The 132,143-nt window shown below is 53.6% G+C and overlaps 14 protein-coding genes across 31 annotated transcripts in view; 7 read left to right on the top strand and 7 right to left on the bottom strand.

The window, feature by feature from the left end:
- Rps18 (ribosomal protein S18) overlaps nucleotides 1-364 on the top strand; it is a 3,092-nt gene extending 2,728 nt beyond the window's left edge. Inside the window, exons 4-5 of the mRNA XM_036168506.1 lie at nucleotides 48-139; nucleotides 246-364. Of these exons, the coding sequence (XP_036024399.1) occupies nucleotides 48-139; nucleotides 246-321 (168 nt within the window). The 3' untranslated portion in view covers nucleotides 322-364. The remainder of the gene's footprint in view (nucleotides 1-47; nucleotides 140-245) is intronic.
- A 530-nt stretch (nucleotides 365-894) lies between these two features.
- Nucleotides 895-3,799, top strand: B3galt4 (beta-1,3-galactosyltransferase 4). The gene is made up of 2 exons (XM_036167526.1): nucleotides 895-962; nucleotides 1,319-3,799. Exons 1-2 carry the CDS (start codon nucleotides 952-954, stop codon nucleotides 2,451-2,453), a joined length of 1,146 nt encoding a protein of 381 aa, XP_036023419.1. The 5' UTR covers nucleotides 895-951; the 3' UTR covers nucleotides 2,454-3,799.
- On the bottom strand, nucleotides 2,998-14,379 carry Wdr46 (WD repeat domain 46). Its single transcript, XM_036167525.1, has 15 exons — nucleotides 14,236-14,379; nucleotides 13,937-14,149; nucleotides 13,774-13,854; nucleotides 13,525-13,637; nucleotides 13,317-13,401; nucleotides 13,175-13,236; nucleotides 11,440-11,544; nucleotides 11,185-11,335; nucleotides 10,935-11,070; nucleotides 8,429-8,528; nucleotides 4,307-4,620; nucleotides 4,119-4,213; nucleotides 3,935-4,030; nucleotides 3,490-3,603; nucleotides 2,998-3,379 (listed from the first exon to the last, which is right to left on the bottom strand). Exons 1-15 carry the CDS (start codon nucleotides 14,302-14,304, stop codon nucleotides 3,266-3,268), a joined length of 1,848 nt encoding a protein of 615 aa, XP_036023418.1. The 5' UTR covers nucleotides 14,305-14,379; the 3' UTR covers nucleotides 2,998-3,265.
- A 14-nt stretch (nucleotides 14,380-14,393) lies between these two features.
- Nucleotides 14,394-16,257, top strand: Pfdn6 (prefoldin subunit 6). The gene is made up of 5 exons (XM_036167527.1): nucleotides 14,394-14,484; nucleotides 14,604-15,055; nucleotides 15,215-15,285; nucleotides 15,360-15,484; nucleotides 16,008-16,257. Exons 2-5 carry the CDS (start codon nucleotides 14,992-14,994, stop codon nucleotides 16,129-16,131), a joined length of 384 nt encoding a protein of 127 aa, XP_036023420.1. The 5' UTR covers nucleotides 14,394-14,484; nucleotides 14,604-14,991; the 3' UTR covers nucleotides 16,132-16,257.
- Nucleotides 16,258-16,812: 555 nt separating this feature from the next.
- On the bottom strand, nucleotides 16,813-24,277 carry Rgl2 (ral guanine nucleotide dissociation stimulator like 2). Its single transcript, XM_036167701.1, has 18 exons — nucleotides 24,130-24,277; nucleotides 23,766-23,962; nucleotides 22,421-22,504; nucleotides 22,008-22,186; nucleotides 21,858-21,908; nucleotides 21,474-21,771; nucleotides 20,978-21,229; nucleotides 20,791-20,894; nucleotides 20,626-20,710; nucleotides 20,485-20,553; nucleotides 20,290-20,364; nucleotides 19,245-19,277; nucleotides 19,004-19,125; nucleotides 18,806-18,901; nucleotides 18,613-18,724; nucleotides 18,236-18,529; nucleotides 17,813-17,927; nucleotides 16,813-17,719 (listed from the first exon to the last, which is right to left on the bottom strand). Exons 2-18 carry the CDS (start codon nucleotides 23,919-23,921, stop codon nucleotides 17,508-17,510), a joined length of 2,337 nt encoding a protein of 778 aa, XP_036023594.1. The 5' UTR covers nucleotides 23,922-23,962; nucleotides 24,130-24,277; the 3' UTR covers nucleotides 16,813-17,507.
- Nucleotides 24,278-25,863: 1,586 nt separating this feature from the next.
- On the bottom strand, nucleotides 25,864-32,247 carry LOC118569567 (TAP binding protein). Its single transcript, XM_036167536.1, has 8 exons — nucleotides 31,967-32,247; nucleotides 31,668-31,832; nucleotides 31,225-31,485; nucleotides 28,456-28,854; nucleotides 27,891-28,232; nucleotides 27,727-27,816; nucleotides 27,556-27,620; nucleotides 25,864-26,035 (listed from the first exon to the last, which is right to left on the bottom strand). Exons 1-8 carry the CDS (start codon nucleotides 32,001-32,003, stop codon nucleotides 26,024-26,026), a joined length of 1,371 nt encoding a protein of 456 aa, XP_036023429.1. The 5' UTR covers nucleotides 32,004-32,247; the 3' UTR covers nucleotides 25,864-26,023.
- A 64-nt stretch (nucleotides 32,248-32,311) lies between these two features.
- Zbtb22 (zinc finger and BTB domain containing 22) lies at nucleotides 32,312-35,630 on the bottom strand. Of its 4 annotated transcripts, none has more exons than XM_036167531.1 (2): nucleotides 35,247-35,630; nucleotides 32,312-34,760 (listed from the first exon to the last, which is right to left on the bottom strand). In XM_036167531.1, exons 1-2 carry the CDS (start codon nucleotides 35,457-35,459, stop codon nucleotides 32,778-32,780), a joined length of 2,196 nt encoding a protein of 731 aa, XP_036023424.1. In that variant the 5' UTR covers nucleotides 35,460-35,630; the 3' UTR covers nucleotides 32,312-32,777. The 4 variants fall into 4 exon arrangements, with proteins under 4 accessions (XP_036023424.1, XP_036023427.1, XP_036023426.1 ...); XM_036167534.1 differs by having other exon boundaries at nucleotides 32,312-34,964; nucleotides 35,507-35,630; XM_036167533.1 differs by having other exon boundaries at nucleotides 32,312-34,964; nucleotides 35,247-35,313.
- A 260-nt stretch (nucleotides 35,631-35,890) lies between these two features.
- Nucleotides 35,891-41,249, bottom strand: Daxx (death domain associated protein). 3 transcript variants are annotated; one of them, XM_036167530.1, is made up of 8 exons: nucleotides 41,189-41,249; nucleotides 39,891-40,107; nucleotides 38,791-39,622; nucleotides 38,503-38,708; nucleotides 38,047-38,266; nucleotides 37,448-37,916; nucleotides 37,134-37,353; nucleotides 35,891-36,097 (listed from the first exon to the last, which is right to left on the bottom strand). In XM_036167530.1, the coding sequence occupies exons 2-8, from the start codon at nucleotides 40,089-40,091 to the stop codon at nucleotides 36,038-36,040; spliced, it is 2,208 nt and encodes a 735-aa protein (XP_036023423.1). In that variant the 5' UTR covers nucleotides 40,092-40,107; nucleotides 41,189-41,249; the 3' UTR covers nucleotides 35,891-36,037. The 3 variants fall into 3 exon arrangements, with proteins under 3 accessions (XP_036023423.1, XP_036023421.1, XP_036023422.1); XM_036167528.1 differs by lacking the exon at nucleotides 41,189-41,249 and adding an exon at nucleotides 41,083-41,179; XM_036167529.1 differs by lacking the exon at nucleotides 41,189-41,249 and adding an exon at nucleotides 40,867-40,926.
- A 3,473-nt stretch (nucleotides 41,250-44,722) lies between these two features.
- Nucleotides 44,723-44,965, bottom strand: Smim40 (small integral membrane protein 40). Its single transcript, XM_036167492.1, has one exon. The coding sequence runs from the start codon at nucleotides 44,963-44,965 to the stop codon at nucleotides 44,723-44,725; it is 243 nt and encodes an 80-aa protein (XP_036023385.1).
- An 18,893-nt stretch (nucleotides 44,966-63,858) lies between these two features.
- Kifc1 (kinesin family member C1) lies at nucleotides 63,859-80,754 on the top strand. Of its 2 annotated transcripts, none has more exons than XM_036167019.1 (11): nucleotides 63,859-64,012; nucleotides 70,813-70,950; nucleotides 71,035-71,131; nucleotides 71,587-71,640; nucleotides 72,180-72,230; nucleotides 72,413-72,810; nucleotides 73,336-74,115; nucleotides 74,858-75,148; nucleotides 75,251-75,324; nucleotides 75,457-75,532; nucleotides 80,563-80,754. In XM_036167019.1, the coding sequence occupies exons 2-11, from the start codon at nucleotides 70,924-70,926 to the stop codon at nucleotides 80,605-80,607; spliced, it is 1,893 nt and encodes a 630-aa protein (XP_036022912.1). In that variant the 5' UTR covers nucleotides 63,859-64,012; nucleotides 70,813-70,923; the 3' UTR covers nucleotides 80,608-80,754. The 2 variants fall into 2 exon arrangements, with proteins under 2 accessions (XP_036022912.1, XP_036022913.1); XM_036167020.1 differs by lacking the exon at nucleotides 63,859-64,012 and adding an exon at nucleotides 64,062-64,204.
- Nucleotides 80,755-81,782: 1,028 nt separating this feature from the next.
- On the top strand, nucleotides 81,783-86,744 carry Phf1 (PHD finger protein 1). Of its 4 annotated transcripts, none has more exons than XM_036167502.1 (15): nucleotides 81,783-82,183; nucleotides 82,837-83,011; nucleotides 83,098-83,179; nucleotides 83,262-83,357; nucleotides 83,808-83,908; nucleotides 83,996-84,144; nucleotides 84,289-84,384; nucleotides 84,527-84,595; nucleotides 84,686-84,809; nucleotides 84,891-84,958; nucleotides 85,048-85,152; nucleotides 85,273-85,459; nucleotides 85,552-85,646; nucleotides 85,825-85,902; nucleotides 86,117-86,744. In XM_036167502.1, exons 2-15 carry the CDS (start codon nucleotides 82,853-82,855, stop codon nucleotides 86,403-86,405), a joined length of 1,698 nt encoding a protein of 565 aa, XP_036023395.1. In that variant the 5' UTR covers nucleotides 81,783-82,183; nucleotides 82,837-82,852; the 3' UTR covers nucleotides 86,406-86,744. The 4 variants fall into 4 exon arrangements, with proteins under 4 accessions (XP_036023395.1, XP_036023394.1, XP_036023397.1 ...); XM_036167501.1 differs by having other exon boundaries at nucleotides 85,822-85,902; XM_036167504.1 differs by lacking the exon at nucleotides 85,273-85,459 and having other exon boundaries at nucleotides 81,791-82,183; nucleotides 86,117-86,253.
- Nucleotides 86,745-86,833: 89 nt separating this feature from the next.
- Nucleotides 86,834-89,994, bottom strand: Cuta (cutA divalent cation tolerance homolog). Its single transcript, XM_036167505.1, has 7 exons — nucleotides 89,378-89,994; nucleotides 88,113-88,435; nucleotides 87,709-87,917; nucleotides 87,520-87,579; nucleotides 87,385-87,430; nucleotides 87,232-87,281; nucleotides 86,834-87,027 (listed from the first exon to the last, which is right to left on the bottom strand). The coding sequence occupies exons 2-7, from the start codon at nucleotides 88,398-88,400 to the stop codon at nucleotides 86,895-86,897; spliced, it is 786 nt and encodes a 261-aa protein (XP_036023398.1). The 5' UTR covers nucleotides 88,401-88,435; nucleotides 89,378-89,994; the 3' UTR covers nucleotides 86,834-86,894.
- Nucleotides 89,995-90,158: 164 nt separating this feature from the next.
- Syngap1 (synaptic Ras GTPase activating protein 1) lies at nucleotides 90,159-120,708 on the top strand. Of its 9 annotated transcripts, XR_004943079.1 has the most exons (20): nucleotides 90,159-90,278; nucleotides 93,228-93,349; nucleotides 95,052-95,157; nucleotides 100,893-100,984; nucleotides 101,320-101,441; nucleotides 103,300-103,453; nucleotides 103,636-103,734; nucleotides 105,795-106,418; nucleotides 106,544-106,688; nucleotides 106,904-107,048; nucleotides 108,437-108,673; nucleotides 108,762-108,963; nucleotides 109,150-109,328; nucleotides 109,921-109,962; nucleotides 110,414-111,488; nucleotides 111,929-112,102; nucleotides 113,479-113,690; nucleotides 115,299-115,389; nucleotides 116,128-116,207; nucleotides 118,888-118,946. XR_004943079.1 is itself a non-coding variant. In XM_036167495.1 (19 exons), exons 1-19 carry the CDS (start codon nucleotides 90,212-90,214, stop codon nucleotides 119,032-119,034), a joined length of 4,029 nt encoding a protein of 1,342 aa, XP_036023388.1. In that variant the 5' UTR covers nucleotides 90,159-90,211; the 3' UTR covers nucleotides 119,035-120,708. The 9 variants fall into 9 exon arrangements, 7 of the variants coding, with proteins under 7 accessions (XP_036023388.1, XP_036023387.1, XP_036023386.1 ...); XR_004943080.1 differs by lacking the exon at nucleotides 109,921-109,962 and having other exon boundaries at nucleotides 113,485-113,690; nucleotides 115,286-115,389; XM_036167495.1 differs by lacking the exon at nucleotides 116,128-116,207 and having other exon boundaries at nucleotides 113,485-113,690; nucleotides 118,888-120,708.
- A 748-nt stretch (nucleotides 120,709-121,456) lies between these two features.
- Zbtb9 (zinc finger and BTB domain containing 9) lies at nucleotides 121,457-124,059 on the top strand. Its single transcript, XM_036167751.1, has 2 exons — nucleotides 121,457-121,595; nucleotides 122,026-124,059. The coding sequence occupies exon 2, from the start codon at nucleotides 122,089-122,091 to the stop codon at nucleotides 123,481-123,483; it is 1,395 nt and encodes a 464-aa protein (XP_036023644.1). The 5' UTR covers nucleotides 121,457-121,595; nucleotides 122,026-122,088; the 3' UTR covers nucleotides 123,484-124,059.
- Nucleotides 124,060-132,143: the final 8,084 nt, after the last annotated feature.

Here is a 132,143-nt window from a genome sequence, read left to right as displayed (position 1 = left end):
GCACAGAAAGTCTGAGGTAAAGCTGGCGTCCCCGTCCCTGGTTCCAGGTTCTGGCCAATGGTCTAGACAACAAGCTGCGTGAGGACCTGGAGCGTCTGAAGAAGATTAGAGCCCATAGGGGGCTGCGCCACTTTTGGGGGTGAGTGGAGTGGGGCCGTGCCTGCTGGCCGAGTGGGCTCCGTGGTGCTGTCTGCTTGTCTCCGGTCTTGCTGGTGTGTGACCTGTGATTTCTTTTCCTTCTGCAGCCTTCGTGTCCGAGGTCAACACACCAAGACCACTGGCCGCCGGGGCCGTACTGTGGGTGTTTCCAAGAAGAAATGAGTCCCTGGGCCTTTGCTGTTAATAAATAGTTTATATGCCTGTACCCTCGGTCTCTGTGTCTTCCATGTGGTGGGTGGCAGTGGTAGAGGATGCTTCAAGGGATCCCTGGTGGTTACTGACCAGCTGGTGGAGGTCCCTCCCGCAGCAAAGCCTTTGGTGTGGTTGAGTTAAAATAGCCCTCCCTGCCGGGCATGGTGGCGCACGCCTTTAATCCCAGCACTCGGGAGGCAGGCGGATCTCTTGAGTTAGAGGCCAGCCTGGTCTGTAAGAGTGAGTTCCAGGACAGGCGCAAAGCTCCACAGAGAAACCCTGTTGGTCTTATTTGGTTGGGAAAACCAAATAAAAGAAAACGGCCCTCCCAAGGGCTCCTGTGTTTAAGCTCAGCCCTATAACCCGCCTCTAAATATGACTGGGAGCACTGGTCCTATGCCTCCCTTGCTTTCTGTCTGGTATTGGGTACAGCAACAATCTCTAGATCTGGAGACTGCCACTCCCTACCGGTTGGTGTCTGGGCGGGAACGGAGGTGGTGTCGCAAGTGTTGGCAACCTCAAGGGGGCGCTTGGGCAGGCTATATAACTGGGTGCCCTTTGGAGTACAGAGCAGTTGAGAAGTGGTTACAGCGGGTCCAGATGCTGCTCCGGTGAGTAGCAAACTTACCCACTCCAGAGTTCCTGAATGGGCGGGCGGAGTGGTTCCTCACATGCATTACAACAGGAACAGATACGGGAAGGGTTGGGCCAAGTGTGCGTGGAGGATGCTGGCAACTTCCGGTCTTAAGGAGCATGACGGGAAGGCAGTGGGGGAGGGGTGCAATGGAGGAGCCGAGCTTGGCAGACCGGGTAGGGGAAGTCTGCGGTTCCCGGAGCCACTGCGGTGGGCTCGGGGCTGCATCTTGCGATGCGCCAGCCCCCCACGCACAGGTCAACGTGGTTCCGCTGCAGCAGCCGGCTAGGGCCGCTCTCCTGCCTCCTGGAACTCTCTCCGTTCTACCCACAGGTCTCTGCGGCTCACCATGTCCCTCAGCCTCTTCCGGCGCCTCCTCCTGGCAGTCCTGCTACTGGTGATCATCTGGACCCTCTTTGGGCCCTCGGGCTTGGGGGAGGAGCTGCTGAGCCTATCCCTGGCGTCCCTGCTGCCAGCCCCAGCCTCACCCGGGCCGCCCCTGGCCCTGCCCCGCCTCTTGATTTCCAACCCCCGGGCCTGCGGTGGCCCCGGACCTCCTCCCTTCCTGCTCATCCTGGTGTGTACGGCCCCGGAGCACCTGAACCAGAGGAACGCCATTCGGGGGTCTTGGGGCGCCATCCGCGAGTCCCGGGGGTTCAGGGTGCAGACGCTCTTCCTCCTGGGAGAACCTGTAGGGCAGCACCTCCCCGACCTAGCCTCGGAGTCGGCAGCGCGGGAGGATATCTTGCAGGCCTCCTTTCAGGATTCCTACCGCAACCTCACCCTCAAGACCCTCAGCGGGCTGAACTGGGTGAATAAATATTGTCCTATGGCCCGCTACATTCTCAAGACGGACGACGACGTGTATGTCAATGTCCCAGAGCTGGTGTCAGAGCTGATCCAGAGAGGGGGCCCTTCAGAGCGATGGCAGAAGGGCAAGGAGCCGCAGGAAGAGACCACAGCTGTCCACGAAGAGCACGAAGGCCAGACAGTCCCACTCCTGTACCTAGGCCGATTGCACTGGAGGGTGAACCCCATTCGGACACCGGGGTCCCGGCACCATGTGTCCGAAGAACTGTGGCCTGAAACCTGGGGTCCTTTCCCACCTTATGCCTCGGGCACAGGGTACGTACTGTCCGCCTCTGCTGTGCAGCTCATTCTGAAGGTGGCCAGCCAGGCACCGCGTCTACCTCTAGAGGATGTCTTTGTGGGAGTAAGTGCAAGGCGAGGGGGCCTTGCCCCCACACACTGCGTCAAGTTGGCTGGTGCCACCCACTTCCCCCTGGACAGGTGCTGTTACGGGAAATTCCTGCTAACATCCCACAAGGTGGATCCCTGGAAAATGCAGGAAGCCTGGAGGCTGGTGAGCGGACTGGATGGGAAAAGGACTGAGCCCTTGTGTTCCTGGCTCCAGGGACTCCTGGGTGTCTTGAGGTGCCGGTTCATAGCCTGGCTCAACAGCAGCTGAGAGCCAGAGGCCACAGAAAAGAGCATCTCAGGGACCTGTGCCCCACAATCAGTGTGCACAGGCTGCAGCTCCCTCCCTGTGGTGATCCATCTCCTCACAGCAGACTCTAAAGCCACTACCAGGCAAGGAGAGAGGAGACTTGGGGCCTGCCGGCTCCAGACAGTCACCCCAGAAGGATAAACGCAGGAGGGAACTGGGGAGACAGCTGGTCTCACCAGCTGGGACAAGAGCCAATAAACTGGTCTCTTCCCCTCAAGTGCAGGTCGTCACCTGTCTTCACCACGACCCCGCACACCTGGAGAGCCCAGAGGCTCCAGTACAGCTGCACACAAGTCTGTCTCGGTCAGTCACTCTGGGGCAAAGGCCCCTAAGGCAAAGGCCTAGACAACCGTAGGTGTGGGGCAGCAGGAGGCAGGACAGAGCTGAGCCTAGAACAGCCCACACCAGGGAAAAAACAGCTACAGGGCGATCCAAACACTCCCCCAACCTTGTTTAGTATCCCCACACCCCCATCCAGCCAAGGTGAGATACAAGGCACACAGGATGAGTTCCCTACAGATCTTTTTATTTACAGTGTGTGTGTGTGTGTGTGTGTGTGTATGTGTGTGTGTGTGTGTGTGTGTGTGTACACTGCGCGTCACCCTGAATGCACACTGGCCCATATGTACACAGAAAGTTAAAGGACAGCTTGTGTGAATGGTTCTTTCCTTCTACCACGTCTTCTGGGAATTGGCCTCAGGTCTGGCATCAAGCGCCTCTGCCCACTGAGCCATCTGGCCCCTATGGGTCATCTCGGGAATGCTGTTTCTGGCTCATCGTACAAATCTATCCAGTGCAGATGGACGGGCTCCAGGAGGCTTGGTCGTCTCTTGCTGCTTCTGCTGCTGCTGCTGCTGCTGTTGCTCAAGGCTCTGCCGGACTTTGTCCTGGAGACAAAGAAATGGGGAGCCCAGGAGAAAGTGAGCAGAGGCTGGCTGATAAGGCTCAAGGCTGGAAAGTTGCAGGCTGACATCTGGCTAACCCCATGTTTGCATACCCTGTGCTCCTGATCCATGACCTTCTTCTTCCTCTTCACCAGGCTCGCTGTGGAGCCTCGGCCCTTCTGCTTTGCCTTGGGTTGGAAGGCAGCCTTGGCATCAGGGTCATATCCCTGACAAGGGACCACAGTGAAATCAGGAGTAGCCCCAGTGAGCTGGCAGCACCCACCTACTGAGCTGCACTTCCAAATGAGGCAGCGCACACAAGGGGAGGAGCTCTGCCCTGCCTCAACTCCACGTGCCATCCTTTGGTCAAGCCCCTGGGAGGCCTGCCCTGCTGAATGGAGATGGAGCGGGAGGGGAGGGCAGAGACTACAGTTGGTATGTAAAATAAATGAAAAAAATGTTAAATAAAATAAGCTTTTCAAAGACGAGGTAGGGCATAGAGGAGAGGGGACAATCAGACAGGGGTGAGGAGGGCTGGACAATGTGGCAGCTCCATACCAGTCTCTCTATCCGCTCCTTCTTCTGCTGCTCCAGAGTGACCACATCTACCACTGCCAGGGCTCGGGGGTCCAAACAAATGAGTTCTGCAGGTACCTAGAGGAGCCACAGAGATGGTAAGGAGCCACAGGGAGGTGACACAGAAAGGCTCAGAAGCCCAGGAGGGCGGGCCCGCAGAGCTCACCTTTTCCAGCAGAGCCTTCACCTCCCACTCCTGACGCTGCTTCCGGCTCCTGTATGGGTTATTCTCCAGACCATCAAAGTTGGGCTCGGCAGACCCTGAGGGAAAGACGGACTGAACCTAGTCCTGCAAGTCCAGACTGACTGGGCCTACTGGCCCTCCCCAGCTGTTAGGCTCTCTGGCCCACTCACCAGGGACCAGCATGCTGGTGATGCCTCCACTGTGCCCCACCCCCAACACGTCTTCAAAGGGGCAGAACTGGAGTCCATGCACATGGCCTGAGAGTCGGTGGGTGAGGTAGGGCTGCTCCAGGGAGGGTGGGCTGGCCTTGCCCTGCCCTGCCCATATATTGACCACATCACCCATTCCTGCAACTAATAGTCCCCGCTGGGAAAAGGCCAGATGTCCTGCTCCCTGAGGCAGGGTCCGGGCACTCAGGGGCCGGAATGTCCCTCGCAAATCAAAGATCTTCAGCTGGTGGTCAAGGCCAGAAGTGGCCATGTACCTGTGTGGGAGACGGACCAATTAATCTCCAGTGGGTATTGACAGGAACCTGTGGCCAAGTCCCAAGTATCTAATCTGGGTGTGAAGAAAGACTAGTGACCACTCTCCACACTAAATGCTGTACCTCACATAACTTACCCCATTGCTTCCATTTTATTTATTACTTATTATTTGTTCGTTTTGAGACAGTCTCACTATGGAGCCCTGACTCACAGAGATCAGCCTGCCTGTACTTCCCAAAGGCTGAGATTAACAGTGTGTGCCCCTCTGTTTTCAAGAGCCAGACGCAGGTGGCACACGCCTTTAATCAGAGCACTGGGGAGGCAGAGCCAGGTGGATCTCTGTGAGTTCGAGGCCAGCCTGGTCTACAGAGCAAGATCTAGGACAGGCACCAAAACTACACAAAGAAACCCTGTCTCGAAAAACCAAAAACCAAACCAAACAAAACAAAATCAAGGGGATGGAGAGATGGCTCAGAGGTTAAGAGCATCAACTGCTCTTCCAGAGTTCCTGAGTTCAATTCCCAGCAACCACATGGTGGCTCACAACCATCTGTAATGAGATCTGGCGCCCTCTTCTGTATACATAATAAATAAATCTTAATAAAAAAATTAAACTAAAAAAGACAGGGTTGGGGACTTAGTTCAGTGGTAGAGCGCTTGCCTAGCAAGCACAAGGCCCTGGGTTTGATCCTCAGCTCCACATACAAAAAAATAAAAATCCAGGCCAGAGAGGAAACCTGGATTAAGGAGTGGCTGAGATGACATCAAGTCTTTCGGGGTTTTGTTATGGTTTGGTGGAGGACCGAACTCAGGGCCTCATGCCTGCTGGACAATTGCTCTACCCTTTACTCTTGGCCCAAGCTTATTTGGTGTCTGCTCCCATGCCTACTGGCCCTGCACTGCCCTCACAAGTCACAGATCTGTAGAACACATGCCAGTCTGTGCCTGAACATGCATTCAACTTCAGCAGGGCAGCTCAACAAAGAAGTCAGGGAGGCCTCCCCTAGCCAAAGCCCTAGCTGTGGCAGCAGACCAACTGTGGGCAGACAGGAAAGCAGAAGTCTGTCTCCAGAGTTGGTGGGAAATGTGGTAAGAGGAAAAGGACTATGTGGGTTTCCTGAAGCTCCACAGCTCATCAGCGCAGCACCTCAGGTAGTGATGTGACAGGTGAAGGCCATGTTTCTTAAGAAAACCCTCCTACGGCCGGGCGGCAGTGGTGGCACATGCCTGTAATCCCAGCACTCGGGAGGCAGAGGCAGGCGGATCTCTGTGAGTTCAAGGCCAGCCTGGTCTACAAAGCGAGCTCCAGGAAAGGTGCAAAGCTACACAGAGAAACCCTGTCTCAAAAAAGGAAAACCCTCCTAGAAAGTAACAAGTAATGCATGGACAGTGCAGCGCTACCCCCTATGTAAATTGTTCCCCCCAGAGGCTGAGAGGGAAGCTAAAGGTGACGAGCTTTGCCAAAAGAGTCTCTTGGCCTTGACCATGAATCCAGGAAGGGACTGAAAAGTTCTCTGAGCAAAGGTTCATCCTGTGACAGAATGAGAGCCTCATTCTACCAGTAGAGCCTCAGCAAGACAAGAAAGGTTACTGGGCTAAGCATGATGTGCATGGCTTTAATCCCAGCACTAAGGCAGGTCTCTGTAAGTCCGATAAGCCTTGTCCATACAGCGAGCTCCAAGACAGCCAGGGTTATATAGTGAGACCATGCACCCTGCCAAAAAAGCCATTGGTAAAAACCAGAAATGACTGAGAGATCCTGGACAGTGTTGCATCCTCGGGTGGACCTGACACATAACTATCTACAGGATCCAGTGAGTATGTTCCAGTCTGGCAAACCTGCTGCTGTACTCACAAGAAGCATTTCAGCCTCCAGAAGCCAATTCAATGCAATCCTAACACAGGCTTCCAGAAAGCCTTGGGGAAGAGGCCACTTCACCTGTGGCCTGAGGGGAACCAGAGCTAAGCAGGGACCAACTGAAGAGCCAGAGTGTTCAGGCCTACAGTGTGACCAGGCAATAAAGCCCTGGGCAGGAAGTTACAGGCCCCGGCAGGGTGAGCTCCAGCTCAGGCCTAGAGGCCACTGAAGGCACAAGGTTTCGGTTAGGCTTCCCTACTCTCTAGAGCCAAGCTGGCACTGATGGAGACCGGGCAGAACCAAATCACTTGTTCACAAAGACAATAGCTCTCTGTGAGTTCGAGGCTACCAAATGAGTCCCAGAAAAGGTGCAAAAAGCTACACAGAGAAACCTTGTCTCAAAAAAACCAAAAAAATACTGTAGCACAACACACTTTGCAGGGTGATGGTGGTGCGTGCCTGTAATCCCAGCACTCGGGAGGCAGAGGCAGGCGATCTCTGTGAGTTCAAGGCCAGCCTGGTCTACAGAGCTAGTCCAGGACAGGCTCCAAAGCTACAGAGAAACTCTGTCTTGAAAAACCAAAAAAACAAACAAACAAAACCAAATCACTTGTTCACAAAGACAACAGCAATGGCCAGAGTGACCTCAGCATCTTGGAAAACTTTTGCACGATGGTAACTTTGGGCTTTCTCTACCCGGGCTCCTTGTTTACTTGTTTGTTTAGGATGGGGGGGGGGGGGAGACGACACACGGACAGATGGGACGGGACGGGACACAACAGGCAGCGGTGGCGCACAGCTTTAATCCCAGTACTCGGGAGGCAAAGGTAGGCAAATCTGAGTTCAAGGCCAGTCTGAAACGCTGTCTCATAAAACCTAAAAAGAAAGCTTCACAGATGCAGAAAGTCAGTGTAAGAGGGAAGTAGTTTGTAGGAAATTCCTCTGCAAACAGCTCAGGGACATGCCGCTGGAGAACTGGCAGCATCGTGCCTGTCAGGAGAGGGCACAGAGGGCTCCCAGAGCGACAGGGAAGCTGGCAGGACTTCAGAGGCAACCCCAAGCAAGATCAAGAGGAACGCCCAAGACAAGTGCCAGACCTGGCCGGAAGCACAGAGAACATTGGCTTTATGACTGGTTTCAGTACGAAGCCCAGACTAGTTCTCAACTTTCAATCCTCCTGCCTCAGCCTCCTGGGTGCTGGGACTAAAGAGTGCACCACCAGGCTCAGGTAATCAGCGCTTTTGATTCCTGAGCAACTTGGGAACTGTGGCTCAAAATGTAAAAAAAGACACTGTGGCACACACCCATAATCCCACTCAGGAGGCTGAGGCAGGAGGCTTGCTACAAGTTCTGGGCCAGTTTGAACTGCAGAGAATACAGCTCCCCAAACCCATGAACTATGTGAGCATGGCTGGAGGAGGTTAGGACATCATTTGCTAAAAGTGAATTTAGGTGCAGTTTGGGCGGTGCCTCACACTAGGACACTGTCACCATCATCAAAGATGTCAGTTCAGATCTAGCTGGGCAGTAGGCTGGGGTGGGTGTCTGCTGTCCCTGAGAGAGTCCCAACATTCCCCATGGCTGTTTCGGTTTGCATTTTCTTCTTAACCCCTCTCATTCTTCAGTCACTCACAGGGCACCTCTGGCGGGTGAGGCTCTGGGCTGACCTGGGGACATTAGCATGAACCCCTGAATCTACCCTCATGTGGCTAGAGAGAGGAGTGGAATTCGGGTTGGGAAAACTTTTCTGAGAAGGAATGGCAAGTGAAGCGACAGTGACAGACCCACCAAGTCTGCAGTGACAGAAATGAGGTGCACCCCTAAACTACACCATCTGTCTGCACAGGACTGCAAGGACACACCATGTGCAGCCTGGATGCAGCCTCTGCTCCTAGAGGTAACTGCCTTCCATCTCTATCCAACACCTCACCCCCAAACAAGTCACTTACATGCCCGTGGGATCCACTGCCACAGCCCGCACCCCACCACGGTGACACAGAATCTTTGCCAGTGGCTCCTTCACAGCTGGACTCCATAAAGACACAGTGCCTGGAAGTGACGGGAGAATCCAGGTTACTGATGCAAACCCATCCCGGCTCTTGCTGTTGGTTTTAGCCCAAGGTTATCAAATGAAGCAAAGATAGGACCAAGATGAAGGAACTAAAAAATGAAGGCAACAATATTTTATTCTCTCTCCTCTCTCTCTTTTCTATTTATAAAAAAATAAGGTAAGAAGTACATTTGCTAAGGTAGTATGAGAAGTAATATATTTCCTTTAGGTGTTTGCTAAGTTAGATATTTGAAAAAGTACTAGAGTAGTCCTACAGAATGTAAGTTTATTATGTAGGCATGAAGGACAGAATGTAGGTTTAACTAGGTCATAGATTTAGTATAAAGTGAGTCAGAGAAATGTAGGCTTGGAATATACAGGCCTTAGGTTTAAGGATATGGTGACAAAGTGAGAGTAGACTTTCCCAACCTGGGACTTGGAGAGCAATGCCCATGGCGAACTGTGGACTTGGCAGTTCTAGAGACTGCCAGCTTCAGGAAATAGCTGAAACCCTCAAGGCATCAACACCGTGCAGATGGCAGATGCGCGAGCGTCTACAAGCTTTCTACCGAAAGCAAGCCACAGTGAAAAACGAACAGGCTAAGCCACGAGAGAGGCTAACGACCAACAGCACTTTGGAAAGCCCTGCAGAGATGCCACGCTGAGGGAAAGGTGAACAGCAAGATTCTGCAACCTTTGAGACGCTACACCACGAGAAAGGCAACCAGTGGAGACCTCAGGAAAGATGAACAGAACAGAGCACACCACGAGAAAGGCAACCGGCAGAGACCTCGGGAAAGATGAACAGAACAGAGCAGCGGTGACCAGCGAGGACGCCGAGACAGCCTGCTTCCAGACCGGAAAAGTGGTCTCCGTGCTGGACAAAGAGTCGAGACGTGGGAACTGCTGAGTGGGAACAGCATGAACAGCCAAACCAAAACTTGGAAAACTGCTGCCTGCTATGGAGGATTCCGGGGACAGGTTTCCTGGGCACGTGGACTGTCAGAGGTGCAGGTAATGGGTTTTCCTCCAAAAGCCGGGGTTACCATAGGAAGGCAGGCCACAGTTCCAGTTCAGGGCAGCTGAAGGAGCCTTATGCCAGTGTGGCTTATGAGGTGAAGCTCTCTAGCCTGGTCCAGGACTGGTTACGGAAGGCTACAGACTGCAAAGCGAGGTTTCCGAGAGACTTGCTTGAACTGAGAAGTTTTGGTGTGGGACCTCTATCTGAACTGTTTGCTTCAGAGTCCTTATGATTCTGACAACTATACACAGGGCAGCTGACAAGCCTGACTGTGAGTGCTCAATGGAACTTTTAGAAATGGTACCAAAACTCTTTTTAAACTTTTGAACTTAAAAAATAAAATGGAGGTAATGATTTCATTATAATGGGACAGTTTGAATTTACTTATACATATATCTCTATCAACAGTGATGACTTATGAACTGCTTATGGAACCGTTTATATAAAAATGGAACTGTTTAAATGGGGAAGTTTGTTGGTTATTTTTTAAAGCAAAGGGGGAGTGTTAATATTTCTCAGTATATTTAATTTAAAAAATATTTTCAGGTTGGGGATTTAGCTCAGTGGTAGAGCGCTTGCCTAGCAAGCACAAGGCCCTGGGTTCAATCCTCAGCTAAAAAAAAAAAAAAAAAAATTCATGTTACTTGAGTGAATTAATGTTATGTTTTCTATAGTTCTAAATTGTTAGGATGAGAGTAGGCTTGTAGAAATTATTATGTTAACCTATTGATATTGATGTACCATGGTTTGGAGAAGTTAAGAAAGTACTCAAGTTTAAGATGTACACATCAGAAGTTTATCCTATATTTTGTTAGCAAGAAATATTAAGAGTTTGCTTTAAGATGTAAGATTGAGAAAACTAACTATGCTGTGATTGGTGTGATAAAAAGCTGAATGGTATCCAGGTAGTGGTGGTGCATGCTTTTAATCCCAGCACTCAGGAGGCAGAGGCAGGCCGATCTCTTTGAGTTCAAGGCCAGCCTGGTCTACAGAGTGAGATCCAGTCACAGAGAAAGTCACAGAGAAACCCTGTTTTGAAAGAACAAAAAACAAAACAAAACAAAACAAAACACTGAACGACCAATGCCTAGGCAGGAGGTATAGGCAGGACTTTCAAGCAGAGAGAATCTGGAAAGATGGTGGAATCGCCAACCAGACACAGAGGAAGCAGCAGGGGATACAGAGAGATGAGCTAACAAGGTAACACAATAGAACATAGATTAATATAAATGGGTTAACAGCGGGATAAGCGTAATCTAAGGCGAACATTCACAATTAATCAGAAGTCTCCAAATCGCTCTTTGGAGCTGTCTGAGAGGACAGAAAATGACTTGTCACAGATGCCAGACCCTGTCTCCAAAGGAAAGAAAAACCAGAAACTGACCGTTACTGTGTCCGAGATGGATAACAGCATTGTAGGGGTTCTGGGCCATGACACTGAGCCGTCCAGCCCGTGCGTTCAGAGCGCTCACAATCTTCCCCACTGACACATCCAGGTAGGTCAGAAACCCTGTCTCTGACTGAGAGAGAGAAATGAGATGTCCAGCTGTCCTGTCTTCCCTCTGCGAGTCCTAAAGGAGTCAGGTCCTCCCAAGGACTGCCGCCCCAGGGCCCTCTGCTCCACAGTCACTCACAGCGGTGGCCAGGAGGAAGTGGAAGGGAAGGAATTCCAGCCGAGTTACTCGGTCGCAGCGGCGGATGCAATGGAGCTCGATACCCTGGCTGTCATAGATGTAAAGCCACCGGTTCTGGGCGACGGCGAACAGAGCCTCAGAATGGAGGAAGCTGGAGAAGGGGGAGGAGTTTCATGGGAGCCGGGACCCCAGGGCATCATCCACTGGGAACTGGCCGACCCACTCCCACCAACTACCAGTGGCGCAAACACTGACTGGATGTCCCGCACGGCTTCCATGACGTTGATCTCACACATGAGCTTCTTTGTCACCCAGTCGAGGGCAGCCACATGACCCCGACGACCTCCTAATGCCAGGTGTCTGTTGGAGGTGAAGCAAAGGCAGAGTGTTGATGCGGGGAGCACCCTGACCTGACTGGAATCATGCCCACCCCAGCCCCTGACAGACGGGAGGAAGCACTGCTGTAGACAGCAGCAGACAGACAGACAGCGTAACTGAGGAAGGCACAGCTCCTGAAGCTGGGGAAACACAGCCACATGGAGTTCACCAGTCAGAGGGGCTAGGGCGACGGCTCAGTCCGTAAAGAGCCTGCCATGAAAGCATAACGTCCTGAGCCTGGATCCCTGGCTCACACGTAATCCCGGAGCCAGGGAGGCCGAGACAGGCAGATCTTGCTGGACATCAGTCTAGGCGGTAACGAGTTAAGGAACCCTGCTCAAAGGTGGAGACTAAAGAGAGAGCTCAGCGGTGAAGAACACTTGCTGCCCTTACAGAGAACCCCGGGTTCAGTCCCCAGCACCCCATGTCAACTCACAACCAAACCATCCGTAACCCCAGTTCCTAGGGATCTGATGCCCTCTTCTGACTTCCATGATAGCAGGCACACATGTGATGCTCAAACATGCAGGTAAAACATTCATAACCATAAAATAATAAATAAAAATTCGGAAACATTAAGAAGTGGAGGGCTGGAGAGATGGCTCAGAGGTTAAGAGCACCGACTGCTCTTCCAGAGGTCCTGAGTTCAATTCTCAGCAACCACATGGTGGTTCACAACCATCTGTAATGAGATCCAGCACCCTCTTCTGTATACATAATAAATAAATAAATCTAAAAGAAGAAGTAAAGTGGAGTCCCACAAGAAGGCTCAGTGGCTGAGAGCACTTACCTGTACAAGCCTGGTGACCTGAGTCTGAACTCCAGAACCCACATAAGTAAGGGCGGACGAGAAAAATGACCCCACTAAAGTTGTTCTTTGAGCTGCCCCACACACCGAGTCATGGGCACGCACAAGCACTCACACACACCTGCCCCACACACCCAGTCATGGGCACACACAAGCACTCACACACACCTGCCCCACACACCCAGTCATGGGCACACACAAGCACTCACACACACGGCTAATAATAAACAGGAGGGAAAAGTGGAAAGCAGTACATGAAGATGCCACAGTGACCTCTGGTAATCACAAGCATACACGCCCGTGGCAGGTACGCCACCACATCAACATGCACACGTACATACCAAAAAGTCACTGGAAGCTGAGGGTAGGTAACGCTCAATAGCCAAGTGTGTGCTTTGCATGTATGCATGAGGTCCTGGGTTCCATATCCAGAACCACAAAAGAAGAGCTCAACGTTTCCAGCTCATGCTGTGATGATCCCTCCTACGATAGACTGCATCCCCCGGAACTACAGGCCAGAATTAACCCTTCTTCCCTTGAAAAGGGGGCAGGGGAGGTGTGGGAGAGGCAACACAGAGACCGAGCAGAGCTAGGAGTGTGCCCACGGAGCAATCTGGGTGTCCTGCACATGCCTATAACCCCAGCCCCAAAGGAAAAAAGACAGGGTGACCACGGCTGGCCTGCGGGCTTCCAGGTCAAGAAAACACAAACTGCTCTGGTCCCCGGGCGTGCACATGTGCACGAACACAAGTCAATCGTGAGTCCTTTCTTAGAGAGCGAAGAGCCACCGGAACTCAACCTTACCTCCCTGTACGAGAGTAGTTCAGTCTGTAGGGTCCAAACTGCCTCAGGTTCAGGTCAAAGTGCTGGCAAAGGGCAGAAAATAAACATGAAAGGAAGGACTCCCCGACGCAGCCTCCTGGGCCCTCTTCCTCCTCAGGCTCACCTTGGCGGCGCTGGCGATGTCCACAGCCTCCACGATGTCCGCCTGCAGTATTTTTGCCGTGTCCTCCCCATCTCCTTCCAGAAACCTGAGACACACAGTTAAGGACGACCGTGACGGTCTCCAGCACGAGGCTGGCACACAGACATCAAAACGCAAAACAAAATCCCGGGAAGACGGGGTAGGAAAGCCCAGGGCAGGGTCCACTCACCCAGGCTCCTCCGCAAGCAGCAGCTCGGCGCGGGCAGCCCTGACGCTCGCCTCCTCCTCCTGCGCTTCGGCCGTCTCAAGCTTGCTCCGGGTTTTGGGCTTCGAAGGCGGGAGCTACGATACGGTGGGGGTGGGGGTGGAAGACCCGAGGGGCATCCGTGGGGTCCCAGGAAAGCCACAGACACGCTTGCCACCCCCCACCCCACCCGCACGGCCTCCCAGCCCTCCCCGCGGTCCGACTGGCCCTCACCTTGCAGGACTTGTCAATACGACGGAACTTGCGCGCCCCCTCCGCGGGGGCGGGGGCGGGTCCCGGGAAGGGGTCCTGGGCCTGGCGAGGGGAAGGAGGGGCAGATCCTGATCGGCCCGGCTGCTCCCTTTCTCAAACGCCACCCCGTCGGTCCCGGGCTCACCCCAGACAGCGTCCGCGGCGGCGTCTTCCGCTCCCAGGCGTCCTTCGCGGTCTGGGGCTTCCTGCAGACCCGAGACTTCTGGGCGCCGTGCACGCGCCTTGACCTCTGGGGTCGCCGCGGCTCCCCAGAACTCCTCGCCCTCTTCCGAGGCGGCCCCGGGGCGGCGTCCGCAGCGGCCGGGCTGGCGCCCTCCTCCCAGTACCGCCGCGGTTTCTAGGGCAGAGGAGGAGCCGTCGCACTCGGGGCCCGAGCCGGAGCCCCAGCCCGAGGGCGGCCACGCCTCCCACCGAAGCCGCTACCTTCCTCCTGGCCTCAGGGCTGTCTTTCTTGGGTGGGACACCGCTACCCGGCTTGGGGACTGTCTCCATCTCGCTGACCCAACGACGATCCACGTGCGACACTCCCCGCGGCAGTCCCACGGCCCTCTTAAAAAAAAAAAAAAAAAAAAAAACTTCCGGGAATCCCAACCCCACCCCCGGCCTTCATCCAATCATCGCCGTACGGGAGCCTGAAGCCTCTGGAGCCATCTCGAGTGAGGGCACGCCTCGGTGAGACTCTGTGAGCGGCTAGGCTCAGCCCAGGGGCAGCTCCTGACCCAATGGTGACCAAAAGGTAAGCCTGGGCCCCGAATCCTCCTAACGATGAGTTCTTTTTTTTTTTTTCCCAGATTAACTTCTCTGTCTTGCCTAAAACCTCTCGAGTCGAGGCCTTCCGGCGGAACGAATGTCCCACAGGTCAGAACTACAAGTCCCGGCGGGTGTGTCGGGACGCAGCTTCCGGCGCCGTCTTTTTCCCAGCATGCCTTGTTTACTTCCGGGTTTGTCGAGCCCGCGGGTCTAGCGTGAAGAGGCTGGGGTTTGGCTTGGAGGACTTGGAGGGTCTGTGTCGCTCCGCACCTCCTGGGGAGAGGCTCTTCTGGATGAGGAGGGGCTGCGGAGCCGCAGAGAGCTGCCGGGACGAAGTGCGGTCCTCCCGCAGGGCCAGAACCCGAGCTCGGCGCCGCCTTCCGTGGCTGGAGCCCCGCGACGCCCGCCCCGGGGGCTTCCTCCTCCACCATGGCTGAGCTGATCCAGAAGAAGCTGCAGGGGGAAGTGGAGAAATACCAGCAGCTGCAGAAGGGTAAGCGGGCAGAGGGTGGTCCTGGTGCCCACGCTCAGCTCCACACCCTCGGGAGCCTGGCGGGCAGCTCGGGTCCCTCCCCACCGGCCTCCCCGGGGCGGTGCGGTTCCGGCCCATTTGATGTGTTGTTTAATCATGCGTTTCCTCCCACCACCCCAGACTTGAGTAAATCCATGTCGGGGAGGCAGAAGCTTGAGGCACAGCTAACAGAGAATAATATCGTGAAGGAGGTGAGGATCCGGGACGCCGGGACACAGAGGAGCTTTGCTTGGGCATCTTATCAACCTCCCCACCCTCTCTCCAGGAACTGGCCTTGCTGGATGGATCCAACGTGGTCTTTAAGCTGCTGGGACCCGTGCTTGTCAGACAGGAGCTAGGGGAGGCTCGGGCCACGGTGGGGAAGAGGCTGGACTATATCACCGCGGAAATGTAAGTGCTCCCCACCCTGTGTTGCCGCTGGCATCTCCGCGCAGAAGTGTTGGATAGCTCTCCACAGCGGCCCCCATTTCCCAAGCCCTTTTTTTCTTATTCCTCCCTGAGACAGGGTCTCAGCGTCAAGTATTGGCTGACCTGGGACTCACTGTTTGCCTCTGGCTCCCGAGGGGTGGGATAAAAGGCGCTACCATTTCATTTCAGCCTTTCTTTTTGCATCACATTTGGGGGGGTGGCTCCTGTGCCATGGCACTCACCTAAAGTCAGAGGACAACCTGCAAGAATCTCCTCCTTCCTACCGTGTGGGCTCTGGAGATTGAATTGAGGTGTCAGCCCGGGAGGAAAACGGCCCTACCCACTGATCCATCTCACCAGCCCTTTCTTTCCCTTAGTGCGTGTCTCCTCCCCCCCCCCCCGCGCCCCTGCATCCCTCAAACCTCAAAATTTTTCCACCAGTTGCCCGTTGCCACTCAACAATGAGCCCCCACTGATTTCCGCTTGCCTCCTCTTCCCTCCTCAGTAAGCGCTACGAATCGCAGCTTCGGGACCTTGAGCGGCAGTCAGAGCAACAGAGGGAAACCCTTGCTCAGCTGCAGCAGGAGTTCCAGCGAGCCCAGGCAGCAAAGGCTCCTGGGAAGGCCTGACCCCATGGGAGGGGGAGGAGGGGGAGGGGGGGGGGTGAGGCAGCTCCGGGTGTACACTAGAATAGCCAATAAAATGTCAACAAAGCCAGTGCAGTCTTTCTTCACTGGCCTTTCCCTTTCCTCAGCCCCTTCCTGGTTATGATTTACACCTCTGAGATAGAGTTCTGGAATCTCTTTGGCAGTATCTGTGTTTTTGTCTCCCTGGTGCTAAGAACTCAACTCAGGGTCTGGCCTGTGTGCCTTCAGTTTTCAATCTGAAATGTCTCAACCTGTTTCTTGCCTGTTCTTACAACTCTCTATCTTCCCTTTCGTTGGTAGACATAACCCTAAGACATGGGAGTATAACCCTAAGATGTCAGTTTAGCTGTAGAGCGCACGGCTCTCTAGCCGAGAGCCCAGGATTTGACGTGGTCTCACTCTGAGTGCTTGTGTCCAGACAGCTCTAGATCATTAGCCTGTCTTTACCTCTGTCTTCTCAGCATTGGTTGGAATCTAACTTTTTCTGTCTCTTTGTTTTGAGATAATGTTTCTCTGCAGCCCTGGCTATCCTGAAATTCCCTCTGTAGACCAGGCTGGCTTCAAACTCAGAGATCTGCCTCCTAGGTGCTGGGATTAAAGGTGTGTGCCACCACCACCCAGCTGAATGTAACTTTTAACTAATCTGAAATTCTTCCAAACATGTATGTCATATCCACAAAGTCGTTTTTTAATTTCTTTGTCCTGAATTATTTCTTACAAATCTGCATTTGAGGGACATCCACAGTGATTAATATGATTCAGGAGCCCTGCATCTTAGCGTCTGTGGCAAGAGAAAGCCGGCTATGGAGGAGCCAGGAGTGAAGGCATCACCAGGTTAGCTTTTACCAGTACCCTGCTCTCAGGTCCCAGGATGGACCAGAGCCTGTGTATCCTGCCAGGCACCCCTGGGAGTGGAGTCCCTGGTCCTGTTCTCTGCCTTCTTTCATCCTGCTCCCCATTCTAGGTCCAGTTCTGTGCACTGAAGGGTGGGAACAGAGTTCAGGTAGTGTTTCTGTTTATTTTCTTAGTGTTGTCACAGTGACAAGAACTCCAACAGAAGGTCACGTCATTGTCCTCTGCCCTGGGCTCAGAGCCTCCAGGCCTTTCCTTGGCCCTTCACAGGCCAGCATGTGGCAGGAGCACACTCTTCCCAGCATTGATAGTTCACCACATTCCCCAGAGGTGGAAGCTATCTGCAGGGATCCAATTGGTTGTATGGCCACCAGTCCCCGGGGCTGGCCCCTCGGTGGTTCGGTAGACAAGTGGCAGTGGCTGACCAGGGCTGCTGGCCACCTCTCGGGATTCCTGCTAGTGTGGTGGCCACCACTGGTGGGGGAGCACTGTGACTTCTGTAAACCTCAGAACAGGGCCCGTGCAATCTTCCTTCCCGTGGCCTTAATCCTGGGAAAGGAGCCTCCCCCTCCCTCGCTCGGGGGAGTTCCTGAGGCAGAGGGGCCAACGTGGGAACCTGGTGTGGCAGCGGAGGGCCTTCTGCGCTGCCGCAGGAGGAAGTCGTGAGATGCACCATCCATAGCATAGAAGACATTAGCCGAGTGTGGGATGATTAGCTCTGTGGGTTCAGAGGGGGTGTCAAGCACTCATTCCTCCCCCGAGTGCCCCGTGAGAACACACCCTTCACTTTGCCTTCCCCCTGGCTGCTCACCTCGCTCCCCAGGCAGCAGCTGTACCAGCTCAAACTCTGAAGCCACTGCAGAATCACGATTGTTTTTCTTAAGGACTCGACTGATGACACTTGGAGACTTGTCCTGGCTTGTCACCTTGCAAAAGAGACCAAAAGAGCAATAAATACACCGTGATGACCTGTTTCCTATCCTTCCAACCCAGCCAAAAACGTCACCTGTGTCCAATCAACAAGAAACCCAGTAAGCCAGCCCACAAGGATGCTCTCCTGCAGGATAACTGTTGACTCTGAGAGTGTAAGGCAGCCCCCAACACTCAGGGTGTGGCCCGCTAATGCAGAGTCCCACAGGAGCTACAATGGAGTCCTGACTGCCCAAACCCAAGAAGACACTGATGTCTAATACAGTGAGGTCCTTCCCACCTAGCCCAGCCCCGGCTCCCTCACCAAGATGCTCTTATAGACGCTGCCATCTTCCCCCAGCTCCATCTGGACTCGGATAATTCGGCAATCAGAGGACCCTGGTCCAGAGGCCCCTCCCCCATATCCAGCACCCCGAGAGGCCCCCTCTCCTGTGCCCCCACTCAATGGAGATCCACAGGAGGCTGAGCGGCGGTGACCTCGAGAAGGCCTAGGGGAGGAGGCTGGAGGGGAGAGGTGGCTAGGGTCAGCAGGACCGTGCAGAGAGGGGCTGCTTTCCAGGGCAGAGTCCAGCGAAGAGACGGATGGCCACTTCATGTGCTAGGGGCAAACAGGTGAGGTCGTGAAGGGAGGGAGGCAAAAGAGAAGCATCTTAGTGTGGTCAGAGTTAAGAGTGGACTCACCTGGGCCAGCCGAGTCAGCAGAGGAGCAGGGGTTCCAGGTACTTCATCTCCCCCAACACTGGGCCGATCCCAGGACACAAGAGGGGTGGGGCCTCCAACAGAGCCCAGAACTCTGGAGAGGCAGGAAGTCAGACCAGGACAGGGGCAGTGGTAAGTCCCCATGAGACCAGCTCCCAGCCAACAGTGCTCCTACTCTGTCCACTGTGAGATGACTAGCGTTGGCCGAAGCATCCTGGCAGCAGGGGAGTCACTGGTACCAGGAGGTTCCACTTCACAGGACACACGGTGACTGGACAGGATAGCCATGGTCAGGTCAGGGTATGCCATCAACACACACACACACCCACGTTCCCCAGCCAGAGCCCTAGAACCCAACCACCCAGCCAGTCACCTCTGAGCTTCGGTTAATGGCTGGAGGCCCTGGAGCCACTGTTGGATATCAGGGTCAGGTCGGAGGTCATAGCCACGACATTCATTCTGGAGGCGCAGCAGCTCCGAAAGGATCGCGAACTCCTGGGAAGGAGCCCTCAGACTGCAGGAGCCAAAACTCAGGGACCCCTGAGTTTGCCTCCCTCTCCCCATCCTGGGACATGGTCAGGGAATTCCAGGGCCCAGCCCCACTGTGCCCTCACCTTCCTCCGCTTGTCAAAATTGATGTATCCATTCTGCAAGGGCAAAGGACAAGCATGCTAATCCTCTTGGCACCAGAGAGAGCACCCTTCTTCTCAAGCAGAGCCATCGCACAAGCCACTTGGACTTGGGATTCCATCCCTCTCCTCCATTCACACCTCAGACCCAGCTCCTATCCGCCTTGGCTGGCTAGAACTCACTCTGTTGATCAGGCTAGCCTTGAAGTCAGAGATCTGCCTGCCGCTGCATCCTGAGTGCTAGGCTTAAAGGCATGTGCCACTCTGCTGGGCAAAATAAGTCTTAAACAACAAAAACCAGGGCTGGAGAGATGGCTCAGAGGTTAAGAGCACCGACTGCTCTTCCAGAAGTCCTGAGTTCAATTCCCAGCACCCACATGGTGGCTCACAACCATCTCTAATGAGATCTGGCACACGCTTCTGTATACATAATAAATAAATAAATCTTTTTAAAAAATTTAAAAAAAAAAAACATGTAGACCAGGCTGCCCTCTAAGTCTGAGAGACTGGCCTGCCTCTGCATCCTGAGTGCAATGTAGAGTTCCAGGTAACACCCAGCTCCACTTGATACTTTAAATTACTGTCTAAGAGAAAGCATCGAGCTTCTAGATGAGAAAATTGGGCTCATAGCAGGACAAGGAACTTTCTGGAAGCCTCAGCATCTTCTGTTTGCAACGCTGGGGTGGAGCAGGCTAGGGAGCCCCTCACATCACCACCAGTCATTCAGTATTTGTATATTTCATACACTACATGCCAGTGTTTCCGGTATGCTCAAAGCACTTGACAAAAATGTATTCATTTATCCCTCCTTTTAAGAGGCTGACGTGGATGCAGTCAGACGTATACTGACAGATCACCAAAGCGCAGAGGTTGAAGTGCTCGCCATGGTGACAGAACCTGTGCTCTGCTGCCTCTGCCTTGTAGCCTCTCTGTGGAAGGGCTCTGTCTGAGCCTTAGGTGCACCTGTTAAGCCTTCCAGGACAGACCGCACGTGCTCGCTCTCTCTCACACACACACACACCCCACTGACCTCCAGCTCATCCTTGGAGGCTGCATCCAGCATCACAAGGTCCTTCAGGAAGGTCCCAAGGTATGGAACCACACCCTGCAGAGAGAGGTCAGGGTCAGACTCCCGCCCGACACACACCCTTCTTTCCCTTCCTTCTGCACAGAACTGTCCTCATTCACCTCACCACCATGCCTCCCAGCCCCACGGGTCACTCACCCCACCCCTGGAGCTGGACCTTGGGGCCTTCTTGGAGTGTGGCTCCACAGGGGGCTGCAGCTTCACTTCCTGGTGGTGACAAGACACGGTGAGGGAGGGGGGGCAGGTGCAGAGGCTGGGGAAAAGCAGGACCGGCCTCACCTGCAGGAGGAGCTCTCTGCTCTGGGAATAATTATCCTCCTCTGAGAAAATCTGGCACAGGCTGGAAAAGACTCTGAGACTGTCCCTGGGGAGGAAGAGCAGTGCCCTGAGCACAGGCCTGTCTCAGCTCTGCACCCCAGGCCTCAGGCACTTGGGGCCTCCCACCTGGCTGCTTCCCCCCAGGCCGCCCGAAGCCTGTGGATAGGGCTGGACTGCAGGGCCGATACAACAGCATAGACTGAGGAGAAGTTCCGAAGCAGACGGCACTCCTGTGAGGACCCGAAAACAGAGTCAAGGCTGTAGGCCCTCTCCATGTCACAGTCCCCATCCAGCAAGGACTGTTCTCCCTCACCTCCGCCACACGGATCCACTTCTCCAGGAGCCGGGCCCTCTGTGGGGGTCGGAGTGGCCTCACAGTCACCTCCCCTGGCCCCTCTCCAGTTGAGGTGGCCCCCAGGACAGAGCTAACTACTGCCCCTGCCACCTTGTTGAACTGTGTGACGGTAGCTCGGACAGATGGGCAGCGATGAGAATGTCCTGGCCGGTCTCTGTGACCCCATAGGCCTCCCAGACACTGAGAGGGGATCAGATTGAGAAACAGTTCCTGCAGGGTAGAGAGGTCACAGGTCAAAACGTATAGTCAAGCCAGACAAGTTTCCAGTATCAGGGAGCTGAGGCTCTTAAGTGGCCAGGGACCAGCAGGGCACAAAGCTCCAGGATGGCAGCCAAGGGGAGGAGGGGAGGGAGGGTCAGAGCAGCAGGGGGAAGAGCAACCCCAGGAGCATCGGAAGGAAGCTAGGAGAGCTTAGTAAGGGGTCAGAGTGTAGGGCCCAAGGTCAAGGTCTCACCGCATCTAGCAGGGTCAGCTGTTCGGCCAAGTGGTCAGCGAGGAACACCAGGACATCCGTGGGGTCAGCAGGGGAATCGCCAGGAAGGGCCAGGGGCTTAGGAAGGTTGGGGGCCCGGGGGTCTACCCGGGCCCTGAGGTTTCGGATGAGGTCAGCACTGCCCCCCCCAACACCCTCCCGTGCTGCATACCCTGTCCGAAGCAAGAAGCTCTCAAGCCGGTCAAGTTGACCCTTGACCTCAGAGCCAAAATCCTCAGGGTGAGAGGCCAGCCAGGTTGAAAGTACGGAGATGGCTACCCTGGGAGAAGGGGAGCCAGCCAAGGGTCAGAGGTCCAGCCTCAGCTTTCTCAAGAGGGGATTGAGGTTGAGTCAGGGGCCACTCACCCTGTGGTCCTCTCTAGCTCACCAGGAGGATGCGACTCAAGGGCTTCCAGCCTGGGGATGAGGAGAGGGTCCACCTATGCAGCTTTTTCAACGCCCCTGGTGCTGTGAGCGCTCAGGGTCCAGGAGCCCCCTCAACCCTTGGTCCCTGACCTGTCAGTCACAAGCCCAAACAGGGCAGGCGTGGAGGTGAAGGCCCGGTGGGTGGCCAGCAAGGCTGGAGTGAAAGTCACGTCAGCCCCTGACGTCCTGGCATCCAACAGGTGTCTGACCAGGGCCTCCAGAGTGCCAGCGCGGAGCCGTCGGGAGGAACGAGGGGGAGGCAAGGGAGCCTGGAGAACACGGAGGGTAGCTCACTCATCTCCTCAACCCTACTGCTAGATGTCTAGGAGACTCCAGACCTAGCTCATGTTTGCCAAGGTTCAGAAAGGGCTCAAATCACACAACACAGGGTCTAGAGAGACTCCAGACCTCCAACCCAGTGCTCTGCCCAAAAAGAAAGGGAAAAATATCAAAGAACTGCGAGGTGAGGGGTCAGAGGTGAGACGTCAAAGTCATGATCTCACCAAGGGGTCAAGAGGCCGGTACTGGCGGCTTGTGACAGTAAAGGTGGCACCATCTTCCTCCTCATCCCAGACGGACACGGGGGCCTGGAGGCGCGGGGAAAACAAGTCAGTTCCACAGCACCTCCACGGCCCGGCCATTGTTCCCCAGGCCCTGCCCCTCCCTCTGTACCCCTCACCTGTGACGGCAGGGGACAATACCAGCGAGTACGAGGGCTAGAGGGTGCTGGTGACCCCAGGTCTACCCCCACTGGGGCTCAGGCAGCCCCCCACCCACCGCCTCAGAGCTCGCTGGAATAGAGAAGGTGTAGTGGGAGCTTCAACTGAATGCAGGAACCCTTCTTCTGGACACACCCAAATCGCCTTCCCCCGCCACAGCTGAGCCCAACCCGGCAGAAAAGTGGGGTGCAAAGGGCGGGAGCGGCCGCCAGAAGAGGCACGAAGCCAAAGGCAGAGAGAAGCTGAAACTTCAGGCCGTCACATGCCCCGCCCTCCCTGCCAGAACCAGAGGAGCCCAAATTCAGTCCTTCTGCATAGACCCCCTTGCCCCAGGTCTCCCGAATGCAGCTCCCACTAAATCTCAGCACTGGGGATCCCCTGAAGGTGGCGGCTCCAATCCCAGTTACAAGAGGGAAAAGGGGAAGTCGGGATGATGGGGGACGGACGGACGGTAGACTCAGAGTCATGTGGTCCTAGCCCCTCCCCCGACCGATCCCGAAAAACCAGCCTTGCCAGTCACCCTAACTTCACCAATGTCCGGACCCAGGAGACCAGGGCCTCTTGGGCTCCGAATCTAACTTCTGGATCCCCCTGAAGCCCCAAGTCCTGCCGCTGGTCACAACTGTTAGTCCCTAAGAACGAGGATGACCCCTCTCTACCTATCCTAGGATCATCTCACCAGGTGCCAGTACCTCTTGGCTTGCTGCCCTCAATCCAGCACCAGGGGGTGGGGGAAGGGGCGGCGAAATCTGAGGGTTCCCTCCCCAATCCTAGAGGCTGGGGAGCTGGTTACTGTGGAAACAAACCCCTCCCCGCCAAACAAAAACCAGGAGGGAGACAGGGACCGAGACACAACTGCCCAGAGGCAGCTCTCTGGGGCAGGCATGGGCAAAGGGGACCTGAGCCCCGCAGGCACAGCCAGCCTGCCTGGCAGCCAGGCATTCCAGGCAGGACCTCGGCAGGTTCCTGCAGGCGGGTCCGACCGACAGGGAGAACTCCAGAGACTCCAGCACCCAGACAGAGGTGCGGGTGTGAGCGAGGCAGGACGAGACCGAGGGACCCAGAGACACCAAAAGGAGGAGAGTCTCAGAAAAATTTAATGCCCTGCCTCCCACCACCCGCGTCTCACCTCTTCTTCTTCCTCATCCTCTTCCTCCTGCCCCCCGCCCACGGCCCGGCCACCTGGGTCCCCACCCTCTTCGGGGTCTCGGCTCCGGAAGCTGCTCAGCACGACTCCCCCGGGGGGGTTCGTGTCCAAAAGCAGCCGCAGGGGCCGCGGGAGCATGGCCGAGTGAAGGAATCAGCGGGGTCAGGCCATGGGGGCGCCTGGGGAGAGACGGGTGGGGCGGGGGTGGAGTCAGGCGGGCGTCGGGGAGACGGGCAGGGGCCCTGGGTGGGAGTCCCCGGGAAGGCTGCGTGCGGGGCGGGCACCCGGGAGTGGGGAACCAGGGCCCGCAGTGCCTGTTAGGGTCACCCGGCGCTCCGGCTCTGACCTGCTCGGGAGGGGCGAGAGGCTGTGCGCGCGTCGCGGGCCTCTGTTCCTGTCGGTCTCTGGCCCTCGGCCGAGTCCCCTCCCGGGCTTTTCCGCGCCCCCCTCCCAACCCCGCCGGGCTCCCGGGCCCTCCCGCCCTTTCCGCTTCCCCCCTCCCCGCGTCCGCCCGACGGCAGGAGCCAAAAAGGGAAGGAAGTTGAGGACAGGAGCCAGGGCCGCCGACTAGGGAAGTGCTGGACGCCAGGGGCCGGGACCCAGACTCCAGGTGCCCCACTCCACTGTCCCTGCAACCCTCCTCGGGGATTCAGAAACGGGTCTCCCGGAACAGACAGACTGGAGATCAAGATCTCAAGCCTCCGCGGGAGGGCAACAACGGAGTTTTAAAGCCCCTTCTCTAACATCAACAGTACTGCGACCCCCTCGGAAAGCGCATTAGCGGGGGTGCGACCCCGTTACTGCAGCCCGCCGGTGACACTGCCCACGCCAGCACGCGAGTGCAACGGAGCAGATCCAGGCCGGGTTTTCCGAGCCGCCCCTGTGCCCGCCCATCCTCGGGGCGGGGCCGGAAGCCGCTTAGAGAGGCGCCGCGGCGTTTCCGTCACGCTTGGTTCCGCTCTGGTCCGTCGCTCCCGGAGTCCGGGTCTCTCGGTGCGCCAGAGTGTGAGCAGTTCCGACGGTGGTTGTGTCGCCTCCCGGCACAGGGGAAGACCCGGTAATGGCATGGGCCCCGAGGTGACCAAGAGGTTCGCTGTGCTTGTAAAGAGGGCAGAATGAGAGACCCGCATGGGAACTCTGAAGCACTTTATTGGCACACTACACTGGTGCCCCGGCGGGCGGGCAGGAGAGGACAGACGTCCTTCAAGTACGGTCGGCCACTCGGGAGTCTGAAAGGACGAGGCCCATCAGGCCCGGGGCCCAGAGATGGCGAGGGTAGAGCAGGCAAAGGAAACGCTGTGGTATGAGAGGAGAGCTGGAGAGGTAGGCATCAGTCTGCCATGGGAGACACGCGGACCGCTCGGCTCTAGAACTGTCGTGAGGTGGCCCAGCACATGAAGATGCTGTGAGCCCAATGTCAATACCTGATACTTCCGATGGTCTTAAAGGGCTCGAGACTATGGCAGATTCTTGTGTTTAGTTCTCTCAACAGAGCCCCACCCTGGCTGACCAGGAACTCCCCACTGTACATTAGGCTGGCATGGAACTCACAGAGATTCACCTGCCTCCGCCTCCGGGGTGCTGAGATAAAGTCGTGTGCCACTATGCCTGGCTTAAAAAAAAAAAAAAAAAAAAAAAAAAAAAAGCTGTAGTTAAGTTCCAATAGCTGTAGCCCACTTAACAAAACTCTTTGGGCTTCTTGGTCATTTTTAAGATGTATTGGAACCCAAATTTTTGAGAATCATTGCCTTAGAACTCTAACAATACTAGATTTATCTTTAAAAAAAATAATCCTTGAGGCATGGTGACCAATGCCCTTTCTCACTCCAGAGGCAGAGGCAGACTTCGAGGCCAGCCTGGTTGGCTTGGTGAGGTCCAGGCCAGCCAAGGCTACATGGAGAGACCTTGTTTAAAAACAAGAACAAAACAACAAAAATAAAAAATAGCTGGGCAGTGGTGGCACACACCTTTAATCCCAGCACTTGGGAGGCAGAGGCAGGCAGATCTCTGTGAGTTCGAGGGCAGCCTGGGCTACCAAGTGAGTTCCAGGGCAGCCAGGGCTGTTACACAGAGAAACCCTGTCTCAAAAAACCAAAAAATAAAAATAATAAAATAAAATAAAAAAGCAGCCATTCAATGGAGGGAGTAGAAGATAACATGAAGAGACGCTGTTTAGGGGAGGAGTTACTGGAGTCAACTGGGCCAAAGATGAGGGTGGTCTTCCACAGAATTGAGTGCCTTTACTGAGGCTTCTGCAAGAGAAGAAAGAAGTGGAGAATTTGAGGTGTTGGAGTGTTAGTTAGTTAGAAACATTCTCATCAGGGGGTGGGAGCAGGATGGGGCTGGCAAAGGCCCTTTGGGTCACCGGCGACTAAGCACACTCTGGCCCTGGGCTGTGCTCTGAGCTTTGGAGTTTCTTACATTGTTTACATGTTTAAATATTCTGGATAGGTAAGGTTCAAGACCTAATGTAGGTTGCACAATAGCCTTCCTGGCCATTGTTCTTTCATACTTTATGACGGTGTCCCCGCAACAGTCCCTTTAGCCTTCACCCACCCTTATACTTGGACTTTACAAACGTATGCTTGTGACACAGCTCAGCAGGCAGAGTCAGGTGCAGGTGGTTGAGCTTGATCTGGGATCCCGCAAGGTTGAAGGAGAAAACTTGTTCCCAAGAGTTGTCCTCTGACCTCCAACCACATGTGATAACATACCTCACATTCATATACACACACAAAACAAAATCTTTAAAAAGGAAGGAGGATAGACTAGTGGGGTGGCTCAGGGGTAAAGGTACTTGCCCTTCTGAGTTTGGTCACCAAGACCCACATGGTAGAAGGAGAAAACATCCCCCCCCCCCCCCAGTTATTCCTTGACCTCCACATGTGTGCCATGGTGTGCACACACCCACACAAATAAATAAATGCAATTTCTAAAAAGTACAAAAGGCAGGTTCATTAACTGAGTGTGGTGACGCTCCTGTAATCCTATCACTTGGAAGGTGGAGGCAGAAGAATGAAGTGTTTAAGCTTATCCTAGCTGGACAGTGGTGGTGCACGCCTTTAAACCCAGCATTCCGGAGGCAGAGCCAGGCAGATCTCTGTAAGTTCGAGGCCAGCCTGGTTACAGAATGAGATCCAGAATGGGCATCAAAACTACACAGAAAAACCCTGTCTCAAAAAAACCATGGTGTATGCCTTTAATCCCCAAACTAAGGGAGGCAGAGGCAGGCAGATCTCTGTGAGTTCAAGGCCAGCCTGGTCTACAAAATGAGTTCCAGGACAGCTAGGGCTGTTACACAGAAACCTTGTCTCAAAAAAACAAAAACAAACAAATAAATAACAAAATCATCTTCAGCTATGCATCAAGTTTGAGGCCAGCTTGGGCTACATGAGACCTGTCTCAACAAAAATGTAATAAATATATTTTTTCATTTTACTCCTCCCCACATGAGCCAAGGTTTCTATGTAGCAGCCTAGAACTCAAGACTCTGCCTCAGCCTCTGAAGTGCCGTGACACCTGCCTTTTTTTTTTTTTTAATGTAGCTACCAATTATTTCAGTATAGGTGTGTGACCTACATCTCTAACCGACTGAACTGCACTCAAGTAAACAAACCCAGATTGGAAAGTCTGAGTTTATAGTTAGGAGAGGGATTTAGACCAGGGCTGTGTGAAATCCACACCTGTGGCTGCCTGCCACGCCAGCAGCCAGCGTCCCGCCATGCAAAAACACGGCAGGAGGAGGGAAAGACCCAGAAGCCCGCGCTGTTACCTTTGAGTCCAGGCCGGCAGCTGTGACCTTCGCCTTTGAGTCTTCATGAATGGTCAGGTAGGCAGCTATGGAAAAGGCGGAAGGGGAGGGATGTGAGTGGCAGGGGAAGGAAGTGTGTGAGACTTCACCGGGTAGGCAGGAAATGTCCTTTGGAGTGGGGCTCACACTTACCCATCCAGCCTAGTGTTTTGATGAGCCCCAGGAGGAGAAAAGCGGACAGGAACAGGCCTATGCTGTCCTCGATCGAGGGCCCAGAGAGGCCTAGCAAGGGAAGAGTGCCAATGAGCTCCGTGTTTCCTGAGGCCCCACCCTGGTTCAGGGGTTCTCCGGGTTACCTGCCACCTCCAAGGTGACTTCAGCACTGCGCCCCGATGCTGGCAGGCTGGGGTGGTGGACCCGACAGGCATAGCGTGCTCCATGCTGCTTGGCAGTGACTGGGGGCAGCCGCAGGTGCCCCGCCTGGCTGACGGAGCCGTCGGAGTGGTGGCGGACAGTGGAGAGCCACTGCTCCCCCTCAGCCTTTCTAGAACCGCCTTCTGGGCCACCTCTGAGCTCCCACTCCACCTTCAGGCCGGCCTCAGGGTAGAAGTGGGACACGAGGCAGAGCAATTCTGGGGGTGCCTCTCCCGGGGCAACCCACACAAGGGGTGCTGGTGTTAGAGACACTTTAGGGGGCTCTGAAGAAAGAATAAGAAAGGAAAGTGAGAGATTCCACTTCTTCCCTACCCCCCCCCCCCCCCGGTCTGGCTTCTGGCTTCCTTGTACTAGAGGGGGTACTCTGATGGTGGGAATCCCCATGTTAAAGCCGTCCGATTCCCGGGACCCCTCCATCTATCTTCATTCACCACCCATACATGCTCATTCTATCATCCCTTCCCCTGCCATGGTATGCCCACTCACTGTGCACCGTCAACTGCAGGGAGACCTGTCCTTGCAGATAGGGCAGGTGTACAGTAGCCAGGTAGGTGCCCTCCTGAAAAGGTTTCACAGCTGGCAGCCAGAAGGTCCCATTCCCAGTCCACGGGCCCCAGGGCTCATTGTCATCCCAAGCAGCAAACGCCACAGCCTTTTCTTGGGCTGGTGGCATTTCCCCAAGCAGACCAGGAGTTGCAGCCAGCAGCAGGTGACCCTTGCCCCGGTGCTGGCGACGCCACTCCAGCCCAAAGGGAGGGGGACCCGTGGCCGGAGACAGAGCATCTTCCAGAGTGGGGGGCATGTAGGCAAAGCTCAGGTCCAGCACTGCATCTTTTCCCAGTTGGATCCGGGGGTTGGGACTGTGGGTGAGGACAGTCAGCACCACTGGGCATTGGGAGAAAGGGGAGAAGAGGGATAAGCAGAGCTGTGCGCCTCGGCCAACCTCAGTTTACCTTCAGAGACACCTCCACTTGTGATACAACCCAAGCCCTCCCTTCATACCAGTGCTAAGCCAATGTAGCTAACAATGTGCAGGAATATAAGGGTAAATCAAGGTGATGTGTGTACGTGGGGTGGGGGTTCAACCCTAGGAAATCTGTGCTGAACACACTGCCCACTACAGTTCTCAAATTCTGGAGATGTCCAAGATCTAAGGGCACATTTAAATCCTTTTTTGGAGGTGAGGATTGAACCCAGGGCCTTACCACTCTACCACTGAGCTAAATCCCCAACCCACATTTAAATTTTTTAAAATTTTTTATTTGTGTGAGTGCCTGCATGTATGTAAGTGCACCATGAGTGTGCAGTACCCAAGGAGGCCAGAAGAGGGCACTGGATGCCCTGGGGTTAGTGATACAGGTGGCTGTGAGCCATCAAGCAGGCACTAGGCCCACAACCCTAGCAGTCAGTGCTCTTAACTGCTGGGCCAGCTCTCACACACACACACACACACACACACCTTTTTCTTTTTTTTTTGAGACAAAATCACTCTGGCCCAAGCTATCTTGAAACTCACTATGTAGGGCTAAGCTAGTCTGGAACTTAACTGATTCTCTTACTTTAACCTCCCAAGTTCTTTCTTTCCTGCTTTTGTTGGTTTTTGTGAGTGTGTGTGTGTGTGCGCGCGTGCGCACGCGCGCGCTGGCAGGCAGTGAGGAGTGGCTAACAGGTGCAGTGTTAATGGCTGAACTTAAGGCGTCATACATGCCAGGCAAGTGCTCTGCCACTGAGCTATCTTATTTGAGACAGTGTCATGTAGCCCATTCTGTCATGGAACTCTGGGCCCACCTGTCCCTGCCTCTCAAGTGCTAGGATTATAGACATGCACCTCCAACGCTGATGATCAGACTCACACACAGTAGGCAATGGGTCTACCACTGACCCACACCCTCAGCCCCTCCTAATCCCCAAACCAGAAATGGAAGCAGCTCACACTGGTATCTCTAGCACACGGGGGACTCAGGCAGGAGGATTGCCATGAGCTCCAGACAAGCCTGGGCTACTGTATGAGACCCAGCCTCAAAAACAAGTAAAAATGAATACCGAGGTGGCCAGGATTCCCTCTGCAGCTCAGGGTAGCTTCGCACTCCTGATAAACCTGCCTAAGCTTCCCAGGTGCTAGGGTTACAGACGCATGCCACCACATTTTGCCAAGGCTCTGGTCTATATTAACTTCCAATAACATCTACCTGGAACTTGATCTGGGAACCTCTGGGTCCTAACTTTTTCTTGGTACTAATAAACATTTATTGGATCAATAAGTAAATTAACACGGTGCCTTGCTTCACTGCCACAAAGGAAAAGCTGGGAAAATAGTTCCTGCTTTTCACAGCTGGAAAGAATAGACACATAGAGGGAAGGCTGTGGTGGCCACCTCTCTGATGAAGATCAGCAGTCAGAGGGCTGTTGCTCTGGAGAGAGCTACTGTAGCCACAGCAGGCCTGCACAGGGCAGAGGTAAGAACGGAGGTGCCAGCCCAGCTGAGGGTTTCAGACTGTCCCCTTGTCCTGTGGAAGTTCTCAAGTGATGACACAGTTTGGTGAGAGTATTTGCATGAGAACACCAGAAATGGAAAAATCAAGGAGTCTCTCTACCTGTTACCTGGTGTCCAGAGATGAGAGTGAGCTCCTAGACATTCAAGTCAGATCTACCGCATGTCAGCATATGCCCATGGAGTAACCCAGAGTCCAGCCCAGCAAAGTGCATTGCACTATTCAGAAGTGGCCTTTGCAGAATCCACTGTCTTTGCCTCGTCGCTTCTGTCCACTAGAGGTCACTATTAACGGACGACAGGCCATGGCCTCCAGCCTGAGAAAGCACTTCCTGGCCTGGCTGATTGTCACTAGGCTAGAGTAGGCTTAGGTGATACTCAAAGTCTGAGTTTTGAAACAGGCTCAACTGTACCAAGTCGGGTGCCTAGCGATTTACTGACTTTGGAGGAGTGCAGCAAAAAAAAATTCGGGTTTTAGGACTCACTACCTGTCACATTACAAGTTTCTCAAACTCTGGTATCTGGAAACCACCATGACTTCCCCAACTTGTCTACAAAGCTCCGCCCCAAAACCAGAGTTGATTTCAGTTTTACTCTTGGCCTACAAAGAAAGGTGAAGACAAATTCTAACCAACTGCCTCGCTTAACAAAAAAATATACTGAACCCCAACTGGAGAAATGACTCATTCAGATCTACTCAGCCAGTGGCCACTGGCCGACTTTTAAAAACTACCCATCCATCTCCCGCACCTCTCCCGGGCTACCTGTTGCCATGGTGATGAAGTCGGGCTCCCGCTGAGGCTCTGGCTGTGGTCGCAGCAGGACAGAAAGGCTGAAGACGGTGCTGGACACGCTGACCAGCAGCCAATCCCCGTCCAGGGCCCGCGGGCAGCTCTGCTGCGGGATCAGACCTCTGGCCCAATTCGCCGAGGCGGGGAAGGGGATGAAGCGGCTCATCTCGCAGTGTGGTGCGGGGGCTACCGAGGGGTACCGCCTGAAGGCAGCCAGGAGCATTCCGGCCGGGTCTGCGGGACCGAAAGGGTGCAACTGTAGCCCCGGCTGGAAGCGTGCGAACTGTACACAGACCGGAATGTACATACTAACAAAGTAATGAGAGACTTAGAACCCAGACTTTTTTTTTTTTTTACAAAGGCCCCACGTGAGCTAAAGAGGAGGCAGTAAATGCAGGTGAGTCCCGAAGACTCACCATCCACCTTGAAGTACAGCTTAGGGTCAAGATCTGGCCGGGGCGGTGGACCCCTGGGTCCCTGGCGCAGCAGCAAGGCGGCAGGTTTCTTGGCCAGGCTACCTGAATCTTCCACGAACCAGCACTCAATCGCGGCCGGTCCAGCCGAGACGGTGGTCACCAGGCCTGGGGGAGAGGGGCTCCAGTGACCGGGCGGCCGGGACGTCCAGCGACCTGCCCCGCCCCTTCGGTCTCGATGGGACCACCTCCCTCTCCTCCCCAGTGCGCCCTTTCCTAAACGAGAAACGGGGTCCGCTCACCCAGAGCCACAGCGATAAGCAGCGGCAGAGGCTCCATGGCGCTGCGATCTCTACTCTAGGTCTCTTCTCCCTTTCACTTTCATTTCCTCCAAAGGCCAGCGGGAAGGACCGGAAATTCTCGTTCAGATCAAGCGAGGGTTTGACGGCACGCTGGAGGCGCGCCTGGGCGCCCTGCACACCCCCGATCGCCCGGGGGCGCCGACTTTGAGCCCTCCGGCAACCTAGGCTCCGCCCTCCCGCCGCGTCCTCTCCGACACCTCCCTTAGAACCAGCGCTCCCGCGTCCTCCGCCCTCCCCGGCCCGGCCGGGTCCCAGCAAACACAGAGGGGCTGTCGGGAAGCCGAGTGAAGTGACCAATAAATATTTTAATCACCGTTAAAAATTAAAACCTACACGACGCGACTCACTCCTTGTCTCCACCCACTTCCATGAGACCCAATCGGGGATCCCCCCGGGAAGAGTGGGACGGCACAGAAATAAGTAAGGGGCGTACCCTTCGGGAGGGGAAAGGCCTCCAAAGGCCTCGTCCCAACACACACACACAGACCAGGCACAAACGAGCACAACCTGACCGTTGACCCTGTGACTCCGGGATGCTCCAATGCCCCCTTCCCCTCCCCGCCCCGGGCGGGCCCCGTTCCGTAAAGGTGGGGCGCTGGTGTGCCCCAGAGAGAAGGGGAAACCGAGGGAGGCCGGGGCTGAGGAACGGAGCCGGCTGGCGATGGTGCAACCCACGCCCTCTAGAATATATACAAGTCCACAGAAGTAAGGGAAGACAGTGCAGTGGGGAAGCCCGGGGGCCCGCGGCGCTTCAGTGTGCGCCCCCGCTGAAATCCATCTCCACCTTGTGCACGCTGGGTGGGGACCAGACACGCCTGTGGGGTGGGGGTGTGGCCGAATTCGCCTCGTCGCCGCTGCCCCCACCCCCTCCGGAAGACTCCCTCTTAGGTTGCAAGGCTGGCCCGATGGCAGCCCCGGGTCCCGGTCCCGGTCCGGGTCCCGGCGCGGCCCCGCCCCCGCCCATCCGGTGCCGGCGCTCACAGTGTCCCCGGTGCCGCATGAAGCTGTCCCGCCACATGAACTTCTTGGCGCAGACACCGCACTCGTAGGGCTTGAGGCCTGTGTGCGTCTTCATGTGCTCGGTCAGGTGGTGTTTCATCTTAAACTTCTTGTTGCAGACGGGGCAGTCAAAAGGTCGCAGGTTGAGATGCATGTTCACGTGCCGGTCCCGCATACTCTTATGCGAGAAAGCCTTCCCACAGTGGCACAAAAAGATCTTATTCCCGTCGCTGCCGCCCGCCCCTCCGGGGGCCCCACCAGAGCCACCTGGCATGCCTAGCCCCACCGCAGAGGTGCCCCCCAGGGTCACTGCCCCGTGTTCTACCGCGTTCCCCGGCGGCTGTCCTGGAGCCTGTGAAGAGGAGGATGGGAAAACCAAGATCTGGTTCCCCGGCACGTCCAACGGGAGGAGGGGTCGTGGAGGGTGGGTGGGGGTGTAGGAGGACGGGGTGGGTCCTCCTGGGTCGTCAAGCCCTGCCCCGGGCCCCCCACCCTCATAGGGGCCAAAGTCGTTGGAGGACTCACAGAAGTTGACCTGTTCCTCCCGTTTGTCTGGAGGCTCGGTCAAGGTCCGCACATCACTGATACTGAGAGTAGCCTCGGGCTCTCCCCCTGCAGGGCCCCCTGAGCCACCCCCACCCAGTTCTTCGTCCTCATCATCCTCACAGGTCAACACCAGATCTTCCTCTTCTTCCTCGTCCTCTAGATCTGGGTCTTGGTGAACCAGAGACGCTGGTGCCGGGCAGTTTCTCCCTCGCTTCACATACACCCAGTGCTTCTGCGGCACAGCACTGGCAGGCACGCAGGCAGGCCTCCGGAGCCCAGCGCCAGGGGCCGCCGCAGCCCCTCTCCCGTCCCCACCATCATCACACAGCTCATCGGCCTCCAGCAGCAACTTTCCCGAGGTGGCACCCGCACTGCCAACCACGGGGACTGGGAACACAGGGCCACCGTCTCGACGGTTCCCACAGCCGACGGCCGACGCCACAAATGCATCTTGGGAGGAAGAGGAGAAGTCAGTGGACTCCCGGGGGCTGAAGTAGTTGCTACTGCTGGGAGACTGGTTCTCACTGGCCCGGCTGGAAGTGTGGGGGCGAACAGAGCCCACGGTGGCAGGGGCTACAGTGCCCCCGCTCCCCGAGGGGACGCTGGCACCAGGGCCAGACACAGAGGGGGCCGCGGCGCTAGTGACAGTGGTGGTCGCGGCTGAGGATCTGCCCTCGCGAAGGAGCTCGGTGCACTTGTCCACAATGTGCCACATCTGCAGGACCGAGCCCACGGTGAGGAAGTTGACAATGTCAGCAGCGGCCATGCTGAGGCGGCCTGTGTACGCTGAGGCCAGCACAGTTTCAAAAGCACCTGGGTCCATGACGCTCGGCAGGGAGATGGAGGTCATGCCTTTGAGCAGGACCTGGTCGTGGAAGTAAGGAGAGGAGGCGGCCAGGACAGCCCGGTGAGCTCGGAACTCCCGTCCCTGCACCCGGATGGACACATCGCAGAGCTGGCCCTGCAGCCGCTGCTGGTTGAGGGACTCCAGGAGGGCACTGGTCACTTCGGGGAAGGACACGTGTACCACCGCAGCTGCTGGCAGGGGCAGTGGCGGTGGAGCCAGCGGCAGGGGCAGTGGGAGAGCCGCCCCACCGGGTGACAGCGGAGACGGCTCCATGTCGTGGAAGGAGGAGACACCCCCCCAGCCACAGGAAGGCAGGGCAGAGGACGGCGGCCGGGGGGGCTTCTGGGGGTGGAGAAAGAGAAGAGTGACAGGACTGTGGGAAGTCACAGCCCACCACCGCCTAAGAACACCGTGTCGGCCGCAATCGCTCCCCAGAACTCGGGGGCGGGTATACCTTTCAACCCCATGGGACGGACGCAGCAGCTGGGGCCCGGGAGGATTAAGTCAATCACCCAGGTACGGCCATCCGGCGGCGTGAGGCGGCAACTAGCAAAGGGACGGGTTCCAAGTTCAGGGCTCTCTCAAGAGCGCACCCCGCGGCTCGGCATCGCGTGCCGCCTTTCTCGGGGCGCAGGGGGCGTCCCCGCTCCTCCCAGGCCCCGCCCCCTGCCGCCCCCAGCTCACCCGGGCTCCGCCCCCTAGGTCCCCGACCCCGCCTCACGCCTGCCCCCGCCCCCGAACCCCGCCCCCCACCCCGCCCCCAGAGCGCCCCGGGACCACTGCCCGGCCCGAGGGGCGCCCCCCGGCCGGCCCCGCGCCCGCGCTTACCTGGCCGCGCGCCCCCGGCCCCCCCTCACTCGGCGACCGGAGCCGCAGCCCCAGCCCCTCCCGCCGCCATCTTGTGCCGACTCCCTCCGCCCTCCGCCTCCGCTCCGCCTCCCGGACCTGCGACCTTAAAGGCGCAGGCCAGCACCCCTCCCGTGCCGCTGGGCGAAACTCGACCGACACCGACACTTCTCCTTTAAAGGACCAGGTCGTCATTCCACCTTAAAGGTACCAGGTCCCCTCCGCCGCTGAGGACCCAGGACCTGGTTTGGCCGAAGCCTTCGTTCCCCTTTAATGCTGCAAGCCTGCCTTTTCCCACTGACGACCAGGACTGGCTTCCGCTCCTCAGGCTCCACCCCAGCTGTGGACCTTAGCTGGCTCACGGGATCCAGCAGCCCTCTTCCCAGCAAATGACAGGACCCCCGAAGCCCCGCCTCCTCCTGGATTGGCCAAATAACCTTGAGTCAGCCCCTGATTGGCCTTTTCACTCAACCGCTCAAAAGTGAGAAAGTAAAGCGGCTCGGGAAGGCTTCTCCAGTGCCTACGGGGAGGAAGGCTCCAGGGAGGGCCAGGCTAGTCAGGGCAGATTGGGGCTAACCCCGAACCAGGTGACCGCGGTCACACAGAAGGACAAGTAAAGACAAGAATACAATAAGAAAAGAAATTCATGTTTATTAATGTGTCTGTGTAAAACATCTGATTTTCTGTCCAAAGAAACACCAAAAGGGAGGAGCTCAGCCCGTCCTTTGCTCAGTCATCCACAACATTCTGGAGGCAGGGAGAGCAGGAGGCTGCTAATCCGAGTCTGACAGCACGATGATCTCTTCGGGATCACACTGTGTGGCCACACTCATCTGCAGAGAAGTCAGAGAAGCAGGGGCAGGAGTTAGATTAAAAACTAGCAAGGTCAGGGGGTGGGGGTGGCACACGCCTTTAATTCCAGCACTCGGGAGGCAGAGCCAGGCGGATCTCTATGAGTTCGAGGCCAGCCTGGTCTCCAAAGCAAGTTCCAGGAAAGGCACAAAGCTACACAGAGAAACCCTGTCTTGAAAAACAAAACAAACAAACAAACAAACAAACAAAAAAACCTAGCAAGGTCGAGCCAGCGTGGTGGCACATGGGAAGCAGAGGCGGGCTGATCTCTGAGTTTGGGGCTAGCCTGGTCTACATAGAGTTCCAGGACTACAGAGAGACAGTATCTCAAAAACAGAACCAGGATGGAGGGCTGAAAAGATGACTCAGCCACTAAGAGCACTGGCTGCTTTGCCGAGGACCTGGGTTTGGTCCCCAGCCCCACATGGCCGCTCACTGCCATATATCTAACTTCAGTTCTTCAGAATCAGATGCCCTCTTCTGGCCTCCATGAGCACCAGGCACAAATGTGGTACACAGACATACATTCAGACAAAACACGTTTTCACATAAAATAAATGAGTTTATTAGATTTTATTATTTTTATTTATCAATCATGTATACAGTGTTCTGCCTGAATGCAGGCCAGAAGAGGGGACTAGATCTCATCGTAGATGGAGTGAGCCACCATGTGGTTGCTGGGAATTGAACTCTGGACCTCTGGAAGGGAGGGCAGCCAATGCCCTTAACCACTGAGCCATCTCTCCAGCCCTTGTTCTGTTTTTTTGTTTTTAAGACAGGGGTCTAATTATGTAACCTTGACTGACCTGGAACTCACTGTGTAGACAAGACAGTTGGCCCTGAAGTTATAGAAATCTGCCTGCCTCTGCCTCCCGAGTGGTGGGGTTAAAGGCATAAGCCACAATGCTGTGCAAAATAAACCTACACACACACACACACACACACACACACACACACACATCTAGGGTGGGGAAAACAGATGTGCTAGGTGCAATACCCCCACAGGGAAACACTTACCTTATAAATACAAGGCCGGGGAGATTGAGATTGGGGGGTTTGGGATATCAGGGATGGAGAAGGGCTGCAGAGGGAGCTGGTCACCAGGCCATGGCTGGGAGAGTCCACCCTTGTGGAGGAATCAGCAACAGGAGCCATGGAGGCCAAGGGGGAAGACCGAGTAGGCGGGGTCCATACCTTCTTCCCATTCCCCTGCTGAGCCGCCTGCTTCTCTGTGTAGCTAAGGGCAGAAGGGAATGAATGGATGGGAGGCCCAAGGCTTCGGAGTGCCCAGTATCTCCCAGCAGACCCTGGGGATCTCTGTCTGCTGTTACCTGTTTTCTGATGGTCCAGACCCCAGCTGCTTCTTTTCCTTCCTCGATCTCTTGTATGGGGGACTGGAATCTTGCCAAGTGTGACAAGAGACACGCCCATTGAAGGATGTAGAGGTAACCACATCTGCCCCATTTTCCAAGATGGTAGGGAGAGAATCTTCTGACTGTTTCCTAGAAGAGGAAATGTCCCTTTCCTCAGGGCGTGGGGTAGTACCCTCGGGCAAGGCTTCGATCTGGAGCTCACACAGCTGGGACCTAGGACTCTCTTCTTCCAGGAGTGGCTCTTGGAGCTGTTCCCCACTATTCTCAGTGTCTGTGCTGGGAGGGGCTGGGGGTTCTCCCAGCGGTGATGCTGGTGTCCCCGACAGTCCTTTGTCTTGATGCTCCCCTGCAGACCCTCTTATAGGTCCTGAGTTCCTCCTAGTGGGGATGTGTGATGGGGACTTGGGGCTCTTATCTCCTTCATTATCTGGAAGAGAAAAGAGGGAGGGATGGCATGAGAAGGGGCAGAGGGGGCTGTGCAAAGGAGCTAGGAGGAAGAGGAGGAAAGAAAGGCCCAGCAGAACTGACCCAGAGGGTGGTTCTGCTTACATATGTACCTCCTCCTTCTTCCTCCTCTTCTTCATCACCCCCCTGATCTTCCTGCAACTGTTCTAGATCCTCATCTTCGTCTTCAGTGGCCTCTTCTTCATCCTCTTCTTCCTCTTCCTCCTCCTCCTCATCATCACTTTCTTCTTCTTCATCATCATCATCATCATCATCACCAGACTCAGCTTTGGAGGTAGTAGGGCACTCCTGGGATGCCATTCCACTAGGACCCTAGGGGACAAAGGAGTCTCTCTTAAAGAATCCCCTTCCCCAGAGGTTTTGGTAGTACTAGGACTCGAACCTGGGACCTCAGGAATGTTGGTGAGCAGGCCACAAGTGGGCTCCACCCCTGAGGTCTTGGTTCTTTCACTGCTTCCACACACTGCTCCACGGGGCCCCCTGGAGTCCCTGGTGGCCAGTGCAGGGTGAAGACAAGAACTCTGTGACAGGTGCTAGCCCTTCCATACCTCACCAGAATCCAAGGAGACTTTAGGGGAACCTGAAGGATTGGTGCCTAGGAGCCGAGCTCTTCTTTTCTGTCTCTCTCCCTCCTCGCTTTTGTCCTGCATCATTGCATATTTGGAGATGACCTCATCCAGACGGCTCATGGCCAAGGTCCGATTTTCCCGAAGGCGTCGAGCCAGTGTGGGATCTGACAGTGCAGGGTCAATGCCTGTGTGAGAAAGCAGGGTCAGAGCGCTCGGCCCACTTAACCTACAGGATCTCTAGGCGGCGTCCCAGCAGCCTCCTCCTACCCGGCCTGTAGTCGTCTGTGAGATGGCAGCCAAAGTTGTAGATGAGGTCCAGGTGGCGCCTTTCCTGCAACCTGACACCCACGTCCCGGAAGGCGTCTTGGGCCATGAGCTGGAGCTGCTGTCGGGGAAGGCCAAGACTGTGCCGGGTCGCTGCCCTCTCCACAGCCCTCAGCACATCTCCATAGTCAGGAAAGGTATCAGGCCCTGGCTTGTTAATAAGCCGCTCAATGCGCCTATTGACCTCAGGGTAGCGGGTGCCTCGGTAGGGGATCCGCTGCTCTATGACCCGGCCAGTCAGAGAAGAGCAATCCTTCAGCTCACACAGCCGCCCAAAGAGGCGAATCAGTTTCCGCTTCAAGCGGGCCTCCTGCAGGTACGTGGAGTCAGGGTCATCCAGTTCCGACAGGTCCAATTCCTTCTCCTGCAGCCGCCGGATCTCTGCTACATAGAGGGCCAGCAACTGCTCCAAGCGCTGGATCTGCCTCCGGGAACCACGGGTCCTTGAAGCCTCAGGGGCAGTGGCTTCAGCATTCGTCAGGTCAGAGGCGGGATCTGTGGGAGGGTTCTCACCGGAGGGTGCACTGGGGGTTGAGGGTACAGGAGCCAAGTTCAGCTTCTTCTTATTTGAATGGGCTTTAAGAACAGTGCAGAGCTCATTAATGTAGACATAGAGCTTAGCCGGCCGGTTCCGAGCCCGAGACAGAACCCGGGACAGAATGTTGCAGAACTCCGCTGAGGCCAGAAACAGAGACTGGGCACGCTGCTGCAGTTTGCAGAGGAATGGAACGACCTCAGGGTGGTCCGAAGTCTGCATCTTACACAGTTCAAGGAACTGGAGAGTTCACAGAAAGGGTAGGAGACAGGGGAGGCATAAAAACATGGAATTAGTGGGAAGGCCAGAACAGGAGAGCCAATCCCCTTTCCCTTGGTCCTTCCCTGTCAGGTCACAGAGGTTCACACCTTTCAACCAGCTGTCAGGAGGCAGAAGCAAACTGAACTCTCTGAGTTCGAGGCCAGCCTCATCTAGACAATTCCAGGCAGCCAGAGCCACACAGTGAGACCCTGTCTCAAAAACCAGAAGAGCCTTGCCCGAAGCTTACCTCTTCAAACAGCCTCCCGTTCTCCAACTTGTAGCACTTCCTGCCACCTGAGTTCCTTCCATCCCCGTGGGACTGAGAGGGCCCAGAGGCTTCTGGCCCTGGCGAGACAGGATTGGAGGGCGGGTGGGAGGGCCCTGGCTGAGCAGCGGGTTCATCCTCGTCGTCATCATCCAGCACAATGATGCTGTCAGCGGCGGCCATGGGGGATCAAACCCCCCTAAGGGAGGAGGTGTGGGAAAGGTCAGAATTCTGGAAGCGGACCACAGGAAGAGCCCCACCTGCAGAGCCCCACCCCATCGGATGCTCTGGGTCTCCGAATAGCTTAGTCCTGACCCACCTGTCTTCAATGCCTGCCTTTCAAGCAGTTCTGGGGGCAAACCTCCCGGATCATCTTAAATCCCCACCCTGGACTCCACCCCCCCAGTCAATTTCCGGCCTCTCAATTGCGTTTTCCCCTCCCCGTGTCAGCTGTGAAGTTTTCTGTTATTCCCAATCCCAGAGCAAGGTCCCGCACTGGCCTCTGAGTCTGGTCTACCAAAGCCAGCACCCTGTTGGTGCTACCTCTCGCCCTCAAACACGACGACGCCCCCCTCCTCCGAGTTCTCCATTCCTTTCCCTTTTCCCTTTGGTTTGTGTCTGTGGTGCTTTCCGAGACAGGGTTTCTCTGTGCAGCCCTGGCTGTCCTGGAACTCGCTCCGTAGCCCAGGCTGGCCTCGAACTCACAGAGATCCGCCTGCCTCTGCCCCCCGAGTGCTGGGGGTGAAGGCGTGCGCCGCCGCCGCCCGGCTTCTCCCCGACACCAACTCGGAGGTGAGACCCAGTCCGCCGTCTCCGTGCTCCGCCTCCCGTGGGGTCTCCCCAAACCCGGACGTGAGGCTGGAGACGGCCCCCCAAGTCCCTCGCTCCCTCCCACCCGGGTCCCGCCACTCTCGGGCTCGTAACCGACGGCGAGCCCACCGCCGGGCCCTCCCGATACCTGCAGGGGCTGGCAGCCCCAGGCGGGGCCGGCCTCCGGTCTCAGCTTCCCGCCAAGCACCCCCTCCCCCAGCTCATCCCTAGGCCGCCACACTCCCCGAGGGCTAGCCCGGTACGGCACGGCCGCCGCTCGGTCTCCGCAGCCGGGCCCCGCCGGCCCCTGGCTCGCGCCACCCCCGCCCCGCCACTCCCGCTCCGCGCACGGCCCGGCCCCCACCTCCGAAACGGTCTCTCGAGGCTGCCCTCACCGCGGATCGCAGAACCTCGCATGGTTCCCTCCGCCTTCCTTCCCCCGCAACCCCCACCGTAGGCCCACTACGAACCGGAAGCCGTAGGGTTTCCGCCTGCAACACCTGAGGGCGGCCATGTTGCCGTACGGAACCCGGTCCTCGCAGAAGCCGGAAGTGTCGTGTGGCCCGCCCACCTAGGACGCCGTTCCCAGTGCTCGGACGCTCAACGGGGAGGGCCTGGGGGGGTGGGGGGAGCTCCTGGCAACTGGGGCGCGCCATGTTGCCGTACGGCAACCGGCCTGGCCTGCCTGCACTGCCCTCCTCGGGGAAAAGGCGTGGAGTTCTTTGCAGCACCTGGTGTTTCCCGAAGCTACAAGTCCAGTCAGAAACTTCCTGCCTCAGACCTCCCCAACGCCCTCGGGTCGAGGGCTGGGAAGATCGAGCCCCCCCACGCACTAGAAGGGGAAGGAACCCCCGCATGGTACCTAAGAGCGGGGCTCTCTAGGGCTCCAGGGAACGAAATAAACGTCTTTTCCTGTCCTGGGTTGGTGTAAGCCTGACACTCCCCACTTTGCCCTCTCTCGGGCCCCAAGTCCCACCGCCTGGTGGCCTGCCACTTGCCCTTCCCTTCCAGAGGCGACGCAAACCTCGAGGCTGCCCAGCCGCAGCCTCTACCTACGGTCGTCAGGTGCATACACACATGCATACAAAGGAGCACAGCATGCTGCACGGGTGAGGTATTGTTATTATTGCGGTCTGCCGGTGACTCGCTGCCCAAGCTGCACCACAGACGGGATGACCGAGCCAGCTGGTGGGAACCGCGGCCCTCTGTTCCTCCGAGGGTCATCGCGACCCTGTGTGTGCTTCATGGTGGGGTTTGCAAGGCATGAGGCGGGGCGCGGGATAACCTGGCGAGGGCTTGCGGAGAACCCGTGCAAACTGCCGCTTGGAGCGCCGGGAGACGAAAGGAGGCCCGTCAAATCCCTCGGGGCGTCTCCTCCTCCGGGAGACCTGCAGGGAGTAGGAGGTGGGGAGGGGGAGGGCAGTGAGGTCCGCAGCCGTGCCCTTGAGGAAGCAGGATGGGTGAAGATACCCTTTGCACTAAGAGCGCACCTCCGCATCCTTCCGCATTCCTCAGGTGGTGGACATCTTGCCAATTTGCAGGGCCAAGAAGCCCAGTAGCTCTCAGAGGAACCGAACCTCAAACTCGCTTTAAAGAAACCCACCTCCTCCTCGTTTCCTGTCCGGTCCTCTGACGTATGGCATTTAAAGTGGGAAACAGAAAAGTTCCTCAATGGTTAGCGAGACTCTAAAGATAATGAAGGATTTAATTTCCATATCCATGGGTTTCCCTGCGTGGATGTCTGAAATGAAGGTTATCCATCTCTTCACAAATATTCATTTTGGTTTTTTTTGTATGTGTGTGCCGGTGTAAGTCTGTGTGCACAACGTGAGTGCAGGCAGGTGCCTGAAGGGCCAAAAGAGCGACCCAGCCTTTAAGAGCACCTGTTGCTCTTGCAGGTTCGGTTCCCAGGCCCTACACAGTGACTCACAACCATCTGTAACCCAGTTCCAGGGAATCCAATAGGCATGCTCATGAGGAACATACATACCGGCAGGCAAAGCGTCCATACACAGAAAATAAAATAGATATCTTTTTTAAATTAATAGTTATAAAAGGTGAGGGACATGGAAGGTCGGGGAGTGGGAAGAGTGCTGACTTAGAAAAAGAACCCCCACGGGAGGGAGAGGTGCATAATGGAGGGGAAAATGACCAGACTATATTGTATAACGAATAAAAACAAGCGTAAGTGTTACACTGTTTGATCGCTTCTGTTCTTGCAATCATCGCAGCTACTCAGAAGAACTTACGTGGGGAGGGGGGGTTTGCCTTCGTGTATCTATATACACCCTTGTGTATCTGATGCCCACGAAGACCTTAAGAGGGCCACTGACCCCGGGACTGGAGTTGTGAGCGCCATGCTGGTTATAAGTAGCAGGTTATAAGGAGGAGGGGGAGGGAAGCTCTGAGCTGGAACAGGTCTGGGAGTTGAGGGAAGAGGGAAGAGGGGCCAGGATGCTAGCATTGGGGCTTTGAAATATATAACAGGTACTTATGAACAGGGACTGTAGAAACCTGGAGGCCAGCATGGGCTCTGACGTGCTGAGGCCACAGACACATGTCAATGGACAGTCGTACGTCCCTGCTTCCAGAGGCAAGGGGAATAAGTCCTTTTTGCAGATAGGAACCTGTTTCACAAGTTCCTGAGGAATTCTGGCTCTTAGGTAACTGCCAGAGCCCTTCTGTAGTCCAGGTTGAGGTGGGCCACGATTGTCACTTCCGGAAATATGCACTGCCTGAGACCCTACACGTCACTCCCTGGAGAAGCCCAAGTCAGAAAAGAATGGAAGCAGCCCACATGTCCATCAACAGACAAGAAAACATGGTACATCTGTCTGTACAGTGGGATCTTAGTCAGCTGGGAAGAAAACTGAAATCATGACATTTTCGAGAAAACAAAGGAAATGGAAATCTTGTTTTTTTTGGGGGGGGGTTTGTTTGTTTTGTTTTGTTTTATTTCGAGACAGGGTTTCTCTGTGTAGCTTTGCACCTTTCCTGGAACTCACTTGGTAGCCCAAGCTGGTCTCGAACTCACAGAGATCCACTTGCCTCTGCCTCCCGAGTGCTGGAATTAAAGGCGTGCGCCACCACTGCCCAGCCTGGAAATCACTCTTAAGAAAAATAAGCTACATTCAAAAGGATGAGTTATTCCTCATATTCTCTCATATGTGGAATCTGGATTTAAAGTTATATAGCATATGTATACAAAGGGGTGGGGGGGGCGTGTAGGTGTGTGTGTGTGAGCTCATGTTTGCAGAACATGAAATTAGAAAGGGGAAGAAGCAGTCTAGAGGGTGCCTCAAGAGACAGAAATGGAGCCGGGTGGTGGTGGCCCACGCCTTTAAACCCAGCACTTGGGAGGCAGAGCCAGGCAGATCTCTGTGAGTTTGAGCCCAGCCTGGTCTCCAAAGCAAGTTCCAGGAATGGCACAAAGCTACACAGAGAAACCCTGTCTCGAAAAACAAAAGAGAGAGAGAGAGAGGGATGGAATCTAGGGACATGAAGCAGAACGAGACGCTGGGGGGGACCAGAGTGGGAGGCAGAGGGCCATGGAGGAGCCAGGTACCCAATGACATACACGGTAACATCACATCACAATGACGCAACCCGTCACTTGTACACTGACTAAAAAGTTAATATTTTTTAATTTATAAGGAATCCTGGAGGAGTTGGAGGGGATGTCTGGGGAATGAATATGATCAACGTACATTTGTATTTGTATATGCAGTTAAAATTGTGTGTGTGTGTGTGTGTGTTTCAGAGGACCTGAGTCTGGTTCCCAGGTCCCACTTACAGCCTCCTTTAACTCCAGCCCCAGGGGATCCAACACCTTCTAGCCTCTGTGGACACCTGCACTGATGTGCACATACGCACGAACAGACACACACATATACATAAACAAAAATAATCTTGAGTGCTGACCTAAGCTATCCCTCCCACCCCAGGCTCTCTGAAGTCTCCTTTCTCACCTCAATAGCAAGGACAGGGTCTGTACAGGGAGATGCTCAGAGTTCCAGCGCCTCTTCCGCCTCCGGTGTCCTCAGGAGCCAGTCCCGAAATGCGGCCCATGGCAGGGGCCACAGCAGTTTGTAAGCAGCCTCCAGCATGAGCAGTGTCAGGAAGAGGACCAAGAAGGTGAGGAAGATCTTGTCCAAAGCGCGCCGCAGGGGCCCCCGAGGAGGAGTGGGAACCTGGGCAAAGGCTAGGAACACATCCCCCTCCTCCACACTGTCCTCTTCCCCTGCCATCCTCACCCACAGCGGGACAGCTGGCTGGCTCAGTGTGGGCTGAAAGGCCTAGCTCAGCACTGCCTGGATTAAAGGGCGTGGCTGTGATGACCCTGCACCTATGGGTGTGACCCTAATTCCAGAACCCAGTTAGAAAGGAGAGAGAGGCTTCTGAGTCTGGGGGCAGTTTTTTATTTCTTTATAAGTTTTACTGTTTGAGCATGCTCTCTCCTCCACCTTTCCCTGGGCTCCAGGGATCCGAAAAGCACCTTCCCTGCTGAGCTGTCTCTCTGGCCCAGGACAATTATTTAATCACCTCTCCTGATGTGAAAGGTCGCACTGGATGAGCACTAAGTTCTGTCCAGCTTTACCATATGTAATTCTGCCTTGGAGACAGAAGACCCACTACAGACACTTCAACTGAATGGTCAAGCATCCTGCCCTAGATCCAAACACCAGTCTAGGGCCTGAAGAGAAGGATCGAGTAACTGAACAACAGGTCCGGGTGGGCCTGGTCTCTCCGGTGAAGGAGAAGGGAAGGGTGTCTTTAATCGACACCTCTAATCCCTGCTGGGTCTCTGTGGGTGGCCCTCAGATTGGGAGATTAAACCTAACCAGGATGAGTGGTGTACACCTGAAATCCCAGCCTGCAGGATGCTTTGGCAGGGAGAGCAGGATTGCTAAGAGTCAGGTGAGACTGTTTACACAGGTGAGACCTTGTCTCAAAACAAAATAAAGCAACAAACCGCCTAAGTAATTAAATGAAAATAAAATTTAAAAATCCTAAAAGCAAACAAACAAATGAACCCCTTGACTTCTGGTCCTGCGGTGTCAAGGGGCAATTTTAATTGGACTGAAGACACTGAAGATGTTTGTAAGAAGAGCTGTGATTGGTCGAATGGTGAGTGTTGACTGCTGGGCCACCAAAGGAGGAGGGACGTTTGTGTTGGACGCTAAGCAGATACTTGTGAAGCTTGTCCTTGGGGCACCTGAGTTCAGCTGGTGAGGTGACACACAAGGGAGCCCTCTGGCATCAGGAGGATGGTCACCAGAGACACCAAGCATCAGAGGGCTCACATTTTTAGTTTCATGCCCAATTCTGAGGAAGCAGGGTAGGTTTGAGGTAAGATAAAGGGGAGAGTTATAGGGACTCGGGACAAGAAAGGTGCCCAACTGGGCGGTGGTGGCACACACCTTTAATCCCAGCACTCGGGAGGGAGAGGCAGGCGCACCTCTGTGAGTTCGAGGCCAGCCTGGTTACAGAGCAAGGTCCAGGACAGGCTCCAAAGCTACACAAAGAAACCGTGTCTCAAAAAAACAAACAAAAAAAAAAAAAAAAGAAAAAGAAAAAAGAAAGAAAGAAAGAAAAAGAAGGAAGGAAGGAAGAAGGGAAGAAAGGTGCCCTGTGCCCAGGAGGCTGGTTAGAGCTCCTCAGCTGAACTAGAGATCCAGCACAATCAACATCCTTTAAGGCCTTTCTCCCATAATTTCCGGGGTCTCTCCTGAAACACTGTGCAGCCCTGGTTTTACTTCATCAAATTAAACCCTATCCAAGGCACCCTATAATCTCACTCGTTAAGTCGATGGAAAGGTGCCCCACATGGTGGGGCCCACCATTAAGCTTAGCACTCTCAGAGGGGCAGGGGCAGAGGCAGAGGCAGGCGGAGCTCTGTGAGTTCTACATAGAGTTCCAGGACAGCCAGAGCTACAGAGTGGGACACTGCCTTGAAAACAACAACAACAAGAAGCCAGTGTGAGTGGAGAAACAAAGGGAAGCTAGGCTTTCTCACAGATATACAGAGTCAGGCAGACATCAACAGGATGCAGGGAGGGGGCTGTCAATCAGAGCAGAGGTGTGAGAAATGAAAACTTAAGCGTGGGGTAGAATTGAAACTTCAGCCTAATTTAAGGTCTGACTTCCGAGCTGTGTCTCCTTCCTCCTTTTCTCTTCTCTCTTTTGTTTTTGTTTTTGTTTCCTAGAAGAAAAAAAATTATCTACCCCAGGCTGGCCTTGAATTCACCATGTAGCCCCAGCTTTTCAGAGTCTCTGACTTTCACAGTCTACAGAGAAACAATCCTTGGGAGGCAAGAAGGCAGTTTGGCAAAGTGCAGCTCCGGAGTAGATGTTGGTTCAGATGTCTGGAGTGGTTGATTTTAGGCATATTTCAGCACAATTTAGTGAAAACTATCCTGGAGCTAATGAACTCAGTCCCGCGTTCGCAACTAAGTGTACACACATCTCCTTGAGGAACGGATTAAGCCAAATACAAGCACTGAAACTCTTTGTAAAATCAGGTTCTGCAGACTGACTGAGGAAAACAAATTCACTAGAAGGGCCTGTGGAAGATCCAGTGCCAAAAGCTCTTCAGCCACACGGATAGCGCAGTTTTCCAGGCCGGAAAACATCTACGGCAGCCTTCTGGGCAGGTGCAGGTGTTTCGTTCCTTCCCTTGAAGGAAAAATGGTGTGCGGTTAACCTTCCAGGCTCGCCTAGTACCTATCTGTGAGCAAAAAGACCTTCATGCTTCCTCTTACAGAGGCTAGCCTTTAATTCAAAGCCATCCTTGCCTCTGCCTCCTGAGCACCGGGATTAATTCAGCCTGCAGGCTATTGTGGTGGGCTCTGGATTTTATTTCTCCAGGACAAGAGCTACAAATATTTTTTAGATGGCAGTTGTTTTGTAATCAATACTTCATCCCTTAGTCATGTAATGAATGTTGTGGTTGTTTTCCAGAAATCCCTGCAGGGGGTTAATACTTTGCACTACAAAAACCAGCTATGGAAAAAGACAGCCTACAGAATGGGAAAAGATCTTCACCAACCCCACATCAGACAGAGGATTGATCTCCACAGTATATAAAGAACTCAAGAAATTAGACACCAAAATACTGAACAATCCAATTAAAAAATAGGCTAAATAGCTTAACAGAGAATTCACCAAACAAGAATCACAAATGGCTGGAAGACATTTGAAGAAATGCTCAACATCCTTAGTCATCAAAGAAATGCAAATCAAAATGACTCTGAGATACCACCTTACACATGTCAGAATGGCCATGATCAGAAACACTAATGACAGTCAGTGTTGGAGAGGATGCAGAACAAGGGAACACTCCTCCACTGTTGGTGGAAATGCAAACTTTACAACCACTGTGGAAGTCAGTATGGTGGTTTCTCAGAAAATTGGGATTCGATCTACCTCAAGACCCAGCCATACCACTCTTGGGCATATACCCAAGGAATGCTCAACCATACCACAAAGATACATGCTCAACTATGTTCATAGCAGCATTTTTTGTAATAGCCGGAACCTAGAAACAACCTAGATGCCCGTCAACTGAAGAATGGACTAAGAAAATGTGGTACATATACACAATGGAGTACTACTCAGCAGGGAAAAACAATGACAGCATGAAATTTGCAGGCAAATGGATGGAACTAGAAAAGATCATCCTGAGTGAAGTAACCCAAACCCAGAAGGACAAACATGGATATAAAGCAAAGAACAATCAGACTGCAACCCACAGAACCATGGAGGCTATATATATGGCATGGAGGACCCTAGGATGACTGTGGCTTATAATAAGATTTGGTTTTACTCAATTACTGAGCAACCCTCAATGAAACATTACACTATTAAGATAAGAATTTATACTGTATCAAGCTGATAATAGAAAAATATATTAATTAATTAATCTAAAAAATAAAAAAAAGAAAAATTTGAACTATTAAAAACAAACAAACATTTTGCTAAAGCAAAAAGGGGAAACTAGGGGCTCATCTCTCCTCCCCACACTCTATTCTTTCCCTTGTTTTATACATTTTAAGTTTTTGTATTGGTGGATTCTGCTGGAGTATCCACTGCAGATTAGCACTGGAGGGCTCCTATTGCAGATCACCCTCTGGTGCGATGGAAGGATCTTTCTACTGGCACTTGGAAGGGACCCGACTCAGTGTTGGTGTGGGCCCGGGGTTCTGTTTGTGTCTTTCCTCAGGATAATGAGATTCCTCATTGGATTCCTGAGCACTGTGTGTACCCTGTGGCTGCAGCTGAAGCCCAACATGGCAGAGTCCTATTGGGCCTTCGTGAAAAACTCTCCCCTTCCGATGCCAATGGGGATTGAGAGCCCAATATGGCCAGCTTTGGCAAGCATTAACGTAAGCCTAGGAACTGCAGCCATGCGGTTGGATTCTCCAGAAGGTAATGTATGGTAACTGCTTTTTCAAGTATGTTTGAGAACGTGTCACCCAGACACCTAGGAGATTAAGGATAACACTGAAGATCACTGACCTCCATTCATTAACAATAGCATGCCAGCTAAGCATTTTCATTTTCACAATCTTATTCAAGCTAGAGTAGTACCTATTCTCAGGAGTGGCTCTGTGCAACATTTTTTGGCCTCCTGAAATTCATTTAGCCCCCTTTGAAGATACCTTAAAATTTGTAAGCCTGAATGTAGCCATTATGAGACCATTAGTTCTACTCCTTGTGAACTGCCTGTTTTTTCTTTATGGTTCTTAGTTGTTCTTTTGCAGAGCTGCCAGCTTAAGTTGTGCTGGAATCAAGAAAAATGGGCCTTGGCAGTTTGTGTTCCTGGAGTTGTGTCCATGCCAGTGGATGCCCACATGCTCCAGAAGAGGATTTGACATCGCTGCTGCCATTGTTGCTGTTATAACAGTGACGACCACTGCTACTACTGTTTCTGGGATTGCCATTTCATAATTGGTTACCACAGCTAGCACAGTGGAGACCCTGGCAGCAAAAGTAGCTACCACAGGTAATTAATCTTTCATTTTATTGGGCATGACAATTTTTTTTTTTTGGAGCTGAGGATCAAACCCAGGGCCTTGCGCTTGCTAGGCAAGCACTCTACCACTGAGCTAAATCCCCAACCCTGACAATTTTTTGAAGGATTTGTTTATTTATTATGTATACAGCATGTATGACCAGAAGAGGGCACCAGACCTTATTACAGATGGTTGTGAGCCACCCTGTGGTTGCTGGGAATTGAACTCAGGACCTCTGGAAGAGCAGTCAGTGCTCTTAACCTCTGAGCCATCTCTCCAGCTCCAGGCATGACAAATTTAAATCAATAGTTATATACATTTCAATTGGCTTTGAAAGTTATAAATTTACTCACTTAAGTTCCATTTGCTTTTGGGATATCATCTTTCTTTTTTTTTTTTTTTTTTTGCATACCATTTTACAAGGACTCCAGTTTGCAGTAAGGCTCATTAAGGAAGGGAATGTCTCAGTTGCCTTTAGCCTATCGGCTATGGGTGAGTTAAGACTTCTGTTGGTCTTTTCTGTGTTGAACACACAGATTGCAAGCCCAGCACCACTTAGAGATCTTTGGTAACAGTTAACTCTGCAGCTATCACAGGACTGAGCCTGTATGATAATGAGTATTCAGAGACGGGTAAGGTCTGGGGGGCGCTCACCAACCTAAGACAGAACACCTGTGTGGCCTGGACAGGTGCCTCCATGACGGGTAACGTGACCTGCTGACATCCCATGCAACCTAAGTCAGAAGCTCATTTTTAGTAAAAGGGGGGGGCCTATAGGTTCCTGGCCCCCGTTTTGGGTAACTGTTGCCTTGCTTGCTGACCTTGACCTTGATATCCTCCCTATGCTAATTCCCTTCGAGATCCCACCCTCCTGAATGCTTAAGGGAAGTTCCTTGTGTATCCAGAATATTGGGTGTTAACAGCTTAGATGCTAGATGATGCTAGATTGTAAAACATTGGAAGGGAACTTCTGCCCTCCGGGGTTCTCCCATTGTGCTGTAAGCCTGTACTTAAGACCTCCTCCCTCCTTCAATAAACGGCATTTGACATTCAAAAAACAAAAACTTGAAAATAGAAAGCCGGAGAAGATATAATTAAATGGGGGGCCAGGTTCCAGCCCCAGAAAGCAGCAGAACTTGGCAGCTTTAGCCAGTTGGTTCTGGCTTTAGAGTCAAAGACAGAGGAAAGGAAGAAGATGGAATCTTCCTCTGTGACTAAGGAAAGTGGCTGAGGCCAACATGTGGCAGGGGTGTCTCTGAATGGAGGCCTAGAGAGGCCATTGTGTGAAGCTGTGAAGGTGAAGCCTGGATTGCCTTGGAGACTCCAAGATGTTGTGGATGCCAGAGCTGTGGGATAACTGCTGAGGAGAGCTGCTAAGGGAGCGGAACCAGCCCAAGGGAAAGAAGTGTGCTGCACTCAACAAAGCTGAAAGGAGCTGGAGATCTGAAGAGCATTTTGACATCAGACATGGAGATGCAGAGTTTGGAGTTTGCCCAGCCGGATTTCGGTCTTGCTTTGGTATAGTATTTCCTCACTATGCTCCCTTCCCTATGTTTTGGAATGGTTATCCATATCCTGTGTAATTATATATTGGAAGTATATGATCTGGTTTTTTTTAATTTTTATTTTCACAGGTGATTACAGTTAAGAGATTGCATGAATCTCAGAAGAGACTTTGAACTTTGGACTTTAAAACATTGTTGAGACTGTGATAGACTATGGGGACTTTTGAAGTTGGACTAAATGCATTTTGCAGTATGATATTGTTACAAGTTTATGGGGGCCAAGGAGTGGAATGTGGTAGTTTGAATTTAATTGTTCCCCATAAGCTCATAGGAAGTGGCACTATTTGGAGGTATGGCTTTGTTGGAGAAGGTGTGGCCTTGTTGGAAGAAGTGTGTCAAAGTGGAAGTGGGCTTTAAAGTCTCAGAAATGCTCAAGCCACACCCAGTGTCTCAGTTCATTTCCTATTGCCTGCAGATCAAGATGTAGAACTCTCAGCTCCTTCTCCAGCACCATATCTGCCTGCATGCTGCCATGTCCTGCCATGACAATGGACTAAACCTCTGAAACTGTAAGCCACCACAATTAATTGTTTTCCTTTATAAAAAAATAGATAAATAAAGGCGTGCCACCACCACAAAAAACAAACAAACAAACAAACAACAAAAAAAAACCAGCTACGGTGAGGTGAAGGCCCTACAACCCAACCCTGGGGAACTGGGAGCAGGAGGATCAAAAGCTCAAGGCTATCCCCCTTTACATAACAAGTTCAAGGCCAGCCTGGGATTCTGGAGACCTTGTCTCAAATAAATAAGAAGCAGGACAGGGTGGCACACCTTTAATCCCAGCCCTCGAGAGGCAGAGGCATGTGGATCTCTGTGAGTTCAAGGCCAGCCTGGTCTACAAAGCGAGTTCCAGGACAGGCATCAAAACTACACAGAGAAACTCTGTCTCAAAAAACCAAAATAATAATAATAATAATAATAATAATAATAATAATAATAATGTAAAATAAAATCAGAAAATAACAACACAAAAAGCAGCCTGGTGCTTCACTTGGTATCTTTTTTATTTTTTCAAACAGGGCCTCACTATGTAGCTCTGGATGTCCTGGAACTCATTATATACACCGGGCTGTCCTTGAACTCACAGATCTGTTGGCCTCTGACTCTCAAATCCTAGGATTAAGGCTTAAACCAACATGTCCTGCCCTTCACTTAGTATCTTAAAATCAAACTTTAGGCTTTGGTTTGTTTGTTTGTTTTTTTTTTTTTTTGATTTGTGTTGTTTTTCCAAGACAGTTTCTCTTTGTAGACCTGGCTGTCCTAGAACTCACTCTGTAGACCAGGCTGGCCTCGAACTGAACTCAGAGATCCACCTGCCCCTGCCTCCCAAGTACTGGGATTAAAGACTTGTGCTACCACCGTCCAGCAGAACCAAACATTTAAATGTTGCCCCTGTCTAGTCCAAAGGTTACCTCATATCCCCCCCCACACACACACACCCAGAAAAGGGCAGGGCCGCTGACTGTCCAAAATTGAGTCTAAGCCCAGCTCAACTTGGACTACAGAAGGATTTCTGGTGGTTAGATAAAAGTCAGCATTCTAAAGGAACTTGTGAAACCGGTTCCCATCTTTACCTCTTGCAGAAGGGACCTATGGCTTTCCATTGACATGTACCTGTGGCTGCATATTGAAGCCCATGCTGACCTTGAGGTTCCCTCCATCCCAATTCACACAAATACCATTGCACATTTCAAAACCCCTACCCTGGCACCCTGGCCCTCCTCACATCAGACCCCCATCCCTTTATGCCCCCTACTCTTCTCCCTACTCCCCGCCCCCCATTCTCTATCCTCTGTCCGTTGCCTATCTTACAATCTCCACTTTCTCCTGGTTGGCTTCTACGTGTTCAGCCTGTTTCTCTTTCCCTCTGTTCTAGACTCCTGCAGATGCCTCTGGCTGTTCTCTCTCTCATATCTACAACACAAACCTCCTCTAACAGAGTAGCAGTCTTGTTGGCAGTTTCTTGACTTCATCTCCTGGTGCTGAATACCCAAGAGAGGACAAATGGACCCCCTTCCCCAGAGCCTGGCCTCTCCTAATTGAACCAAGCTGCTGATGTGACTCTCGCGAGGTATGGACCATTTGTTTCTGCTGGCTTCTAACACCCACCAAGTCAGTTCTAAATTTTAGGGTCCGTCTCTTCAGCTACTCCTCCACCTGCACTAACCACTCATCCATCTGCCCTTGCCTACTCTGGTAAGTGCCACCTCTGTGTTTTGTCCCTGTGAGATCCTGGAGTCTACCGCTGCCGGTTGAGTACTGTCCATGAGTCAGCAGCTTCTTATGTCCCTATGCTGGCACCCAATCCCATGGGAAGGGACACCTCTCCTCTGTGATTTGGGACATTTCTCTCTCTGACAAGTTCTCAATCTGCTTGGGGATGTGGTGGATTGAAGTTCTTGTTGCCAGGGAGTCAGGTCCAAAGGAAACTCCAAAAGGTAGTCCAGATATCCAGAAATGAGCTCAACCTGGACTTTTGGAGGATTTGGGGCAGGTACATGAGCCAGAATTCCTCAACTTGTGAAGCCTGCTCTCTTATTCCAAAAGGAGTGATTTCGCTTACTTCTGGCGGAAGGGACATATGACTGTCTGTGGCACCCATCAGCATACCAAAGTGCATGCTGGCCTCTAGACCACTGTGGAGTCTAGACCACCAGAGATGTCTGCTTGGACAGTCTTTATTAGATGGTCAACAACTACGCTGGGTGTTTGGGATCCTAATATGGCATTGAGCCTTTCTCAGGGTGAGCTTCTAAGCACAACAACCACGTTCTGGGTTGACATACTTCAGTTAACAAGAACGGGTAGCCAGAAGCAGAACTGCAGAAGCCAAAAAGCAAGGCTAGTGCATTTAGAGACTTTCCCAGAACTATGGACTACGATGGATTAGGTCTCTGTTTTCATTTTGGCAGGCGGTGCTAAGTGCTGACTTTTACAGGACGTTATAGTACTTCCACCATGGAGTCCGTTGTGCTAAGGTCTGGAGGCCTGTTCTATTCCCCTCTGGTCTTAGCGAATGAATCAGATCCTGAACTCATTCTGCTCCAGACAGCTGTATAGCTGGTCCTAAGGACCATTAATTTGACTGAACAGATACATAATTGGCCATACAGTTTAAGATGCAGGATCCTGCCCACCATTAATCCAGCCAGAATGAGAGTTTAAGGCCCAGCCAGTGCTGATGGCAGAGTGGATAGCCAGGTGACCAAGAGAACAAAGAACAGAGACTGGTACCAATTATCTGAGATATATAAATACACACACACACACACACATCTATCTTTTGGGATTTTCCCCAACCACATGATTTTCTCTTAGTTACTCCTGATTAATTAGCATAGAAACAACAGGTTTTCCCCAAAACCAGACATAGTTCCTTTATCTCAAGACAAATAAGACTGAGCTTCTCCAGCTTTGTAGGACCATGTCTGCAAGGAAATCTAACTTGTTTTAATTTATAAACAGAAACCTTATTGTTGTTTTTTAACTAATTTATTTATTTATTATGTATACAGTGTTCTGCCTGCATGTATGCCTGCAGGCCAGCAGAGGGCACCAGATCTCATTACAGATGATTGTGAGCCACCCTGTGGGTGCTGGGAATTGAACTCAGGACCTCTGGAAGAGCAGCCAGTGCTCTTAACCTCTGAGCCATCTCTCCAGCCCCTTTGTTTTGTTTTTGAAACAGAGTTTCTCTGTGTAGCCATAGCTGTCCTGGATCTCACTCTGTAGACCAGACTGGCCTCCAACTCACAGAGATCTGCCTGCCTCTGCCTCCAGATTAAAGGTGGCTCAGAAACGGAAACAGGTCCTGCCCAACCTGTCTGCTCAGTGTGAAAGGAATCAGGCGGGCTGGAGAGATGGCTCAGAGGTTAAGAGCACTATCTGTAATGAGATCTGGTGCCCTCTTCTGGAGTGCAGGGATACATGCAGGCAGAACGCTGTATACATGAGAAAGAAAGACAAAGAAAGAGAGAAAGACATCAGAAGAGACACTTTTAGTCAAACCATCAGAAGACACCCACCAAGAGGTCTTGGGGCTGAGTCTTATCGCTGTTGTCCAGATGAATCAATTCACAAGGCAGAACAGCAGTCATCAGAATAAGGGTAAGTGCCTAGGTTAAATGTTTTGGACATTAGACAAGTTCCAGCCCCTTGTAATCCTCTAATGTTAATTTAGGCTGCCCCCAGTCAGAAGGAGTTTTGTCAGTCAGTGAGCTGACAGTCTGGTTAGTTCCTATCCCTCTGCAGTACAGGAGTAAGGGAGGAGGGAGAAGGAGGGGGAAGAGAGGGGGGGAAAGGGAGGGGAGGGGGAGAGGGAGGAGGAGAGGGAGGGGGAGAGGGAGGAGGAAGAGGGGGGAAGAGAGGGAGGGGGGAGAGGGAGGGGAGGGGAAGAGGGAGGGGTGTCTAAACATTTCTGGCCGATTTCTGCCTGGGAATTATTAACTCCATCCCCAGGGTCCCTTCCTGTGGCGCAGAGTCTGACTTCTCATGTTCCCTCTCTTTCCAAGATCCAGAATCTTTCTTTCTTTTTTTTTTTTTAATTTATTTATTTATTATGTATACAGTGCACATATCCCTGCAGGCCAGAAGAGGGTGCCAGATCTCATTACAGATGGTTGTGAGCCACCATGTGGTTGCTGGGAATTGAACTCAGGACCTCTGGAAGAGCAGTCAGTGCTCTTAACCTCTGAGCCATCTCTCCGGCCCCCAGAATCTTTCTTACTGAAGTTTTTAGGAAGCCTCAGTTTCAGGACCCTGACTTTTGCAACGGAAACTTCCTTGCTCCTGGCAGCTAGGAGGGCCAGCACAGGGCGTGCCTGGAATTGTGAACTCGGTATTCCTGTCCCAAAAAATAAACTCCCACATCTTTTCTTTTCCCAATACTTACACTTTCCAATAATCAAATACTTAAAGTGAGCATCCGATGAGCAAAGGTCAAGATGGAATATGGGTGGGGGCAGGGGGTGGGGGCTGGAGTGGTGCCTCAGTAGTTTCGAGGACTGGCTGCTCTTTCAAAGGACCCGAGTTCGAGTCCCAGCACCCACATGGCAGTTCACAACTGTCTGTAACTCCAGTTCCAGGGTATCCGGCACCCTCACACAGATAAAACCTGAATGTATGTTAAAAAAGTAAATAATTCATTTTAAAAAAAGGTGGACTCTGGGATGATAGTGTGTAGCCAATTAGCCGTCACCTCCTCTGTGTCTGTCTTTCTCCATTCCCAGGTCCAGGCCTGAGAATGGTGCAGGCTGGACCATGAGCCTGTATTCACACCAAACATAAGACTCAGCAGGGCGTAGAGGGGCAGGGAACAGAGGCGTCTCAGGCCCAAGGAAGCCTTAATTTCAACGGGTCCATGGTCCGGGAATTAATCGGTTTCGTGGCAGCGGCTGTGGCTTCTTCTGCCTTGACCCAGTCGGTTGTGGTGAATCCATTGTGTAGCATCAGCTACCTCACAGCTGTAGGAGTGGAGAGAATCACGGCACAGGACCCTTCCCAAGCTGGTTTCAGTCCCTTTGGCTACTTGCTTGGTTGACCCAGACAGTATCACTGGCCTGGAACAAGAAGAAACTTGTGGTGGACTCGGTTTCCTTCTCTGAGAGCCTTGGTCAGACAGATCAGTTCTGCTCTCTGGGCTGAGGTCCTGGCTTGGGCCTACATTGTTTCAGTTAAAGTAACTACCACAGCTCCCACATACCTGGTTTCATCTTTCATCTCAAGAGAGTCACAGATGAGCGCCTAAAGGTCATCCTCATGCAAGAGGGTAGCAGGACTGATGGTCTCAAAGTGGGCTTGGGGTGGTCCAGGAGTAGAGCCTGGTACTGGGTCACATAGGCACTAGACAGGCCCATTCTGGTGCTCCTTGGAGAAGGTCTCAAGGGTTAGGGTGCTGTGAGTATGAGATCTTGACCCAGGATTAACCTTTTTTTCCCATTAGACTAGCATTAGCTTCCATCCTGTCGGATCGCTTGACCTGGTATGTCACAGGGCTTATCCATGGCCCCCAAGTTTGGGTTAAACCCCTTTTTGTCTTTTGTTTCATGGTCAAATAGACTAAAAGGTTTTGAGACATCTGAAGCGCTGGGGCTGAAGCCGGACCATGATGGCTTTGCCATTTCCACAAACTCTGACACCCAGAAGCAGCAGTACTTAGCTGCATACAGGAACTCTCCGACCCCTCTCCGAGTCTTTGGGAGTAGGATCTGAAGGATGGCAGCAATCCCCCTCTGAGACAGGCTCCTAGTGTCTTCCTCCCTTCAGCTGGTAGCCAAGATAGGGAGCAGCCCCTGGTATGCGACACCGGGCTTTCTTGGCTGACCTTCCGGAGGCCTCGTCTATAACCCTTGCAGTGGCCCTTCAGTGGCCCTTTTCCAATTGATTTTCCCAGGGAACGTCTGAGACAAGGGCAGGAGGTCAGCTCCTAGTGTCTCATCAACAGGGTTGGAGAATTGTTCAATCCTTGGACAACCTGGTGCAGGTGTGCTGCCCGCTAAACCTCCCAATATGGGCTGCAATTTCCATTTTTGTTTCCAGGGTCATTGGGTTTTTTTGTTTTTTGTTTTTTGGTGGAGCTGAGGATCGGACTCAGGGCCTTGCGCTTGCTAGGCAAGCACTCTACCACTGAGCTAAATCCCCAACCCCGGGTGTTTATTTAATCTGGACAAGGGTAGCTGCACTGGTTAGTTCAACAATAATAGGAACTTGGTATTGGGCTGGTGCTGGGGGTTGGTTTCTGCCCTTACCCCTAGGAAATCTTTGTTGTCAATCTGCCAGTCCAGCTGTATCTTTGTTGTTGTTGTTCCCTGCCCCCAAACAGGGTTTCTCTGTAGCCCTGGCTGTCCTAAAACTAACTCTATAGACTAGGCTGGCTTTGAACTCACAGAGATCCATCCACCTGCCTCTGCCTCCACCACCACCACCACCACCACCACCACCACCACCACCACCGCCGCCGCCCAGCCCAACTGAATCTTTTAATTGGAGGCTATGAGGTATTTTTCTGACAGAAGATAAGACACCAGAATTTGATGGGTACCTCTAAATCTGTGTCTCTTCATCAGAGAAGGTGGTGGTGGCTTTCGGTTTTTCCAAAAGGTCTTGTCGAAGTCAGCGCTTTGCTGTTAAGTACCTTTTGATCCACTTCCAGCAACCGGGGACCTACTTACACCTTTAAATTGTTTTAACTTTCATAACATTTTCCCCTAATATCCGGGGCTGACTGGGTGACCCTCCGAGGGTGAGGGTGTAGATCATATGTTTCCGCTGGCTTCTGCCATCCCCCAAGTTTGAGTCCAGACTTTCCAGTCTGCCTCCTCCCTCTTCTCTTCCCCACTGCTCTGGCATGGTGCTCAGGTCTGTGTCGCCTTGGAGCTGGCTGCTCTGTCCCTGTTGGCTCCTGGAGCCTGTTACTGTACAAAGTCACCGTGGTGACTCACACAGCTTCTCTCACCCTGCTGAGCACCTGTCACTCAGAAAGGGACACTTCTCCTTTGTGACTTGGGACATCTCTCTGACAAATCTCTCGGTCCACTTGGGGACAGCCGGGATTGAAATTCTTGCTACCAGAACGCGTACTCTTTTTTCCTTCTGTCCTCACTCTCCCTGCCCCCTCCCCCCCCCCTCCTAAAGTCTGTCCCATCTCCTTGCTCTGCCCCTGGCTCCCTCCCCACCTGTCCCTCAGCTCTCTCCTGGAGCTGGCTACATCCCTCCTGCTGGCCTGCTGGAGCCCAAGCTCCATGAGCTCCTAATCTCTTTCCCTCCTCAGACTCAGAGGTTTGTTTAAAGTTTCAATGATCGGCCTCAGCGCAGCTCAATGGCCAAAGACGACACACTTGATTTCCAAATTCTCATAGGTTGTACAGCCCCTACCCCTGCGCAAACGAGTGATCCCCAAATATCTCTGCGCTCCACTCTCAAAAATCTCCCATCTCTGAGCCTTCTTGCCCCCCCTCTGACCACCAGATTCAAGTCTTACAAAAATTCCAATGTCCTTTTGGTATGGATACTATTAAAACATCGTTTTATTGCTCTATCAATAGACTGGCTCTGGAGTTGGGTTACATGCAGCCTGCTTTCTCCAGGCCCAAGCATGCTTGTTGAAAAGTTTCCCCCCAAATCTCTTCCCTGGGTCAGGCAGGCCACCTGTCTCTGTGGCGGGGAGGAGAGCAAAGCAGAGCAGCCCAGGGAAAGACCTCCATGCTTTAGAACAGGTAAAACATGACTGTTCTAATGGAGACCAGGCTGCTCACCTCATACTCCCCTTCTTTGTCTCATACTCCCCTTCTTTGGCTTTCTTTCTTTCTTTCTTTTTTAATGGTTGTGAGCCACCATGTGGGTGCTGGGAACTGAACTCAGGACCTCTGGAAGAGCAGTCGGTGCTCTTAACCTCTGAGCCATCTCTCCAGCCCCTCATCCTCCCCTTCTTGGCTTTATCTAACTCTCTAAAGTACTCCCTTCTCTTACATCTCTAAACCTTTTGCTAAAGCATAGCTTTAATCTCAAGATTTGTAAGAACATCGTGTAAACTTTCTGTATCTCAGAATTTGTAAATTCACTGGGTGTGGTTAAACCTGTAACAAAAAAAAAAAAAAAAAAAAAGCTCAAAACTCGTAACGGAAGGGTTGATTAGTTAAAAATCTATAGCATGCTTATATGCAACTTGGATTTCAGTCTCGTTTAGGAAAGTAGACTTTGTTGATTTTTAAAGGGGTGTGTGCCTCATGGGCTCACCTCAGAGTAAACGGCAACTAGGTGGCTTAATGCTATATAAACCGACTAAGGCAGAACCCATAAACTTGAGTCCAACTGAGCCCTCTGCTTATGACTGTAGCTACTTTTTTGTTTGGTTTTTCAAGAACAATCCTGGCTGTCCTAGAACTCACTTTATAGACCAGGCTGGCCTCGAACTCACTGAGATCCACTTGCCTCTGCCTCTGCCTCCCAAGCACTGGGATTAAAGGCGTCCATCACCACCACTTGGCTCTATCTAATTTTTAGACTAAGAAGTCAACAGCAAGTCTCCAAAATATTTTGGGTTAGGATGGATTTTCATATAATGATTTTTGTCCTGAGAGGGGAAAAATCAGTACAAAACCAGGTGGAGACAAAAGCATGAACCGGGTTTATGAAAATATGACTTAAAGACGTGTTTGACGATTAAGGTTTGTAAATTCCCGAGGGCACACAGGTCTCCGCAGGTTACAGAAACTGACTTAGAGATGTGTGTCTCACCACCACCTACGTCTTTGCTTACTGCGTCAACAGCAGGCTTCTAATACTTTTTTAGATCACGAACATGTTTGATGAATAAAGTTTATGAATTCCTGGGGTCCACTCAGGCTGGCAAAAACTGACTTGAAATCGTATGTCTAGCCTCTTTGTCTTTACTAGCTCGGTTTAGCTTTAAAAACTGGGCTGGCAGTGGTGGCACACACACACACCTTTAATCCCAGCTAACAGCTTTTAGCAAGGCAGAGGGAATGGAGAGAAGGCCAAGGTCTGTAGAGCCACATGTTTGAGTGGGCTAGTGTCCTTCAGAATCTATGTCTGCAGTCATGTTACATACAAATGTAATTCATTTACAAGGACAAACGTTGTTAGCCTTCTGTATATGCCGTCAAGGTTGAGCCTAAAGCAAGTAACTAAAACAAGTCCTTTGCTTCAAGTCAGGTGTACTGAAAAGATTAGACGCTGGCCTTCAAGCCCCTCAGAGAATTCTGCTGAATATGGCATTTAGGATGTTTAATGAAAAGGGCCTCCCCGGACAGACAAAATAGCAGTTTCTGGTAGCAAGCAGCTGATGCAGTTTCCAAAGATGGGCAGCAGCTGACTTCACATGGGGCTTGCTTCAAGTGCAGTAACACTGACCACTGGGCAGACTGCCCCATGCTTTCCTGCTGGCGGGCCCTGGCCAAACGGAAGACACTGCTGGGTAGACTGCCCTACTCTGCCCGGCCAGGGTGGGTCAGTTCTCGAAAGTTCCCTCTCTACAGGAAAATCTCTTGGGCTTTCTGGGTCTGTCTGGCTGCCAAAGGCTGACGCTGCCCTGTGACAGCTGAAGGCTGATGACCTCTGCCCCCAACAAAGTCTTTGAGATCACCCCCTGGGGAGGACCCAGGGTGGGCGGGAGTGGGGGGGGCAGGCTGTGGGTAAGTCTCTCTTATTCTAATTGACACAGAGGCCATTTGGTTTATACTTCCTGCTCAAATGTGTCCTTCTTGGATACCTGTGATGGCATGGATGGGGGGCGCTAGTTTTATCAGACAGTTTAGCAGCAACCTCAGCCAGCTCCTCAAAAGCTGCAGCGCCAGGTCATATGTCATATGCAATGCAGTCCATTGCATATGTAAAAACTCACCAGCAGGTTACCTTGTTGTCCGGCTTCATGCTAAGAAAGATAAACTCTTTTTTTTTCTTTTACTTTTTTAGTTTTTCAAGACAGGGTTTCTCTGTAGCTTTGGAGCCTGTCCTGGACTAACTCACAGAGATCCACCTGTCTCTGCCTCCCCAGTGCTGGGATTACAGGTGTGTGCCACCACCGCCCGGCTCTTTTTTTTTTTTTTTTTTTTAAGATTTATTTATTATGTATACAGTGTTCTGTCTGCATATATGGCTGCATGCCAGAAGAGGGCACCAGATCGCATTACAGATGGTTGTGAGTCACCATATGGTTGCTGGGTATTGAACTCAGGACCTTTGGAAGAGCAGTCAGTGTGCTTAACCTCTGAGCCATCTCTCCAGCCCATAAGAAAGATAAACTCTTAAAACAGGTTTTGGGTTGGGGATTTAGCTCAGTGGTAGAGCGCTTGCTTAGCAAGCGCAAGGCCCTGGGTTTGATCCTCAGCTCCAAAAAAACAGCTTTCAATAAAAGACAAACTCCGGCCTGGTGGTGGTGGCGGCTCACACCTTTAAAGGCTCCCAGCACTCCGGAGGCAGAGACAGATGGATCTTTGTAAGTTTGAGGCCAGCCTGGTCTGCACAGAAAGACCCTGTCTTGAAACAAACAAACAACAAAAAAGAAAAACTCAAACTTTGTTACTGACTAAAATTTTGCTTTTTTCTAGAAAGTTACTAGGAAAATACTATCTAGTCTAAAAACCATTAATCTTTGGAAAATTACAACCAAGAATTTTCCAGTGTCCCCCACCTGTACTCAGAAACATCTCAAACGAGATCTTGGTGGGGGGCGGTTACAACTTGGTGTAAAAAAAAACAAAACAAAAACATACTATTTATTATTTATTTATTCATTCATCCATCCATCCATCCATCTATCATTCATTCATTCATTCATTCATTTATTTATTTATTTATTTATTTGAGATAGGGTCTTTCTATAGAGCCCTGGCTGTTCTGGAATTCATTATGTAAACCAGATTAGCCTCCAATACACAGAGATCTGCCTCCCTCAGCCTCCTGAGTGCTGGCATGATTAAAGGTTTGCATCACGGCTGGGTAGTGGTGGCGAACGCCTTTAATCCCAGCACTCGGGAGGCAGAGCCAGGCGGATCTCTGTGAGTTCGAGTCCAGCCGGGTCTACAGAGTGAGTTCCAGGAAAGGCACAAAGCTAGAGAAACCATGTCTCGAAAAACAAAACAAAACAAAACAAAACAAACAAACAAAGACTGATCTGAAAAAAATATTTATGTGTATTTGTTATTGTTATATTTATTCATTCATTTATTTATTTTTGAAAACAGGGTTTTTCGACATAGTTCTAGCCGTCCTAGAACTCACTTTGTCGATCAGGCTGCTCTCACACTCAGAGATCTGCCCGCCTCTGCCTTCTGAGTGCTGAGATTAAAGGCGTGCGCCACCACCACCACCTGGCTTCTGGTCTTTTTTAGTTAAAAAAACGTGTTTATTGAGCCTAGCGGTGGTTTAATCCCAGGACTAGGAGGCCAGCCAGGGCTACACAGAGAAACCCTGTCTCAAACAAACAAACAAAAAACCAGGGCAGACAGACAATATAATAAATAAATATTTATTATTGAGTGCGGGAAGGGCACACTTGTGGGAGAGTCAGCTCTCCCCCCACTGTGCTGGTTCCAGGGATTACCATTTTGTTATCCTCCGCGCCCGGTCTCTAGTTTTGTGTGCACACTGCGGGACGTTGGAAAACACACCGCAAGAGTCCTCCGTATTCTGATTTTTCGCCTCCCCATGCTCTTTCCTCCCTCCCTGCTTTATGCTCTCGCGCGCTGGCGAGGGGTGAACGTCGCCCCTGCTGTCGATCGCCAGGCCTCCACTTTCTCCTTTTGACACAGGTTGGCGCCGACAGACCAGCTCCCACTTTTCGGACCCCGCAGGAGCGAGGCTCTCCGGTCCGGGGGTGGCTGGCGAGGAGGCGCGCCTTGCCCGCAGGCTCCGCTAGGTGGCGCCCGCGCCGCCCGGCGCCTCTGCAGACGCGCGCTGCCTTTCCTCCCGCGGCCCCGCCCCTGCCCGACTCCTCCCCGCACGCGCACTTCTGACGCAGCCCGAGGCCGCGGGAAGCGGAGCGGAAGTGCCGCGCGCTCGGCGTCCAGGAGAGGTGGGGGGGGGAAGAGAGAGGAAAAAGCGGATCCGGAAGTAGGTTCCCAGTGTCTGGGTCTCGGGCGCCGAGGTGACGGGAAACAGTTGCGGCCGAGAGGGCGTGGCCCCGAAGGCGGGGGGCACTGTGATTGGCTCGCGGCCGTGTCGCCGGCGCGGATTGGCCTCTGCGGATTGAGCGGTGAGTCTGCAGCGCGGCGGTTGAAATTCAAAAGTGGCGGGGGCGGCAGGTGGCCTGGCTCCTCCAGGCCCGTTGGGCGCTCGGGCTGTGTCGCGCGAGCCCGTGAGAGGACGCAGGTCCCGGGACGCCGGCGCCCGGCCCCCTTCCTTTGCATCCCGCCTGGCGAGGACCGCAATGGACGTGCAGGCGCAGGTGAGTGCGGCGCAGACGGCCGCCCGGTGACCCGAGCCTGGGGGGGACAGACGGGTCGGTCGGGGGCACGCCCGGCGGCAAGGGGAGGGCCGCACGGTCTTGCGACCTGCACTCCGGCGGCCGAGGCCGTGCAGGCGACCGACGGCGGGGCGCCCAAGGCGGTCGCAGCGACGTTGGCCCGCCGTCCCCGTCGCGCAGGCGCGACGATCGCCGTGTCGCCGCTCTTAGCCGTCTGCCAGCATTTCCCATTTGGAATTCTCCGCGGCCCCGGCGCGTGTCTGCTTCCCAGTTCTTGCAGATAGCCTGGCGGGAGCAGCGAGGGTTCGGAGAGGCCGATGCCCTGTTGTGTGGACGTCTCCCTGCGGCCCGATCCGGATGGAGGGAGCGGGGGAGATGGGGCAATCGCTCATCTCTTTCTTCTACCTAATGGCACTGGCTGGTTGACTAGTTTATGGGCGCCCTGCTCCACCCACAACCATCTGAGGTGTATGTGTGGCCATTAGTGTCCTGCCCTCTAGTGCCAGGAAAAGCCGGCCTGCGTTCTTTGTTTACTGGTATTTCAGTTTAGATTGGCCCACAGTCAGCGTTCACCTTGAGGAGACTTTCTCTGACACTCAGAGCCAAAAAGGAGAGTGGTGCACTGTGACAGGGGACAGTTAAAATAGTCAGAGTTTCCTCAGATCTGTTCAGGCAGTACTTGCAGAGGGTCTTCTCTATGCCCTGCACGGTTGTACTGATGGAGGAGACAAATCTCAGCCACCAATGAGCTGGTAGTCACTGGGGAGACAGAAATAGATAAAATGTGTGACCACTGGAAGGCAGTGAAGGACTGCTGAGAAAGGGTTCGAGCCAGTCCAAGGGGGGAAGCCAGGAGGAGTGCCATTAACTAAGGCGTGGTGACTCCTTGGGGGGGAGGAGCTTGGTGGTACAGGGCTGGGCAAGCACCCAAGAACCCCCTGATTCTATTATCCCCTGAACCAAAAGCAACAAAACCTGAGGTCAGCGTGCAGAGGCTGAGCCGAGGGTTTTGAGTTTTGGGCCAGGGATACACTGTCTCAACAAATGAAAACAAACCCAAAAGAAACAGATGTAAATTTGATGTAAAATTGATTGTGTGGGCCTGCTGTCTTGAAACTTGCTCTGTAAACCAGGCTGGTCCAGAGCTCCGTCTGCCTCTGCCTCCTCCCAAATGCTGAGGTTAAAGGTGAGTGTCGCCTCTGCCCAGCTGGAGGATGGCAGTTTTGTGGAAGTGAAATTTGTCTAGGAGATGAACTGAATGCAGTGAACGCCCCATGTCAGTGGTTCTCTGCCTTACCAACGCCGTGGCCAGTTTGTCATGCCGTGGTGACCCGACCATAACAGCATTTCATCGCTGCTTCATAACTGTAACTCTGCTGTTGTTATGAATCATAATGTAAATATCTGATCGCTCCCATGTGAAGCGTCCTTTGACCCCAAAGGGGTTGCAGCCCACAGGTTGAGAAACACTATTTTTGAGTTTCGCTACGAAGAGCAGTGCAGTGCCAGAGAGCACTGGAGAGGAGTTTCTGAGGTTAGAGGGAGCTGTGGTGTCTGTTGCACACTTATAGGAAGGATTGAGCTGTAGTGTCTGTTGCACACTGATTGGAAGGATTGAGCTGTAGTGTCTGTTGCACACTGATTGGAAGGATTGAGCTGTGGTGTCTGTTGCACACTTATAGGAAGGATTGAGCTGTAGTGTCTGTTGCACACTGATTGAAAGGATTGAGCTGTAGTGTCTGTTGCACACTGATTGGAAGGATTGAGCTGTGGTGTCTGTTGCACACTGATTGGAAGGATTGAGCTGTGGTGTCTGTTGCACACTGATTGGAAGGATTGAGCTGTAGTGTCTGTTGCACACTGATAGGAAGGATTGAGCTGTGGTGTCTGTTGCACACTGATTGGAAGGATTGAGTAGAGTGAAAAGCTGATCTGGAGTAGGTCAGGTCTGATGCACTTAGAGGGTCACCTTAGGAGCAGCCTCCATCTGGGATCTTCTGGAGATGAAAGGGTTGAATGTGTCTCCTTGCATTGAAAGTTAAGTCCTTCTGGAGAGTTGATCTCTGTGTCTACAGTTACAGAAGGGAGAGAATTACCATTCATGCTGGTTAGAGTTGTCCACAATAATAAGAAGTCACTGGAGGACAGAAAGCAAGCACAGAAGGTGATGCTTTGCAATCAATCAGCAATGAATATCCATGTCACTCTGGCTGGTCTAGAACTGGCTATACAGGTCAGACTGGCCTCAAACTCACAGAGACTCACCTGCCTCTGCTCCACAGTATTGGAATCACCATGCCTGGCCTTTGTTGTTGTTGTTGTTGCTGACCTTCTTTGTAGAAAAAAGTATGAGGTTAGCATCATCTTTTTAGCATCGCTGTCAGGAGTCTAGCCTTGTTGACATTGTGGTGCAACATTGTCTTTATAGACATGTTCCACCCCATTCATGGCTTAGCCTGGGATGCACATGCCTTGTAGATGTTCAACCATTCAAAGTATGTGGCAGTTAAGGAATTGGGAAAGAGATCCAACTAAGAAAACCTACCACTGTAGTTACTTTCCAAGTTATAGGGATGCCCTACCCCACCCCCTAATCCATGTAGTAGCTGAGGCTGACCTGGGGTTTTATGTAGCTGAGGATTGCTGGCCAGTACAAAAGTCTGGTGAGTGCACTATTTAAAATGCACAGTAGCTGAGGAGACTAGAAACAGTGGGCTCATGTCCATGTTCATTGCCATACAACTCAGGTAGTGGTGTGACTATCAGCTTGTAAATTCTATTCACGCAAAGCTATTTTTTTGCTTTGTGTGCATGTGTGTGCTGTGGCATACTTATAGAGGTCAGAGGACACTTTTCTGGAGCCATGAGTCCAGGGCGTCAACCTTAGGTAGAGGCTTGGCTGCAAGTGCCCTTACTTCCTCAGCCACCTTGCCAGCCCTCTTCATTTTTGTGCTGGAGGTTGGACGGCTCTTGCTGCATGCTCTACTCATAGGCCATAATCAAGTCTTTTGTTTGTTTTTTCCAGTTTTGGTTAAACACAGCCATGCTGAGTTCCCAGGCCAGCCTTGAGTTTGAACTCTGTCTTACCCTCTCAGATAGCTGGAAGCAGAAGTATCTGCCATCGTGCCTAACAAAGGTGCTTTTCTGAAGCTGGACCAAACCAGCTTGCTTTGTTAGGCTTTGCTATGTGTGCAGAGGGATGAGGAGGTTCAAAATTTGGTCTTGTCACAACCCATTCTTGCAGGACTCCATCTTGATGACTCTGTACGTGTCATTAAATGTTTTAGTTCTTCTCCTGGGTTAAGTTCACTACTAGGTGAGTTAGTAGTTGTTCCCAGCTCTGCACGGGCAGCCTGTGCTTATGTAGTCAGAACTCCTCTCCAGTCTTTGTTACAGCCTCACCAAATTCTTCTTTGTGTGTTGAAATCAGCAGATCTGCCCTCATAGTGAGACACTTTTGTACCAAAAGAGGGCACAGACAATGCTGGGATCCATGCTGAGGGGCTCGGTTGCTGGATTGACTCCCCAGGCATACTACAGATTCTGGCCAGTGGGCTGGCTAATACATATACTCAGTTCCCCTGAATAGCCTTCAGGTTTCTGCTCAACACCCAGCCCCCTCTCTGGAGCAATAGTTTAAAAAAAAAATTGAACTAAATCAGACCTTCCTCCTGTGATGTGGTAATGGAGCTGTAGTAGGCACCCTGGAGTCAGCTTAGACTTTCTCAGCTCCTGCCCCCCCCCACCCCCCCCAACCAGTTCCTCATTATACCACCACTGGCTTCAGGAAAGCCAAGGCCAGCTTTGTTTTTTTTTTTTTTTTTTTTGGTTTTTTTTTTTTTTTTTTTTTTTTAAATACACTAATTCATCTTTTTTTTTTCCTGAGCTGAGGATCGAATCCAGGGCCTTGTGCTTGCTAGGCAAGCGCTCTACCACTGAGCTAAATCCCCAACCCACCAATTCATCTTTAATATCACTTTAGTCATTAAGTAATAGAAAAGTCTTGGGCAAGTCTCAAGTAAACTTTAAGGACTGAGGTTTCTTGATGTGTGCAGTGAGTTAGAAACTTCAGGGTCTGTTTCCAGTCTATGTATTCATGTGGCTTGAGCAGGATTCCAACTCTGTCTTTCCTTTTGTTTGTTTGTTTGTTTGTTTGTGGAGCTGAGGATCGAACCCAGGACCTTGTGCTTGCTAGGCAAGCACTCTACCACTGAGCTAAATCCCCAACCCCGCAACTCTTTCTTCACCAAAACTCCTTCCAATGCGTCTCAGCGTCCTATGCTAATAGGATACCAATGCACCTAAGAATTAAAAATATAGGCCTTAATCAGAATCAGACCAGAGTTTATTCTTTTTTTTAATAGTTCAAATTTTTCTTTTCTTTTTTCTTTTTTTAGATTAATTAATTTATTTTTCTATTATCATCTTGATACAGTATACATTCTTATCTTAGTAGTGTAATGTTTCATTGAGGGTTGCTCAGTAATTGAGTAAAACCAAATCTTATTATAAGCTACAGTCATCCTAGGGTCCCCCATCACGGCCAGCTCTGTTAACACTCAGCTGCTTCTCCCAGATGGACTTGTGTTTAGTGCTCAGGCTCCTCTAACAGTTTTCACTGAGTTCCAGGAGAGTGCAGCCCTGGTGCCCAAAGGCATCCTTTGCATCTAGTCACTAGATCTAGAGAATTACATTCTGTCCCAGGCACTCAGCATGGTAAGAGGTGTTTATATTCTAGAGAAAGTAGATCATTTTCTATGGTTTAGTTCATTTACAGAACTTCAGTTTGGCAGTTACCCTAGAAAATAAGCTCTGAGAAGGCAAGGGCTTGGTGTTCATCACTCTTGGCCAAGTTCCATGTCTGCTGCAAAGCAGATGTTCACCAAGCCCTTGCTGGATGAATAATGCAGTCCTCTGCATATGACATTACTCATCTGCTCTCTTCTACCTGTATTCATTTCAAATGCTCACAGTTTTTGTTTTTGTTTTTTAAATCTTGCTTATAGTCCAGCCAGGCCAGCCTCAAACTTGTGGCTCTGCTGTCTCAGTCGCTTGAGTGCTAGGATTAGAGTGTGCTGCCATGCACGGCTCACATCCTCTGAGTGCCTCTCCCCTTGAGTGTCCAGCAGACTCCCCCTCTTGTCTGCTTTCTCTCCCTCTCTGGTGTACCCCATGTGTTGGTCTGAATAGGGCTCTGCTGTTATTGCATGTGCCCCTTTTTGCTTCTTTACTGGGGCGCTTGTCCTTGCACCTTGCTCATCCTCTACACTACCTAAAAGTCCTGTAAAGGGCTGGTGAGAGGTTAAGGCACGTGCTGCCAAGCTTGACAACCTGAATTGGATCCCCAGGACCTACATGGCCAAAGGAAAAGACCCGAACCGACTTCTGTAGTATACTGCTTGATTTTTTTTTTTTTTTTTTTTCCCCGAGACAGGGTTTCTCTGTGTAGTTTTGGTGCCTGTCCTGGATCTCGCTCTGTAGACCAGGTTGGCCTCGAACTCATAGAGATCCACCTGTCTGGGATTAAAGGCGTGTGCCACCACGGCCCGCACTGCTTAGCTTTTATTGTCGCCAGCCTGACACAAATTGAGTCACTTGAGAAGAGGAACTTTAACTGGGGAATTGGTTTGATTTGTGTTGATAGGTGGCACCATGCTTAGGCAGGTGGGCCAGGGGTGTATAAGAAAGCAAGCTACGGGGCTGGCGAGATGGCTTAGCACGCTGGGGCTCACAGAGGGCCTGCGTTCAAGTCCTAGCATCCATACGGTGGCTAAAAGCAGTCTGAGGGTCTGACAGCCTCTTCTTGGCCGCCCTCCACTAGTGGTGCGAACATGACCCGACAGGCATTGACCTCATGGTGTCTGCCTTCCCCACTTGCAGAGTTAGTTAATGATGGTACCTAGAGATGAGGCATTTAAGATGGCACTCTGTGAACAGCCTGCTCCTCCCAGCAAGGGTCCCTCTCCTTTATTGTTTGGTCCTGCCCTTAACTAGAAAGGCCTGTTGGGCCGGGGGTGGTGGTGCACGCCTTTAATCCCAGCACTCAGGAGGCAGAGGCAGGTGGATCTCTGAGCTCGAGGCCAGCCTGGGCTACAGAGCGAGATCCAGGAAAAGTGCAAAGCTACACAACAAGAAAAAGCCTGTTGGCTTTGTAGCTGTCCTGTGTGTCAGGACCGTGTTTCTGTTTGCTTGAGTTCACCTCTACAGGACAGCTGTGTGTGGCTTCCCTCTTAGCTTTTCCATAGAGGTCGCTCCACTCCTGCCATGCTCTCCATCGCTTTGTGCTGGTTATCTGGCACACAGTGCCAACTTTGGGCACAAATGATACTCAGTTAATGCTTGCTGATAGTCAATATTGAAAATTAAGGTGGGGAGCTCCAGAAAGGGGAGTTGTGGGCTTGGGGCCGTCTTTGTTGTTTTTCGAGACAGGGTTTCTCTGTGTTGCCCTGGCTGTCTTGGAACTCACTCTGTAGACCAGGCTGGCCTCAAACTCAGAGAACCGCCTGCCTCTGCCTCCCAGGTGTTGGGATGAAAGGTGTGCACCACCATGCCTGGCTTGATCTTGTTTTAAGAGCCTCTTTTTCTAACAGAGGCCCCCTTTATTGGAAGTGAAGAGGAACTTTGAGCTGAAGACAACCCTCGTCAAGGCCTCTTCCCGACTGCCCCTTCCAGGAACCAGGCTCAAGAGGGGTCCTGACCAGATGGAAGATGCCTTGGAGCCTGCAAAGGTGAGATATGTTTGGAGAGCAGGGGCGGTGGGGGGAGAGAACAAGGGCAGGTCACTATGGAACCCCATCCTTATCTCTCCCCAGAAACGGACACGAGGCCTGGGTGCAGTGACCAAGATTGATAGAGCCCGCCCCAGAGGAGCACTCAGCACGGTGTCACAGACACAGGGCCCCGCTGCAGGTGGGTTCCGGGGTGGGCTGGACCGAGGGCTGGGAAGTGCACAGCTGTTCTCTCAGTCTTTCTCTGTCTTTCAGAGTTTATCTGTTTGGAGCCAATAATAACTTTCTACTTGGTTCAGAATTTCAAAGGCACAAAGGTTGTTAGATGAAATTCTTTCTTTCCACCTCTTCTCTTCGGGTCTAGTTCTTCCAGGGGTAGCTGTGGGAAGAGTGGGGAGACACGGGTGTGAAAGCAGACATGAACAGGTAGCTGCATACAGTGCACAGCTCTGCCCACCTGCTCTTTTTACTTGCTGAGTTCTGGCGTAGTGAGTTGTGTCTGGTCCGAGAAGGGCCATTAGGAGCTGGCTCCACACTTCAAGGACAAGGAGAGTTATCTTCGAACCCTTTAAAATATGTGTCGGTACATGCTACCAAGAGTGGGTGATGTGCCTTTCCTCTCTCCGTCTTGGACAGCTCCGAAAGGCCCTAAGAAGACAGGACTTCGAGGCTGCACTACGGTTGGTCCAGGTAATGGTGCTTAAGCTGGGGCTGACCAGGGACTTGAGTCCATGTAATGGGGAACGGTGACAGGAGCTCTGGTCCTGCCAGTCTTTTTTGTAGGTGGGGGTGGGGATTAAGTAAGGGTCTGGCACATGTTAGACAGTGCTCTACCACTAAGTCGTATCACAGCCCTGGGGTGGTTGGTTGGTTTTAAGGTTTATTATTTTTTTATTTTACTTTATGTGTTAAGTGTATATATCTGAGCATCTATATGCACAGAGGAAGGCTTGAATCCTCTGGAGCTAGAGTTACAGGTGGTTGAGAGTCTCCTGACAAGGATGATGGGAGCCAAACCTGGGTCCTCTGTGAGAGCAGCAGGTGCTCTTAACAGCTCAGCCATCTCCCTAGCCCAGCCTTCGTGTTTTTCTTTTTTCATTTGAGACTCGCTAGAGCTCAGGTTGGCCTTGAACTGGCAATTCTCCAGCCATGGCCTCCCTAGTGCTGGATTACAGGTGTGTCCTGCCGTGTCCAGCCTATAATTCTGTGTCAACTCTCTAATTCTCTAGTGCTGAAGAACCAGAAACCAGCTCCTGCTGTTCCTGCCCAGAAGCCTGGCAGTAGGTGACATATAAACATTGGGTGAGAGGCTGGGGTGAGGAAGATGAGGTGGTGAGCGCCCAGAAAACATCTGCTGCCTTCCTGTCTAGAGAGGAGGGAGAGAGGTGGCACGAGTTATGGAGGCCTGAGGGCAGCAGGCCAAGACTCCTGACCTGTCTGTGCCTCTTCTGTCCCGTGTTAGCATCAGCTGCCCCTATGGTGGTAGGGAAGAGGCCTGGCAAACGTCCTGCCTGGGACTTAAAGGGTCAGTTGTGCGACATCAGTGAAGAGCTGAGACGCTATCGGGAGAAGACTCAAAAGCTGGACCAGGAGAACCATGGGCTTCAGGAGCAACTCAAAGAGGCCCAGGAGCAGGCTGAGGCCCTGGGGACAGAGCGGAACACCCTGAAAGGGGAGCTGGCCAGTGTACGGACCCAGGCCGAGCAGAGCCAGCAGAAACTGGACAATCTGTGTGTCCGGGTCTTGGAGCTGGAGGAATGTCTGGGTACCAAGGACAGGTTGATTCAGGAGCTTCAGAGAGAACAGCTGGAGTTGCAGGAGGAACGGAAGGCACTGGCCACCCGACTGGAGGAGCAAGAGGTAAGGGCAGATTCTCAGAGTTCCGCCTCTGTCTGTAGCACAGACCTCACTCCTCCCTCAAACTCAGAAGGCCTCACGTCTCCAGCAGGTGTCCGTGCACCCAGCTCCTCCGAGCAACTCCTGACACTGCCTTTCCAGTTAGGAGCCACTACTGGCTCTCAGCTGACTGAGTCTCACTTCCAGCACATGCCCACCCTTCCCTTAGTTCACTCCAGTATTGTCACACTGGATAGCATCTTCCTGGATATTCCCTTCACACTCCCACCCTAGAGCCAAGGTGCTTTCCTTTCTTTTTGGGGGGGGCGGGCAGGGGAGCCTGTCCTAGAACTCTCTCTCTGTAGCCCAGGCTGGCCTCGAACTCACAGAGATCCACCTGTCTCTGCCTCCCTAGTGCCGGGGTTACAGGCATGCGCCACCACCGCCTTTCTTACCTCTTACCAGACTGAAGTCCATGCTGCTAGATACCTGCCCCCTTTTGTTTGGCATGATCCTTGCTCTAATTACCGATTGCATTCCCCTGGGCAGAGGAGGTTACAGGCCTCAGAAGCGGCTCTGTCAAGCAGTGAAGCAGAGTTGGCATGTCTGCGGCAGAGAACTGCAGCCCAGGCGACCTCACTGGCTGAGCAGGCAGACCGGCTGCACGGGCTGGAGATGGAGCGCCGTAGACTCCACAACCAGTTGCAGGAGCTGAAGGGCAACATCCGGGTATTCTGCCGGGTGCGCCCTGTCCTTGCAGGGGAACCCACTCCATCCCCTGGCTTCCTCCTGTTTCCCCATGGCCCTGCTGGACCGTCTGATCCCCCAACCCGCCTTAGCCTCTCACGGTCTGATGATCGGCGTTCAACCCTGACTGGGGCACCAGCACCCACTACCCGCCATGATTTCTCCTTTGATCGGGTTTTCCCACCAGGAAGCAAACAGGAAGAAGTATTTGAGGAGATCTCCATGCTTGTCCAGTCAGCACTGGATGGCTACCCTGTGTGTATCTTTGCCTATGGACAGACAGGCAGTGGCAAGACCTTCACTATGGAGGGTGGGCCTGGGGGAGACCCCCAGTTGGAGGGGCTGATCCCTCGGGCCCTGCGGCATCTGTTCTCTGTGGCCCAGGAGATGACTGGCCAGGGCTGGGCATACAGTTTTGTGGCAAGTTACGTAGAAATCTACAATGAGACCGTCCGAGACCTGCTCGCCACTGGGGCCCGGAAGGGACAAGGGAGCGAGTGTGAGATCCGTCGGGCAGGTCCAGGGAGTGAGGAGCTTACGGTCACCAATGCACGCTACGTCCCTGTTTCCTGTGAGAAAGAGGTGAGGCCCAGTAGGGCCTGGAGGGGAGGAGTGGGTGGAGCCTGTAGACAAAAGCATGCCGAAGGACCAAGGGTGGGCTGTGAGGGCGGCTACCACCAGACTTAGCTGGTAGGCTGCAAGGCAGCTTTGCTTTGATAAGGCCAAGGAGTAGAGACAGGAGTGATGATGCATCTGAGGGTGATTGTCTCCAGACTCCTACCAGGTCCATCTCGGGACTCAGTGCTCCGTTCACCCTAGCCATGCTGGTTACTTGGCCGTTCCTGTCTCTGGGCTCTCAGGGCTGCTCCATTGCTCCTTCTCTGGAGGTCTTCAGGCAGGGAGGCCATTTGGGTTGTCCTTTTATTCCTTTTGAGAATCTTGTACCGTAGCCCAGGCTGGCTTTGAACTCAAGGCAATCCTCCTGTCTCAGCAGCCTCCTGAGTGCTGGGGATTATAGGCCTAAGCCACCACATCTAGTCTGTTTTTATTTTGAGGCAAAGCCTCACCAAGTCACTCAGAACTTCCTCTGTATCTCAAGGAGTCCTTGAACTGTGAATTCTCTGCTTCAGCCTCCCAAGTGGTTGGGATTATAGGCTTGTGTGATAGACCCAGCCCAGGCTGTTCTGTCTAGATGTGTATACATACTCCTTCTGCTAGTCTGTGTTTTGCTCCAAGAGGGCAGGGGTGGACTTAACTCATTGCCATACTTCATCAGCATATCCTAGCTTTGGATGGCCTCTAACCCTTGCTAACCCATCCCCAGGTGGAGGCTCTGCTCCAGCTGGCCCGCCAGAATCGGGCTGTGGCCCGTACTGCCCAGAATGAGAGATCATCACGCAGTCACAGTGTATTCCAGCTACAGATTTCTGGAGAACATGCTGCTCGGGGCTTGCAGTGTGGTGCTCCCCTCAACCTTGTGGACCTGGCTGGGAGTGAGCGGCTAGACCCTGGCTTAACCCTTGGCCCTGGGGAACGTGATCGTCTTCGGGAAACGCAGGCCATCAACAGCAGTCTGTCTACATTGGGACTGGTCATAATGGCCCTAAGCAATAAGGTAGGAATGGATGCATGGGCAGGTAAGGCAAGGGCATGGGCAGCTGGCATGAGCTGTGGAGAACCCTGCCCTATCCTAACTGCCTGTACCCTTACCCTTCAGGAGTCCCATGTGCCTTACCGAAACAGCAAGCTTACCTACCTGCTGCAGAACTCGCTGGGCGGCAGTGCCAAGATGTGAGTGGAAGCGGGGACTATCGAAGGAGCTGTAGGAACTAGTGAAGATGAGGCGGGAACGGAGACAGCTCTGTATGTATGCAGCCTTGGCAGACCACTGATGCTGCTGCTTGGACCCTTCTCTTCCCACAGGCTCATGTTTGTGAACATTTCCCCTCTGGAAGAGAATGTCTCCGAGTCTCTCAATTCACTACGCTTTGCCTCCAAGGTACAGCTGCTGCCCTGCTGTCTTAGTTTCTATTCTTGTGACAAGGCACTGTGACCAAGGAACTTTAGAAGGGTTTATTGGGCTTATGGTTTTAGAGGGTTAGAGTCCATGACCTTTTGTTGTTGTTATTGTTTGTTTTTTATTTTTGTTTTTTCAAGACAGGGTCTCTCTGTGTTGTTTTGGTGCCTGTCCTGGATCTCGCACTGTAGACTAGGCTGGCCTCGAACTCACAGAGATCTGCCTGCCTCTGCCTCCCGAGTGCTGGGATTAAAGTGTGCGCCACCACAGCCCAGTGAGTCCATGACCTTTATGGCAAAGAAACATGGCAGTAGCAGGTAGGCATAGGGTTGGAGCAGCAGCTGAGCTCCCATCATGAGACAGAGAACAGAGACTGGGAATGGCATGAGCTTTTGAAATCTCAAAGCAACCCCCCCCAAAAGCTCCCCCTCCTCCTCCCCCTCCCTAAACAGTTGCACAAACCGAGGAACGAGCATTCACATTTATGAGCCTGTGGGGCCATTCTCATTTAGACCACCATACCTGCCCATACTGTCAGGACTCCTGGCTGTTCATAGGCATCTCCATCATGACTCCTGTTTTCTAGGCTGGGGCATAGCTATCCAAAAAGAATTAACTTGGCTAGGCATCTTGGGTACTCGTCATTGATTCCATCTTTAACTGCTGGCTTTTGAATTAATATTTTTAGAAGAAATGACCACACAGTCAGGACTATATTGCAAGAACAAGCTATGTCCTGTCCATGTTCTGATTCTTTTTTTTATTTAAGATTTATTTATTTATTATGTATATACAGTATTCTGTCTGCATGTATCCCTGCCGACCAGAAGAGGGCACCAGATCTCATTTCAGGTGGTTGTGGGCCACCATGTGGTTGCTGGGAATTGAACTCAGGACCTTTGGAAAAGCAGACGGTGCTCTTAACTGCTGAGCCATCTCTCCAGCCCCATGTTCTGATTCTTATCCTATATGAATATTGACTTTTGTCCCTTATTTACTTTGCTCTTCAAAACAGCTTCCAAGATTATTCCCATAAGCACTGGGATTGCCACATTATTATTATTATTATTATTATTATTATTATTATTATTATTTTAAGATTCATTTATTTATTATGTATACAGTGTTCTGCCTGCAGGCCAGAAGAGGGCACCAGATCTCATTACAGATGGTTGTGAGCCACCATGTGGGTGCTGGGAATTGAACTTAGGACCTCTGGAAGAACAGCCGGTGTTCTTAACCTTTGAGTCATCACTGCAGCCCAATTGCCACATTATTTTTAGGTCTGTGTAGGATTCCACAAAATTTATTCAGTTTCAACTGTTGGACAGTTGCATTGTTTCCACCTTATTCTGATTGTAAACAAGGCCATATTGACTGATCTTGTGTACATTCTGTGTATTTTTCAGTTACATCTGTCTAGAGAAGTGCTCCTTGAAATGGAACTGCCAGAATAAAGGAGATGTACAGATTTTTGAAAGTATCCCAAATATGCATTCAAGCTCTAACTCTAACCGGGAGCTAGACAGTGCCCATAGTCTCACCTCCTAGGAATGAGCAGGTCTCAGTGTCATTACTGTCTGCCTTGGTGGGCAATCCCCCCACCCCCTTTCCCCTTTTCTGAGGGTAGAACCCTTTGAGTTCTGATCATGATTGGGTCTGCCCTCAGCCAGGCAGAGTGCCCAGCCACGTCAGCACCTGCACTCTGCTGTCTGGCACTGTCAGTGAGAGTGGGGTGGTCTCTCCTGTCAGCTCCTTGGCCTGTCGGTAACCCCTGTCTATCCTGTCTTTATTCTGGTGCTCAGGCTTGAACCGGATCCTCATCACAGTAAGCATGACCTTCTCTGAACTGTGTGACCACCCTAATTTCTCAAAAATAATAACCAGGTTTAGCCACATATGATGGTGCACACCTTTTGTCCTAGTACTCTGTGAGTGTGAGGCCAGGCAGGGCTATGTAGAGGAACACAGTCTCAAAAACAGGCTGCTCTAAAGTGATTTATACGTTGGACAGATGGCTCAGTGGTTAGGAGCACTTGCTGTTCTTGGAGAGGACCTGAATTCAGTTCCCAGCACTCATGTGTTGGCTCACAGCCATCCCTGACTCTAGTTCCCTTTGCATGCACCAGGCATGTATGTGATGCAGGAAAAACACTCCTACACATAAAGTAATTTTAGAATAAAAAAAAAAAATACTCTGTGTGTGTATGTAGGACAGAGGGCAACTTGTAGGATTTCATTCTGTCCTTCCAAGCTGGTTGTCCTGTCATCAGATTTGGTGGGAGGCAACCTTGGTGGCTGAGCTATTTTGCTGTCCTCAGACCAACACCTTATATATTAATGTAGCACTCTGGGGCAGGAGGGGTGTTAAATCAGCATTTCCTGTCAGTAGAACTGGCCTGGAGCTTACTGTGTAGCCAGGGCTGAGCTGGCCTGCCTCCACCTAAGTGCTGGGATTATAGGCGTGCGCCACCACTGCCCACCACCATCACCACCACCACTACCCAGCTCAACTAGTAATGTTAGAAACAGAAATCATATCTAGATCTATCATTTTGTTAGAGTGCTTTCAAATGGTGATTTCTAATCAGTTTTCATTAGTTAGTCATGACTCTTCTATTAAGAATTCTCCCTCACCATGGAAAAGCATACCTCAAGGGTACTGTTGTTATAGGTTCAGTTCTGTGAATAGTGTAAAGCAGAGGCATGAAGTGTGCATGGATTATATTTATAATATACTGTAGCTGGCTAAGCTTTAAAGGTGTGGACCTTAATTTAAAAATACTTAATTGTAACATATGGTAGTGATTTCCTGAACTATTGAAAAAAATGGTACCAAATAGATTGTTCAATGCAGGGTTACCACAAGCCTTCAGTTTGTCAAGGACAACGAGACGGGAGGGCATCTATACTGGTTGTCTGTGTGGGAAAAGGTAGATGCAGGATTTTCTGTGTGTGTGTTTTGTGTGCTTTTATGTCTCTGCACTCTGTGTGTGCCTGGTGCCTAAGGAGGCCAGAAGAGTGTGTTGGAGTCCCTGGACTGGAGTTAGACAGCTGTGAGCTGCTCTGTAATTAATTCTAGGGTCCTTTGGAATACAGCCAGTGCTCTTACTCTGTGAGCCATCTCCCCAGTCCCAGAAATGCTGGATTTATTTGTTTGTTTGTTTGTTTTTAAAGATTTAGCTGGGTGTGGTGGCACATGCCCTTAATCCTAGCACTTGAGAGGCAGAGACAGGTAGATCTCTGAGTTTTGAGGCCAGCCTGGTCTACGGAGTAAGTTCCAGGACAGCTGGGCTACAGAGAAACGGTCTCAAAAAAAAAAAAAACCAAAACAAAACAAGGGGCTGGAGAGCTGGCTCACCTGTTAAGAACACTTGCTGCTGGCCAGGCGGTAGTGGCGCACGCCTTTAATCCCAGCACTCGGGAGGCAGAGCCAGGTGGATCTCTGTGAGTTTGAGGCCAGCCTGGGCTACCAAGTGAGTTCCAGGAAAAAGGTGCAAAGCTACACAGAGAAACCCTGTCTCAAAAACCGCCCCCCCCCCCCAAAAAAAGAATACTTGCTGCTCTTCCAGAGGACCCTGATTCAGTTCCCAGCACCCACATGGCAGTTCACAACTGTCTGTAACTCCAGTTCCAGGGCACCCAACACCCTCACACAGACATGAATGTGGACAAATCACCAATGCACATAAAATAAAAAATTAAATAAAAATCTTAAACAATAAAAAAAATAAGAAGAAAGGTTGTATTTTATGTAAATGGCTGTTTTGCCTGAATGCACGGGTGTGTACCACTTTTGTACTTGGTATCAGAGGAGGTTAGAAGAGGGCATTAGATTTCTTGGTTAATGGATGGTTGTGAGCCACCATATAGGTACCAGCAACTGAACCCACAGGTCCTCTGTAAGAATAAGTGCTTTTAAATACTGAATCATCTCTCCAGCCTTAAGATACTGAATATGGTTTTCAGTATTGAGTTCCCTATCCTAAGCAACTCTAAATTAACCATAAGCCTCAGGAGGAGGTTTTCACAGGTGCTTACAAATTTGACATCAGTCTTTTCCACTTAGTCTTTCTGATCCTCACATCGCTACATCTTTGGGCTGTGCTGGAGACGGAACCTACCTAGGGCCTTATGCACAATGGGCACGCTCTCAACCACTAAATTACAACCCCAACCTCTTGTGTCCTTTGATATGTATGCAGTAGTCTCTGCTACAGTTCCTCCTTATGGTGATGTATTTTCTCAGGAGTCCTAGTTCTCAAAAGGACTTAATGTCTTTTGTTTGTTTTGTTTTGTTTTTTGAGACAGGGTTTCTCTATGTAGCTTTGGAGGCTGTAGGACTTAATGTCTTACTAGGTTGTTGTAGGAAGGTGAGGTGTCCAGTCCAGGGTATTGCTGCTGGCAATGGAGACCTCTGCTACTGTGATCTTTGTGAAGGTGTATTAGTTAGCTTCCTGTTGCTATGAAAAAACACCATGACCAATAGCAACTTGGAGTAGAAAGGGTTTAGTCCACCATCCAGGGAAGTCAGGCCAATAACTCTGCGGGACATAGGGAGTGTTGCTTACTGGCTTGCTCCCTGTAGCTTGCTCAGCCTGCTTTCTTCTACACCTCAGGACCCACCTGCCTGGGATAGTACCGCCATAATAGGGTTGTGGGTCCTCCTACACCAGTCACTAATTAAGAAAAAGCCCAATGGTTTGCCCAGAAGCCAATCTGATGGGACATTTTCTCAGTTAGGTTTTCCTCTTTTGAAATGAGAGCTAGCCTGTGTCCAGTTGACATAAAAACTAGCCAGAACTATAGGGCTTCATCTCTTTAGACTTCTGACCTCCTCCAGGCCTAATGCACACAGGACAACTCTTAAGGGGGAGCAGGCTGAGCCTACTTTCCCAGCCCTTTTTCAGCATTTCAGAGGGCATCTCCAGCCGTGGTGCTAGGGGTAGAATGGGCGGACTGTTGTAGTCACCTTGCAAACTTTGATCTTGTATAATCTTATTGGCCCACAGGTGAACCAGTGTGTTATTGGTACTGCTCAGGCTAATAAGAAATGAAGATGGAGCCAGAACCTGATTCCTGTGCAAGCGAGTGTGCATGTGTCTGTGTATTTTGATGTGTATGTTCTCAGTGGGGGTGGGGGTTGAGAAATGCTTTTATTGGGTGGACATTATGTACCTAATTACCAAATAAAGAAATTCTGTTGTAGGCTTAAAACATTTTTCTTAATCTTAGATTTTTTTATTATGTATAATTGTTTTGCTTGGGTGTGTATGCATGTGCACCATGTATGTCTGGTGTTCCTTGAATTCAGAAAAGGGCTTCGGTCCCCTGGAACTACGGATGATTGCGAGTGGGTTCTGGGACAGAACCTGGGGTCCTCTGCAAAAGCAGTAAACCACTAAGCCATCTCTCCAGCCCTTGTTACAGCTCTTCCCCCCCCCCCCCCTTTGGTTTTTCGAGACAGGGTTTCTCTGTGTAGCTTTGTGCCTTACCTGGATCTCACTCTGTACCCAGGCTGGCCTCGAACTCACAGAGATCCGCCTGGCTCTGCCTCCCGAGTGCTGGGATTAAAGACATGCGGTTGCCTGGCTTTACAGCTCTTAAATAAAGGTCTTATTAATACTAGTAGCTGCTACAGGAATGTATTGTAAACAAATACCTGTAGGCATGTACAAGTGTCCATTCTGACATGTGTTTTCTGAGTGAGGCTATAGGCTTTCCTCTTGGCTTTCGCTTGGCTAGGCATACTTGGCTGTCCTGATGCCGCTTCTCTATCCTTCAGCACAGGGAGTTGTACCCATGGCTGCCCACTGCCTGGCCCCCGGCCCAGCCCGGGACAGAATGTTCTTGTCTGGTGTGAGAGTTGCCAGGGCGCTCCACATTCTCTCCCTTTCCCTGCCCACCGGTTCGAACGATCGTTCCCTGCCGCCCGCTGCCCATTGGTTGGCCATGGGCACGTCACCGCCTCGGTACTAGCCCCGACGCCCTTCCCCGCTCCGGGGGAGCGCAGCCACCGGGTTCGCGCGGCGGGAGGTGTGGCTGGCTGCCCAGGTGCTGTGCCCAGGCGGGGCCGCGCCTGCGCAGAGGGGCGGGGCGACAGGAAGTGTGAATGGGGGAGGGCGGTGCCGCGTGCGGAGGCGGAGCTTGGAGTGGCCACGGGGGCGGGGCAGCTAACGGATGTGGCATGGGGCGGGGCCCAGCCCTGACCTGCGGGCTGGCTGCCAAGAGGGCTATTTCCTGCTGCTCTCCGAGCCAGCCTCCCACCCGGAAAGGGGGCCACAGGGATTTCCTCGACCTCCCCGACCGGCCGCGCCCCCCACCGTGCAGTGCCCTCCGGGCGTGCCGGAGGTGAGGGAGGTGCTGCCTGCCCGCCCCTCCGGCTTCTCCTCCTCCCAGTGCTCCCACCCACCACTCCTCCCTCCCTCTGCCGACTCCTCCTGCCGCTGCCGCTGCTTTGGCTGCTGCGTCATACGCCCCAGAGCCGCCAGGACGGAGGGGCTGGGCCCAGGGACCCCCCGGGCTCCTCCTGCACGCCTCCCGGCATCCACACGCACTCCTCCCGCACTGGGGGCTCACCCAGGTGGCTCGGGTCTGCCCCTGCCTGGCTCCCAGCTGCCCCAGCTGTCACCGGTAAGGAGAAGGCGGGAGGCCCTGAGCGGGGGCAGGGAGCCAGGGGTCGGTGCACAGGAATGGGCGGGAGAGCCTTCGGTCCAGGTTTAGGATCTGGGCTGAGACGACTCGGGTCCCTCCTCACACTGGAGGTGTAGGGGAGTGGAGACCTGGACAGGGACACGCCCCCCTCCTGGGGCTCTCGGGGAAGTTATCTAATCCCAGGGCAAGGAGCCTCAAATTTGAGGGTGACCTAACATAACCTGGCACCAGGATAGTGGTTCTAAATGAGATACACAGGTCTGAGGAGGCGGCTGTTTCTACTCAGGGAAACATTTCCAGAAAAGCTCCCAAAATATCCCTGGGCAGCAGAGCGTCCCAGTTAGGACAACTCTAAACAGCTGGGAAAGGTGAAACTGAGTGGTAACCTTGGTTCTGCAAGCATCTTTTCCCTTGAGGTCTCTGGGGGGTGGGATGCTGGAGAACTAGGCTGGGGAGACAGTAGAGAAAGGGGTGGGGTCAAGAAGCTGACCAGGGCAACCCACCTCCTTAGGTGTCTGAAGGATTAAGAGCCTGGGGTTGGAGGTACTTGGTCCCTTGTCCACGACAGAAAACAAACAGAGCAGTAAAGCTTTCTTAGTACTCATAAACTCTTCCATCCTGTTTCTGACTAGGCCCCCCCAGGATGCAATGGCGCAGCTCCCCCGGCTGAGCCGCTTGGGTACACCCTCTCTTTGGGATCCAGCTTCCCCTGCTCCCACCTCAGGCCCCAGACCTCGACTTTGGGAGGGTCAAGATGTGCTGGCCAGATGGACTGACGGGCTGTTGTACTTGGGCACCATCAAAAAGGTGAGAGCCCCTCTGGCCCCTCACCAGCTCCTCGTTCTCCTGATTCCTGCCCCCACTTCATAACCTCTGCTCCTCAACTATTCCAGGTGGACAGTGCTCGGGAGGTGTGTCTGGTCCAGTTTGAGGATGATTCCCAGTTTCTGGTTTTATGGAAGGACATCAGCCCGGGTGAGACCCTTCATACCTGCAGAAGCCGGAGGGGTGGAGACACTGGCTTGGAGTAAGCCTCTGACACTTTGTTCCCTCATAGCTGCCCTCCCTGGGGAAGAGCTCCTCTGCTGTGTCTGTCGCTCTGAGACTGTGGTCCCTGGAAACCGGCTGGTCAGCTGTGAGAAGTGTCGCCACGGTGAGAGGGCAGGGTACTTGAACAGTGCAATTTGCCCTGGGTCTTCTGGACTGCCACTAGCCTTTGTAGCATGGGTTTTGTGTTTCCTGGCCAGTCTTCACCCCGTCACCTCATCTCTCAGTACAGGGAGAGGGAGCCAAAGGATGGTGACCTAAGCCCATGCCAGGTTGAGGTAGCTTACACACATCTTTTCCTAACTGTGCTTCCCTGGGCAAGGCGCTCAACTGCTAGAAGCCTGCTTACTCACTTGTAAAGTCAGGATCTCGATATCTCTCTCTCTCTCTCTCTCTCTCTCTCTCTCTCACACACACACACACACACACACACACACACACACACCCCCGATAAGGCCACAGTCAGGACTTAACGCACAGGAAAGGCTGCCGTGTCCGAGTGCCAAGCCGACGCAGGTATGCACAGAGCTCTACTCTCAACATTGTGCTTATTCAGCTTATCACCAGGACTGTCACGTCCCCAGGGCCCCAGCCCCTGGAGAAGGAGAGGGCACGTCCTGGGTCTGCCGCCAGTGCGTCTTTGCGATTGCCACCAAGGTAAAGGCACTTCTCTGCCCCTTCCTGTGGGATCCTCCCATGGTCTCCTCTCCTGCCTCTCTGAGGTTTCCACCTGTTCCTCTGCAGAGGGGAGGCGCACTGAAGAAGGGTCCCTATGCCCGGGCCATGCTGGGCATGAAACTCTCTCTGCCGTATGGACTAAAGGGGCTGGATTGGGATGCTGGACACTTGAGCAACCGACAGCAGAGCTACTGTTACTGTGGAGGCCCTGGGGAGTGAGTGATGAGGGTACACGTTATGGGGTGGGTATTGTGGTGGTAGAGCCCAGGAACACGGGAAAGGCAGGGGGAGGGAGCCCTGTGGTGGTGGTGGGGGGATGAGGGTCTTGGTGGTTTCAAGAAGGCTGTCTTCCCCTTGAGGTGGAACCTGAAGATGCTGCAGTGCCGGAGCTGCCTCCAGTGGTTCCATGAGGCCTGCACCCAGTGTCTGAGCAAGCCCCTCCTCTATGGAGACAGGTGAGAGCAGTGGAGGCTGGAGGAGCCCGGGATGCCTTTCCGCTGTGCTCGGCCCAGCTCTCCCTCCCCACTTGTTAGCTCCCTGCTGCTTGCTGTGCGTTCTGGCTGAATGCGGTGTGTTCTCTGCCTTACTCATACACAGATTCTATGAATTTGAGTGCTGTGTGTGCCGGGGTGGCCCTGAGAAGGTCCGAAGGCTACAGCTCCGCTGGTGAGATGGACTGTGCCCTCAAAATGTGACTCCTTTCTATCCCCCTGCTATTTTGTCCTAATGACTCCTGCTAACTTCCTGCTTCTCCAGGGTGGATGTGGCCCATCTTGTTCTCTACCACCTCAGTGTTTGCTGTAAGAAGAAATACTTTGATTTTGACCGGGAGATCCTCCCCTTCACCTCTGAGAACTGGGATAGTCTGCTGCTCGGGGAGGTGAGGGTTCTAACGTTTGGAAACTGGGGTGGGACATGGGGAGGAATGACTGTTCCCTGACCCCCTTGCCTCTTCCTTCAGCTTTCAGACACCCCCAAGGGAGAACGCTCTTCCAAGCTCCTTTCTGCTCTTAACAGCCACAAGGACCGGTGAGTCAGAAGAAGGGAGGCTCAGGGTGCTGTGGAGTCCAGAGGGGCTCTGCTACAGCACTGACCTGTGGCCTCTCTCCTCGTCCCAGCTTCATCTCAGGGAGGGAGATTAAAAAGAGGAAATGCCTTTTTGGTCTCCATGCTCGGACCCCTCCTCCCGTGGAGCCTCTCACTGGAGATGGAGCCCCCACCAGGTCACTGGTCCAGGGGGCATGGGGAAATTCTCAAGGATAGGTTTGGAGGGTACATGTACAGAAATGGGGGGTCTTGGGATGCCTGGGAGGGGGCTGGGGGGATAAGGAGGCCTCTTACAGCTTCCCTTCAGGGCAGGGCCCTGGGGGAGGGGTCTCACGTCCCCTGGGGAAACGACGGAGGTCGGAGCCAGACCCTCTGAGGAGGCAGAAGGGGAAAGTGGAGGAGCTGGGACCACCCACGGCAGTGCGCAGTCCGCATGGGTCCCGGGAGCAGAGGGAGCGGGCTCGTCTGCAGAGGGCACTGCAGGTACAAGGGCAGGGGTACCATGGGGCAAACTGGTGGGGTGAGGAAAAGGGTCAAGGGTCATCTCACAGTCCCCGACCTACCTTTCCTAACAGGCCTCAGTGTCTCCACCACCCCCCAGCCCTAACCAGAGCTATCAGGGCAGCAGCGGCTACAACTTCCGGCCCACAGACGCCCGCTGTCTGCCCAGGTCAGTGCCTGATCCAGATGAGCCCGTTAGGTGCAGTTCCCAGTCACTTATCAGTTCTTGTCTCAGAGACTTCTAGAACCAATGATTCCCTTCCCAGTGTTCTGGGAGTGCAGCGCACTAAGGGTGGGGGAGGCAGGCTTCCCTCTAGGTCCTGACTTGCCTTCCCCCACCTCAGCAGCCCCATCCGGATGTTCGCTTCCTTCCACCCTTCTGCCAGCACTGCAGGGACCTCTGGGGACGGTGAACCCCCAGACAGGTGAGCACCCCTATTAACATTAACTCTTCCTTTCCTTCTGTGGCCTTAGGCTCCTTAGTTTCTCAAACCCGTGGCCTTCATAATATGTAAGACAGGGTCTGTAGCCCAGACTGACTTGAAACTCATGGCAGCCTCCTCAGGTAGAACTCAAAGGTGGGTGGGATTAAAGCTGCACATCTGGCCTGTCTGGTCTTACTGCTGTCTTCTCTTCCAGGTCACCCCTGGAACTTCACATTGGCTTCCCCACAGACATCCCTAAAAGCTCTTCCCACTCAGTGACTGCCTCCTCATCCTCAGCCCCAGCCCCTATCCCAGGCCTTTCCAGACATTCAGTACCCCCTTCTCCCTTGTGCCATAGTCTGTCTCCGGGGACTGGGGGAGGAGTCCGAGGTGGGGTTGGCTACCTATCCCGAGGGGACCCTGTTAGGGTCCTTGCTCGCAGAGTGCGGCCCGATGGCTCTGTGCAGTACCTAGTTGAGTGGGGAGGAGGGGGCATCTTCTGACAGCCCTCTTCTGCTCACCTCCCCGTTCACACACTGGCACTTTCACGCCCTGACCTCTGACCTCACCTACAGCTGGGATGTACCTGGAGAGATAGGGAGTAGTTCTTCTCCCTGCTGCCCAGGCTGGAATCCAGGGGGATGGGGAAGAGGTCCTCTTCTCTGCCCCTTCATGACTCCTGACCCCTCATCCTTCCCATTTCCTTTGATGTTATTTTGTTACAGCTTTTAAAATATTTTTTAAAACTATTTAACCCCTGGGTATAGAGATGGGGGTGGCGGTGGTCCAGGATTCCAGACTCTGTATGACTGTAATAAAGAGAAATAAACAAACCTAGTAGACATGAGTCATTCTGAAGGATGGACAGTATACAAAGACCAGAGGAACTTTTCATCTTCCCAACCACATCTGTGTTACAAGGGAAAAGGCAGAGAGACCAGAAGAGGATTTATTGGGGGGCTCAGACATCATCACCTGGAAACCAGAGGGCCTTAAGCAGAGGAGGGGGCTGTGCCAGAATCTGAAACTGATTCTGTGACCTGGCGTACCCAATGCAGGTATGGGGGATTTCCCTGCTCCACAGGCAATGCAATCACCTCAGCAACTTCGTAAGGGTGCACAGATCTGCAGAAGTCACAGGGCAGGGTTATTCAGTCACCCAATGGCACACCCCCTCGGACACCAGTCCTGGGCTCCCCCGGCAAGGTCCACCCCGCAGTGTCCACCTCAGCTCTTTAGTGAGCTGGGGATATCACACAGTGCTTGCCTGAAATGCTCAAGGCCCTGGTTCATTCCCTAGTATCGACACAAAAACCTTAAAGTTCTTACCGAACGAACTCTGTCAGAGCAGGGACCAGGGAGCTTTGGGTTTTAATCATCTAAAGGGCAAAGAGAGACAGACGGTTCAACCACGAGGAGGAACTGAGGTCAGGTGAGGGCCAGAGCTGTCCAAGGAGCCAGACAAGACGGGTATTTTCTCACCATCAACACCTCGCTGTCTTCCTCGATCTTTCCTTTCCATTCATAGCTGAGGAGGTCAGAGAAAGAAGGGAACAGTCTTGGGGAAGACAGATTTCCCCCAGGAAAAGCTCTCAGCCCCTCCCACTGAGGACTCACATGGAAGTGATCTGCGGGATGAGGTTGACGCAGGCTGCCAGGCGCTTCTCTACCACGGCCCTGAGGGTGAATCGAGAGCACGCTCAGGGCGCCCGGCCAGGGGTTGTGCCGGGAGCCCAGAGACCTGCAAAGGCAGCGCCCTTCCCAGCCCCAACTCGCCCTCGCCGGTCCTCTCGCCGAGGTCCCCACCTGGCGATCTCCTTGGCGACTTTTTCGTTGGGACAAGTGACAAAGGCTGCAGAAACTGATCCTGGAACGTAGCCGGCGGAGCCCGAGGCCGGAGAGGGCAGGGGAGGGCTTCCAGAAGCCATGGACAGCAAGGCTCGGGGTAGCAACAGAAGGCGGGAAGCCACCGGCAGCAGCGCGGGCATCCAAAGAAACGACAGGAGCAGCGTGGCCTGAGAGCAGGGGGGCGGATTCAGCGGCCCCACGGCTGCCCTAGGAACCGCGCTCCGCCCTGCCTCTTCTGCGCCCGGAGGGAAAATGCCCCTGAAACTTAAGCTCGGAACACCTCGTCCGGCCCCTCCTGGGCGGTTCGGGGTCCTGAAGCCCCGGGGAAACTTGGAGACCGGAAGGGGCGGGGCCAGACTCACCCCTCCGCCGAGCAGGACGACGGGGGCCCGCCCCCAGCTCATGCGGCCAGCCGGGCTGGCGGAGAAGGGATGAGATCGGAGGCCGCGCGCTTCCCCGAGGAAGGACCCGGAGGAGCCCAGGAGGAGCACCCGCCTCTGACCTGCGGCCACGTGACGGGAGTCTCCAGATCTGGCCAATCGCGGCCCTCCAGTGGCCCGACTGCCTCGCCTCCCGAGGGGGCGGGGCGCAGGGCCCTCTGGCCAATCGGCAGCCAGGGCCGAGGACGTGTGCGGAAGTGGCCCGCCCATTTCCGTGAAGCCCCGGCCGGTGGCTGGCTGGCTGGCTGGTACGGCGTGGGGGAGAAGAAGAAAACGCCGCTGCGGCGGCCCGCCGTCACGTGACGCCTCTCGTCCTCTCGCGCGGCGCCGCCGCCTCCGGGAGCCACGGGCGGAGGCCAATCGCCGGGCCGCCTGGCGGGCCACGTGACGCAGGCCCTGGCGATCGGCGCCCTCGCTGCGTCAGGCCGGGGCTGGGGAGTCGTCCCGAGCCCCGGAATGTGCCTAGTAACAGTGCCCCCTCCTCCCCACGCCGAGCGGCCAGCAGCAGTGGGAGGGCCTGAGCAGACAGTCGTGGGTGGGGACAGCGGGCACCACCCCCCAGTCCCCGCGCTGGCGCCGGGCTGGGAAGCCAGCTGTCCCCGGGTAGGGGGGCGGCGATCGGGCAGGCTCAGACATGGCACGGCCATGGCCGGTGAGGGATACCTTAGGTGACAACCTGTAAACGGACTAGAGTGTGATGGAAGGGCACCGAACACGCGAAGCTTAGGGCAGACTGGGAAAGGAGAGCGCGGAAGGAGTGAGAGCTGCGGGCCGGGGTTCGGGGAGATGGCCCTGGTCTGCTCGCTTGCTGATGCCTCTCTCCAGGACTGGCCCACCTCCCAGTCGTGGGTCTCCTTGCCTTCGTCCACCCCCACCCCACAACACACACACCCCCGAGGAACCAGGACCTGCCCTACATAACCTCCCTGGGGCCCACACACATCCAGTGACCCAAAAATGAAGAGGGGCCAGGGAGAGGTCAGAGAAGAGGGAGGAGGCGGCAGGGGAAAGGCACCCACGTATTACAACTTCCTCCAGGGCCTGGGGTCCCTGGCGTGGGTGGCTGCGCTGCCCCAGGCTGAAGTTCGTTTCCCTCCTGAGTTGGGGGCGGCGGGCTCTGTCTCACAGGTCCTTGTGTGTGTGTGGGGGGGGTCCAGTATGTGGGGTCTTTATAAGGTCTGAGTTACCTTTCGAGTTGCTTCTGGGAATTGAGTCCAGGGATCCCCGACTAAGGTCTCTGAGATTTATGAGTTTCAGATCTCTCCATCTCTGGGGCCGTCGAATGTCTCTGCATTCACCCCCGAGTTTTCAGTTTTCCCTGACATAGGAATCTGGGGTTCCTCATCTCCAGCTAGTTCCTAAGGTCTCATTCTGGGCTGGGGTGCTTTCTAACGCTGGTTTCATCTTTTTCTTTGAGTAGGTCTCCGCTTTGGGGCCCCCAAAACTACCAACCCAGGGCCCGAAGTCTAAGATGGACGTGGGTCTGGAGGTCCTTGTTGAGACCGGATTCTCCGGGTCCGGCCTGACTCCTCTCTTGGGGAGGGGGTGGGTTTTCTGTTTGGTTCGTTTGTCTCCTGAGGTCGGGGGTCTCCTTCCTTCTAGATCTGGGTCTGTGGGGTTAATTTGTTGAGCGTGAGGTGAGGGTGAGGCGTCCTCCTCTGGGTCTGGGGTCAGCCTCTTCAGGACTGCTGCCTCCGGCGTGCGCGAGGCAGGGGTCTCTCGCTCGCTCCGTCCCCGGGTCTCCCAGAGTAGGGGTGGGGGCTGCAGAGCCTCTCTCTCCTCCTCCTGCTCTCCCTGCTCGCTAGCTCGCTTCCCCCGCCCCCCCTCTCGCTGCCGCTGCCGCCGCTGCCGTTGGCTCTCATTCTCCTCCTCCTCCTCCTCTCTCCTCCTCTCGCTCCTCTCCGCTCCTCTCTCCTCCTCTCTCCTCCTCCTCCACCTCCTCCTTCTCCCCCTCTCTCTCCCCCTCTCTCTCCCTCTTCTTTTTCTCCCCCCGTCCCCCCGCCCCCTCCCCCTCCGGCCTGATGAGCAGGTCCCGAGCCTCCATCCATCGGGGGAGCATCCCCGCGATGTCCTATGCCCCCTTCAGAGGTACGGCGGCGAGGGGGGTAGGGGGAGGGCCAGGTGGGGGGGCAAGAGGGGGAGGGGCAGGGGGCGGGGGAGAGCGGCTGGAATGGAGGGAGAGGGGAGGGCTGCGAAGGCAGAGGTGGGAACCGCGGGAGAGGAGGGGTTGGAGGGTAGAGGCACCGGGGTGTCTGAGGGATGGAGGGGCTGGGATGCAGGCCCCGAAGCGGGGCCGAGGGGCAGGTGATGGAGGGAAAAGAGCGTCCAAAAGGCATTAGGAGGGAGGGCTGAGTTTGGGGGGAAAGCTGCGGGAATTATCTGGGTTCGGGAGCTGAGTGAGGAGGGATATCAAGGAAATAGAGGTCTTCGGGGGAAGGGGAAATTGAAAACATAGGGGTGGGAAGAGAGTCCCAGAAGATGGGGAGGGGGTTTGGTGAGGGGCGCAAGTAGGGGTAGGGGAAGAGAGGAGGCTGGAGGGAGGGAAGGGGCCAGATGGAGAAAGGGTGGCAGTGGGGTGGGGGGTGGGGGTCCAGATGGAGGGAAGAGAGGAGAGAGAGAGGATTGGGGGAGGGGATGCCAGAGGAGGGGGAGGACCGAGTGTTTTTTTGGTTGGGGGAGATGTAAGTAAGATTGACGGATGGGAGATGGGAGCGAGGGCCCGTTAGAACCCTGCCGGGTGGCTGGCCCTCCTTAGGACTCTGGATATGTGCAATGCAATCCTGGGGTCTCATCTGCTCTTTTCACTTAATTCCCCTTCCCCCACCCACCTCTTATTCCATTCCCCCTCCCTTCCTCTGCTGTCCATCACTTATATCTTTCCCCCCATATGGTGTCCGTTTCTTATATGAGTCCCCCTCCTGTCCTTCCCCTGTATTAGTCCCCTATCTCATGTCTCTCTCCCCCTCTCTTCAATGACTACCTTAGTACACCAGTGTTGCTCCATTAGGGCCTGCCTCTGCCCCATGTTGGCCGACACCTGATCTAGTCCCTTGTCCCCAGGCATTTACCATCGTCTTTTTAGATCTACTCTGCTATGTGTCCCTCAACCCATCTTCCATTTCCTACCCCACATCCCATCTTGTCACATGGTCCGTGCCTACTTACTTTCCTTTTATTCCCCAGCCTTCATCACCATCACTGTTCCTCTTGTCCCCTCTGCTTCCTGGGGTGATGGAGATTTGGGGGTACCAAAACACAGGTTTGGATGCTTGGAACAGGGACTCTTGAATCCTTGTGGAACTTCTCACTGCAGTACAAATTTCCCATTTCCCCTTTCTCTGCCATGTTCCTTTGCCTCCCAGGATCATTATCTTTCTTAAGTCTAGACTCTGTGTGTGTGTGTGTGTGTGTGTGTGTGTGTGTGTGTGTGTATGTGTGTGTGTGTGTGTGTGTGTGAGTTGTTCCTGAGCTAAGGTTCCCTGTGTCCCTTTTCCTGTCCCCTGAGGTCTAACCGGCCTGCCCCCGCCGCAGCGTGGAGCAGCTCCTCTGTTCTGCTCTGGTTATAGGTATCAACAGATCTTTCCTCTGGGCGCACCATGTGTTGAGATGCAGCAGGCTTGTTGCCTCCAGTGTCTGTGGTCTGAGTTATGGGTGGTGGTGGTTCTGCTGGGCCTTTGAAGTCTAGTGTTTTTTTCTACCACTGAGCTATAATCTCCAGCCCTGCCAGTGACCTTGGTGGGTAGAGAATATTGGTGGTCTTCAAGAAGGCACCGAGAGTGAAATGTGAAAGTATTGTGATTTCTAGACACCTAGATCCCAGGGGTTCATCCTTCTCTCTGGCCTGCAGGTTGGGTAAATTTGAGGAATTACCATAATCAGTAATCACAGGTCACTCAAGGCACCAGAACAAAGCCCCAAGGCCATTTCTCCTGAAATGTATCAAATTCATTATCCCGCAGAGACGACAGCATTGGGTTTTCTTGCAGTGAACATTCTCTAACCAGCATCTTAAGCCTGGTCTTATCACTCTGATGTCTCCAGTCTAACTTTCCTGACTCCCCTAAGCCCTTCACCGTGTCCCCATGAGTGGTATGTGGCAGCGGTGCTGGCCAGTCAGCACAGGTTGGGCTGAGGACCCTGGCACCTGAGCACGCACAGCTGTTGACCCTGTTCTTCTCTGGAAGCTTGTCTGTCTTCACATCTCCTCTTGGGATGTTCCTCCGTCAGCAGGCTTGGCCGTTTCAATCTTTCCTTCATTCTTTCTTAAGCCCCTCACTATGCCCAGGTGAGGTGTCAGCCTGTGGAGTTGGCTTCCTTCCTGTCCACGAAGGTTAGGTGGGGAGAGCGGGATTGACTCCTGACTGCTGAGCACGTATGGACAAAGAGGCTGCTCTCTGGCCATCCTGACAGTTTATTTGCCACCTTCTCCCACCCTGACCCTCCTTAGAAAAGCTGTTTTCTCCCCGGAAACTTCCCCCAACGGAGGAACAGGGTAGGACTTGGGAAGGAGGAAGGTGAGGGAAGGGAGGGAGGCCATCATGCTTCTTTGAACATGTAAGCCCCACTTCCTGTCTTCCAGATGTTTAGCGCTCAGAATTTCGTGACCCAAATGTTCTTAAACACCCATCTTCTTTCCCACAAGCTGGGTACCTCTTCTCCCAAACGTGTGGGGCCACATCCATTGTAGCGGGTCATTAATGCCTCCCTCCGACCTCTCTATCTTTGGCCAGTTTCAGTAAGTCTCCCCCGCCCGCCCCACACCAAAGGGAACGGGCAGAACTTTCACCTCCTGCCCCAGTAAAGTCCCTCTCTGTCATGAGACTACTCCCCGCCCCCTTCCTGGAGCCTCCTAGACTCCTTCCTCAGTGTGAAGGCTCCTCTTCTGACCCTTTAAAATGGACAGGCACTTCATGTGCAATAGGTGTCTTCGGGCAGGCGGCACTCCCTTCTCCCATTTTGCAGACTCTTCTTTCCATTTAGGTTTCTACGCCCACAGTATAGACCCTCCCTTACTGTTTGTGTGTCTCTGTCCCCCAGATGTACGGGGACCCCCTATGCACCGAACCCAATACGTTCATTCCCCATACGATCGTCCTGGTTGGAACCCTCGGTTCTGCATCATCTCGGGGAACCAGCTGCTCATGCTGGATGAGGATGAGGTGAGCGAGGTTGGGAAAAGTGGGAGAGGGTGGAGAGGACAATGGGGGGGGGGTCCCAAGGAGAGATGGGAGGAGGGTGACCACTGAGATGTGGTCGGGATGCTATGAAGAGGATCGCCATTCTGTGAGCTTTGCTAGCAGGTCTTTGAGGCCATTGGCAGTGTTGTGGAGGAGCTGTGGATCTGAGGATCTGAGTGTGCCTCCTGTCTTCACCCCATCCACATTGTGGGATGGGTTAGAGTGGGGAGGGGAAAGAGCGAGCCCCAGCCTGCCCTCCCCGCCACTCCTAGCTCCTCCTAAAGCTGCACAGTGCAGACCAAGACTGAGTGACCCCCGAGAAGAGGCAGGCGGGGCAGTGGGAGGGGCTGAGGGCGGGCAGATGACCCAGGGCATGGAGCTTGGTGTGAATGGGAGTGAAGGTGGCCTGTGCTTGAGACCAGGCTTCACATATGCTTCTGCAGGGCTGGTTAGGTTTCAGAAAGGGAGATGCCAGGAGCGGCCTGAGGAGGCAGGCAGCTGGAGGTTGGACTTGGGTAGGGCTGGGAGTGAGGAGATGCCATGGAGAGGCAGAGGAGTATGGGCTCCAGAGGAGGCACAGGGGCAGCAATAGACAGTTCCTCAGAGAAGAAGGGTCCGAATCTGAAGGGTGAGGCCCTCAGGTGTGAGCAGACGGGAGAGTGATATGGGGAGCCATCTTTGGAGAGTGGTAGGGTAGCCTGGCAGAGCTGGTGAGAGCTCTGTCTGAAAACTGTTGGGGATGGAATTGGACTTGGGCTAAGCAGGGTGTAGAGGGTCGTGAGGGCAGGTGAGGCCGTGGAGAGGGACTGGCAGACCATTTAAAACACAAGTGTCTGGGAAAGCACGCCGACTCCAGCTGCAGGCCCGGTAAACCTAAGGTTGGGGTTGGGGTTGAGTGTTTTGGTGTCTGTCGGTCATCAGCCGAGACCAGGGATTGGAAGTCCACTGATGGACTGGGAAAAGAGAACCAACGTGAGATGGAAACGGAGAGGACCCACTAGCCACCGGCCAGCAGGACTAGCCTGTCTGGTAGGAAGCTGGGAAGGCAAAGAGGAGCTGGAATAATGAAGCCCAGAGAGCTGGAACTGGGTGGATGGCGAGGCTGGGGCCTCGTGGGAGTCTAGCTTCTGGTAGAGGTGGAAGTTAGGATGACGACTCCCAGGGGGAGTTGAGGTGAGGCCCTGGGAGAGGGAGGGCCGAGGGAAGAGGGACTCAGATGCAGGTGGAGGGTAAGGGAAGGAGACCAAAAGGGGGAGGTGACCAGGCCCTCTGGGGGGAGGGGAGGTTGGGTCCCAGTCTGGCCGCAAGCCGGGCTGTGGGAGGGAGACAAGCTGTGGAACTGATTATAAATGCAGCTGTGACAAGCTTGAGGGAGAGAAGGGGGTGAGGAAGGTGGGAGGCTGGAGGGAAGCAGGGGGAATGGACGAACTGAAGGTCAAGGGGAAACCAGATCCAGGAGGTAGCTAACTCCTGTGGAGTTGCGGGAGGCGCTGATTGGGGTTGGGGAGAATTCTCTAGACTGTTTGCAGAGGGAGAGGAGGGTCGAGAAGTCCCCTAGCTGGGCCAAGTGAAATGGGCAGGGGCGGAGCGGGCAGGCGGGCTGGCAAGGGGCCGGCCTTCCACGGAAGGGGAGCGGAGGGGCGGCGCAGGCCCGCGGGGTCTGACACACTCCCCAATCCCCTAGATACACCCCCTTCTGATCCGCGACCGGAGGAGCGAGTCCAGCCGCAACAAACTGCTGAGACGCACGGTCTCTGTGCCGGTGGAGGGGCGGCCCCACGGCGAGCATGGTACGGCGGCCGAGCAGGCTCGTGCCCCGGACAGTCGCTGGGAGCGGGCGGGGGCGGAGAGCCGCCGCGATCCCGATCCCGAGGACAGGGCGCCCTCGTCCGGGCTGCGCGGGGTACCGGGGCTGTTGGTGAGCGGCCCCCGCGTGTCCCTCCGCTGCTTCGCTCCCCGTTTCCTCTCCAGCAGCGAAGTTTGACTGTTTCCCGGTGCTTGTAAAAATAGTCGCCTTAGATCTTCAGTCTCCGTCTGTGTTCCTGGCCGTGGCCCGCACGTCCCCGGTCTGAGAACTTGGAGAGAATGACCTGGTCCCGCCCTCCACCAGACCTGTGTCCCACCGCAACTCCCATCCTCTTCCAGCCCCCGCTTCAGGCCTGTGCCTTTCCTCGGTTGATCTGTCTCCTGATCTGTGTGGCCATTCTCATTTTCCATTCCGCTCTTGATCCCCGGGTCCCTCCCCTCCGCTCTGGGTGGAACTCTGTCAGACCCCCATCTCCTCACGGTCTCTCCCTCTCTCCATCTGTCTCTCCCCCTTCCTCCTCCCTTCTGCCCCCCGCCCCCCTCTTTAGTCATTTAAAAAAAGATTTTTGTCTTCCTCTGAGAAGTTCGCTTAAAAGGTTTCCATGGGAACAGTGAGGGGGGGGGATGAAGGCAGAGAACAGGGATCTGCAGCCAAGGTGCAGAGACGCCCTCAGTCCCCGGAAACCCCCGTGCTACTGCCCCGTTCCTCAGCACTTCCCTTCCGTGACCCCCATCCAACCCCAGGGGACCCCTTTATCCCACCGGCTCTTCCTCCCCGGGAATCCAGGCTTCCAGTTGCTTCCTTAGAGAATCAGTGGCCTGTGTTACCCATTGGCTCCAGCCAGCTGCCTTCTGATAGGTCTAGGCCTCACTGCCCTTGGGGGCCAGCTTTGGGACCCTGGACCAGTGGTCAGGGATGTGTGTCATTGTCATGGAAACTGACACAGGGGTGTAGGTAGCACTCTGAGGCAAGCCAGGAGGAGGTGGTGCCGAGTGTAGAGAGGATGGGTGATGTCTGTCTGTTGTGCGTGTCTGGTGCATAATTTTTGGTGTGCAGTGTGTACCTGTGTGCCCCGGAATGGTAACATGCTCACAGAGTGTGTTTGTCATGTGTCCTGCGGTTGGCCGCTCTGCCCACACAGTTCTCTGTCTCCTTAGGCTGGGTCCTCAGAGTGCTGAGGCCTTTGGTGTGGGTCTCCTGTGTTTTGGGTGGCGTTTAGGTGGCCTGTGGAGGTTACTGTGTTGGGCTTTAGTTGAGCCTGGGAATGGTTCCAGGGGTATATATGTTTGGGGGGGCAGGGTTTAGTGGAAGTTAATAGCTGGTGAACGTTTGGGATCTTCATTGGGAAGCAGAATGTGTAGAGGGCATGGAGGGTGTGCAGGGGACATAAAGGTCTTTGGGGCCTTGGGGGCTCCGGTCTGCAAAGGTGTTTGCTGTGGCTGTGGACGCTCCAGCCCGGGAGAGGTCGCCGGACCTTTGAGGGCATTGGAATCCGGGGCTCCTCCTCTGCTGGGTGGAGCTGCAAACGCTCGCTCTCTTCAAGGGCTTCTCTCTCTCTTTTGGGGGTGGGGGTCCTGTTCAGGAGGCGATGATGGGAGGCCTAGCTGGTTTGGGGGGTCCCTCTGTCCCCCTCCCCCGTCTCTCTCGCGTTGTCTCCGGGCGACGGGGCTCGTGACAGAGGCGGCCACGGCAGCAGCGGTCGCCTAGCAACGGCGGCGGGGCCCGGGCAACGGCGGCAGCGGCGGGAGCGGCGGCGGAGGGAGCCGTTCCCGCGGCTGTCACCGCGCGGCCGTCCAGGCCGTCCCGGGCCCCGCCGCCGCCCCACCGCGTCGGGCGGCGCGAGCCGGGCCGCCGCCCCCTCTCCCTCCGCACTCGCCCCTCCCCCGCGCAGAGCGGCCCCTCCCCCACCGGGGACACCCTCGACCCCCCGGGGGGCGGTGCGAGGTAAGGGCGGGGCCGGGCGGACGAGGCGCGCGCGTGGGGGCCGCGCGCGTGGGGCGGGGGCGCGCGTGTGCGTGGGCACGGGAGGGGGCTGGGGAGGCCGCGGTGGCGGCGGCGGCGGCGGCGGCAGCTGCTCCCTCCGCATGTTCTCGCTGCATCTTCCGAGTGGGGGGAGTTATGGTAACTGGAGGGGGGCAGTAGAGGTCGGGAGGGGGGTCTTGGCACGCGTGGGGGTGGCTGGTGTGAGGGGGTCTTGGAGCCCTGCTGGAGGGGCAGCCCTGGTGTTTGCGTGTGCGATCGTGACTGCGCTTGTGTCTCTGTCCGTGCCATGTGCACATGGGGCCCAATCCCTCTTGCACACATGTGTAGCCAGCACTGTGCAGGTATGTCCTGTCTTGCCCTGCCTCTGCCAGTTAACAGCACGAGGGCCTGTGGGGCTAGCCACTGGTTTATGGGGCAGTTTGTGGCCATACTGATTCATTCTTGTTACCTCGACCCTGAGCGCGCCTGTCCCTCCCTGGTTGAAGACAGTGTGTAGGAATGTGTGGCTGGCCGAATGAGCAGAATTTTCAGTGTCCCTGGTGGCAGGTGTGTGTCTTTGCATGTGTGTTCCAACGCTGGCCTGAGTATCTGTGTCAGTCCGGGCATGGGTGTCAGGGCGTGTCTGGATGTGGGTGGTGTGCCCAGTGGTGGGGACCAAGTGTGTGAGTGGTTCCTTGTAGTCTGACTGCATGAAACATCTTTGGGCTAGGCAGGTGTGAGCCTCTGCCTGGTCCCTAGATGGGGACAGACAAGCTTAAAGGAGTGGGTGAAGAGGGAAAGCAGGGGTGAGAGTCCCCAGAAGAGGAGAGCAAAGAGCCAGGAGGGAAGAACACCCTGAGAATAGGGATGGGAGAGAGCTGAACTGGACTTGAGAGAAGAGGACGGCCGGGCTTAATCTAGGGGAGCGGGGAGGCAGCCGGGAGCCAGGTCTTTCTGTGAAGCAGTCTGGGAGGGTGGAGGGCTAGGCTGGTGCAGGTCTGGAGGATCAGGCTTGGCTGGATTGCAGAAGGCCATGCAGCCATCGAAGCTGGTTCCCACTGAGGCCTGTCACCACGGAGACTCTGCAGAGCATGCCCTCCCCCAATTTCTCTGTTCCCTATCTAGCCCCGCTCCTCATCTTTCTCTGGCTCCCTTTCTCCCTGGCTCCCTTTCAGAGCTGTCAGCTGGATATGGAGAAGAAGGACTACAGGGAAGGGTAGGGATTTGGGGGATTGGAGGGTAGGAGAAATGTTTGTGGGTGATGGCAAGATTAGAGACATTGAAGAGGCGGAGTCCAAGCCCCCTCTCTATTCCTCTCTCTCTCTCTCTCTCTCTCTGTGTGTGTGTGTGTGCTTGCTTGCTTGCAATTGTGTGTGTATACAGGGTGTGTACTGTGTGGGTGTGTGCACAATGCCTGTGTTACGGGTCTGTGTAGGTGGCTGTTATGTGTGTGCATAAGTGCATATATCATGCAGGGACGGGACATGGAGACCCAGAATGGCAATGTATGCTTTTCAGGTGTGCTGTGTGCCCATGGTTGTGTGCTGGTCCATGTCACTGCAGGCAGCACGAATAACAAGATGTCCCGTGTTTCTGGCACTCTGTCCCCTCTCTCTTCCTGTGTCAGAGTCCTTGTGCGCACATGTGTGTGGCCTCCATGCACCTGTGACTTATTTCTGAGTTCCTAGTGTTGTGTGTGTTGTTTCCAGGAACCGAGCAAAGCAGATTCCTTCCCCTCTGTGAATGCTTTAGTTCCAAAGGAGACTTCAGCGGATTTGAACTGGAGGCTTTTGTGCTTATTAGAGATGCTTGTGTGTGAAAGGAACGGCTGCCCTAGGTTCCCTGGGACGAGAGCACCTGAGAAGTGCAGAGGATGGGTCAGGAGGGAGACATGGCCTCGGTGCACTCTAACTGTGTGACAGAAGGCTAATTAGCACGTTTGCTCCTTGTTTTTTGTTTTGTTTGTTCCGTTTTTCTGTTAGCCATCACAGATGCTGGTGGTTAGAGTCATGGGAAAGCTGGGGGGGGGGGGGGGCTGTCCACAGATAGCGAATGTGGTGGTTCTGTTAGTGTGAATTATGAATGTGTGCTTTAGGGGCATGGTGCTCCCTTATCTGGCTGAGATCATGGTGTGTACATGATGCAGGGATGACACATGGGACCACAGTATACTTAAGCATGTGTCTCCGGGCTTAAACTGACATGCCCCTTCCTGTGAAGCATGAACATAGGGTTACATGTCCATTTATGTAGTGTATTGCCCACATGGTAGCCCAAGGCTCTTGGGTCACATAGCCCACACCAGCAGTTCTCATGTGGCTGTCTGAGTTCAAGTGTGTATACCCTGTTGCAGTGCTCACATATGTCTAAGCATGTGAGGTGTGTGGGCCTGGGGTCTCAGTGTGGGTCCCCAGCGCCCCCATGCTCGAGGCTGTCTGTATGTCTCTGAAGCACATAGTTCCCTATTATTTCTCCTATTGCAACTGTGATATACACGGATCCCCACTGTTTGGTGTGTGTTTTCATGCTCTACACATGTTCCTGGGAGACTGAGAGGCTTCTCTTGCCTCGGGATCCAGACTTGTGTGTGCAGACCTGCGTTTGCCTATGAAAGGAGCAGGGAAGGACTGGCTCGGAGGCAGAAAGAATGCAGTCTAGAAGCAGGCATGAAAATGTAGTGTGGCTTTCACTGTTCTGGTCCGGAACCTAGTGGGTTAACAGGCAGTTCTTCCGGTTGCGGCCCCCCCCCCCCCCCGCCTGTAGCTTCTTGTTGCCATGGAGATGGTGGCCCCGCCCCTGATGCAGCATCGGCCCCCCCATTGGCTGCAGTGGTGACTGGGGCTGAGGGGGGAGTCCAGGCCTGGGCAGCCATTCTGGAGCTGGAGCCGGAGCCTGGCATCCCCCACTTCCATTCTCCTTCATCCTCTTAGCCCCCCCAAATCCCTAGCAGAGATCTTCAGCTCCCTTCTTCTAGGCTTCCATTCCTCCAGACTCTTGGCAGGCTGAGCTTCATCCGCATTCACCTCCCCTCCTCCTCCTCACCAGCTTTTACTTGGGAGTCCCCAGAACCCCACTGCCCATCCTCCCCACTCCCCTGCAGCCTTTTCTTCTCCTTTTCGACCCTTCACTAGCACCGCAGTGCACGTGGAACCGGCTCCTTCGCCCCCACTCCCGTCTGCCCCTTCCTCGGATTTTCTGTCCCCCTCTACTCAGCACAGGTCTCCTCTGAGACCCCCCCCTCCAGTCCTGGGAGGGGTCATGGGAGGCCGCCCCGGACCTCCAGACAGACAGGAGCTCTGGGAGGTGTGGGGCAGGTGGAGGATGTGCCCAGCTGAGAAACGAGCAAAACCCACCCATGGGCAATGACCTTTAGCCATCTCGCCCCGCCAAGCAAGCCCCTTCTCCTGGGTGGGGAACGGGGGACCAAGCCTCCCTGGGTCGTGGCTATTCTCCATTACGGAGGGTTTACTGACCTCCCTCCTGACTATGCCCCTCTGCTGACCGCCAGCCCCAGTCATGGGCTTAAGGCCTCCCACCCCGACCCCATCAGGGGGCTCCGGCTCAGGTTCCTTGCCCCCTCCTTCCCACCGCCAGCCTCTCCGCCGCCGCTGCTCTTCTTGCTGCTTTCCGGGGGGTAGGTGAGGCCGAAACCGAGGGACTGAGGGAGGTGGCTAAGGTAACTGACCCAGAAAGACATCGGACTTACAGTCGCCCATCCCCTTCCCCAACTTCCTTCGGGCCCTTTCCTCCCTCTAGAATACCACTTGGGTCGCTCGAGGAGGAAGAGCGTCCCTGGGGGGAAACAGTACAGCATGGAGGCCGCCCCCGCTGCGCCCTTCCGGCCCTCGGTGAGTGAGTGGAAGTGCCTGCCAGATGTGGCTCAGCTGGGCCCCAGGATTCTGAAGAAAGGAGGACCAAGGAAGGCTGTGCATGTGTCCCCACATCTTTGGTTTACCCCTTCCTGGCTCTGCCCCCTACTTCTTAGACCAGCCCTCCCACCTTTCCAGGCTAGTGTGTGTGTTTGTGTCTTTGCCCACATCACACAGCACCCGTGGGAGCTAGGAGGACTGGTGTCAGGGCCCCCTCCCCCACTCCATGTTCTTCCAGGGGTTCCGTGCCAGCTGAGGGGCGTCTAGAGAGACTCTGTGCTGCCCCAGTCACCCCATTCCCCTTTGCTCCTCAGCAAGGCTTCCTGAGCCGGAGGCTGAAAAGCTCTATCAAACGAACAAAGTCACAACCCAAACTTGACCGAACCAGCAGCTTTCGCCAGATCCTGCCTCGCTTCCGAAGTGCTGACCATGACCGGTAGGTGGAGGGCCTGAGAGGAGATGGATGCAGTATAAGGGTGCTGAGTGGGCTGGGGGCCCGTGTTGGTTGGGGTGCAGAGACATGGACCGGAGAGGAGCCTGGACCAAGCTGTAGATAGCAGGAAAGAGGAGGTGATGGGAAGGAGGTGAAGGTGAAGCCAAGGAGGGATCTTAGGGTGGGAGGAAAGGTGGGCTCCTGCCCAGGGCAGGAGAGGTCAGTGGTGACAAAGTGGTGGGAGGTGAGGGAGGGCAGGAATTAAGAGCAGCAGGCTGGAATGGGTGGGGGTAGCTGGTGTTGCTGGGTGAGGCTAGGGCTCTGAGACCCCAGTAGGTGCTGGAGGGAAGAGACAGAGCAGGAGAAAGAGAGTTGGTCTGGTATGCAGGTAACAGAAAGGGGGGGGGGGCGCCAAGGCTGGGGCTAATCCAGGGACTGAGGGCTGCTTGGCTTTGTCCTTCTCTGGGCTTCCCCTTAGTCCAGTCACTCCCTGGAGAGAGTCTGCCCTTCTTTTCCCTGTGTCTGGCTGTCCCAGGGATTAGGAGGGTAGGAAGGTTGGGATCTGGTGAGTTACACCTTTCCCTGCCCCCTTCCAAGTAACCAGTGCTGGATTTGGGGCTGGCAGGGGGTGAGGGCATGGTATTCCTGGCCGCGGGGGCGGGGGGCCGGGGGAGCGTGGTGCTGACGGCAGCCAGAGCCTGTGATGACGGGGCTGCTATAAATAACTTCATGGAGGCTCCCACACCCGAGCTCTCCCTCCCGTTTCCCCATGCTCTACTCTGTCCCCTACCCATCCCCACACCTTTCTGTCCTGCGCCTCCTCCTGCTGGTCCCTCAGTCCCATTCATCTTGTGCTCCCCTGCGGTGCTGGGTGCACTGCCGCCCTGGGCCCTGTCCTCTGCCGCTTGCTCACTCTCGCTGCCCTCCTCGGCCTCACTGCACCCGTGTCTGCTCCACTGCTCGCTGTCTGCCTCCTCTTCCTCCCAGATCTGCTCTCCAGTCTCTGACCTCTATTCTGCTCCGTTCTGCCCACAGCATCCTCTTGTGCTTCTCTTTCTCCGGTTGTGCTCAAAACTGTTCCTTACTTCATTCATAGTTTGAATCATGAAATGGTTATTAGACACTAGCTGTGTGCCAGGTCCAAACCAAACAATACTCTGTTTTCTATGGGCCTCAATTCTTTGCTTCCTTTCTTTATACGTTGAGATGCTGGTTTCTGGAGTCACCTGGACGTGTCCAGGACAGTTGTTTGTTTGTTTGTTTATACGTTGAGATGCTGGTTTCTGGAGTCACCTGGACATGTCCAGGACAGTTGTTTGTTTGATTTTGTTCTGTTCTGTCACAGTTTGTTTCTTTCTTTTTATTTTTCAGTTTTTTTGATACAGTTTCTCTGTGTAGATCAGGCTGTCCTCGAACTCACAGAGATCTGCCTGCCTCTGCCTCCTGAGGGCTGGGATTGAGGGTGTGTGCCACCATGCCTGATCTCACTATGTAGCCCTGGATAGCCTAGACTTGCTAGATAGTCCAGGCTGGCCTCAAAATTAGTAGGGATCTACCCGCCTCTGTCTCCTGAGTGCTGTGATTAAAGGTCTGTGCCATGATGTCCAGCAATTCTGAGTTATTTCTAGATATCTCCACTCCTTGAGTATGAGTGGAGGTAGAGAAGTCTCTTGAAGGACTTTGGTTTCCTTGTCCTTCCCATGCCTTTCCCCAGGGAAGTCTGGCTTCCTTCTGTGAGTCTGTGTGTGAAGGACTGAGGCCTTCTTCCCAAGGCTGCCTTCCAGAACCTCTGCTGAGGCAGAGTCCTGAGTGTAAGGAAAGCTGGCTTCCCTGATCTTTCCCTGAACCTCCCGCCTACCAGGGCCCGGCTGATGCAGAGCTTTAAGGAGTCCCACTCCCATGAATCCTTGCTAAGTCCTAGTAGTGCTGCTGAGGCCTTGGAGCTCAACTTAGATGAAGACTCCATCATCAAGCCGGTGCACAGCTCCATCCTGGGCCAGGAGTTCTGCTTTGAGGTAGCAGCTCTTGTGGACTGAGGAGGGGGGAGGGCAGGGATGGTGGAGGCTGGGGCAAAGGGGCCCTGAATAGGTGCCACATGTGGGGATGTCAAGGAGGCAGACCTGGTACCAGGAAGGAAGACATGGTGGCGGGTCTCCAGCCTCCAGGAACCCCATCTCAAACCCATGTTCCTCTCCAGGTGACAACATCGTCTGGAACAAAGTGTTTTGCCTGTCGGTCTGCGGCCGAAAGGGACAAATGGATTGAGAATCTGCAGCGGGCTGTGAAGCCTAACAAGGTACTAGTGGGGAAGGGGCAGCAGGCTGGAGGATAGGGCTGGGGAGGAGGGGGCAGCAGGCTGGAGGACAGGGCTGGGGAGGAGGGGGCAGCAGGCTGGAGGACAGGGCTGGGGAGGAGGGGGCAGGAGGCTGGAGGACAGGGCTGGGGAGGAGGGGGCAGCAGGCTGGAGGACAGGGCTGTGGAGGGGGCAGGAGGCTAGAGGACAGGGCTGGGGAGGGGGCAGCAGGCTGGAGGACAGGGCTGGGGAGGAGGGGGCAGCAGGCTGGAGGACAGGGCTGTGGAGGGGGCAGGAGGCTAGAGGACAGGGCTGGGGAGGGGGCAGCAGGCTGGAGGACAGGGCTGTGGAAGGGGCAGCAGGCTGGAGGACAGGGCTGGGGAGGAGGGGGCAGCAGGCTGGAGGACAGGGCTGTGGAGGGGGCAGGAGGCTAGAGGACAGGGCTGTGGAGGGGGCAGGAGGCTAGAGGACAGGGCTGGGGAGGGGGCAGCAGGCTGGAGGACAGGGCTGGGGAGGGACAGGTATAGGAGACCTGGATTAGACAGCCAAGGGTGATTTTCATTATTTCCTTTTCTTCCCATCCTGCTACCTCATGCCATGTTCTGCTTCCCTACCAGGAAAGCCACAGGGCTCTTCAGTTCTCTAGCCCAGTTTCCCTGATAGTGTTTTGTGAACTTTGGTTCTCTATAAAGTCTGGGCAGTTATGGTTGGAGTCACTGACTTCCAGGTTCCCTTGACAGAGAGCCTGTGCACCTGTGCTCCAACCAAGACTTCTGTCCCGAGCAAAAGCTGCCGTCCTGTCCGCTGGTCCCTGACTCCAGCTGGTAGCAAGCTCACAGTCCTGGCCCTCTTCTTCTTGTTTCCCAGGGCCTTTATTAAGGAATCCCACTTAAAACTCTTAGACACAATCTGAGCCACACTGCTTCCAAGACACTGAGGTGTCACATGACCCTCGCCAGGAGCTCAGACCCTTCTCAGGCCAATTGTCACATCTCACTGGTCCTATACGTATGCAAGTAGTGTTTTGTTTTACAACATCTGATGTTTCTACAGGACTTCTCATTCCTTTGAGGACTTCTTTACTTTTAAAAAAATGTTGCTGGATGTGGTGGCACACGCCTTTAATCCTAGCACAGAAGCAAGTGGATCTCTGTGAGTTCGAGGCCAGTCTGGTGTACGTAGTTGAGTTCCAGGACAGCCAGAGCTATGGAGAGAGATCCTGTTTCAAAAAACCCAAACCAAAAATAAGCAAAATTAAAACTTACATATTTATTTAATTACATAGGGTGTGTGTGTGTGTGTGTGTGTGGTGCCACAGTGCACATGTGGGAGCCAGAGTACAACTTTCTGAAACTGGTTCTCTCCTTTCATTATGTTGTGAGTCCTGGGACTCAAACTCATGTGATCAGGCTTAGCAGCAATAACCTTTACCATCTCATTGGCCCCCTAAGCATTTGTTTGTTTGTTTGTTTGTTTTTTGAGACAGGGTTTCTCTGTGTAGCTATGGCGCCTTTTCTGGAACTCACTCTGTAACCCAGGCTGGCCTCGAACTCACTGAGATCCGCCTGCCTCTGCCTCCCGAGTGCTGGGATTAAAGGCGTGTGCCACCGCTGCCCGGCCCTAAACATTTTTGACCTGTTACTCAAGCATTTCCCAACATTAATTCTGTTGTGTATGAGCTGCCCTTCTATGTTAGCTTCCAGGGCTGCTCCAGAGAGTCACTGTGAACTGGGCCAGCTAAAACTACTCTCTCACAGTTCAGGAGAGGTCCAAAGTCCAGCTATAAGCAGGTCATGTCCGCTCTGTAGCTGTTAATTCAGTTCTTCCATCTTTACATGCCAGCTTCCTTCTGTGTGTCCCAATCACTGGATTAAGAGATCACATTAATCAAGTATGCCGTCATCTTAATTGTATTACATCTGCCAGGACCCTATTTCCAAACCCCAAACAGGGCAGAGTAGACTTCCAGGGGTGTGGACGCTGTTCAAGCCCACCTGCTCTCTGTCTCTCTCCTGGTGTGTCTGACTTTTCCATTGTCTGCTCTCACCACTTCCTCATGCCAGGACAACAGCCGCCGGGTAGATAATGTGCTGAAACTATGGATCATAGAGGCTCGAGAGCTGCCCCCCAAGAAGCGGTATTACTGCGAGCTGTGCCTGGATGACATGCTATATGCACGCACCACCTCCAAGCCCCGCTCAGCTTCCGGAGACACCGTCTTCTGGGGCGAGCACTTTGAGTTTAACAACCTGCCGGCTGTCCGGGCCCTGCGGCTGCACCTATACCGTGACTCAGACAAAAAGCGGAAGAAGGACAAGGCGGGCTATGTTGGCCTGGTGACTGTGCCGGTGGCCACCCTGGCTGGGCGCCACTTTACAGAGCAGTGGTACCCTGTGACCTTGCCAACAGGCAGTGGGGGCTCTGGGGGTATGGGCTCGGGAGGAGGAGGGGGGTCAGGGGGTGGCTCGGGGGGCAAGGGGAAAGGAGGTTGCCCTGCCGTGAGGCTGAAAGCCCGTTACCAGACAATGAGCATCCTGCCCATGGAGCTGTATAAAGAGTTTGCAGAGTATGTGACCAACCATTATCGGATGCTGTGTGCAGTACTGGAGCCTGCCCTGAATGTCAAGGGCAAGGAGGAGGTTGCCAGTGCACTGGTTCACATACTGCAGAGTACAGGCAAGGCCAAGGTGAGCACTGTGCCCCCGGGGAAAGATGAGTTGAGAATGGGCACTGGTTTGGGGGCAGTGAAGAGAGAGTAGACCCATGAGGTTGGGCTCTGCCGAGGCTGACATGGGACTTTCTTGGGCCCCAGGACTTCCTTTCAGACATGGCCATGTCAGAGGTAGACCGGTTCATGGAACGGGAACACCTCATATTCCGCGAGAACACGCTCGCCACTAAAGCCATAGAAGAGTATATGAGACTGATTGGTCAGAAATACCTCAAGGATGCCATTGGTATGGCCCACCTTCAGGCCTTGTTCCTAAGCTTCCTCATGCCTACTCCATCACCCCCAAACCTGGCCACCCCAGACCCCACATCCGCCCTTCCTCAGAGCCCAGGACCCCAGCCTCCAACCATCTGATTCTGCCATTCATTCCTCCAACCCAGGGAGCCCCCTGTCCCTGCCCTTGGAAAGTGTGACCGCTCCCTGTTGTGCCCCCTCTCCCAGGGGAGTTCATCCGTGCTCTGTACGAATCTGAGGAGAACTGTGAAGTAGATCCCATCAAGTGCACGGCGTCCAGTCTGGCAGAGCACCAGGCCAACCTGCGGATGTGCTGTGAGTTGGCCCTGTGCAAGGTGGTCAACTCCCATTGGTGAGACTGGGAACGCTGGGCTGGGGGGCCAGGGTCGGGCAGTTGTGTGTTCATCTGTTCATCCATCTGTCCATCCTCAGAGGACTGAGCATCAGTACGGGCAAAGCATTCTGGGGTGTAGAGCAGAAAGAGGTCAATGAGGCCTGGTCCCTGACCTCAGAGGGCCTCCAGCCAGAATGAGAAGGGACGTGGGATGGACAGAAAGCCATAGAACCATTGTGATGTGTGTTCAGGGAGGGTTCCTTTCAGAGAAGACAGAGCTGTGATGAAGTTAATAAAAGGTGCCCAGGGCTGGGCTTCAAAGACTGGTCAGGGCTGACATTTGCACACAGTAGGCAGGTGACATTTCCCAGGGCTCTGAGGTAACACACATGATATGAGAAGGTCTGGGAGCTGTTCAGGAGATGGCTAGTAACTGGAACAGGCTTCGAGGAGCACATGGCTATAGTGGAGGCCAGAGGAAAGAGGTATGCTTAGGGAGAAGAGAGCGAGAATCTAGAAAGCCTTGGATTCAGGAGTCTGTAGTCATCAGAATGTCTTGGGGTAGCCTGTTGGTATCAGGAAGGCGCATGATTGAGACTGGCCTGTGAATCAAGTGAGCTGTGTGGGAAGAGAAAGGAAGACGTCCAGACCATTGGTGGTTATGGTCAATGGGTTGGGAGTGAAAACCAGATCTTGAATCAGGGTGGAGTCAGAAGGCCCAGAAAAGGACTTGCCTGGGTCCTCTACAGGGAGGGTCAGCAGGGGTTGTGTGGGGAGTCAGATGACTCGAGGTCATGGGACTAGTACTTGGGAGGCCCAGTCTCATTGACAGAAGCAGAGAAGTCAAAAGGAGGAGCCAGCTGGCAGTGTGGGGGCGACAGTGAGCTCTATTTTCCACTAGTCAAGTTTAAGGTGTCAGTGGGACAATTAAAGTGGCACTGGGAGGCGGGGACGAGGAGCCGAGCCATTCCAGGGCCTGGGGATCATGCCTGGGGCACGTCCATCCCCATTTCCCTGGAATCCAGAAGAGTTGGGGGGTCCGAGCTCCCTGTACCTCAAGTGACCCTCCATCTCTCTCCCATCTCTGTCTCTCCCCTGGTGTCTGTTTCTCTTCTCCCCCCTCCTCGTCTCTCTCACACGCCCCTCCGTCTCTCTCCCATGTGTCTCTCTCCTCACCCTTTCTCCCTCTCCATTTCTCTCTCCAGATCTGTCCCCTCTACCGTGGCCCTCTTCAGCAGCCTCCTGTCTTCCTCCTGCGGTCCTTCCCTCCCAGTCTCTCACCTGTCTCCACACCCTCACCTCCTACCACCCCTCAGCATGTTCCCTGGAAGCTGAGGGTCTCTGGGGCTCAGTCCCGGTCTCTCTTTCTCTCTCTCTCTCTCTGTCTCCCCACCCCTTCCCCTCAGCGTGTTCCCGAGGGAGCTGAAGGAGGTGTTTGCTTCTTGGCGGTTGCGTTGTGCAGAGCGGGGCCGGGAGGACATTGCCGACAGGCTCATCAGCGCCTCGCTCTTCCTGCGCTTCCTCTGCCCAGCCATTATGTCGCCCAGTCTGTTTGGGCTTATGCAGGAGTACCCAGATGAGCAGACCTCACGAACCCTCACCCTCATCGCCAAGGTCATCCAGAACCTGGCCAACTTTTCCAAGTGAGGGAAACTTCAGGAAGGGTGGGAATGAGCTGTGGGCTTCTGGAAGGGTCTCCTGAGTCACCAGAGCATCTGTACCCCTGAGCAGGTTTACCTCAAAGGAGGACTTCCTAGGCTTCATGAATGAATTTCTGGAGCTGGAGTGGGGTTCCATGCAGCAGTTCTTATACGAGATATCCAACCTGGACACACTGACCAACAGCAGCAGTTTTGAGGGCTACATAGACTTGGGCCGCGAGCTCTCCACACTTCATGCCCTGCTCTGGGAGGTGCTGCCCCAGCTCAGCAAGGTTAGTCCATGTTTCCTCTGTCCTGCCCCCAGGTACTTACCTGTCTGCACAGAACGCTTCTCACCTTGCTGTTCCCGGAAACGTCACTACCACCTCCAGTACACTACACAGAGCCTCTGGCTGTGCCCTCCGAGGCCCTTTTGGAACTGGGCATTTACTCATCAGGTGACAGCCTTGTCCTTGCAGGAAGCCCTCCTGAAGCTGGGCCCACTGCCCCGGCTCCTCAATGACATCAGCACAGCCCTGAGGAACCCTAACATCCAAAGGCAGCCGAGCCGCCAGAGTGAACGGACTCGGCCTCAGCCCGTGGTGCTGCGAGGGCCATCTGCCGAGATGCAGGGTTACATGATGCGGGACCTCAACAGGTGAGCATCCTGCTCCCTACTGCTGTGCTCCCGGAGCCTGGCCGTTCCTGGATGCTTCTTGCTGGGCCCTAGATGCATCTCTCTAAGCCTCAAAAGGGAAAAACTGCAAGTTCTTAGGGTAAGGGTGGAGGCAGTGGGAGGCTGAGAGCTCTTTAGAGCCAGAGAGGGAGAAACGCAGAGCCCAGAGGTTCCGAGGCTCCTCTGCTCCCAGACTCTGCTGTAGCTGACTGACTTTGTCCCTCTGCCAGCCCACGCTTGTCTGCAGGCTGCGGTTCAGCCATGTGGTATCAAAACCCTCAGGTGTCTCTAAGTGACCTAACAACCCCCGCTCCCAGCCTACCACCTTACCCCAGGAGCTCCCCGTGACCCAGCATTCAGAGAAATAGCAGCTGGAGCTGAGGGGGCCCTGGAGCCTGGCATCCAGCTTGATGGGGGAGGGGCTGGGCCTCAGCGAGTGTCCTTCACTTGTGACTACTCTGCTATTCCTCACCCATGTCCCCATCTACGACCCCACTCCTGTCCTGCCATCCCTCCCATCGTCTCTCCACACCTCTCCTCTTCTGTCTGTACTTCCCTCTGCATCTCTCTCCAGCTCCATCGACCTTCAGTCCTTCATGGCTCGAGGCCTCAACAGGTGAGGGCTCTGTCCTCCCCACCCTCCCGTCCTGCTGCACTGGCCTCCGCCTGCCTCTGCTCCTCAGGGCGCCTCATCTCCTCCACACCTGCCCAGAGCAGCCCTCACTCCTCTCTTGCTGCCCCACCTCCTTTTCCAGGCCTTATCCCTCCTAGGTCTTGTCCTCCCTCCTTCCCCCTCCTCCTCCCCTCCCCTCCCCCCTCCCCCTCCACTTCCCCCTCCTCCTCCCCCCTCCTCCTCCTCCTCCCCCCTCCTCCTCCACTCCCCCTCCCCCTCCTCCCCCTTCTCCCCCTCCTCCTGCTTTCCCTGCCATCCTCCCCGCTGCCTCTTCAGGGCCGCCACCACCATGCTCAGCCCTTCCCTGTGGGTTCCACTGGTCACCAGACCACAGGTCCAGGTGCCAGTCGTCCTGGTCTTAGTTCTGCCCGTGTGTCCTCCTTCCCTTCGACAGCTCTATGGACATGGCTCGCCTCCCCTCCCCAACCAAGGAAAAGCCACCACCGCCGCCACCCGGTGGGGGTAAAGACCTGTTCTATGTGAGCCGGCCACCTCTGGCCCGGTCATCCCCAGCATACTGCACAAGCAGCTCGGACATCACAGAGCCAGAGCAGAAGATGCTGAGTGTTAACAAGAGCGTCTCCATGCTGGACCTTCAGGGCGATGGGCCTGGGGGCCGCCTTAACAGTAGTAGTGTTTCCAACCTGGCAGCTGTCGGGGACCTGCTGCACTCAAGCCAGGCCTCACTGACAGCAGCCTTAGGGCTGCGGCCTGCACCTGCCGGGCGCCTCTCCCAAGGGAGTGGCTCTTCCATCACAGCAGCTGGCATGCGCCTCAGCCAGATGGGTGTCACCACGGATGGTGTCCCTGCCCAGCAACTGCGCATTCCCCTTTCCTTCCAGAACCCTCTCTTCCACATGGCTGCTGATGGGCCAGGGCCCCCAGGGGGCCACGGAGGGGGCAGTGGTCATGGTCCACCTTCCTCACATCACCACCACCACCACCATCACCACCATCGAGGTGGAGAGCCCCCAGGGGACACCTTTGCCCCATTCCATGGCTATAGCAAGAGCGAGGACCTCTCCTCAGGGGTCCCTAAGCCCCCTGCCGCCTCCATCCTTCACAGCCACAGCTACAGTGATGAGTTTGGACCCTCTGGTACTGACTTCACCCGTCGGCAGCTCTCACTTCAGGACAACCTTCAGCATATGCTGTCCCCTCCCCAGATCACCATTGGTCCCCAGAGGCCAGCTCCCTCAGGGCCCGGAGGTGGCAGTGGTGGGGGCAGTGGTGGGGGTGGCGGGGGCCAGCCGCCTCCCTTGCAGAGGGGCAAATCTCAGCAGTTGACAGTGAGTGCTGCCCAGAAACCGCGGCCATCCAGCGGGAACCTGCTGCAGTCTCCGGAGCCAAGTTACGGTCCTGCCCGTCCACGGCAACAGAGCCTCAGCAAAGAGGGCAGCATTGGGGGCAGCACTGGGGGCAGCGGTGGCGGAGGGGGTGGGGGGCTCAAGCCCTCCATCACCAAGCAGGTAGGTGAGGGTAGGAGGAGGTAGGTGGGTGAAGAGCAGCAAAGGCAGGAAGTGGGGCAGGAAGTGGGTGGAACAGCGTAGTCTGGTGTCACAGTCTTCTCACCTCCTTTGCTCACTAGACAAACATGTAGCGTTTGGCCTGTATTCTCAGCATTCAGGAGGCAAGAGGATTGCAAGTTTAAGGCCAGCCAGGGCTAGGTAGTGATATTCTGTCTCTAAACAAACAACTCAGAAGCATAAGAAGAGGGCCCTCAGCAGTGTCCCCTAGACGGTCAGGTAGTAAGGATGTGTAGATGAATAGGCGGGGGCTCACTCCCAAGGGAGTGTCCAGAGAGAAGGCTCTGGCGGGGGCAGGTCTGGGGTTTCATTTCTGCGTTTTCCTCCACTGAACACACCCCCTTTCCCACCTTCTGCTGTCTGCCCCATCTTGCTTGTCTTAGCATTCCCAGACTCCATCCACGCTGAACCCCACAATGCCGGCCTCGGAACGGACTGTGGCCTGGGTCTCCAATATGCCTCACCTGTCGGCTGACATCGAGAGTGCGCACATCGAGCGGGAAGAATATAAACTCAAGGAGTACTCAAAGTCGATGGATGAGAGTCGGCTGGACAGGGTACGCTGGCCCCGCCCTCCTGTTAACGCCAGGGAAGGCCTTTAGTCCTTCCGGGGAGCATCTCTGCTCAGATAGCTGGTAAAAGTGAGAGACAGGCAGACCTCCTTTACTGGTCCGTTAGGTCCTTACGTTATCAGTCTGTTTGAACCTGACCCAACTCTCTGTGGGTTATACTCTGTAGACTGGAGAGAACTGCTCTGTTCAGGCCGTAAGTAGGAGAATGGCTGCAGGATTAGGGCGTGTGGGAAGAACACTACCCAAGCTAGGCCTGGTAGCACCGGCCTGGGACTGTTACTCAGGAGACGAAGACAGGAGATGTCAAGTTCAAGGCCAGCTTGGGCAGCTTAATGATTCCCTGTTTCAAAATAAAAAGTAAAAATAAAGTCATGGGGGTATATTTTGTGGTAGAATTCCCTAGAGTGTATGAGGCCCTGGATATCAGCAAGTTCTACTAGAGGCTAAGCACTGGTGCCCGTGGTAATCACCACAGACAGGCCACGAATTCTCTCTCCTGCGTGTCTAGAATGGAACTGCTTAGGGATGGGCCCTCACAGGAAGGTAAAAGCTTCTCCGAGTGCCTTTCTTGTCCATCCTTCAGGTGAGGAATCTAGACACCAGAGCTTTCAGGAGTGAAAATAAACTGGGAACATACACTTCCTGTAGCCAGTGGCTACCGAAATGACACGTACATATTGTTGCAATTCGGGAACTAAAATTGTAGTTATTTAACTCTTAGACAGCTGTGTGTAAGCTGGGGGTAGAGCTCAGTAGTGAGGCTTTGGGTTTGGTCCCTAGTACTGAAAAAAATGAAACAAAGGAACGCATGTGACAGCTGTACTAAGTAACAGGGAAACGAAGTAACTGGTCTGAGCTCTTCCCAACCTGGAATCCCAGCCTCATATTAATAGTCACATTCTCAGCCTGCGGTCCCCTTGATCTCCTGTCTGTGGGACAGGCCTAAGGAGGGAGTCACATATGAGACAGCACCTGCCCCACCTTACCCAGAGTCTCCCTGCACCCCTGTAATCAATCTTGACTTGGAACTACAGTCCCTTTGTCTTTCATTTCTAGATAATGCTTCTCATGGCGTGTCCGGTAGTCTTGCCAGGGTGCCCTATGGGGCCCCATTTTCCCATGCCCTATGTGAGGGCATGGCACACTCTAAGATGTGGACTTTGACCTTGCTCCATCTTGAGGAAGCCTCAGTATCACATCAGGCTTTCTTAAACACAGATCAAGTGTGTCCAACAGGCAGAGAAGGGTCGGGTGCTCCTTGTGTCTGTCGTGGCAAGGCTAAACAGACGGGGATGGGAACGGGCTGGTAAAGCCAGGGCAGGACGCTCCTCACAGTGCGGGGTCATGTGCCCGGCGGGCAGGTGAAGGAGTACGAGGAGGAGATTCACTCACTGAAGGAGAGGCTACACATGTCCAACCGGAAGCTGGAAGAGTATGAGCGGAGGCTGCTGTCTCAGGAAGAACAGACCAGCAAGATCCTGATGCAGTACCAAGCCCGCCTGGAGCAGAGCGAGAAGCGCCTCAGGCAGCAGCAGGTGGAGAAGGACTCCCAGATCAAGAGCATCATTGGCAGGTGAGGGGCGGCCCGGGGAGGCGGGGAGGGGTGAGGCTGGGGGGAGAGGGAGATGGGAAAAGCCTGCTTCCTACCAAGCCCTGGCATTGCTCACACACTAACTTCTGAAGCCCTGGGGACATACACCAATTACTGTTTTTACATCATGGGACTTAGCTTGGGCCTAGAATCCCTATCAGTTTTTCTTAACCCCACCTCCGAGGTTTACCAAAAAGCTAAGCAGCGGTCCCTAGCCACAGGAGCCCTTAACCATTCCCGTGTCCCCAGGCAGAGACTTTCCTTCTCCAGCCATGGGAAGGGGTTCCATGAGAAAGGGGCTTTTAGCTTGTCTCTGCTCCAAAGGAACTGCCTCAATAGAGGCCGCTCCAGCCAGAGCCAGCCCTGCTCTGATCTGCCGTACATGCTGCTTTTGAGTAAGACTTCATTAGAAGAAAGTGGACTGATGTCTCATGAGCTAGGACACCTGAGAACAGTGGTTAGTTAGGATGGCCTGGGGCGCAGAAGTTAAATCGTCTGCAACAAGAGGCCTCCAGGAGGGATGGCTGAGGTAGCCGGCTGCCAGGAGCCATAGAGACAGAGATCTAGCTGGGCATGGTTGTGTACACTTTTAATCCAAGCTCTCAGGTGGACCTCTGAGTGTGAGGCCAACCTGATCTACATAGAGAGTTCCAGGACATCCAGGGCTACATAGAGAGACCTTGTCTCAAAAAAATGACAGAAATCTAACCTCAGGATCCAGGAGTGCCCATGTCTGTAGTCCCAGCATCTAGGAGGTGGAGGCAGGAGGATGACCTCAGCTGCACAGTGCATTCTAGGTTTGCTAGAACAAACATAGAGGGGAGATCAAGTCTGCTGTCTGGTTGGAGAGATGATGCAAGTGGTTAAGAGGAAGTACTGCTCTTGCACAGGATCTGAGTTCAAGTCCCAGCACCCACACCAGGTGTCTGTGACTCCAGCTCCAGGAGCACCTGCATTCTCTCTCTCTCTCTCTCACACACACACACACACACACACACACACACACACAGAGTTAAAAATAATAGAAATAGGTTGGGCAGTGGTGGCGCATAGAAGCAAGTGGATCTCTGTGAGGTTTGAGACCAGCCTGGTCTACAGAGTGAGTTCCAGGACAGCCAGAGCTATACAGAGAAACCCTGTCTTGTAAAGCCAAAATAATAATAATAATAACAACAACAACAACAACAGTAGGAATAAGCTGGGTATGATGGCACATGCTTTTAATTCTATCACTGGTGAGGCAGAAGCAGGCAGATCTCTTGAGTTTAAGGTCAGCCTTGTATACAGTGAGTTTCAGGCCAGCCATAGCTACACAGTGAGACTGTCCTGAAAAACCAATAAGTGAATAAATAAGTGTAAACAAGTCTTTAAAAAGTCCCTCAGAAGGCAGGCTCGAGGGCCCCTGGAGGAAGTGGAGAGCAAGATTCCCGGGTAGCAGAGCGTCTTTTGGGAGGGTCAAGAGGAATTCTGCAAGGAGGGAAATTGTCCAAGGCTTTGCCAGAGTTGCAGGAGTTCCCCAGGGTCAAGAGTACTACAGGTGGGCTCTGAGCCCGTGCCCGCCACTAACCCCACTGAAGCCCGTCCCTTCAGGCTGATGCTGGTGGAGGAGGAGCTGCGTCGGGACCACCCCGCCATGGCTGAGCCGCTGCCTGAACCCAAGAAGAGGCTGCTCGACGCTCAGGTGGAAATTACAATGTCATTTATCTTCTCCGTGTCCCATGCCCATCCATCCCACTGTCTCTGTGCACTCACGGCACCAGCCACCCCGGCCCACCACCATCTGTCTACCGTGGTCCTGTCTGTCTACTGGCTGCTTCCTTCCTGCAGCCCCAGTGATCCATCTCCATCCCATTGTCTGTGCCTCTGTCACGCCTATGCCTCCTGTCCTGTCTTCCCACTCTGCCTGCATCAGGACCTTCCACCAGAGCTCAGCCTCTGGGTGCCCCGTCCCCAATGCCCTTGAACTTGTGCCTCTTATGAGGCCACTCCTGTCTGCTTCAGCTCATCTTGAGTCAGGAAGGCTCAAGTCCCACTGGATAGAGTGAAGCATGGGTAATCTGAGCTGTGCTTCTCCAGCTCTGTGTACCCGAGAGACTCAGGGTTCTCTTGACTTCCCATTCTGACTCTTTGGTAGGTCCTACGTAGCCTCTTTTCTCTGACTCTTCAGATCGTAAGGTCTCTCCCAGAGGCCCCTTCCCATAATTCAAATTTGGCTTGCCTTTGGCCTCTGGTGTTCCCCGAACCTATGTCTAACTCCCGTCACCACCCTCTCTGCTCTCCAGCCAGCTTCCAGGCCCTCTGCACCCTTGCCCCTGCTCTCTCCTATCCATACTCCTCCTCCCTCTGCTCTGACCACCAGGACTCCCTGCCCCCGCCACCAAGCCTCCTGACCCCATGACCCCACTCTCTCCCCCTGCAGCTCCTCATCAGGTAATTCTCCTGGTTCCGCTTTGACCACGGGCGGAGGACACTGGGGGAGGTGACTCCGGACCACTGCAGGTTGGTGGTGAAGCCCACCCCTTCCAACTCTCTGCAGCCTCTCCCCTCTCACTGCTGCCTACTACACCCGAGACCCTCCACAGTCCCCCTACAGACACCTCCTGCACAACCAGAGCGTACCTGGGACACCCCCACACCCTTGACACCTTAGCACTACCAAATTGGACTCTTACAAAGACCAAGCACATTTATAGGTTCCCCGGTTCTCTCCAAACTGGCCCCACAGGCACCTCCTGACAACACCCTCCCTTTCCTCTACCTATCCAGTGTCTGTCTGTCACCCCCCATTTCACCAGAGTGTCCTTGGAAGTTGGGGTGTTGGGTGGGTGTGACGGACGGGGTGGAGGGGATTGGGCTGGGGCCAGGCTAGGGGCTGTGTGGACTCCAGCAGGTAGGCTGGGGTCTCCTCTTCCCTTCCTAACTCCCACCCTCCTGCTCTCTGCCTCTGCTTTCTCCCTTGTGAGGCAGAAGGGACCTGAGGCTTATGTGGTTACTACTGGGTGGAAGTTGGGAGTGGGCAGTTAATTCAGGGCGACACTCAGGACACTGGAAAAGATGCTGTTAAGATGTCCTGACAGGTGGACAGAGTGGATGGCATATGACAAGCAAGACCAAGAGTCTTGGACAGATGTCAGGCCGGGCTTTTTCATGTGGCCTGTGACTTAGAAGTGAGGAGAACCAGCTTCCTAGAATGTAGTCAAGGGCCCAGTAGCCATATTTAGGCTCAGGCAGGGACACTAGGAACAGCATGTTAAACAACCTCTCTTATCAGAGCTCAAGGTCCCTAGTTGCTAACGCCACTCAATTTCCCTCTCCTGCCACCCAGTAGTCTTAGGACACACAACCCTCCCTGAAAGCCAGCAGCTGGGAAGCAGTCAGGCACACCTCAGTCCTGAGACACATTTCTCTGGGACCGACTTGGGGTGGGCAGTGGCTCCTTACACTGTCATTTTAACTCTGCCTGCCCAGCCTCTCCATCAAAGTAGTCAGTGATCTGTAAACTAATGCTGAAAGGCACCAGGGAACCTCACCATTTCGAGGACTCCAGCAGTGAACTCCTTTGTAAAATGATAATAGCACCCTCATTTACCCAGCTTCTAAGTTTGGGACCATGAGGGCGTAGGGGCATGCCCATGTGTCGTCATGAGCAGACAGGAGAGGAGGGAGTCTCAGGCTCCTTCTCCTGCTCTCTTCCTGCATGTACTTAGGGCTCCTGTTACGTATAGTCTCCTCTCTCTCCCACTGACTGGCTGTGAGATACCCAGATAGTCAAGAGGGCAGCATTGACTAAGGTTAAATTTTGGGTGGCCATGTAACAGGTGAGTCTTTGGTTCGGATATGGAAGCCTTCATTTCTTGTGTCCTTTGGAGATAGGGTCAGATACAGATAGCTACATGCTGCCCTACCTAAAGTTTTGTGGCTCAGACAGTAATTTGTATATTTGCTCCAAACCATTTGTAGGCTTTGGTCCCACTGCAGCCCAGCAAGTAAAACTAAAAATTAGTTTTGAGCTAGATTTTTAAAAGCCAAGTAAGTGTCAAGAAGTGTGGGGACTCGGGTGGTCTTCACTCCTAGCAGAAGCACAGAAAGGAGGAGTTGGACTGAGGGCAGGAACCAGGAAATCGGTCCCAGCGCCATGGAAGGCCCTGAAAATAGGGTCTGCCCCTCAAGCTGGAAGCCGGGGAGAGGAGCTGGAAAGGAAGGACGGTGGGAAGGAATGGAACTGGGGCACAATGGCTCTAAACCAGTGGTTCCCAACGTGTGTCGTGACCCACTTGGGTAGAACGACCCTTTCACAAGGCTCACATATCAGATACTTATGATTCATAACAGTGGCAAAATGAGTGGTAAAGTAGCAACAAAATAACGTTGTGGTTGGGGGTCACCACATGAGGAGCTGTGTTAAAGGGTCTCATGTTAGGAAGGCGGAGAACCACTGCTCTGAACCTTTCAGTCATTCCTACAAGTGTGAGAGGAGCCTTCCTACAAGATGTCCCTCCACATCACTTCCCTGATCCCCTTCCTGTTTCCAGTACAGTTAAACCTCTCTAATTTGGAATGCTAAATTTGAGAGGTCCACTCTTGAGTAAGTGACAAACTGAATGACAGTGTCTATTTAGCGAATACCTATCTTCAAAGCACAGTAAGTAAAACTCTAAACAAGGCTGCTACACAGGCCTTCAGGGAGCATAGTGAAATAAAGTCTTGTTTGCTGGTGCAGGTTAAGTCCCCGCCCACAGACACCTTCCCACCCATGGCTTAGCACACCCTTTCTTCACAGATAAAGGAAAACTCAAGCCCTGGTTGTGTTCAAATTATGAACAAACTTCCAGGTCTGTGGGGGTTTGGAATAATGAGCTTTTGCTGTATTGCCTCCTCTGGTTCCTCAGTGTGAAGTTCCTGCCTGGGTGGAGGGTGCTGGGAGGGGGTTCCATGGTCGGGGCTGGGGATGGATGCGGGAGTTATGACAGAGGGAAGGTGAGAGCTGGCTGCTTTTGAGCTGGTTTTCTGGTGTGAGTTCTCTCCCTGCGCCCCCAGAACCTCTGGAGGTGAGAAACAAAAGAGGAGGGTGGACATGGCTGTGGACTGGGCTGTGGGTGAGAGCACTGCTTGGGGCTGGCATCCCTGCCCCCGCGAAGCGTCTCAATAAGTCCGCGCTCTCCTCTTTGGTGTCTTGCAGGAGAGGCAGCTTCCCCCCTTGGGTCCAACAAACCCGCGTGTGACGCTGGCCCCACCTTGGAACGGCCTGGCCCCCCCAGCCCCACCCCCCCCACCCCGGCTGCAGATCACAGAGAACGGCGAGTTCCGAAACACCGCAGACCACTAGCCCACCCAGCATCACAGACCTCCTTCCTTGTGCACCCCACCCCGGAACATCACCAACCACCAGGACTGGACATCACCGAGGGACAGCAGGAGTGCCTCCCTTAGTGCCTCCTCGAGGCACCCATCCGCCACCTCTACTGCACCATTTCTAGGAGGGAGAGTAGGACCCTGAGCTGCCCTCTTCACCCCAGGACACCACCTACCCTGCAGACCCCTTCACTCCGGGGTGCTATCCCCACCCTCTGCCTCATAGTTCCCCTGAGCACTGGGGGACAGACCCTCACCCCCACACTGGGGGAGAGGCACCTCCAAACTTTCAACTTCAGGGTGATTTTTTTAGCAGTAACCAGAGCTGACAATCTAACTCCCCTCTACCACCCCATTTTGGCCTCCCCTGTCCCCCTTGTTATGGGGAGGGGACCCCGGGTGAGGGGGCCCTATTACCCCTTGATTTCTCAGGAGCGTCTGGGGGGGCTCAGCACGCACAAACTCCTCCTCCTCTTTCCACTCTTAATTTACTTCCCCCACCCAGAACCCAGATGGGGTGGAGGGGCCACCGGGGCAGGGAGGGGGCGGCAAGGGGGGAATGGGAGTTGCCTCCCCTTCTTCCCACACCTGATCTGCTCTTGGCTGGTCCCAGAGCGGGGTGAGGGGGCTTATGCCCCCCCCTCCCCCAGTGTGTTGGGTGGGGTGGAATTGAGGTTCGGATGAGGGGTTCGGGTTTAGGGGGCCATGTGTGTTGGGTCGCGCAGGACAGACTAGCTGATCTGCCTTCCCTGACACACAGCCCCCTTCCCTTCCCTCTTTTGTCTCTACTCCCATGGGGAGGGGGGAACTTACTCTAGGAAAAGCCATGTCTCTCTCCCCCAGGGTGGGGGACCTGTGTTGGAGGATGGGTGTTTGGGGCCCCCTTCCATGACTCTGTCCCCTGGGGGAGGTAGGACAGGGCTGGGCTTCCCTCTCACCCTCCCCCCTCACCCAGTCTCCCTCCCTCCCGCCAGCTCCACGATTTTTCGGTGTTTCTCTGTACATAGCTCTCTGGCGGGATAGGGGAGGTAGGATGGATGGGGTTTGGGGTGGGTAGGCCATGGAAGGGAGAAATCCCTCCTGGGTACCCCTCTTTTCTGACTGCTGTCCCCTACCCAGCCTCGTCTCCTAACCCCTTCTTGCGTTTGGTATTGAGAATTCCTCCCAGACTCCAGACTCGACCTTTTGTATGGACAGCTCTCCTTCAATCTTACCCCTCTACACACATCCACCCAGCCGGGGCCAAATTTATACTTATATAAAAGTTGTAAATATGTGAAATTTTATCCCGTCCCCTTTCCTCTGCTTACCCCACTTCAGACCCTACCCTCGTACCTCCTCCTCCTCCTCTTTGGCTGTTGTAATTATCTGGGGTTTGTACTGTACATAACGGGCTGGGGGCTGGGAGGCGACCCCTCTGTACAGAGCTTCCTGGCTCCCTAGCCCCACCCCTCACTTCTCCCCCACCTACCACCTTAAGAGTAGGAAGACCTTCTTCTTATTCATTTTTGTTTGTTTACTCGTTCTCTTCACCGCCCCTACTCCCTGCCCCGCCCCCTTTCTCCCACTCCCAGCCCCATTTCCTTTTTTTCTGGAGTGTGTGGTGAAACAGAAAAATCATGTTTAATAAACGGAGATTGTTCTTTTATTGCTGGGTTGACTTTTTTTTTTAAGTTCTGGTTTTTCGGGACAGGGTTTCTCTGTGTAATAGCCCTGGCTTTCCTGGAACTCGCGCTGTAGACCAGGCCGACCTCGAACTAGATCCTCCTGCCTCCCGAGCGCTGGGTATAAGGCGTGCCCCACCTCGTCCAGCACTGGGCTGACTTTAGTCTGGAGTCCCGGGAACCACCTGAAGGGGTGGCAGGAACTACTTGGGGGGAGAACGCGGCCAGTCTGCAAGCGGTATTACACTGTCCCAGCCAGTCAGGGGAACAGCATACGCCGCAGCGTCCTCCCGGCCTCACCCCACTCCCGCGGGCGCTGAGGCTGCGAACGGGCCCGAGCGAACACGCAGTCTCTGCAGTCTCTGCAATGCAAAACTCTCGAAACAGGATTTAATCGTGAGGTCGCTCCTGGGGGAAGAGTCGGGGTCCTTAGCGAGAGCACGCTCCAGACTTCCGGCCTCGCTGCCCCGCGTGCACACTGAGGACAGCAGCACCTACCTCGCGCGGCGGAAGATCCACACGGCGCCGCCGAGCCCAGCACGCCCCTCTCCACCCCGCGGACCGGTACTCAACCTCCGCGACGCCCCAGGCAACGCTCGCCGGCGCTCGGCAGCCGGCCGGCTCCCAGCCCCGCCCCCCGGCCGCACAGCCAATAAGAAGGGGTCTTGTAGGCTTCCGTCCTTCCATTGGGTGCGGCCTGGCCCCGCCCCGCGCGCTGGGGCCGCAGCGGCGTCCGGCGGAGCGGCGGTAGCTTCCGGCCGGCCAGGCGCAGTGGAGGCTGAAGAGCGACGAGGCGGTCTCGCGTGCGGTGGGGGCGTGTCGGCGGGAAGGCGCGTGGCGGGAGCTTGCGGAGCCGGCCTGTGTGAGCACGGTGAGGCGGGGCGAGCGGCAGCGGAGGGCGGCCCGAGCCGGCGAGGTGGGGCGCAGTCCCCTCCTCGGCTTCCGCAGGGCCTGCGGGTAAACACCCTGGCTGGTGTTGGGTCGGCTTTCCTGGTGGGCGGAACTAATGTACAGAAACTGTCACTGAAGAATTTTCAAGTGTCGGCGGGGAGCGGCTTGGGACGGGTCTCCTGTCCGATCTCGTGTGACTCCCGTGGGGAGCATTCAGACAGGTCTCCTGTCCCGATCTCGTGTGACTCCCGTGGGGAGCATTCAGACAGGTCTCCTGTCCCGATCTCGTGTGACTCCCGTGGGGAGCATTGAGACGGGTCTCCTGTCCGATCTCGTGTGACTCCCGCGGGGAGCATTGAGACAGGTCTCCTGTCCCGATCTCGTGTGACTCCGGTCTCTTTCCTCCGCAGCCTTCGTGGCGCATAGAGCCCTACTACTCCCGACTCCCTGGGATTTCTCTTTCCGAGCTGGCCATGGATGCTTCGACTCTGCCCCCCACACCCTCTTCTCCGAGGTGCAGCCCAGCCCCACGGACAATCCACATTGAGTTCCCCCATCATAGCTCTTCGCTGCTGGAATCCCTGAACCGCCACAGGCTGGAGGGGAAGTTCTGTGATGTGTCCCTCCTGGTTCAGGGCAGGGAACTTAGGGCTCACAAAGCGGTCTTGGCTGCTGCTTCTCCTTACTTCCATGACAAGCTGCTTTTGGGGGATGCGCCCCGACTCACTTTGCCGAGCGTCATTGAGGCAGATGCCTTCGAGGGACTGCTGCAGCTCATTTACTCAGGGCGCCTCCGCCTGCCCCTGGATGCTCTCCCTGCCCATCTCCTTGTAGCCAGTGGCCTGCAGATGTGGCAAGTAGTAGATCAGTGCTCAGAGATTCTTCGAGAACTTGAAACCTCAGGTGGTGGGATATCAGCTGGTGGAGGAGCCTCCTACCACACACTTCTTTCCACAACATCTTCAGGAGGCTGGTGCATTCGCTCTTCCCCTTTCCAGAACCCAGCTCAGCCCTCTGCTTCTACAGAGAGTTCTGCTTCCACCGAGAGCCCCACTGGAGGGGAGGGGAGTGAACTAGAGGAAGTGTTACAGATTCGGGTGAAAGAAGAAGAGGAGGAGCAGGGGTCAGCAGCCCCACTCTTTCAGACTCCTCAACCTCAGAGACTGTCAGGAGGGTTTTCCCAAGCTTGTGGATCCCACCCACCGCCTACATCTGCTCTTCCCAGCAAGCCTCCAGAGGATGAGAGTTCAACCCTTGAGCCTCCTGCCCCTCCTGTACGAGCTCCCCAAGTCTTATATGTTAATCAGGAACCCCTTGAGTCTAAGGAGGAGACGTCGGGAGGTAGGACTCCGTCTGGAGGAGCGAAGGAGAGGACCACAGCACTCTCTGGAGGGGACTCTGAGGGAAATGAGGAGCTAAGATACTTGCTGTCCTCAGGAGGAGGGGAATCATCTGGGGCAGGAGACCCATCCTGGAAACCAGTGGATCTTCATGGGAATGAAATCCTGTCAGGGGGTGGAGGACCTGGAGGATCAGGGCAGGCTGTGCACGGGCCCGTGAAGCTAGGAGGGACACCCCCTGCAGATGGAAAATGCTTTGGCTGCCTGTGTGGAAAACGGTTTGCAGTAAAGCCAAAACGGGACCGGCACATCATGTTGACCTTCAGCCTTCGCCCCTTTGGATGTGGCGTCTGTAATAAACGCTTCAAGTTGAAGCACCATCTGACCGAGCACATGAAGACCCATGCTAGAGCTCTGCATGCGTGTCCCCATTGTGGCCGTCGCTTTCGGGTCCACGCCTTTTACCTTCGCCACCGGGACTTGTGCAAGGGCCAGGGCTGGGCCACTGCCCACTGGACTTACAAATGACTGCTCATGCTCTCTCCTGACTGCTAGCATAAGATAGGTACTGCTGCTGATGGAGTCTCCCCCCCACCTCAGTCCTGGACTGCGTAGGCATCCCAAGAGATTATATATGTTATGAACCCCTTACTCTTGGCTCTGAGCCTCACCCTGGTGTACTTGGAAGTTCAGGTTTCTCAATCCAGCTATTTGTTAAGCAGACTGTAGGAAAGTCATACTTCTGATCATGTAACCTAAATGACCCTTTTTGTATTGCTAGCCAGTGAGGAAACCATTGCCTTCAGATAGGTTAGTGGGAGAAGAGTTGGGACAAAATGACCCAGTAACTTGGACTTCATCTTCCCCAGAAGGTCAGGGAGCTGGTGTCCAGCTAGGGATGTGTTTGATTCAGAGCTCAAGTCATTGCCACACTAAGCTCTGAGCGCCCTCCCCAACAATGTCAGCTGCTCTGTTTCTATACTTCTTTTGCTCCTTCTTTCTAGAAGCTTTTTAGGTTGTACTTTGCTTTCTCACCAGTAGACACCTTCCCAAATGTCCTTTTAAAAATGTACTTGAGTATGCAACAAGTATGTGTGCACACACATTTAATCCCAACACTTGAGAGGCGGGGGCAGGCAGATCTCTGTGAGCTCCAGACCAACCCGGATAACATAGTTATCCAACAAAACAAGTTTCAGGCCAGTCAGGGCTACACAGTGAGACCTGGTCTTAGAAAAAAAAGTACTTGAGCACTTTAACGCACTGAGCATTTCACATGTGATCCCAAAGCCCCCGAGAGGCTCCTTCCTCAACAGCCTTTGCTCTTGTCTACCTTGGACTACCACTGACAACTTGCCTGTGACCACAGTGACAGACGTGACCAGTGAACTCAGGAGATGGCAACGGTCTAAAGTGCTCTGGGGCAGCACCATTGCCCTCTGAGCAAACTGCCCTGATCAGAAGGACTCGGGGTTGAGACCACACGTGGTGAATTGTGCAGAACAACTGTACGGTGAGCCCACGCTGCCCTCTTTTCCATCCCACCCGCATTTGCTAGAAACAGCTCCTTTGTAGAGGTGGAGGGGTAGATACTAGAATGGAGGTGAAGGGAGATTTAAAGTCACTTAATTTCATTACTTAATAAACTCTCCCCTGGAATCTAACCTGACAGTAGCCTGGGTTGAGTACTTTATGTGGAAGAGACAGGTGTGAGAGCAGAGCTGCGGGAGATGAGTGTGTTCCCTTTGCAACAGTTGTGTTGATGGAAGAATGGATGGTTTCACAGAGACGTCTCAGAGAGTGCTGTCCTAGACTCAGGCCTGCCCCACTGCTGAGGAACCTCAGGTAAGTTCTTTGTTTCAGAGTCTGAGCTGCTTCTGTTTGAGACCTCACCTCACTATCTCACCAGACTGGCCTCAAACTCATGACCCTCCTTCCCCAGCCTGTTGAATACTGGGATTAGAAGCACATGCCACCATGCCTGGCTTATGCAACTTTTTGAAAGGGTTTGGGTCATATATTATTTTCTGACATCTTGTATTATGCATAGTGTTGGATGGTACTTTGGTTTAGTCTACAGATACTTAGAACAGGTTTTCCCTCACTTGAAAAGTGTCTCAGTGAATAAGAGCACTCACTGCCAAAACATGAAGGTGGAAGGAAAGAACCAACTTCTGCAAGTGGTCCTCAGACCTTCACACACATGCCATAGCACATGTGTGCACGCACAAACACAATTTAAAAAAGAAAAAGAAAAAGATTTTTGTGGCTAAGCAGGTGAATTCTAGCTTGGATTGATCGAACTCTCAAAAGAGATGTGCCATGGTCTTCTGCCCTCGGTGAGGAGGGTACATTGGGAAAGAAAGAAAGTAGTGAAGGCGTCTTGATTGACTGCAGTCCCACCCACCCACTTGGGTAGGTAGACTATATTAGATGGATAGCTGTATTCCTTGTTGTCTTGGTCCTTGAGCGGCAAGCATCGAAAGGTGGCTCTGGATGACCTTACTAATGAGAGAGTTTATAGAAGGATGGGAAGAGGCTCCTGGATTGGAAGGAAGGCACTAAGGAGCCCTGCCTTTGGAAGAAGTTCTTTCAGGGCTCGTGAAGCAAGAATCCCTGGCAAAGACCTTGAGCTCACAACATGTTATTGGGAGTGGTTGGTTTAGAACCCAGAGTTGTCTTGAATTTGCTCTGTACCAGAGGCCTCCTCTGCGTGGCCCTCTTCCCTCTACTTCTGAGTGCTGAGGTTATAGGGCACACTACCCACACCAGGGTCATTCTTGGTGGTTTTGTTGTTGTTTGGGGTTTTTTGTTTGTTTCTAGTGTTAGGGATTGAATCAGACTCACACTTGGAATTATGTACCTCACAACAGAGTTACCAACGCAGCTGATTCTTGTTCTTGTGGCACTGGACTAAAAACAAACTTCTCAGGAGAGGATTGGGGATATAAGTTAGTGGTAGGTGCCTAGCAAGTACAAAGGTTGGGTTTGACCTGAGGTCCACCAAAAAAAAAAATCTCAATCAAACTCTCAGGCCCATACCTACAGCACCTTGAAAACACATCAGTGTGACTAGAATCTTCATAGAAAAAGTAAGTCCTGAGGTAGAAGAGGGAAGGACGTGTACAGGTCAGCCTGTGACAGCAGAGGCCCACTGAAGTCTCCACCTGTAACCTGCTTTGCAAGCCTTAAAACCTCAGTATACATAGCACTTACTTGAATATTCAGGAAACGTTGAGCCTGCCCTGGTACCACATTCAGCCTGTCAATCTTGAGGCAGGGTCACTTCTGACCAAACTCAGTTTGTAGAGTAGGCTGGTCCAGAACCTATAGAGCTCTGGCCTCTGCCTCCTGAGCACTGGGACTAAAGGCGTGTACCACCATGCATGGCCGTCTTTAATCTTTATAGTACTTAGGTATCCTCTGAGACAAACTGTTTTTAGACATTGCCTGGCACTATAATTTTCTTGAAGCTTTGTTATTTGAATCTGATGTCTTTGTGTTCTGGACACATCCTTGCTGAGCACCCTCCCTCCCCCCAAGCAATCTCACTTGTTAGTTACTATATAAAAATTAAACTGGGGCTGGAGAGGTGGCCCAGCAGTTAAAGAACACTTCTGTGCTTCCAGAGGACCCAGGTTCAATTCCCAGTACTCACAACTGCCTGTAACTCCAGTCCCAGGGGATCCAACTTCCTCTTCTGGCCTCCTAGGGGACCGGGCATGCACATGTAGACAAAACACTTATAAATAAATGAAAATTTTAAAAAGAAAAACATAACTACAGTTAGAGATTGAGACTGTTGTGCTGAGCTGAACATGGTGATGCAGGAGGAGCAGGAATTCAAAGTCAGCTTCAGCCACATGGAGAGTTTACAGACAGCCTGGGCAGTATGGCCCCCTGTGTAAGAAAATAAAGATAGGAAACAGACTGGTATGCCCTGATCCCTTTTCAGAACATTAGCACCCTGAGAGACAATTGCTTCCATGAACAGTAACCTGGATAGTATCCCTAATGTCCTTCACAGCAAAAATCAAGAGGTCAAGTGACCCTTACCATCTCGAATCCTTAACCATTGTTGATATACAAAGTATATATATTTAAACTCTGTGTGTGTGTGTACCTGTATGTCTGTGCGTGTGCGTGTGCGTGTGTGTGTGTGTGTGTGTCTGTGTGTGTCTGTGTGTGTGTCTGTGTCTGTGTGTGAATGTCCTCTCCCACTCTCCACCTAGGGCTCTGAGGCAGCCCACACTTTGTATTCATGTGTGCTTCCCAGAACTTTATGGCTGTAGTCATAATAGTGGCCTCAAGAACAAGTTTTTTTGTTTGGTTGGTTTTGTTTGTTTGTTTTTCAAGATGGGGTTTCTCTGTGTATCCCTGACCATCCTGGAACTCGATCTGTAGACCAGGCTAGCCTCGAACTCAGAGATCCACCTGACTTTGCCTCCCAGTGGTGGGACTAACAGAGTGCGCCACCACTGCCCAGAGGAAAGTAAGATTTTAATTGGGCCTATTTATTACTTAGAGGGGGGTTAAATAACTTTACATTTTTCTCCTGATACTTGCCTTTTTGGCATGCATGTCATTACATTGTTAATTACCTCCAATTGAAGTTTGGGTAGAAGCCCCTCTGTTACACAATTAAAAGAACTATGTGGAGCTGGGGATGTGGCTCTGATGTAGAGTACTTGCCTAGCACAGGCCAAGGGTTCTGTCCCAGCATCATAAACCAGTGTGGTGCTGCACACCTGTGATCCCAGCACTCCTGTAGAGGCAGGAGGATTAGGAGACCAGCCTGGGCTACATGAGACCTTGTCTCAAAACTAAAGGCACTATGGAAATTTCCTTTGTATTTGAATCAAGATGCAAAAAACGTACCTGAAACTATAGTTTGAACTCAGAAAATACATCTGCCCATCAGTATGCCATGAAGACTTTGCTTTAATTTGACAGCACAGGTCATATAGGAGGCACCTTGATTCAAACAGCTTTGAGTGTAAATTTTCCACATAAGCACTCTTTTTGCCTTATAATTTTAGGTTAAAGCCACCAAGAAACATCATATCTGTAGCAAAAGCTAATTTCTAGAGCCTTCAGTGTTTGATGATGGCAGTTACATCAGTGAAGTTTCTGTGGAGGAAGAGAACCGATGGGTATATGTATGCCTGTCCTCAGAGCCTTGAGGAATTGCCTTGAAGCTGTGGCAAGGGCATGTCTGCAGTGTGCAGGGCGGGCAGGCAGGATGCTTATGGCATCTTGAAGCAGAATTCTCCCTTTTCCAGGAAATCGCTTTGCTCTTACAGCCTTTGGCTAGGTAGCCAAGGATCACCCCCTCCACGGAGGGTAATCTGTGTGTAGCCAAGGATCACCCCCTCCACGGAGGGTAATCTGTATGTAGCCAAGGATCACCCCCTCCATGGAGGGTAATCTGTATGTAGCCAAGGATCACCTCCTCCATGGAGGGTAATCTGTGTGTAGCCAAGGATCACCCCCTCTATGGAGGGTAATCTGTATGTAGCCAAGGATCACCCCCTCCATGGAGGGTAATCTGTATGTAGCCAAGGATCACCCCCTCCATGGAGGGTAATCTGTGTGTAGCCAAGGATCACCTCCTCCACAGAGGGTAATCTGTGTGTAGCCAAGGATCACCCCCTCCACGGAGGGTAATCTGTATGTAGCCAAGGATCACCCCCTCCATGGAGGGTAATCTGTGTGTAGCCAGGGATCACCTCCTCCACAGAGGGTAATCTGTGTGTAGCCAAGGATCACCCCCTCCACGGAGGGTAATCTGTGTGTAGCCAAGGATCACCCTCTCCATGGAGGGTAATCTGTATGTAGCCAAGGATCACTCCCTCCATGGAGGGTAATCTGTATATAGCCAAGGATCACCCTCTCCATGGAGGGTAATCTGTATGTAGCCAAGGATCACCCTCTCCATGGAGGGTAATCTGTATGTAGCCAAGGATCACTCCCTCCATGGAGGGTAATCTGTATATAGCCAAGGATCACCCTCTCCATGGAGGGTAATCTGTATGTAGCCAAGGATCACCTCCTCCACGGAGGGTAATCTGTGTGTAGCCAAGGATCACCCCCTCCATGGAGGGTAATCTGTGTGTACAGTTGACTTTAGGCGTTAGCTTCAAGACAATGTTACGGTGATATCTGGCCCAGGGTGCAACACAGCTGAGTACCACACACCTTGTCCAAGGTGACAGTCTTCTCGTTACAAGAGGCATGTCCAGCCTCTGCTCTGAGCTCAAATCAGAATGAAGATTCAGCACCCCTAAGTCCACTGGCCCTCTGAGCGATAAGGAAAGCCAGAATATTCGGCTTCTCTTTTCTTTTTAAATGTTTTTCTTTTTGGTTGTATTTGTTTATCTATGCTTATATGCGTAGGTGTGCACATATTGCTTGCATGTGGAGGTCAGGACAGCATGCAGGGTCAGCTCTCTCCTTCTGCCATGTCAGTGCTGGAGCTCAGACTCAGGTTGTCAACCCCAGCAGCATCTTTGTCCACTGAGCTGCCTTGGTGGGCTCTCCCAGTGTTCTCAGGAGTGTTAGTCATAGTAGTTATGTTGTATTGTACCTTCATCCCTGTGCCAGGATGCATCACTTAAAGCGAAGACACACTAAAGGGAATGTGTTCTTTGGTGATCTTGCCATTGCACGAATGTTGCAGAACACTTAGGCAAACCTGAATGGTTTGTGGAATGTACCAGTATGAGAGCCTGTGTTGACTGAAGCATTTACACGCCACGTGGCTGTGACATATAAACATTGTGGAAACTATCTAGCTTTTGTTGGTTTGTTTGTCCCTAGAGTCCTGGCTGACCTCAAGCTCACTGTGTAACGGGTGATGGCCTTGAACTCCTGGTCCTCCACCTCCACTGTGTGTACTCCTGGCTCATCCTCAGATGGTGTGGTCCTTTTCTTGTTGGTGTGACGAAATGCCTGGCAAGAAGCCACCTGCAGGTTTATTTTTGGCTCACAGTTTGAGGAGACAGTCCATTGTGCTGGGGCACCATGAGGTGGCTGGACTTTGCATTGCAGTCAGAGCGAGGAGAGGTGGGTTCTGTGACTCCTCATGCTCCACCCATACCAGGGGTGCTCTCCCATGTCAGGGACCTCCCTGGAGAGCCTCAGACAGTCCATCGGTTTGTTTCCTGTGGCTCAAATCCTAATTCGACTCAGATTTCAGGGTGAAAGCTGAAAGATGAGAGAAGCGGAGCCGCAGCCACTAGAAAGACTTCTTATCTCTAGGAGTCTTCAGACTGAAAGGGCTGAGCTCCTGTCTCTTCCCACCTTATATTCCTCTCTCTGCCCCGCCATATCACTTCCTGTCTCCTCCCAAGTGCTGGAATCAATGGTGTGTGCCACCACTGCCTGGCCTCTAGTGGCTAGCTCTGCACTCTGATCTCTAGGCAAGCTTTATTTGTTGAAGCACAAACAAAATATCACCACAGTTTCCCAGGTGATTCTAAATCCCACCAAGTTGACTAGATTGTCACAGATGTGAAAGGAATTCTAGCATATACCATGACACTGAGCCATTGAAACACAATGCTAACAGAAATGGCCAACCACTGAAGGACAGGTGATTTTCTTTTGCAGCTGGCATAGTGACATGTGTGCAGCTCCACTTATGTGGAAGAGCTGTGGGGTCATTTAAACTCCTAGACACTAAGTGGTGTGCATGTGTGCGGCTCCACTTATGTGGAAGAGATGTGGGGTCATTTAAACTCCTGTACACTAAGTGGTGTGCATGCCAGCAACTGGAGGAGGGTGTGAGGGCTGCAGGCTCATAGATGTGTGGCTTCTGTTCGGCAGAGGACAACATTCTAGAGGTGGATGGTTGGCAGTAATAATATCATAGCAGTGTGAACATGCTTAATGTCAAAACTGTACACAGAAAAATGGATAAAAATGGTAAACTTCATTAGCTGGATGAAGGGATTGAACATCGGTGGCTGATAGATCACAAAAAGACAAGCAGACATTATGTTCCACTTAGAGAAAATGCCACCACCGCATATGAGTTAGTCTTACCAAAAATATCCACATTGAATATAATGAAGCCTTAAGAGCTAACTGATGCACAGAAAATGTCTAGGGCAGGGAAGCATGTTCAGTCAACCAGCAAAGCTGAAACTAAGGACAGGCATCTCAGCTTGACACACAAAAGTGTGTCTCCTTTGCAAAGTCTCCTCCTTTGCAAGAGGAGAAAGAATGGATTTAAAAGAATTTTAGTGGTGGGGCATGATGGTGCACACCTTTCATTTCAGCATTCAGGAAGCAGGAGCAGGACGACCTCGGAGTTACAGGCCAGCCCAGTCTACAAAGCAAACTCCAGGTCAGTGAGGGACATATAACAAGAACCTGTCTCAAAAACAAATAATCACAGGTAAGAATTTTAATGGCTGTAGAGATGGTTCAGTGGGTAAACTGCTGTGTAAGTGTGAGGACCTGAGTTCAGGTCCCTAGCACTCATAAAAAGCAGCTTGTAGTCTTTAATCCCAGTATTTGGGAGGTACAAACAGGATTCCCAGGGCTCACTAGCCCGACTGTATTGATCAGTGAGTTCCAGATTCAACAAGAGACCCAGATTGGGGGCCTCAGCAGGGGGAAGTGCTTACACACAGGTCTGATGACCTGGGTTTGGTTCCCTGATCCCACAAGGGGCAGAAGAAAATCAACTCAGTCTTCCTTTTAAGAAAAAAATTAAAAATAAAGTAGAGAGCCATAGAGGAAGACACCTAGTGTCAGCCTCTGGCTTCTACACACACACACACACACACACATACACACACACGCACACGCACACACACGCACACACACACACACGCACACACACACACACGCACACACACACACACGCACACACAGGTAAGCATACCTTAACATACACTTGACATACACATAGACACCAAACAGTAGAAATAAAGAGCTTTGAATTTTAAAATATAACCATTATGGATCACAGTTTAAGAAATGATTTTTCCTTTTTTCCTATGACACGGTCTTACCCTGCAGCCCAGGCTGGCTTTGAACTTGCCCAAGATCCTCCTGATTCATCCTCCCTAGTACCAGTTATAGGCGTATACCACAGAGACTAGCACAAGTGTTTATTCATTCTTTCTTTTTTTTATTTTTTGAGACAGAATATCCCAGGCTGGACTTGACAGTGGAAA

The sequence above is a fragment of the Onychomys torridus genome, chromosome 18 (assembly GCF_903995425.1).
Source record: "Onychomys torridus chromosome 18, mOncTor1.1, whole genome shotgun sequence".
NCBI classification, from domain to species: Eukaryota; Metazoa; Chordata; class Mammalia; order Rodentia; family Cricetidae; genus Onychomys; species Onychomys torridus.
This window is presented reverse-complemented; position numbering and strand designations above follow the sequence as displayed.

Excerpts from the sequence above, each read along its gene's own strand:
- Cuta (XM_036167505.1), bottom strand. The coding sequence starts at position 88,400 with ATGGGCGGGCCACTTCCGCACACGTCCTCGGCCCTGGCTGCCGATTGG. Across the intron at positions 87,431-87,519 it reads ATCCCGCAGATCACTTCCAT|CTATGAATGGAAAGGAAAGA; the intron begins GTGAGTCCTCAG and ends TGACCTCCTCAG. Across the intron at positions 87,028-87,231 it reads GCTCTGACAGAGTTCGTTCG|ATCTGTGCACCCTTACGAAG; the intron begins GTAAGAACTTTA and ends TGACTTCTGCAG.
- Kifc1 (XM_036167020.1), top strand. Across the intron at positions 71,641-72,179 it reads CTGCACTACGGTTGGTCCAG|TGCTGAAGAACCAGAAACCA; the intron begins GTAATGGTGCTT and ends CTAATTCTCTAG. Across the intron at positions 75,325-75,456 it reads CTGGGCGGCAGTGCCAAGAT|GCTCATGTTTGTGAACATTT; the intron begins GTGAGTGGAAGC and ends CTCTTCCCACAG.
- Daxx (XM_036167530.1), bottom strand. The coding sequence starts at position 40,091 with ATGGCCGCCGCTGACAGCATCATTGTGCTGGATGATGACGACGAGGAT. Across the intron at positions 38,267-38,502 it reads TCTCCTTGGATTCTGGTGAG|GGTCCTAGTGGAATGGCATC; the intron begins GTATGGAAGGGC and ends TTTGTCCCCTAG. Across the intron at positions 37,917-38,046 it reads AGAGGAGGAAGAAGGAGGAG|ATAATGAAGGAGATAAGAGC; the intron begins GTACATATGTAA and ends TTTCTCTTCCAG.
- Zbtb9 (XM_036167751.1), top strand. The coding sequence starts at position 122,089 with ATGGATGCTTCGACTCTGCCCCCCACACCCTCTTCTCCGAGGTGCAGC.
- Wdr46 (XM_036167525.1), bottom strand. The coding sequence starts at position 14,304 with ATGGAGACAGTCCCCAAGCCGGGTAGCGGTGTCCCACCCAAGAAAGAC. Across the intron at positions 13,638-13,773 it reads GTATTGACAAGTCCTGCAAG|CTCCCGCCTTCGAAGCCCAA; the intron begins GTGAGGGCCAGT and ends ACCGTATCGTAG. Across the intron at positions 13,237-13,316 it reads ACATCGCCAGCGCCGCCAAG|CACTTTGACCTGAACCTGAG; the intron begins GTGAGCCTGAGG and ends GCCCTTTGCCAG.
- Phf1 (XM_036167501.1), top strand. The coding sequence starts at position 82,853 with ATGGCGCAGCTCCCCCGGCTGAGCCGCTTGGGTACACCCTCTCTTTGG. Across the intron at positions 84,385-84,526 it reads CCCCTCCTCTATGGAGACAG|ATTCTATGAATTTGAGTGCT; the intron begins GTGAGAGCAGTG and ends ACTCATACACAG. Across the intron at positions 84,596-84,685 it reads CGAAGGCTACAGCTCCGCTG|GGTGGATGTGGCCCATCTTG; the intron begins GTGAGATGGACT and ends CTGCTTCTCCAG.
- Pfdn6 (XM_036167527.1), top strand. The coding sequence starts at position 14,992 with ATGGCTGAGCTGATCCAGAAGAAGCTGCAGGGGGAAGTGGAGAAATAC. Across the intron at positions 15,286-15,359 it reads AGAATAATATCGTGAAGGAG|GAACTGGCCTTGCTGGATGG; the intron begins GTGAGGATCCGG and ends CCCTCTCTCCAG. Across the intron at positions 15,485-16,007 it reads GACTATATCACCGCGGAAAT|TAAGCGCTACGAATCGCAGC; the intron begins GTAAGTGCTCCC and ends TTCCCTCCTCAG.
- Rgl2 (XM_036167701.1), bottom strand. The coding sequence starts at position 23,921 with ATGCTCCCGCGGCCCCTGCGGCTGCTTTTGGACACGAACCCCCCCGGG. Across the intron at positions 19,278-20,289 it reads CCTCCAAGGATGAGCTGGAG|AATGGATACATCAATTTTGA; the intron begins GTCAGTGGGGTG and ends TTGCCCTTGCAG. Across the intron at positions 19,126-19,244 it reads ATTTTGACAAGCGGAGGAAG|GAGTTCGCGATCCTTTCGGA; the intron begins GTGAGGGCACAG and ends GCTCCTTCCCAG.
- Zbtb22 (XM_036167531.1), bottom strand. The coding sequence starts at position 35,459 with ATGACGACCTGGTCCTTTAAAGGAGAAGTGTCGGTGTCGGTCGAGTTT. Across the intron at positions 34,761-35,246 it reads GGCCGGGGGCGCGCGGCCAG|AAGCCCCCCCGGCCGCCGTC; the intron begins GTAAGCGCGGGC and ends CTCCACCCCCAG.
- Smim40 (XM_036167492.1), bottom strand. The coding sequence starts at position 44,965 with ATGGCAGGGGAAGAGGACAGTGTGGAGGAGGGGGATGTGTTCCTAGCC.
- LOC118569567 (XM_036167536.1), bottom strand. The coding sequence starts at position 32,003 with ATGGAGCCTCTGCCGCTGCTTATCGCTGTGGCTCTGG. Across the intron at positions 31,486-31,667 it reads GCTGTACTTCAAGGTGGATG|ACCCGGCCGGAATGCTCCTG; the intron begins GTGAGTCTTCGG and ends TCGGTCCCGCAG. Across the intron at positions 27,817-27,890 it reads AGTCACCTTGGAGGTGGCAG|GCCTCTCTGGGCCCTCGATC; the intron begins GTAACCCGGAGA and ends TTCCCTTGCTAG.
- Syngap1 (XM_036167493.1), top strand. The coding sequence starts at position 90,212 with ATGAGCAGGTCCCGAGCCTCCATCCATCGGGGGAGCATCCCCGCGATG. Across the intron at positions 90,279-93,227 it reads GTCCTATGCCCCCTTCAGAG|ATGTACGGGGACCCCCTATG; the intron begins GTACGGCGGCGA and ends TCTGTCCCCCAG. Across the intron at positions 103,454-103,635 it reads GCCAGGAGTTCTGCTTTGAG|GTGACAACATCGTCTGGAAC; the intron begins GTAGCAGCTCTT and ends GTTCCTCTCCAG.